Raw genomic sequence first — 144179 nt, 5'->3', positions numbered from 1 at the left:
GGGAATTCCATGAATTCCCCTAGAAATTTTGATTTCATTCGTGAAAATTTTACTATATCCCGAACAGTCCACTTATTACTACTGAGCCCTATTGGGAAGAAACTGAATTCACCAAGTATCTGAGATTCTGATTACCAAATTTTGATAAATCTTTAAAAGCACAGAATTACAAGAGCCTGCTACTTGGAACTAACTGAATTCACAAAGAAACAGTGTTTCAGTTCGTTAAAACGTTGCTCTATCTTCAATGACAAGCTTATTACACGCGAGTCCTTTTGGGAACCTACTGAATTCAACATGATACTTAGAATCCGTTCCTTAAAATGTTGCTATATATTGAAAAGCACACTCATACAAGCATGTCCCATTGGGAACTCACTGAATTCGCCTAGAAATTTTGATTGCATTCCTGAAAACTTTTCTGTATCCCGATCAGTCCACTTATTACTACTGCGGCCTATTTGGATCTACCGGAATTGATGATGTTACTGAGATTCGGCTCACGAAATTTTGATAAATCTTTAAAAGTACACATATTACAAGAGCCTGCTACTGGGAACTAACTAAATTCACAAAGAAACAGTGTTTGAGTACATTAAAACGTTGCTCTATCTTGAATAACAAGCTTATTACTTGTGAATCCTATTGGGACCTAATGAATTCACCATGATACTTAGATTCCATTCCTTAAAATGTTGATATATATTGAAAAGCACACTCATACAAGCTTGTCCCATTGGGAACTCACTGAATTCGCCTAGAAATTTTGATTCCATTCGTGGAAATTTTTCTATATCCCGAAGAGTCCACTAATTACTACTGTGGCCTATTTGGAACTACCCGAATTCACGAACTTACTGAGATTCGGCTCAGGAAATTTTGATAAATCTTTAAAAGTACACATATTACAAGAGCCTGCTACTGGGAACTAACTAAATTCACAAAGAAACAGTGTTTGAGTACGTTAAAACGTTGCTCTATCTTGAATAACAAGATTATTACTGGTGAATCCTATTGGGACCTACTGCATTCACCATGATACTTAGAATCCGTTCCTTAAAATGTTGCTATATATTGAAAAGCACACTCATACAAGCATGTCACATGGGGAATTCCCTGAATTCCCCTAGAAATTTTGATTTCATTCGTGAAAATTTTTCTATATCCCGAACAGTCCACTTATTACTACTGAGCCCTATTGGGAAGAAACTGAAATCACCAAGTATCTGAGATTCTGCTCACCAAATTTTGATAAATCTTTAAAAGCACAAAATTACAAGAGCCTGCTACTTGGACCTAACTGAATTCACAAAGAAACAGTGTTTGAGTTCGTTAAAACGTTGCTCTATCTTGCATGACAAGCTTATTACATGCGAATCCTTTTGGGAACCAACTGAATTCAACATGATACTTAGAATCCGTTCCTTAAAATGTTGCTATATATTGAAAAGCACACTCATACAAGCGTGTCCCATTGGGAACTCACTAATTCGCCTACAAATTTTGATTCCATTCGTGAAAATTTTTCTATATCCCGAACAGTCCACTTATTACTACTGCGGCCTATTTGGAACTACCCGAATTCACGAACTTACTGAGATTCGGCTCAGGAAATTTTGATAAATCTTTAAAAGTACACATATTACAAGAGCCTGCTACTGGGAACTAACTAAATTCACAAAGAAACAGTGTTTGAGTTCGTTAAAACGTTGCTCTATCTTGAATAACAAGCTTATTACTTGTGAATCCTATTGGGACCTATTGAATTCACCATGATACTTAGATTCCGTTCCTTAAAATGTTGCTATATATTGAATAGCACACTCATACAAGCATGTCCCATTGGGAACTCACTGAATTCGCCTAGAAATTTTGATTCCACTCCTGAAAATTTTTCTATATCCCTAAGAGTCCACTTATTGCTACTGCGGCCTATTGGGAACTAACTTAATTCACCATGTTACTCAGATTCGGCTCACCAAATTTTGAAAATCTTTAAAAGTACACATATTAAAAGAGCCTGCTACTGGGAACTAACTGAATTCACAAAGAAACAGTGATTCACTTCGTTAAAACTTTGCTCTATCTTGAATAACAAGCTTATGACATGCGAATCCTACTGGGAACCTATTGAATTCACCATGATACTTAGAATCCGTTCCTTAACATGTTGCTATATATTGAAATGCACACTCATACAAGCATGTCCCATTGGGAACTCACTGAATTCGCCTAGAAATTTTGATTTCATTAGTGAAAATTTTTCTAAATCCCGAAAAGTCCACTTATTACTACTGAGCCCTATTTAGAAGAAACTCAATTTACCAAGTATCTGAGATTCTGCTCACCAAATTTTGATAAATCTTTAAAAGCACACATATTACAAGAGCCTGCTACTGGGAACTAACTAAATTCACAAGGAAACAGTATTTGAGTACGTTAAAACGTTGCTCTATCTTGAATAACAAGATTATTACTTGTGAATCCTATTGGGACCTACTGAATTCACCATGATACTTAGATTCCGTTCGTTCAACTGTTGCTATATATTGAAAAGCACACTCATACAAGCATGTCCAATTTGGAACTCACTGAATTAGCCAAGAAATTTTGATTCAATTCCTGAAAATTTTTCTATATCCCGAAGAGTCCCCTTATTACTACTGCGGCCTATTGGGAACTAACCGAATTCAATATGTTACTCAGATTCGGCTCACCAAATTTTGATAAATTTTAAAGGACACATATTACAAGAGCCTGCTACTGGGAACTCACTGAATTCACAAAGAAACAGTGTTTCAATTCGTTAAAACATTGCTCTATCTTGAATAACAAGCTTATTACTTGCGAATCCTATTGGGACCTATTGAATCACCATGATACTTAGATTCTGTTCCTTAAAATGTTGCTATATATTGAAAAGCACACTCATACAAGCATGTCCCATTGGGAACTCACTGAATTCGTCTAGAAATTTTCATTCCATTCCTGAAAATCTTTCTATATCCCGAACAGTCCACTTTTTACTACTGAGCCTTATTGGGAAGAAACTGAATTCACTAAGTATGTGAGATTCGGCTCAACAAATTTTGATAAATCTTTAAAAGTATACATATTACAAGTGCCTGCTACTGGGAACTAACTGAATTCACAAAGAAACAGTGCTTCAGTCCGTTAAAACGTTGCTCAATTTGAATAACAAGCTTATTAAATGCGAATCCTATTGGGAACCTACTGAATTCACTATGATACTTAGATTACGTTCATTAAACTGTTGCTATATATTGAAAAGCACACTCATACAAGCATGTCCCATTCGGAACTCACTGAATTCGCCTACAAATTTTGATTCCATTCCTGAAAATTTTTCTATATCCCGAAGATTCCACTTATTACTACTGCGGCCTATTGGGAACTAACCAAATTCACCATGTTACTCAGATTCGGCTCAACTAATTTTGATAAATCTTTAAAAGTACACATATTACAAGAGCCTGCTACTGGGAACTAACTGAATTCACAAAGAAACAGTGTTTCAGTTCTTAAAACGTTGCTCTATCTTGAATAACAAGCTTATTACTTGTGAATCCTATTGGGAACCTATTGAACTTACCAAGATACTTAGATTCCGTTCCATTATATGTTGCTATATATTGAAAAGCACACTCATACAAACATGTCCCATTGGGAACTCACTTAATTCGCCTAGAAATTTTCATTCCATTCCTGAATATTTTTCTATATCTCGAACAGTCCATTTATTACTACTGAGCCCTATTGGGAAGAAACTGAATTCACGAAGTATGTGAGATTCGGCTCAACAAATTTTGATAAATCTTTAAATGTATACATATTACAAGAGGCTGCTACTGGGAACTAACTGAATTCACAAAGAAACAGTGTTTCAGTTCGTTAAAACATTGATCTATCTTGAATAACAAGCTTATTAAATGCGAATCCTATTGGGAACCTACTGAATTCACCATGATACTTAGATTCCGTTCGTTCAACTGTTGGTATATATTGAAAAGCACACTCATACAAGCATGTCCAATTCGGAACTCAGTGAATTAGCCAAGAAATTTTGATTCCATTCCTGAAAATTTTTCTATATCCCGAAGAGTCCCCTTATTACTACTGCGGCCTATTGGGAACTAACCGAATTCAATATGTTACTCAGAATCGGCTCACCAAATTTTGATAAATTTAAAGGACACATATTACAAGAGCCTGCTACTGGGAACTCACTGAATTCACAAAGAAACAGTGTTTCAATTCGTTAAAACATTGCTCTATCTTGAATAACAAGCTTATTACTTGCGAATCCTATTGGGACCTATTGAATCACCATGATACTTAGATTCTGTTCCTTAAAATGTTGCTATATGGGTTGGGGATTTAGCTCAGCGGTAGAGCGCTTGCCTAGCGAGCGCAAGGCCCTGGGTTCGGTCCCCAGCTCCGAAAAAAAAAAAAAAAAAGAAAAAAAAAAAGAAAAAAAAAAAAGGAGAGTAAAATGTTGCTATATATTGAAAAGCACACTCATACAAGCATGTCCCATTGGGAACTCACTGAATTCGTCTAGAAATTTTCATTCCATTCCTGAAAATTTTTCTATATCCCGAACAGTCCACTTATTACTACTGAGCCTTATTGGGAAGAAACTGAATTCACTAAGTATGTGAGATTCGGCTCAACAAATTTTGATAAATCTTTAAAAGTATACATATTACAAGTGCCTGCTACTGGGAACTAACTGAATTCACAAAGAAACAGTGCTTCAGTCCGTTAAAACGTTGCTCAATTTGAATAACAAGCTTATTAAATGCGAATCCTATTGGAGATCTACTGAATTCACCATGGTACTTAGATTCCGTTACTTAAAATGTTGCTATGTATTAAAAAGCACACTCATACAAGCATGTCCCATTGGGAACTCCCTGTATAAGCCTAGAAATTTTGATTTCATTCCTGAAAATTTTTCTATATCCCGAACAGTCCACTTATTACTACTGCGACCTATTGGGAACTAACCGAATTCACCAACTTACTGAGATTCGGCTCACCAAATTTTGATAAATTTTTTAAAGCACACAATTACAGGAGTCTGCCACTGGGCCTTACTGAATTCACAAACAAACAGTGTATCAGTTCGTTAAGACGTTGCTCTATGTTGAATAACAAGCTTATTACATGAGAATCCTATTGGGAACCTACTGAATTCACCATGATACTTAGAATCCGTTCCTTAAAATTTTGCTATATATTGAAAAGCACACTCATACAAGCATGTCCCATTGGGAACTCACTGAATTCGCATAGATATTTTCATTTCATTCGTGAAAATTTTTCGATACCCCGAAGAGTCCACTTATTACTACTGCGGCCTTTTGGGAACTAAGTGAATTCACAAAGTTACTGAGATTCGGCTCACCAAATTTTGATAAATCTTTAAAAGTACACATATTACAAGAGAATGCTACTGGGAACTAACTGAATTCACAAAGAAACAGTGTTTCAATTCGTTAAAACATTGCTCTATCTTGAATAACAAGCCTATTAATTGCGAATCCTATTGGGACCTATTGAATTCACCATGATACTTAGAATCCGTTCCTTAAAATGTTGCTATATATTGTAAGCACACTCACACAAGCATGTCCCATTGGGAACTCACTGAATTCGCCTAGAAATTTTGATTCCATTCCTGAAAATTTTTCTATATGCGAACAGTCCACTTATTACTACTGCGGCCTATTTGTAACTAAGTGAATTCACCAAGTTCCTGATATTCGGCTCACCAAATTTTGATAAATCTTTAAAAGTACACATATTACAAGAGCCTGCACCTTGGAACTAACTTAATTCACGAAGAAACAGTGTTTCAGTTCGTTAAATGGTTGCCCTATCTTGCATAACAAGCTTATTACATGCGAATCCTATTGGGAACCTATTGAACTTACCAAGATACTTAGATTCCGTTCCATTATATGTTGCTATATATTGAAAAGCACACTCATACAAACATGTCCCATTGGGAACTCACTTAATTCGCCTAGAAATTTTCATTCCATTCCTGAATATTTTTCTATATCTCGAACAGTCCATTTATTACTACTGAGCCCTATTTGGAAGAAACTGAATTCACGAAGTATGTGAGATTCGGCTCAACAAATTTTGATAAATCTTTAAATGTATACATATTACAAGAGGCTGCTACTGGGAACTAACTGAATTCACAAAGAAACAGTGTTTCAGTTCGTTAAAACATTGATCTATCTTGAATAACAAGCTTATTAAATGCGAATCCTATTGGGAACCTACTGAATTCACCATGATACTTAGATTCCGTTCGTTCAACTGTTGCTATATATTGAAAAGCACACTCATACAAGCATGTCCAATTCGGAACTCAGTGAATTAGCCAAGAAATTTTGATTCCATTCCTGAAAATTTTTCTATATCCCGAAGAGTCCCCTTATTACTACTGCGGCCTATTGGGAACTAACCGAATTCAATATGTTACTCAGAATCGGCTCACCAAATTTTGATAAATTTTAAAGGACACATATTACAAGAGCCTGCTACTGGGAACTCACTGGATTCACAAAGAAACAGTGTTTCAATTCGTTAAAACATTGCTCTATCTTGAATAACAAGCTTATTACTTGCGAATCCTATTGGGACCTATTGAATCACCATGATACTTAGATTCTGTTCCTTAAAATGTTGCTATATGGGTTGGGGATTTAGCTCAGCGGTAGAGCGCTTGCCTAGCGAGCGCAAGGCCCTGGGTTCGGTCCCCAGCTCCGAAAAAAAAAAAAAAAAAAAGAAAAAAAAAAAGAAAAAAAAAAAAGGAGAGTAAAATGTTGCTATATATTGAAAAGCACACTCATACAAGCATGTCCCATTGGGAACTCACTGAATTCGTCTAGAAATTTTCATTCCATTCCTGAAAATTTTTCTATATCCCGAACAGTCCACTTATTACTACTGAGCCTTATTGGGAAGAAACTGAATTCACTAAGTATGTGAGATTCGGCTCAACAAATTTTGATAAATCTTTAAAAGTATACATATTACAAGTGCCTGCTACTGGGAACTAACTGAATTCACAAAGAAACAGTGCTTCAGTCCGTTAAAACGTTGCTCAATTTGAATAACAAGCTTATTAAATGCGAATCCTATTGGAGATCTACTGAATTCACCATGGTACTTAGATTCCGTTACTTAAAATGTTGCTATGTATTAAAAAGCACACTCATACAAGCATGTCCCATTGGGAACTCCCTGTATAAGCCTAGAAATTTTGATTTCATTCCTGAAAATTTTTCTATATCCCGAACAGTCCACTTATTACTACTGCGACCTATTGGGAACTAACCGAATTCACCAACTTACTGAGATTCGGCTCACCAAATTTTGATAAATTTTTTAAAGCACACAATTACAGGAGTCTGCCACTGGGCCTTACTGAATTCACAAACAAACAGTGTATCAGTTCGTTAAGACGTTGCTCTATGTTGAATAACAAGCTTATTACATGAGAATCCTATTGGGAACCTACTGAATTCACCATGATACTTAGAATCCGTTCCTTAAAATTTTGCTATATATTGAAAAGCACACTCATACAAGCATGTCCCATTGGGAACTCACTGAATTCGCATAGATATTTTCATTTCATTCGTGAAAATTTTTCGATACCCCGAAGAGTCCACTTATTACTACTGCGGCCTTTTGGGAACTAAGTGAATTCACAAAGTTACTGAGATTCGGCTCACCAAATTTTGATAAATCTTTAAAAGTACACATATTACAAGAGAATGCTACTGGGAACTAACTGAATTCACAAAGAAACAGTGTTTCAATTCGTTAAAACATTGCTCTATCTTGAATAACAAGCCTATTAATTGCGAATCCTATTGGGACCTATTGAATTCACCATGATACTTAGAATCCGTTCCTTAAAATGTTGCTATATATTGTAAGCACACTCACACAAGCATGTCCCATTGGGAACTCACTGAATTCGCCTAGAAATTTTGATTCCATTCCTGAAAATTTTTCTATATGCGAACAGTCCACTTATTACTACTGCGGCCTATTTGTAACTAAGTGAATTCACCAAGTTCCTGATATTCGGCTCACCAAATTTTGATAAATCTTTAAAAGTACACATATTACAAGAGCCTGCACCTTGGAACTAACTTAATTCACGAAGAAACAGTGTTTCAGTTCGTTAAATGGTTGCCCTATCTTGCATAACAAGCTTATTACATGCGAATCCTATTGGGAACCTATTGAACTTACCAAGATACTTAGATTCCGTTCCATTATATGTTGCTATATATTGAAAAGCACACTCATACAAGCATGTCCCATGGGGAATTCCATGAATTCCCCTAGAAATTTTGATTTCATTCGTGAAAATTTTTCTATATCCCGAACAGTCCACTTATTACTACTGAGCCCTATTGGGAAGAAACTGAATTCACCAAGTATCTGAGATTCTGATCACCAAATTTTGATAAATCTTTAAAAGCACAGAATTACAAGAGCCTGCTACTTGGAACTAACTGAATTCACAAAGAAACAGTGTTTCAGTTCGTTAAAACGTTGCTCTATCTTCAATGACAAGCTTATTACATGCGAGTCCTTTTGGGAACCTACTGAATTCAACATGATACTTAGAATCCGTTCCTTAAAATGTTGGTATATATTGAAAAGCACACTCATACAAGCATGTCCCATTGGGAACTCACTGAATTCGCCTAGAAATTTTGATTCCATTCCTGAAAACTTTTCTGTATCCATATCAGTCCACTTATTACTACTGCGGCCTATTTGGATCTACCGGAATTGATGATGTTACTGAGATTCGGCTCAGGAAATTTTGATAAATCTTTAAAAGTACACATATTACAAGAGCCTGCTACTGGGAACTAACTAAATTCACAAAGAAACAGTGTTTGAGTACATTAAAACGTTGCTCTATCTTGAATAACAAGCTTATTACTTGTGAATCCTATTGGGACCTAATGAATTCACCATGATACTTAGATTCCGTTCCATAAATGTTGATATATATTGAAAAGCACACTCATACAAGCTTGTCCCATTGGGAACTCACTGAATTCGCCTAGAAATTTTGATTCCATTCGTGGAAATTTTTCTATATCCCGAAGAGTCCACTTATTACTACTGCGGCCTATTTGGAACTACCCGAATTCACGAACTTACTGAGATTCGGCTCAGGAAATTTTGATAAATCTTTAAAAGTACACATATTACAAGAGCCTGCTACTGGGAACTAACTAAATTCACAAAGAAACAGTGTTTGAGTACGTTAAAACGTTGCTCTATCTTAAATAACAAGATTATTACTTGTGAATCCTATTGGGACCTACTGCATTCACCATGATACTTAGAATCCGTTCCTTAAAATGTTGCTATATATTGAAAAGCACACTCATACAAGCATGTCCCATTGAGAACTCACTGAATTCGCATAGAAATTTTCATTCCATTCGTGAAAATTTTTCAATATCCCGAACAGTCCACTTATTACTACTGCGGCATATTGGGAACTAAGTGAATTCACAAAGTTACTGAGATTCGGCTCACCAAATTTTGATAAATCTTTAAAAGTACACATATTACAAGAGCCGGCTACTGGGAACTAACTGAATTCACAAAGAAACAGTGTTTCAATTCCTTAAAACATTGCTCTATCTTGAATAACAAGCTTATTGCTTGCGAATCCTATTGGGACCTACTGAATTCACCTTGATACTTAGATTCTGTTCCTTAAAATGTTGCTATATATTGAAAAGCACACTCATACAAGCATGTCCCATTGGGAACTCACTGAATTCGCCTAGAAATTTTGATTCCATTCCTGAAAATTTTTCTATATCCCGAACAGTCCACTTATTACTACTGAGCCCTATTGGGAAGAAACTGAATTCACGAAGTATGTGAGATTAGGCTCAACAAATTTTGATAAATCTTTAAAAGTATACATATTACAAGAGCCTGCTACGGGTAACTAACTGAATTCACAAAGAAACAGTGCTTCAGTTCGTTAAAACGTTGCTCTATCTTGAATAACAAGCTTATTACATGCAAATCCTATTGGGAACCTACTGAATTCACCATGATACTTAGATTCCGTTCGTTAAACTGTTGCTATATATTGAAAAGCACACTCATACAAGCATGTCCCAATGGGAACTCCCTGAATTCGCCTAGAAATTTTGATTCCATTCCTGAATATTTTTCTATATCCCGAACAGTCCACTTATTACTACCGCGGCCTATTGGGAACTAACTGAATTCACCAAGTATCTGAGATTCGGCTCAACAAATTTTGATAAATATTTAAAAGTATACATATTACAAGACCTGCTACAGGGAACTAACTGAATTCACAAAGAAACAGTGTTTCAGTTCGTTAAAACGTTGCTCTATCTTCAATAACAAGCTTATTACATGTGAATCCTATTGGGAACCTATTGAACTTACTATGATACTTAGATTCCGTTTCTTTATATGTTGCTATATATTGAAAAGCACACTCATACAAGAATGTCCCATTGGGAATTCCCTGAATTCGCCTAGAAATTTTGATTTCATTCGTGAAAATTTTTCTATATCCCGAACAGTCCACTCTTTACTACTGAGCCCTATTGGGAAGAAACTGAATTCACCAAGTATCTGAGATTCTGATCACCAAATTTTGATAAATCTTTAAAAGCACAAAATTACAAGAGCCTGCTACTTGGAACTAACTGAATTCACAAAGAAACAGTGTTTCAGTTCGTTAAAACGTTGCTCTATCTTCAATGACAAGCTTATTACATGCGAGTCCTTTTGGGAACCTACTGAATTCAACATGATACTTAGAATCCGTTCCTTAAAATATTGGTATATATTGAAAAGCACACTCATACAAGCATGTCCCATTGGGAACTCACTGAATTCGCCTAGAAATTTTGATTCCATTCCTGAAAACTTTTCTGTATCCCGATCAGTCCACTTATTACTACTGCGGCCTATTTGGATCTACCGGAATTGATGATGTTACTGAGATTCGGCTCAGGAAATTTTGATAAATCTTTAAAAGTACACATATTACAAGAGCCTGCTACTGGGAACTAACTAAATTCACAAAGAAACAGTGTTTGAGTACGTTAAAACGTTGCTCTATCTTGAATAACAAGCTTATTACTTGTGAATCCTATAGGGACCTAATGAATTCACCATGATACTTAGATTCCGTTCCATAAATGTTGATATATATTGAAAAGCACACTCATACAAGCATGTCCAATTGGGAACTCACTGAATTAGCCTAGAAATTTTGATTCCATTCGTGGAAATTTTTCTATATCCCGAACAGTCCACTTATTACTACTGCGGCCTATTTGGAACTACCTGAATTCACGAACTTACTGAGATTCGGCTCAGGAAGTTTTGATAAATCTTTAAAAGTACACATATTACAAGAGCCTGCTACTGGGAACTAACTAAATTCACAAAGAAACAGTGTTTGAGTACGTTAAAACGTTGCTCTCTCTTGAATAACAAGATTATTACTTGTGAATCCTATTGGGACCTACTGAATTCACCATGATACTTAGATTCCGTTCCTTAAAATGTTGCTATATATTGAAAAGCACACTCATACAAGCATGTACCATTGGACAGTCACTGAATTCGCATAGAAATGTTCATTCCATTCCTGAAAATTTTTCTATATCCCGAACAGTCCACTTATTACTACTGAGCCCTATTGGGAAGAAACTGAATTCACGAAGTATGTGAGATTTGGCTCAACAAATTTTGATAAATCTTTAAAAGTATACATATTACAAGAACCTGCTACTGGGAACTAACTGAATTCACAAAGAAACAGTGCTTCAGTCCGTTAAAACGAGGCTCTATCTTGAATAACAAGCTTATTAAATGCGAATACTATTGGGAATCTACTGAGTTCACCATGATACTTAGATTCCGTTCTTTAAACTGTTGCTATATATTGAAAAGCACACTCATACAAGCATGTCCGATTAGGAACTCACTGAATTCGCCTAGAAATTTTGATTCCATTCCTGAAAATTTTTCTATATCCCGAAGAGTCCACTTATTACTATTGCGGCCTAATGGGAACTAACCGAATTCACCATGTTACTGAGATTCAGCTCACGAAATTTTGATAAATCTTTAAAGGACACACATTACAAGAGCCTGCTACTGGGAACTAACTGAATTCACAAAGAAACAGTGTTTCAGTTGTTTAAAACGTTGCACTATATTGAATAACAAGCTTATTACTTGTGAATCCTAATGGAGTTCTACTGATTTCACCATGGTATTTAGATTTCGTTACGTAAAATGTTGCTATGTATTGAAAAGCACACTCATACAAGCATGTCCCATTGGGAACTCCCTGAATTCGCCGAGAAATTTTGATTCCATTCCTGAAAATTTTTCTATATCCTGAACAGTCCACTTATTAGTACTGCGGCCTTTTGGGAACTAACCGAATTCACCAACTTACTGAAATTCGGCTCAACAAATTTTGATAAATATTTAAAAGCACACAATTACAAAAGCCTGCTACTGGGCCTTACTGAATTCACAAAGAAACAGTGTTTCAGTTCGTTAAAACGTTGCTCTATCTTGAATAACAAGCTCATTACATGCGAATCCTATTGGGAACCTACTGCATTCACCATGATACTTAGAATCCGTTCCTTAAAATGTTGCTATATATTGAAAAGCAGACTCATACAAGCATGTCCCATTGGGAACTCACTGAATTCGCATAGAAATTTTCATTCCATTCGTGAAAATTTTTCGATATCCCGAACAGTCCACTTATTACTACTGCAGCCTATTGGGAACTAACCGAATTCAATATGTTACTCAGATTCGGCTCACCAAATTTTGATAAATTTTAAAGGACACATATTACAAGAGCCTGCTACTGGGAACTAACTGAATTCACAAAGAAACAGTGTTTCAGTTCGTTAAAACATTGCTCTACCTTGAATAACAAGCTTATTACTTGCGAATCTTTTGGGACCTATTGATTTCACCATGATACTAGATTCCGTTCCTTAAAATGTTGCTATATATATTGAAAAGCACACTCATACAAGCATGTTACATTGGGACCTCACTGAATTTGCATAGAAATTTTGATTCCATTCGTGGAAATTTTTTCTATATCCCGAACAGTCCACTTATTACTACTGTGGCCTATTGGGAACTAACCGAATTCACCAACTTACTGAGATTCGGCTCACCAAATTTTGATAAATCTTTTAAAGCACACAATTACAAGAGTCTGCCACTGGGCCTTACTGAATTCACAAACAAAAAGTGTTTCAGTTCGTTAAGACGTTGCTCTATCTTGAATAACAAGCTTATTACATGAGAATCCTATTGGGAACCTACTGAATTCACCATGATACTTAGAATCCGTTCCTTAAAATTTTGCTATATATTGAAAAGCACACTCATACAAGCATGTCCCATTGGGAACTCACTGAATTCGCATAGATATTTTGATTCCATTCCTGAAAATTTTTCGATACCCCGAACAGTCCACTTATTACTACTGCGGCCTATTGGGAACTAAGTGAATTCACAAAGTTACTGAGATTCGGCTCACCAAATTTTGATAAATCTGTAAAAGTACACATATTACAAGAGCCTGCTACTGGGAACTAACTGAATTCACAAAGAAACAGTGTTTCAATACGTTAAAACATTGCTCTATCTTGAATAACAAGCTTATTACTTGCGAATCCTATTGGGACCTACTGAATTCACCAGGATACTTAGAATCCGTTCCTTAAAATGTTGCTATATATTGTAAGCACACTCATACAAGCATGTCCCATTGGGAACTCACTGAATTCGCCTAGAAATTTTGATTCCATTCCTGAAAATTTTTCTATATGCGAACAGTCCTCTTATTACTACTGCGGCCTATTGGTAACTAAGTGAATTCACCAAGTTCCTGATATTCGGCTCACCAAAGTTTGATAAATCTTTAAAAGTATACATATTACAAGACCTGCTACAGGGAACTAACTGAATTCACAAAGAAACAGTGTTTCAGTTCGTTAAAACGTTGCTCTATCTTCAATAACAAGCTTATTACATGTGAATCCTATTGGGAACCTATTGAACTTACCAAGATACTTAGATTCCGTTCCTTTATATGTTGCTATATATTGAAAAGCACACTCATACAAGCATGTCCCATTGGGAATTCCCTGAATTCGCCTAGAAATTTTGATTTCATTCGTGAAAATTTTTCTATATCCCGAACAGTCCACTTATTACTACTGAGCCCTATTGGGAAGAAACTGATTTCACCAAGTATCTGAGATTCTGATCACCAAATTGTGATAAATCTAAAAGCACAATATTACAAGAGCCTGCTACTTGGAACTAACTGAATTCACAAAGAAACAGTGTTTCAGTTCGTTAAAACGTTGCTCTATCTTCAATGACACGCTCATTACATGCGAGTCCTTTTGGGAACCTACAGAATTCAACATGATACTTAGAATCCGTTCCTTAAAATGTTGCTATATATTGAAAATCACACTCATACAAGCATGTCCCATTGGGAACTCACTGAATTCGCCTAGAAATTTTGATTCCATTCCTGAAAACTTTTCTGTATCCCGATCAGTCCACTTATTACTACTGCGGCCTATTTGGCTCTACCGGAATTGATGATGTTACTGAGATTCGGCTCAGGAAATTTTGATAAATCTTTAAAGTTACACATATTACAAGAGCCTACTACTGGGAACTAACTAAATTCACAAAGAAACAGTGTTTGAGTACGTTAAAACGTTGCTCTATCTTGAATAACAAGCTTATTACTTGTGAATCCTATTGGGACCTAATGAATTCACCATGATACTTAGATTCCGTTCCTTAAAATGTTGATATATATTGAAAAGCACACTCATACAAGCATGTCCAATTGGGAACTCACTGAATTAGCCTAGAAATTTTGATTCCATTCGTGGAAATTTTTCTATATCCTGAACAGTCCACTTATTACTACTGCGGCCTATTTGGAACTACCTGAATTCACGAACTTACTAAGATTCGGCTCAGGAAATTTTGATAAATCTTTAAAAGTACACATATTACAAGAGCCTGCTGCTGGGAACTAACTAAATTCACAAAGAAACAGTGTTTGAGTACGTTAAAACGTTGCTCTATCTTGAATAACAAGATTATTACTTGTGAATCCTATTGGGACCTACTGAATTCACCATGATACTTAGATTCCGTTCCTTAAAATGTTGCTATATATTGAAAAGCACACTCATACAAGCATGTACCATTGGACAGTCACTGAATTCGCCTAGAAATGTTCATTCCATTCCTGAAAATTTTTCTATATCCCGAACAGTCCACTTATTACTACTGAGCCCTATTGGGGAGAAACTGAATTCACGAAGTATGTGAGATTTGGCTCAACAAATTTTGATAAATCTTTAAAAGTATACATATTACAAGAACCTGCTACTGGGAACTAACTGAATTCACAAAGAAACAGTGCTTCAGTCCGTTAAAACGAGGCTCTATCTTGAATAACAAGCTTATTAAATGCGAATACTATTGGGAATCTACTGAGTTCACCATGATACTTAGATTCCGTTCTTTAAACTGTTGCTATATATTGAAAAGCACACTCATACAAGCATGTCCGATTAGGAACTCACTGAATTCGCCTAGAAATTTTGATTCCATTCCTGAAAATTTTTCTATATCCCGAAGAGTCCACTTATTACTATTGCGGCCTAATGGGAACTAACCGAATTCACCATGTTACTCAGATTCAGCTCACGAAATTTTGATAAATCTTTAAAGGACACACATTACAAGAGCCTGCTACTGGGAACTAACTGAATTCACAAAGAAACAGTGTTTCAGTTGTTTAAAACGTTGCACTATATTGAATAACTAGCTTATTACTTGTGAATCCTAATGGAGTTCTACTGATTTCACCATAGTATTTAGATTTCGTTACGTAAAATGTTGTTATGTATTGAAAAGCACACTCATACAAGCATGTCCCATTGGGAACTCCCTGAATTCGCCGAGAAATTTTGATTCCGTTCCTGAAAATTTTTCTATATCCTGAACAGTCCACTTATTACTACTGCGGCCTTTTGGGAACTAACCGAATTCACCAACTTACTGAAATTCGGCTCAACAAATTTTGATAAATATTTAAAAGCACACAATTACAAAAGCCTGCTACTGGGCCTTACTGAATTCACAAAGAAACAGTGTTTCAGTTCGTTAAAACGTTGCTCTATCTTGAATAACAAGCTCATTACATGCGAATCCTATTGGGAACCTACTGCATTCACCATGATACATAGAATCCGTTCCTTAAAATGTTGCTATATATTGAAAAGCAGACTCATACAAGCATGTCCCATTGGGAACTCACTGAATTCGCATAGAAATTTTCATTCCATTCGTGAAAATTTTTCGATATCCCGAACAGTCCACTTATTACTACTGCGGCCTATTGGGAACTAACCGAATTCAATATGTTACTCAGATTCGGCTCACCAAATTTTGATAAATTTTAAAGGACACATATTACAAGAGCCTGCTACTGGGAACTAACTGAATTCACAAAGAAACAGTGTTTCAGTTCGTTAAAACATTGCTCTACCTTGAATAACAAGCTTATTACTTGCGAATCTTTTGGGACCTATTGATTTCACCATGATACTAGATTCCGTTCCTTAAAATGTTGCTATATATTGAAAAGCACACTCATACAAGCATGTTCCATTGGGACCTCACTGAATTTGCATAGAAATTTTGATTCCATTCGTGGAAATTTTTTCTATATCCCGAACAGTCCACTTATTACTACTGTGGCCTATTGGGAACTAACCGAATTCACCAACTTACTGAGATTCGGCTCACCAAATTTTGATAAATCTTTTAAAGCACACAATTACAAGAGTCTGCCACTGGGCCTTACTGAATTCAAAAAAAAAGTGTTTCAGTTCGTTAAGACGTTGCTCTATCTTGAATAACAAGCTTATTACATGAGAATCCTATTGGGAACCTACTGAATTCACCATGATACTTAGAATCCGTTCCTTAAAATTTTGCTATATATTGAAAAGCACACTCATACAAGCATGTCCCATTGGGAACTCACTGAATTCGCATAGATATTTTGATTCCATTCCTGAAAATTTTTCGATACCCCGAACAGTCCACTTATTACTACTGCGGCCTATTGGGAACTAAGTGAATTCACAAAGTTACTGAGATTCGGCTCACCAAATTTTGATAAATCTGTAAAAGTACACATATTACAAGAGCCTGCTACTGGGAACTAACTGAATTCACAAAGAAACAGTGTTTCAATACGTTAAAACATTGCTCTATCTTGAATAACAAGCTTATTACTTGCGAATCCTATTGGGACCTACTGAATTCACCATGATACTTAGAATCCGTTCCTTAAAATGTTGCTATATATTGTAAGCACACTCATACAAGCATGTCCCATTGGGAACTCACTGAATTCGCCTAGAAATTTTGATTCCATTCCTGAAAATTTTTCTATATGCGAACAGTCCTCTTATTACTACTGCGGCCTATTGGTAACTAAGTGAATTCACCAAGTTCCTGATATTCGGCTCACCAAAGTTTGATAAATCTTTAAAAGTATACATATTACAAGACCTGCTACAGGGAACTAACTGAATTCACAAAGAAACAGTGTTTCAGTTCGTTAAAACGTTGCTCTATCTTCAATAACAAGCTTATTACATGTGAATCCTATTGGGAACCTATTGAACTTACCAAGATACTTAGATTCCGTTCCTTTATATGTTGCTATATATTGAAAAGCACACTCATACAAGCATGTCCCATTGGGAATTCCCTGAATTCGCCTAGAAATTTTGATTTCATTCGTGAAAATTTTTCTATATCCCGAACAGTCCACTTATTACTACTGAGCCCTATTGGGAAGAAACTGAATTCACCAAGTATCTGAGATTCTGATCACCAAATTGTGATAAATCTTTAAAAGCACAAAATTACAAGAGCCTGCTACTTGGAACTAACTGAATTCACAAAGAAACAGTGTTTCAGTTCGTTAAAACGTTGCTCTATCTTCAATGACAAGCTTATTACATGCGAGTCCTTTTGGGAACCTACTGAATTCACCATGATACTTAGATTCCGTTCCTTAAAATGTTGCTCTATTTTGAAAAGCAAACTCATACAAGAATGTCTCATTGGGAACTCACTGAATTCGCCTAGAAATTTTGATTGCATTCGTGAAAATTTTTCTATATCCCGAACAGTCCACTTATTACTACTGCGGCCTATTTGGCTCTACCGGAATTGATGATGTTACTGAGATTCGGCTCAGGAAATTTTGATAAATCTTTAAAGGTACACATATTACAAGAGCCTGCTACTGGGAACTAACTATATCAAATAGAAACAGTGTCTGAGTACGTTAAAACGTTGCTCTATCTTGAATAACAAGCTTATTACTCGTGAATCCTATTGGGACCTAATGAATTCACCATGATACTTAGATTCCGTTCCTTAAAATGTTGATATATATTGAAAAGCACACTCATACAAGCATGTCCCATTGGGAACTCACTGAATTCGCCTAGAAATTTTGATTCCATCCGTGGAAATTTTTCTATATCCCGAACAGGCCACTTATTACTACTGCGGCCTATTTGGAACTACCCGAATTCTCGAACTTACTGAGATTCGGCTCAGGAAATTTTGATAAATCTTTAAAAGTACACATATTACAAGAGCCTGCTACTGGGAACTAACTGAATTCACAAAGAAACAGTGTTTCAGTTCGTTAAAACGTTGCTCTATCTTCAATGACACGATTATTACATGCGAGTCCTTTTGGGAACTTACTGAATTCAACATGATACTTAGAATCCGTTCCTTAAAATGTTGCTATATATTGAAAAGCACACTCATACAAGCATGTCCCATTGGGAACTCACTGAATTCGCCTAGAAATTTTGATTCCATTCCTGAAAACTTTTCTGTATCCCGATCAGTCCACTTATTACTACTGCGGCCTATTTGGCTCTACCGGAATTGATGATGTTACTGAGATTCGGCTCAGGAAATTTTGATAAATCTTTAAAGGTACACATATTACAAGAGCCTGCTACTGGGAACTAACTATATCAAATAGAAACAGTGTCTGAGTACGTTAAAACGTTGCTCTATCTTGAATAACAAGCTTATTACTCGTGAATCCTATTGGGACCTAATGAATTCACCATGATACTTAGATTCCGTTCCTTAAAATGTTGATATATATTGAAAAGCACACTCATACAAGCATGTCCCATTGGGAACTCACTGAATTCGCCTAGAAATTTTGATTCCATCCGTGGAAATTTTTCTATATCCCGAACAGTCCACTTATTACTACTGCGGCCTATTTGGAACTACCCGAATTCTCGAACTTACTGAGATTCGGCTCAGGAAATTTTGATAAATCTTTAAAAGTACACATATTACAAGAGCCTGCTACTGGGAACTAACTAAATTCACAAAGAAACAGTGTTTGAGTACGTTAAAACGTTGCTCTATCTTGAATAACAAGATTATTACTTGTGAATCCTATTGGGACCTACTGAATTCACCATGATACTTAGATTCCGTTCCTTAAAATGTTGCTATATATTGAAAAGCACACTCATACAAGCATGTACCATTGGACAGTCACTGAATTCGCCTAGAAATGTTCATTCCATTCCTGAAAATTTTTCTATATCCCGAACAGTCCACTTATTACTACTGAGCCCTATTGGGAAGAAACTGAATTCACGAAATATGTGAGATTTGGCTCAACAAATTTTGATAAATCTTTAAAAGTATACATATTACAAGAGCCTGCTACTGGGAACTAACTGAATTCACAAAGAAACAGTGCTTCAGTCCGTTAAAACGAGGCTCTATCTTGAATAACAAGCTTATTAAATGCGAATACTATTGGGAATCTACTGAGTTCACCATGATACTTAGATTCCGTTCTTTAAACTGTTGCTATATATTGAAAAGCACACTCATACAAGCATGTCCGATTAGGAACTCACTGAATTCGCCTAGAAATTTTGATTCCATTCCTGAAAATTTTTCTATATCCCGAAGAGTCCACTTATTACTATTGCGGCCTAATGGGAACTAACCGAATTCACCATGTTACTCAGATTCGGCTCACCAAATTTTGATAAATCTTTAAAGGACACACATTACAAGAGCCTGCTACTGGGAACTAACTGAATTCACAAAGAAACAGTGTTTCAGTTGTTTAAAACGTTGCTCTATATTGTATAACAAGCTTATTACTTGTAAATCCTCTTGGAGATCTACTGATTTCACCATGGTACTTAGATTTCGTTACGTAAAATGTTGCTATGTATTGAAAAGCACACTCATACAAGCATTTCCCGTTGGGAAATCCCTGAATTCGCCTAGAAATTTTGATTCCATTCCTGAAAATTTTTCTATATCCTGAACAGTCCACTTATTAGTACTGCGGCCTTTTGGGAACTAACCGAATTCACCAACTTACTGAAATTTGGCTCAACAAATTTTGATAAATATTTAAAAGCACAAAATTACAAAAGCCTGCTACTGGGCCTTACTGAATTCACAAAGAAACAGTGTTTCAGTTCGTCAAAACGTTGCTCTATCTTGAATAACAAGCTCATTACATGCGAATCCTATTGGGAACCTACTGCATTCACCATGATACTTAGAATCCGTTCCTTAAAATGTTGCTATATATTGAAAAGCACACTCATACAAGCATGTCCCATTGGGAACTCACTGAATTCGCATAGAAATTTTCATTCCAATCGTGAAAATTTTTCGATATCCCGAACAGTCCACTTATTACTACTGCGGCATATTGGGAACTAAGTGAATTCACAAAGTTACTGAGATTCGGCTCACCAAATTTTGATAAATCTTAAAAGTACACATATTACAAGAGCCGGCTACTGGGAACCAACTGAATTCACAAAGAAACAGTGTTTCAATTCCTTAAAACATTGCTCTGTCTTGAATAACAAGCTTATTACTTGCGAATCCTATTGGGACCTATTGAATTCACCTTGATACTTAGATTCCGTTCCTTAAAATATTGCTATATATTGAAAAGCACATTCATACAGGCATGTCCCATTGGGAACTCATTGAATACGCCTAGAAATTTTGATTCCATTCCTGAAAATTTTTCTATATCCCGAACAGTCCACTTATTACTACTGAGCCCTATTGGGAAGAAACTGAATTCACGAAGTATGTGAGATTAGGCTCAACAAATTTTGATAAATCTTTAAAAGTATACATATTACAAGAGCCTGCTACTGGTAACTAACTGAATTCACAAAGAAACAGTGCTTTAGTTCTTTAAAACTTAGCTCTATCTTGAATAACAAGCTTATTACATTCGAATCCTATTGGGAACCTACTGAATCACCATGATACTTAGATTCCGTTCGTTAAACTATGGCTATATATTGAAAAGCACACTCATACAAGCATGTCCCATTGGGAACTCACTGAATTCGCCTAGAAATGTTGATTCCATTCCTGAAAATTTTTCTATATCCCGAACAGTCCACTTATTACTACTGCGGCCTATTGGGAACTAACCGAATTCACCTACTTACTGAGATTCGGCTAACCAAATTTTGATAATTCTTTAAAAGCACACAATTACAAGAGCCTGCTACTGGGCCTTACTGATTTCACAAAGAAACAGTGTTTCAGTTCGTTAAAACGTTGCTCTATTTTGAATAACAAGCTTATTACATGCGAATCCTATTGGGAACCTACTGTACTCACCATGATACTTAGAATCCGTTCCTTAAAATGTTGCTATATATTGAAAAGCGTACTCATACGAGCATGACCCCTTGGGAACTCACTGAATTCGCCTAGAAATTTTGATTCCATTCCTGAAGATTTTTCTATATCCCGAACAGTCCACTTATTACTACTGAGCCCTATTGGGAAGAAACTGAATTCACCAAGTGTCTGAGATTCGGCTCTACAAATTTTGATAAATCTTTAAAAGTATACATATTACAAGAGCCTGCTACTGGGAAGTAACTGAATTTACAAAGAAACAGTGTTTCAGTCGTTAAAACGTTGCTGTATCTAGAATAACAAGCTTATTACATGCGAATCCTATTGGGAACCTACTGAATTCACTATGATACTTAGATTCCTTTCCTTAAAATGTTGCTATGTATTGAAAAGCACTCTCATACAAGCATGTCCCATTGGGAACAAACTGATTCGCCTAGATATTTTGATTCCTTTCATGAAAATTTTTCTATATTCCGAACAGTCCACTTATTACTACTGCGGCCTATTGGGAACTAAGTGAATTCACAAAGTTACTGAGATTCAGCTCACCAAATTTCGGTAAATCTTTAAAAGTACACATATTACAAGAGACTGCTACTGGGAACTAACTGAATTCACAAAGAAACAGTGTTTCAGTTCGTTAAACGTTGCTCTATCTTGAATAACAAGCTTATTACATGCGAATCCATTGGGAACATACTGAATTCACCATCATACTTAGATTCCGTTCGTTAAACTGTTGCTATATAGTGAAAAGCACACTCATACAAGCATGTCCCATTGGGAACTCACTGAATTCGCCTAGAAATTTTGATTCCATTCGTTAAAATATTTCTATATCACGAAGAGTCCTCTTTTTACTACTGCGGCCTATTGGGAACTAACCGAATTCACCATGTTACTCAGATTCGGCTCACCAAATTTTGATAAATCTTTAAAAGTACACATATTACAAGAGCCTGCTACTGGGAACTAACTGAATTCACAAAGAAACAGTGTTGCAGTTAAATAAATCGTTGCTCTATCTTGAATAACAAGCTTATTACTTGCGAATCCTTTAGGAGATCTACTGAATTCACAATGATACTTAGATTCCGTTTCTTAAAATGTTGCTATATATTGGAAAGCACACTCATACAAGCATGTCCCATTGGTAACTCACTGAATTCGCCTAGAAAGTTTCATTCCATTCGTGAACATTTTTCGATATCCTGAACAGTCCACTTATTACTACTGCGGCCTATTGGGAACTAAGTGAATTCACAAAGTTACTGATATTCGGCTCAACAAATTTTTATAAATCTTTAAAAGCACACAATTACAAGAGCCTGCTACTGGGCACTAACTGAATTCACAAAGAAACAGTGTTTCAGTTCGTTAAAACGTTGCTGTATCTTGAATAACAAGCTTATTTCATGCGAATCCTCTTGGGAACCTACTGAATTCAGCATGATACTTAGAGTCCGTTCCTTAAAATATTGCTATGTATTGAAAAGCACACTCATACAAGCATGTCCCATTGGGAACTCACTGAATTCGCCTAGAAATTTTGATTCCATTCCTGAAAACTTTTCTTTATCCCGATCAGTCCACTTATTACTTCTGCGGCCTATTTGGATCTACCGGAATTGATGATGTTACTGAAATTCGGCTCAGGAAATTTTGATAAATCTTTAAAAGTACACATATTACAAGAGCCTGCTACTGGGAACTAACTAAATTCACAAAGAAACAGTGTTTGAGTACGTTAAAACGTTGCTCTATCTTGAATAACAAGCTTATTACTTGTGAACCTATTGGGACCTAATGAATTCACCATGATACTTAGATTCCGTTCCTTAAAATGTTGATATATATTGAAAAGCACACTCATACAAGCATGTCCCATTGGGAACTCACTGAATTCGCCTAGAATTTTTGATTCCATTCGTAGAAATTTTTCTATATCCCGAACAGTCCATTTATTACTACTGCGGCCTATTTGGAACTACCCGAATTCACGAACTTACTGAGATTCGGCTCAGGAAATTTTGATAAATCTTTAAAAGTACACATATTACAAGAGCCTGCTACTGGGAACTAACTAAATTCACAAAGAAACAGAGTTTGAGTACGTTAAAACGTTGCTCTATCTTGAATAACAAGATTATTACTTGTGAATCCTATTGGGACCTACTGCATTCACCATGATACTTAGAATCCGTTCCTTAAAATGTTGCTATATATTGAAAAGCACACTCATACAAGCATGTCCCATTGGGAACTCACTGAATTCGCATAGAAATTTTCATTCCATTCGTGAAAATTTTTCGATATCCCGAACAGTCCACTTATTACTACTGCGGCATTTTGGGCACTAAAGGAATTCACAAAGTTACTGAGATTCGGCTCACCAAATTTTGATAAATCTTTAAAAGTACACATATTACAAGAGCCGGCTACTGGGAACTAACTGAATTCACAAAGAAACAGTGTTTCAATTCCTTAAAACATTGCTCTATCTTGAATAACAAGCTTATTGCTTGCGAATCCTATTGGGACCTATTGAATTCACCTTGATACTTAGATTCCGTTCCTTAAAATGTTGCTATATATTGAAAAGCACACTCATACAAGCATGTCCCATTGGGAACTCACTGAATTCGCCTAGAAATTTTGATTCCATTCCTGAAAATTTTTCTATATCCCGAACAGTCCACTTATTACTACTGAGCCCTATTGTGAAGAAACTGAATTCACGAAGTATGTGAGATTAGGCTCAACAAATTTTGATAAATCTTTAAAAGTATACATATTACAAGAGCCTGCTACTGGTAACTAACTGAATTCACAAAGAAACAGTGCTTCAGTTCGTTAAAACGTTGCTCTATCTTGAATAACAAGCTTATTACATGCGAATCCTATTGGGAACCTACTGAATTCACCATGATACTTAGATTCCGTTCGTTAAACTGTTGCTATATATTGAAAAGCACACTCATACCAGCATGTCCCAATGGGAACTCCCTGAATTCGCCTAGAAATTTTGATTCCATTCCTGAAAATTTTTCTATATCCCGAACAGTCCACTTATTACTACTGCGGCCTATTGGGAACTAACTGAATTCACCAAGTATCTGAGATTCGGCTCAACAAATTTTGATCAATATTTAAAAGTATACATATTACAAGACCTGCTACAGGGAACTAACTGAATTCACAAAGAAACAGTGTTTCAGTTCGTTAAAACGTTGCTCTATCTTCAATGACAAGCTTATTACATGCGAGTCCTTTTGGGAACCTACTGAATTCAACATGATACTTAGAATCCGTTCCTTAAAATGTTGGTATATATTGAAAAGAACACTCATACAAGCATGTCCCATTGGGAACTCACTGAATTCGCCTAGAAATTTTGATTCCATTCCTGAAAACTTTTCTGTATCCCGATCAGTCCAATTATTACTACTGCGGCCTATTTGGATCTACCGGAATTGATGATGTTACTGAGATTCGGCTCAGGAAATTTTGATAAATCTTTAAAAGTACACATATTACAAGAGCCTGCTACTGGGAACTAACTAAATTCACAAAGAAACAGTGTTTGAGTACGTTAAAACGTTGCTCTATCTTGAATAACAAGCTTATTACTTGTGAATCCTATTGGGACCTAATGAATTCACCATGATACTTAGATTCCGTTCCTTATAATTTTGATATATATTGAAAAGCACACTCATACAAGCATGTCCAATTGGGAACTCACAGAATTCGACTAGAAATTTTGATTCCATTCGTGGAAATTTTTCTATATCCCGAACAGTCCACTTATTACTACTGCGGCCTATTTGGAACTACCTGAATTCACGAACTTACTGAGATTCGGCTCAGGAAATTTTGATAAATCTTTAAAAGTACACATATTACAAGAGCCTGCTGCTGGGAACTAACTAAATTCACAAAGAAACAGTGCTTCAGTCCGTTAAAACGAGGCTTTATCTTGAATAACAAGCTTATTAAATGCGAATACTATTGGGAATCTACTGAGTTCATCATGATACTTAGATTCCGTTCTTTAAACTGTTGCTATGTATTGAAAAGCACACTCATACAAGCATGTCCGATTAGGAACTCACTGAATTCGCCTAGAAATTTTGATTCCATTCCTGAAAATTTTTCTATATCCCGAAGAGTCCACTTATTACTATTGCGGCCTAATGGGAACTAACCGAATTCACCATGTTACTCAGATTCGGCTCACCAAATTTTGATAAATCTTTAAAGGACACACATTACAAGAGCCTGCTACTGGGAACTAACTGAATTCACAAAGAAACAGTGTTTCAGTTGTTTAAAACGTTGCACTATATTGAATAACAAGCTTATTACTTGTGAATCCTAATGGAGTTCTACTGATTTCACCATGGTATTTAGATTTCGTTACGTAAAATGTTGCTATGTATTGAAAAGCACACTCATACAAGCATGTCCCATTGGGAACTCCCTGAATTCGCCTAGAAATTTGGATTCCATTCCTGAAAATTTTTCTATATCCTGAACAGTCCACTTATTACTACTGCGGCCTTTTGGGAACTAACCGAATTCACCAACTTACTGATATTCGGCTCAACAATTTTGATAAATATTTAAAAGCACACAATTACAAAAGCCTGCTACTGGGCCTTACTGAATTCACAAAGAAACAGTGTTTCAGTTCGTTAAAACATTGCTCTATCTTGAATAACAAGCTCATTACATGCGAATCCTATTGGGAACCTACTGCATTCACCATGATACTTAGAAACCGTTCCTTAAAATGTTGCCTTATATTGAAAAGCACACTCATACAAGCATGTCCCATTGGGAACTCACTGAATTCGCATAGAAATTTTCATTCCATTCGTGAAAATTTTTCGATATCCCGAACAGTCCACTTATTACTACTGCGGCCTATTGGGAACTAACCGAATTCAATATGTTACTCAGATTCGGCTCACCAAATTTTGATAAATTTTAAAGGACACATATTACAAGAGGCAGCTACTGGGAACTAACTGAATTCACAAAGAAACAGTGTTTCAGTTCGTTAAAACATTGCTCTACCTTGAATAACAAGCTTATTACTTGCGAATCTTTTGGGACCTATTGATTTCACCATGATACTAGATTCCGTTCCTTAAAATGTTGCTATATAGTGAAAAGCACACTCATACAAGCATGTTCCATTGGGACCTCACTGAATTTGCATAGAAATTTTGATTCCATTCGTGGAAATTTTTTCTATATCCCGAACAGTCCACTTATTACTACTGCGGCATATTGGGAACTAAGTGAATTCACAAAGTTACTGATTTTTGGCTCAACAAATTTTGATAAATCTTTAAAAGTACACATATTACAAGAGCCTGCTACTGGGAACTAACTGAATTCACAAAGAAACAGTGTTTCAATTCGTTAAAACATTGCTCTATCTTGAATAACAAGCTTTTTACTTGCGAATCCTATTGGGAACTATTGATTTCAACATGATACTTAGATTCTGTTCCTTAAAATGTTGCTATACATTGAAAAGCACACTCATACAAGCATGTCCCATTGGGAACTCACTGAATTCGTCTAGAAATTTTCATTCCATTCCTGAAAATTTTTCTATATCCCGAACAGTCCACTTATTACTACTGAGCCTTATTGGGAAGAAACTGAATTCACTAATATGTGAGATTCGGCTCAACAAATTTTGATAAATCTTTAAAAGTATACATATTACAAGAGCCTGCTACTGGGAACTAACTGAATTCACAAAGAAACAGTGCTTCAGTCCGTTAAAACGTTGCTCTATTTGAATAACAAGCTTATTAAATGCGAATCCTATTGGGAACCTACTGAATTCACCATGATACTTAGATTACGTTCGTTAAACTGTTGCTATATATTGAGAAGCACACTCATACACGCATGTCCCATTCGGAACTCACTGAAGTCGCCTACAAATTTTGATTCCATTCCTGAAAATTTTTCTATATCCCGAGGAGTCCTCTTATTACTACTGCCGGCTATTGGGAACTAACCAAATTCACCATGTTACTCAGATTAGGCTCAACAAATTTTGATAAATCTTTAAAAGTACACATATTACAAGAGCCTGCTACTGTGAACTAGCTGAATTCACAAAGAAACAGTGTTTCAGTTCTTAAAACGTTGCTCTATCTTGAATAACAAGCTTATTACTTGTGAATCCTATTGGAGATCTACTGAATTCACCATGGTACTTAGATTCCGTTACTTCAAATGTTGCTATGTATTGAAAAGCACACTCATACAAGCATGTACCATTGGGAACTCCCTGTATTCGCCTAGAAATTTTGATTCCATTCCTGAAAATTTTTCTATATCCCGAACAGTCCACTTATTACTACTGTGGCCTATTGGGAACTAACCGAATTCACCAACTTACTGAGATTCAGCTCACCAAATTTTGATAAATCTTTTAAAGCACACAATTACAAGAGTCTGCCACTGGGCCTTACTGAATTCAGAAACAAAAAGTGTTTCAGTTCGTTAAGACGTTGCTCTATCTTGAATAACAAGCTTATTACATGAGAATCCTATTGGGAACCTACTGAATTCACCATGATACTTAGAATCCGTTCCTTAAAATTTTGCTATATATTGAAAAGCACACTCATACAAGCATGTCCCATTGGGAACTCACTGAATTCGCATAGATATTTTCATTTCATTCGTGAAAATTTTTCGATACCCCGAACAGTCCACTTATTACTACTGCGGCCTTTTGGGAACTAAGTGAATTCACAAATTTACTGAGATTCGGCTCACCAAATTTTGATAAATCTGTAAAAGTACACATATTACAAGAGCCTGCTACTGGGAACTAACTGAATTCACAAAGAAACAGTGTTATACTACGTTAAAACATTGCTCTATCTTGAATAACAAGCTTATTACTTGCGAATCCTATTGGGACCTATTGAATTCACCATGATACTTAGATTCCGTTCCTTTATATGTTGCTATATATTGAAAAGCACACTCATACAAGCATGTCCCATTGGGAATTCCCTGAATTCGCCTAGAAATTTTGATTCCATTCCTGAAAATTTTTCTATATCCCGAACAGTCCACTTATTACTACTGAGCCCTATTGGGAAGAAACTGAATTCACGAAGTATGTGAGATTAGGCTCAACAAATTGTGATAAATCTTTAAAAGTATACATATTACAAGGGCCTGCTACTGGTAACTAACTGAATTCACAAAGAAACAGTGCTTCAGTTCGTTAAAACGTTGCTCTATCATGAATAACAAGCTTATTACATGCGATTCCTATTGGGAACCTACTGAATTCACCATGATACATAGATTCCGTTCGTTAAACTATGGCTATATATTGAAAAGCACACTCATACAAGCATGTCCCAATGGGAACTCCCTGAATTCGCCTAGAAATTTTGATTCCATTCCTGAAAATTTTTCTATATCCCGAACAGTCCACTTATTACTACTGCGGCCTATTGGGAACTAACCGAATTCACCTACTTACTGAGATTCGGCTCACCAAATTTTGATAATTCTTTAAAAGCACACAATTACAAGAGCGTGCTACTGGGCCTTACTGATTTCACAAAGAAACAGTGTTTCAGTTCGTTAAAACGTTGCTCTATCTTGAATAACAAGCTTATTACATGCGAATCCTATTGGGAACCTACTGTACTCACAATGATACTTAGATTCCGTTACTTAAAATATAGCTATATATTGAAAAGCACACTCATACAAGCATGTCCCATTGGGAACTCATTGAATTCGCATAGAAATTTTCATTCCATTCGTGAAAATTTTTCGATATCCCGAACAGTCCACTTATTAATACTGTGGCCTATTGGGCACTAAGTGAATTCCCAAAGTTACTGAGATTCGGCTCACCAAATTTTGATAAATCTTAAAAGTACACATATTACAACAGCCTGCTACTGGGAACTAACTGAATTCACGAAGAAAGAGTGTTTCAATTCGTTAAAACATTGCTCTATCTTGAATAACAAGCTTATTACTTGCGAATCCTATCGGGACCTATTGAATTCACGATGATACTTAGATTCTGTTCCTTAAAATGTTGCTATATATTGAAAAGCGTACTCATACGAGCATGACCCATTGGGAACTCACTGAATTCGCCTAGAAATTTTGATTCCATTCCTGAAGATTTTTCTATATCCCGAACAGTCCACTTATTACTACTGAGCCCTATTGGGAAGAAACTGAATTCACCAAGTGTCAGAGATTCGGCTCAACAAATTTTGATAAATCTTTAAAAGTATACATATGACAAGAGCCTGCTACTGGGAAGTAACTGAATTTACAAAGAAACAGTGTTTCAGTCGTTAAAACGTTGCTGTATCTTGAATAACAAGCTTATTACATGCGAATCCTACTGGGAACCTACTGATTTCACTATGATACTTAGATTCCGTTCCTTAAAATGTTGCTATGTATTGAAAAGCACACTCATACAAGCATGTCCCATTGGGAACAAACTGATTCGCCTAGATATTTTGATTCCTTTCATGAAATTTTTTCTATATTCCGAACAGTCCACTTATTACTACTGCGGCCTATTGGGAACTAAGTGAATTCACAAAGTTACTGAGATTCGGCTCACCAAATTTCGGTAAATCTTTAAAAGTACACATATTACAAGAGACTGCTACTGGGAACTAACTGAATTCACAAAAAACAGTGTTTCAGTTCGTTAAAACGTTGCTCTATCTTGAATAACAAGCTTATTACATGCGAATCCTATTGGGAACATACTGAATTCACCATGATACTTAGATTCCGTTCGTTAAACTGTTGCTATATAGTGAAAAGCACACTCATACAAGCATGTCCCATTGGGAACTCACTGAATTCGCCTAGAAATTTTGATTCCATTCGTTAAAATTTTTCTATATCACGAAGAGTCCTCTGTTTACTACTGCGGCCTATTGGGAACTAACCGAATTCACCATGTTACTCAGATTCGGCTCAACAAATTTTGATAAATCTTTAAAAGTACACATATTACAAGAGCCTGCTACTGGGAACTAACTGAATTCACAAAGAAACAGTGTTGTAGTTAATTAAATCGTTGCTCTATCTTGAATAACAAGCTTATTACTTGCGAATCCTTTTGGAGATCTACTGAATTCACCATGATACTTAGATTCCGTTTCTTAAAATGTTGCTATATATTGGAAAGCACACTCATACAAGCATGTCCCATTGGTAACTCACTGAATTCGCCTAGAAAGTTTCATTCCATTCGTGAACATTTTTCGATATCCCGAACACTCCACTTATTACTACTGCGGCCTATTGGGAACTAAGTGAATTCACAAAGTTACTGATATTCGGCTCAACAAATTTTGATAAATCTTTAAAAGCACACAATTACAAGAGCCTGCTACTGGGCACTAACTGAATTCACAAAGAAACAGTGTTTCAGATCGTTAAAACGTTGCTGTATCTTGAATAACAAGCTTATTTCAAGCGAATCCTATTGTGAACCTACTGAATTCACCATGATACTTAGAGTCCGTTCCTTAAAATATTGCTATGTATTGAAAAGCACACTCATACAAGCATGTCCAATTGGGAACTCACTGAATTCGCCTAGATATTTTGATTCCTTTCATGAAAATTTTTCCATATTCCGAACAGTCCACTTATTACTACTGCGGCAAATTGGGAACTAAGTGAATTCACCAAGTTCCTGACATTCGGTTCACCAAATTTTGAGAAATCTTTAAAAGTACACATATTACAAGAGCCTGCTACTGGGAACTAACTGAATTCACAAAGAAACAGTGTTTCAACTCGTTAAAACATTGCTCTATCTTGAATTACAAGCTTATTACTTGCGAATCCTATTGGGACCTATTGAATTCACCATGATACTGAGATTCCGTTACTTAAAATCTTGCTATATATTCTAAAGCACACTCATACAGGCATGTCCCATTGGGAACTCCCTGAATTCGCCTAGATTTTTTGATTACATTCCTGAAAATTTATCTATATCCCGAAGAGTCCACTTATTACTACTGTTGCCTATTGGGAACTAACCGAATTCAACAACTTACTGAGATTCCGCCTACCATATTTTGACAAATATTTAAAAGCACACGATTACAAGTGCCTGCTACTGGGCCTTACTGAATTCACAAAGAAACAGTGTTTCAGTTCGTTAAAACGTTGCTCTATCTTGAATAACAAGCTTATGACATGCGAATCCTATTGGGAACCTACTGAATTCACCATGATACTTAGATTCCGTTCCTTAAAATGTTGCTATATATTGAAAAGCACACTCATACAAGCATGTCCCATTGGGAACTCACTGAATTTGCTGTGAAATTTTGATTTCATTCGTGATAATTTTTCTATATCCCCAACAGTCCACTTATTACTACTGGGCCCTATTGGGAACTAAGTGAATTCACAAAGTTACTGAGATTCATCTCACTAAATTTTGATAAATCTTTAAAAGTACACATATTACAAGAGCCTGCTACTGGGAACTAACTAAATTCACAAAGAAACAGTGTTTGAGTTCGATAAACATTGCTCTATCTTGAATAACAAGCTTATTTCTTGAGAATCCTATTGGGACCTATTGAATTCACCACGATACTTAGATTCCGTTCCTTAAAATGTTGCTATATATTGAAAAGCACACTCATACAAGCATGTCCCATTGGGAACTCACTGAATTCGCCTAGAAATTTTGATTCCATTCCTGAAAATTTTTCAATATCCCGAGTAGTCCACTTATTACTACTGAGCCCTATTGGGAAGAAACTGAATTCACCAAGTATTTGAGATTCGGCTCAACAAATTTTGATAAATCTTTAAAAGCACACAATTACAAGAGCCTGCTAATGGGAACAAACAGAATTCACAAAGAAACAGTGTTTCAGTTCCTTAAAACGTTGCTCTATCTTGAATAACAAGCTTATTACATGCGAATCCTATTAGGAACCTACTGAATTCACCATGATACTTAGAATCCGTTCCTTAAAATGTTGCTATATATTGAAAAGCACACTCATACAAGCATGTCCCATTGGGAACTCACTGAATTCGCATAGAAATTTTCATTCCATTCGTGAAAATTTTTCTATATCCCGAAGAGTCCACTTATAACTACTGCGGCCTATAGGGAACTAAGTGAATTCACAAAGTTACTGAGATTCGGCTCACCAAATTTTGATAAATCTTTAAAAGTACACATATTACAAGAGCCTGCTACTGGGAACTAACTGAATTCACAAAGAAACAGTGTTTCAATTCCTTAAAACGTTGCTCTACCTTGAATAATAAGCTTATAACTTGTGAATCCTATTTTGACCTACTGAATTCACCATGATACTTAGATTCCGTTCCTTAAAATGTTGCTATATATTGAAAAGCACCCTCATACAAGCATGTCCCATTGGGAACTCACTGAATTCGCCTAGAAATTTTGATTTCATTCGTGAAAATTTTTCTATATCCCCAACAGTCCACTTATTACTACTGAGCCTTATTGGGAAAAAACTGAATTTACCAAGTATCTGAGATTCTGCTCACCAAATTTTGATAAATCTTTAAAAGCACAAATTACAAGAGCCTGGTACTTGGAACTAACTGAATTCACCAAGAAACAGTGTTTCAGTTCGTTAAAACGTTGCTCTATCTTGAATAACAAGCTTATTACAAGCGAATCCTATTGGGAACCTACTGAATTCACCATGATACTTAGATTCGGTTTCTTAAAATGTTGCTATATATTGAAAAGCACACTCATACAAGCATGTCCCATTGGGAACTCACTGAATACGCTTAGAAATTTTGATTCCATTCGTTAAAATTTTTCTATATCCCGAAGAGTCCACTTATTACTACTGCGGCCAATTGGGAACTAAGTGAATTCACCATGTTCCTGACATTCGGCTCACCAAATTTTGATATATCTTTAAAAGTACACATATTACAAGTGTCTGCTACGGGGAACTAACTAAATTCACAAAGAAACAGTGTTTGAGTATGTTAAAACGTTGCTCTATCTTGAATAACAATCTTATTACTTGTGAATCCTATTGGGACCTGCAAATTCACAATGATACTTAGATTCCGTTCTTAAAATGTGGCTATATATTGAAAAGCACACTCATACAAGCATGTCCCATTGGGAACTCACTGAATTCGCCTAGAAATTTTGATTCCATTCGTGAAAATTTTTCTATATCTCGAAGAGTCCACTTTTTACTACTTCGGCCTATTGGGAACTAACCGAATTCACCATGTTACTGAGATTCGGGTCAACAAATTTTGATAAATCTTTAAAAGTACACATATTACAAGAGCGTGCTACTGGGAACTAACTGAATTCACAAAGAAAGAGTGTTTCAGTTCGTTAAAACGTTGCTCTATCTTGAATAACAAGCTTATTACATGCGAATCGTACTGGGAACCTACTGAATTCACCATGACACTAAGAATCCGTACCTTAAAATGTTGCTATATATTGAAAAGCACACTCATACAAGCATGTCCAATTGGGAACTCACTGAATTCGCATAGAAATTTTCTTTCCATTTGTGAAAATTTTTCGATATCCCGAACAGTCCACTTATTACTACTGCGGCCTATTGGGAACTAAGTGAATTCACAAAGTTACTGAGATTCGTCTCACCAAATTTTGATAAATCTTTAAAAGTACACATATTACAAGAGCCTGCTACTGGGAACTAACTGAATTCACAAAGAAAGAGTGTTTCAATTCGTTAAAACATTGCTCTATCTTGAATAACAAGCTTATTACTTGCGAATCCTATTGGGACCTATTGAATTCACCATGATACTTAGATTCCGTGCCTTAAAATGTTGCTATATATTGAAAAGCAAACTCGTACAATAATGTCCCATTGGGAACTCACTGAATTCGCATAGATTTTGATTCCATTCCTGAAAATTTTTCTATATCCCGAACAGTCCACTTATTACTACTGAGCCCTATTGGGAAGAAACTGAATTCACCAAGTATTTTAGATTCGCCTCAAAAAATTTTGATAAATCTTTAAAAGTATACATATTACAAGAGCCTGCTACTGAGAACTAACTGAATTAACAAAGAAATAGTGTTTCAGTTCGTTAAAACTTGCTCGATCTTGAAAAACAAGCTTATTATATGCGAATCCTATTGGGAACATACTGAATTCACCATGATAATTAGATTCCGTTCGTTAAACTGTTGCTATATACTGAAAAGCACACTCATACAAGCATGTCCCATTGGGAACTCACTGAATTCGCCTAGAAATTTTGATTCCTTTCGTTAAAATTTTTCTATATCCCGAAGAGTCCTCTTATTACTACTGCGGCCTATTGGGACCTAACCGAATTCACCATATTATTCAGATTCGGCTCACCAAATTTTGATGAATCTTTAAAAGTACACATATTACAAGAGCCTGCTACTGAGAACTAACTGAGTTCACAAAGAAACAGTGTTTCAGTTCGTTAAAACTTTGCTCTATCTTGAATAACAAGCTTATTACATGCGAATCCTACTGGAGATCTAGTGAATTCACCATGATACTTAGATTCCGTTACTTAAAATGTTGCTACATATTGAGAAGCACACTCATACAAGCATGACCCATTGGGATCTCCCTGAATTTGCCTAGAAATTTTGATTCGATTCCTGAAAATTTTTCTATATCCCGAACAGTCCACTTATTACTACTGCGGCCTATTTGGAACTAACCGAATTCACCAACTTACTGAGATTCGGCTCAACAAATTTTGATAAATCTTTAAAAGGACACAATTACAAGAGCCTGCTACTGGGCCTTACTGAATTCACAAAGAAACAGTGTTTCAGTTCATTAAAACGTTGCTCTATCTTGAATAACAAGCTTATTACTTGCGAATCCTATTGGGAACCTACTGAATTCACCACGATACTTAGATTCCGTTCGTTAAACTGTTGCTATATATTGAAAAGCACACTCATACAAGCATGTCCCATTGGGAACTCACTGAATTCGCCTAGAAATTTTGATTTCATTCGTGAAAATTTTTCTATATCCCCAACAGTCCACTTATTACTACTGCGGCCTATTGGGAACTAAGTGAATTCACCAAGTTCCTGACATTCGGCTCACCAAATTTTCATATATCTTTAAAAGTACACATATTACAAGAACCTGCTACGGGGAACTAACTAAATTCACAAAGAAACAGTGTTTGAGTATGTTAAAACGTTGCTCTATCTTGAATAACAAGCTTATTACTTGTGAATCCTATTGGGACCTGCAGAATTCACCATGATACTTAGATTCCGTTCTTAAATGTTGCTATATATTGAAAAGCACACTCATACAAGCATGTCCCATTGGGAACTCACTGAATTCGCCTAGAAATTTTGATTCCATTCGTGAAAATTTTTCTATATCTCGAAGAGTCCACTTTTTACTACTGCGGCCTATTGGGAACTAACTGAATTCACCATGTTACTGAGATTCGGGTCAACAAATTTTGATAAATCTTTAAAAGTACACATATTACAAGAGCCTGCTACTGGGAACTAACTGAATTCACAAAGAAACAGTGTTTCAGTTCGTTAAAACGTTTCTCTATCTTGAATAACAAGCTTATTACATGCGAATCGTACTGGGAACCTACTAAAATCACCATGATACTAAGAATCCGTTCCTTAAAATGTTGCTATATATTGAAAAGCACACTCATACAAGCATGTCCAATTGGGAACTCACTGAATTCGCATAGAAATTTTCATTCCATTTGTGAAAATTTTTCGATATCCCGAACAGTCCACTTATTACTACTGTGGCCTATTGGGAACTAAGTGAATTCACAAAGTTACTGAGATTCGTCTCACCAAATTTTGATAAATCTTTAAAAGTACACATATTACAAGAGCCTGCTACTGGGAACTAACTGAATTCACAAAGAAAGAGTGTTTCAATTCGTTAAAACATTGCTCTATCTTGAATAACAAGCTTATTACTTGCGAATCCTATTGGGACCTATTGTATTCACCATGATACTTAGATTCCGTTCATTAAAATGTTGCTATATATTGAAAATCACACTCATACAAGCATGTCCCATTGGGATCTCACTGAATTCGCATAGATTTTGATTCCATTCCTGAAAATTTTTCTATATCCCGAACAGTCCACTTATTACTACTGGGCCCTATTGGGAACTAAGTGAATTCACAAAGTTACTGAGATTCATCTCACTAAATTTTGATAAATCTTTAAAAGTACACATATTACAAGAGCCTGCTACTGGGAACTAACTAAATTCACAAAGAAACAGTGTTTGAGTTCGATAAACATTGCTCTATCTTGAATAACAAGCTTATTTCTTGAGAATCCTATTGGGACCTATTGAATTCACCACGATACTTAGATTCCGTTCCTTAAAATGTTGCTATATATTGAAAAGCACACTCATACAAGCATGTCCCATTGGGAACTCACTGAATTCGCCTAGAAATTTTGATTCCATTCCTGAATATTTTTCAATATCCCGAGTAGTCCACTTATTACTACTGAGCCCTATTGGGAAGAAACTGAATTCACCAAGTATTTGAGATTCGGCTCAACAAATTTTGATAAATCTTTAAAAGCACACAATTACAAGAGCCTGCACTGGGAACAAACAGAATTCACAAAGAAACAGTGTTTCAGTTCCTTAAAACGTTGCTCTATCTTGAATAACAAGCTTATTACATGCGAATCCTATTAGGAACCTACTGAATTCACCATGATACTTAGAATCCGTTCCTTAAAATGTTGCTATATATTGAAAAGCACACTCATACAAGCATGTCCCATTGGGAACTCACTGAATTCGCATAGAAATTTTCATTCCATTCGTGAAAATTTTTCTATATCCCGAAGAGTCCACTTATAACTACTGCGGCCTATAGGGAACTAAGTGAATTCACAAAGTTACTGAGATTCGGCTCACCAAATTTTGATAAATCTTTAAAAGTACACATATTACAAGAGCCTGCTACTGGGAACTAACTGAATTCACAAAGAAACAGTGTTTCAATTCCTTAAAACGTTGCTCTACCTTGAATAATAAGCTTATAACTTGTGAATCCTATTTTGACCTACTGAATTCACCATTATACTTAGATTCCGTTCCTTAAAATGTTGCTATATATTGAAAAGCACCCTCATACAAGCATGTCCCATTGGGAACTCACTGAATTCGCCTAGAAATTTTGATTTCATTCGTGAAAATTTTTCTATATCCCCAACAGTCCACTTATTACTACTGAGCCTAAATTGGGAAAAAACTGAATTTACCAAGTATCTGAGATTCTGCTCACCAAATTTTGATAAATCTTTAAAAGTATACATATTACAAGAGCCTGCTACTGAGAACTAACTAATTCACAAAGAAACATTGTTTCAGTTCGTTAAAACGTTGCTCTATCTTGAATAACAAGCTTATTACATGCGAATCCTATTGGGAACATACTGAATTCACCATGATACTTAGATTCCGTTCCACAAAATGTTGCTATATATTGAAAAGCACACTCATACAAGCATGACCCATTGGGAACTCACTGAATTCGCCTAGAAATTTTGATTCCATTCGTTAAAATTTTCTATATCCTGAAGAGTCCACTTATTACTACTGCGGCCTATTGGGAACTAACCGAATTCACCATATTACTCAGATTCGGCTCACCAAATTTTGATAAATCTTTAAAAGTACACATATTACAAGAGCCTGCTACTGGGAACTAACTGAATTCACAAAGAAACAGTGTTTCAGTTCGTTAAAACGTTGCAGTATCTTGAATAACAAGCTTATTATATGCGAATCCTATTGGAGATCTACTGAATTCACAATGATACTTAGAATCCGTTCCTTAAAATGACGCTATATATTGAAAAGCACACTCATACAAGCATGTCCCATTGGGATCTCACTGAATTCGCATAGATTTTGATTCCATTCCTGAAAATTTTTCTATATCCCGAACAGTCCACTTATTACTACTGAGCCCTATTGGGAAGAAACTGAATTCACCAAGTATTTGAGATTCGCCTCAACAAATTTTGATAAATCTTTAAAAGTATACATATTACAAGAGCCTGCTACTGAGAACTAACTGAATTCACAAAGAAATAGTGTTTCAGTTCGTTAAAACTTTGCTCTATCTTGAAAAACAAGCTTATTATATGCGAATCCTATTGGGAACATACTGAATTCACCATGATACTTAGATTCCGTTCGTTAAACTGTTGCTATATACTGAAAAGCACACTCATACAAGCATGTCCCATTGGGAACTCACTGAATTCGCCTAGAAATTTTGATTCCTTTCGTTAAAATTTTTCTATATCCCGAAGAGTCCTCTTATTACTACTGCGGCCTATTGGGACCTAACCGAATTCACCATATTATTCAGATTCGGCTCACCAAATTTTGATGAATCTTTAAAAGTACACATATTACAAGAGCCTGCTACTGAGAACTAACTGAGTTCACAAAGAAACAGTGTTTCAGTTCGTTAAAACTTTGCTCTATCTTGAATAGCAAGCTTATTACATGCGAATCCTATTGGAGATCTACTGAATTCACCATGATACTTAGATTCCGTTACTTAAAATGTTGCTATATATTGAGAAGCACACTCATACAAGCATGTCCCATTGGGAACTCCCTGAATTGGCCTAGAAATTTTGATTCCATTCCTGAAAATTTTTCTATATCCCGAACAGTCCACTTATTACTACTGCGGCCTATTGGGAACTAACCGAATTCACCATGTTACTCAGATTCGGCTCAACAAATTTTGATAAATCTTTAAAAGCACACAATTACAAGAGCCTGCTACTGGGCCTTACTGAATTCACAAAGAAACAGTGTTTCAGTTCGTTAAAACGTTGCTCTATCTTGAATAACAAGCTTATTACATGCGAATCCTATTGGGAACCTACTGAATTCACCATGATACTTAGATTCCGTTCGTTAAACTGTTGCTATATATTGAAAAGCACACTCACACAAGCATGTCCCATTGGGAACTCACTGAATTCGCCTAGAAATTTTGATTTCATTCGTGAAAATTTTTCTATATCCCCAAAAGTCCACTTATTACTACTGCGGCCTATTGGGAACTAAGTGAATTCACTAAGTTACTGAGATTCATCTCACGAAATTTTGATAAAACTTTAAAGTACACATATTACAAGAGCCTGCTACTGGGAACTAACTAAATTCACAAAGAAACAGTGTTTGAGTTCGTTAAAACATTGCTCTATCTTGAATAACAAGCTTATTACTTGCAAATCTTATTGGGACCTATTGAATTCACCATGATACTTTGATTCCGTTCCTTAAAATGTTCCTAATATTGAAAAGCACACTCATACAAGCATGTCCCATTGGGAACTCACTGAATTCGGCTAGAAATTTTGATTCCATTCCTGAAATTTTTTCTATATCCCGAACAGTCCACTTATTACTACTGAGCCTAAATTGGGAAAAAACTGAATTTACCAAGTATCTGAGATTCTGCTCACCAAATTTTGATAAATCTTTAAAAGTATACATATTACAAGAGCCTGCTACTGAGAACTAACTAATTCACAAAGAAATAGTGTTTCAGTTCGTTAAAACGTTGCTCTATCTTGAATAACAAGCTTATTACATGCGAATCCTATTGGGAACATACTGAATTCACCATGATACTTAGATTCCGCTCCACAAAATGTTGCTATATATTGAAAAGCACACTCATACAAGCATGACCCATTGGGAACTCACTGAATTCGCCTAGAAATTTTGATTCCATTCCTGAAAATTTTACTGTATCCCGACAGTCCACTTATTACTACTGAGCCCTATTGTGAAGAAACTGAATTCACCAAGTATCTGAGATTCGGCTCAACAAATTTTGATAAATCTTTAAAAGTATACGTATTACAGGAGCCTGCTACTGGGAACTAACTGAATTCACAAAGAAACAGATTTTCAGTTCGTTAAAACGTTGCTCTATCTTGAATAACACGTTTATTACATGCGAATCCTATTGGGAACCTACTGAATTCACGATGATACTTAGATTCGGTTCCTTAAAATGTTGCTATATATTGAAAAGCACACTCATACAGGCATGTCCCATTGGGAACTCCCTGAAGTCGCCTAGAAATTTTGATTCCATTCGTGAAAATTTTTCTATATCCCGAACAGTCCACTTATTACTACTCAGCCCTATTTGGAAGAAACTGAATTCACCAAGTATCTGAGATTCGGCTCAACAAATTTTGATAAATCTTTAAAAGTATACATATTACAAGAGCCTGATACTGGGAACTAACTGAATTCACAAAGAAACAGTGCTTCAGTTCGTTAAAACGTTGCTCTATCTTGAATAACAAGCTTATTACATGCGAATCCCATTGGTAACCTACTGAATTCACCAAAACTTAGAATCCGTTCCTTAAAATGTTGCTATATATTGAAAAGCACACTCATGCAAGCATGTCCCATTGGGAACTCCCTGCATTTACCTAGAAATTTTGATTCCATTCCTGAAAATTTTTCTACATCCCGAAGAGTCTACTTTTTACTACTGCGGCCTATTGGTAACTAAGTGAATTCACCAATTTCCTGACATTCGGCTCACCAAATTTTGATAAATCTTTAAAAGCACACAATTAAAAGAGCCTGCTACAGGGAACTAACTGAATTCACAAAGAAACAGTGTTTCAGTTCGTTAAAACGTTGCTCTTTCTTGAATAACAAGCTTATTACATGCGAATCCTATTGGGAACCTACTGAATTCACCATGATACTTAGATTCCGTTCCTTATAATGTTACTATATATTGAAAAGCACACTCATACAAGCATGTCTTATTGGGAACTCCCTGAATTCGCATAGAAATTTTGATTTCATTCCTGAAAATTTTCCTATATCCCGAACAGTCCACTTTTTACTACTGAGCCCTATTGGGAAGAAACTGAATTCACCAAGTATCTGAGATTCGGCTCAACAAATTTTGATAAATCTTTAAAAGTATACATATTACAAGAGCCTGCTACAGGGAACAAACTAAATTCACAAAGAAACAGTGTTTGTGTTCGTTAAAACGTTGCTCTATCTTGAATAACAAGCTTATTACTTGCGAATCCTATTGGGACCTATTGAATTCACCATGATACTTAGATTCCGTTCCTTAAAATGTTGCTATATATTGAATATCACACTCATACAAGCATGTGCCATTGGGAACTCACTGAATTCGCCTAGAAATTTTGATTCCATTCCTGAAAATTTTTCTATATCCCGAACAGTCCACTTATTACTACTGCGGCCTATTGGTAATTAACAGAATTCACAAAGTTACTGAGATTCGGCTCAACAAATTTTGATAAATCTTTAAAAGCACACAATTACAAGAGCCTGCTATTGGGAACTAACTGAATTCACAAAGAAACAGTGTTTCAGTTCTTAAAACGTTGCTCTATCTTGAATAACAAACTTATTACATACGAATACCATTGGGAACCTACTGAATTCACCATAATACTTAGAAGCCGTTCTTAAAATGTTGCTATATATTGAAAAGCACACTCATACAAGCATGTCCCATTGGGAACTCCCTGAATTCGCCTAGAAATTTAGATTCCATTCCTGAAAATATTTTCTATACCCGAACAGGCCACTTATTACTACAGCGGCCTATTTGGAACTAACCGAATTCACCAACTTACTCAGATTCGGTTAACCAAATTTTGATAAATCTTTAAAAGTACACATATTACAAGAGCCTGCTAATGGGAACTAACTGAATTCACAAAGAAACTGTGTTTCAGTTCGTTAAAACGTTGCTCAATCTTGAATAACAAGCATATTACATGCGAATCCTATTGGAGATCTACTGAAGTCACCATGATACTTAGATTCCGTTCCTTAAAATGTTTCTATATATTGAAAAGCACACTCATACAAGCATGTCCCATTGGAAACTCGCTGAAGTCGCCTAGAAATTTTCATTCCACTCGTGAAAATTTTTCGATATCCCGAACCGTCCACTTATTACTACTGTTGCCTACTGAGAGCTAGGTGAATTCCCAAAGTTACTGAGATTCGGCTCACCAAATTTTGATAAATCTTTAAAAGTACACATATTACAAGAGCCTGCTACTGGGAACTAACTGAATTCACAAAGAAACAGTGTTTCAATTCCTTAAAACGTTGCTCTACCTTGAATAATAAGCTTATAACTTGTGAATCCTATTTTGACCTACTGAATTCACCATTATACTTAGATTCCGTTCCTTAAAATGTTGCTATATATTGAAAAGCACCCTCATACAAGCATGTCCCATTGGGAACTCACTGAATTCGCCTAGAAATTTTGATTTCATTCGTGAAAATTTTTCTATATCCCCAACAGTCCACTTATTGCTACTGAGCCTAAATTGGGAAAAAACTGAATTTACCAAGTATCTGAGATTCTGCTCACCAAATTTTGATAAATCTTTAAAAGTATACATATTACAAGAGCCTGCTACTGAGAACTAACTAATTCACAAAGAAACATTGTTTCAGTTCGTTAAAACGTTGCTCTATCTTGAATAACAAGCTTATTACATGCGAATCCTATTGGGAACATACTGAATTCACCATGATACTTAGATTCCGTTCCACAAAATGTTGCTATATATTGAAAAGCACACTCATACAAGCATGACCCATTGGGAACTCACTGAATTCGCCTAGAAATTTTGATTCCATTCGTTAAAATTTTCTATATCCTGAAGAGTCCACTTATTACTACTGCGGCCTATTGGGAACTAACCGAATTCACCATATTACTCAGATTCGGCTCACCAAATTTTGATAAATCTTTAAAAGTACACATATTACAAGAGCCTGCTACTGGGAACTAACTGAATTCACAAAGAAACAGTGTTTCAGTTCGTTAAAACGTTGCAGTATCTTGAATAACAAGCTTATTATATGCGAATCCTATTGGAGATCTACTGAATTCACAATGATACTTAGAATCCGTTCCTTAAAATGACGCTATATATTGAAAAGCACACTCATACAAGCATGTCCCATTGGGATCTCACTGAATTCGCATAGATTTTGATTCCATTCCTGAAAATTTTTCTATATCCCGAACAGTCCACTTATTACTACTGAGCCCTATTGGGAAGAAACTGAATTCACCAAGTATTTGAGATTCGCCTCAACAAATTTTGATAAATCTTTAAAAGTATACATATTACAAGAGCCTGCTACTGAGAACTAACTGAATTCACAAAGAAATAGTGTTTCAGTTCGTTAAAACTTTGCTCTATCTTGAAAAACAAGCTTATTATATGCGAATCCTATTGGGAACATACTGAATTCACCATGATACTTAGATTCCGTTCGTTAAACTGTTGCTATATACTGAAAAGCACACTCATACAAGCATGTCCCATTGGGAACTCACTGAATTCGCCTAGAAATTTTGATTCCTTTCGTTAAAATTTTTCTATATCCCGAAGAGTCCTCTTATTACTACTGCGGCCTATTGGGACCTAACCGAATTCACCATATTATTCAGATTCGGCTCACCAAATTTTGATGAATCTTTAAAAGTACACATATTACAAGAGCCTGCTACTGAGAACTAACTGAGTTCACAAAGAAACAGTGTTTCAGTTCGTTAAAACTTTGCTCTATCTTGAATAGCAAGCTTATTACATGCGAATCCTATTGGAGATCTACTGAATTCACCATGATACTTAGATTCCGTTACTTAAAATGTTGCTATATATTGAGAAGCACACTCATACAAGCATGTCCCATTGGGAACTCCCTGAATTGGCCTAGAAATTTTGATTCCATTCCTGAAAATTTTTCTATATCCCGAACAGTCCACTTATTACTACTGCGGCCTATTGGGAACTAACCGAATTCACCATGTTACTCAGATTCGGCTCAACAAATTTTGATAAATCTTTAAAAGCACACAATTACAAGAGCCTGCTACTGGGCCTTACTGAATTCACAAAGAAACAGTGTTTCAGTTCGTTAAAACGTTGCTCTATCTTGAATAACAAGCTTATTACATGCGAATCCTATTGGGAACCTACTGAATTCATCATGATACTTAGATTCCGTTCGTTAAACTGTTGCTATATATTGAAAAGCACACTCACACAAGCATGTCCCATTGGGAACTCACTGAATTCGCCTAGAAATTTTGATTTCATTCGTGAAAATTTTTCTATATCCCCAAAAGTCCACTTATTACTACTGCGGCCTATTGGGAACTAAGTGAATTCACTAAGTTACTGAGATTCATCTCACGAAATTTTGATAAAACTTTAAAGTACACATATTACAAGAGCCTGCTACTGGGAACTAACTAAATTCACAAAGAAACAGTGTTTGAGTTCGTTAAAACATTGCTCTATCTTGAATAACAAGCTTATTACTTGCAAATCTTATTGGGACCTATTGAATTCACCATGATACTTTGATTCCGTTCCTTAAAATGTTCCTAATATTGAAAAGCACACTCATACAAGCATGTCCCATTGGGAACTCACTGAATTCGGCTAGAAATTTTGATTCCATTCCTGAAATTTTTTCTATATCCCGAACAGTCCACTTATTACTACTGAGCCTAAATTGGGAAAAAACTGAATTTACCAAGTATCTGAGATTCTGCTCACCAAATTTTGATAAATCTTTAAAAGTATACATATTACAAGAGCCTGCTACTGAGAACTAACTAATTCACAAAGAAATAGTGTTTCAGTTCGTTAAAACGTTGCTCTATCTTGAATAACAAGCTTATTACATGCGAATCCTATTGGGAACATACTGAATTCACCATGATACTTAGATTCCGTTCCACAAAATGTTGCTATATATTGAAAAGCACACTCATACAAGCATGACCCATTGGGAACTCACTGAATTCGCCTAGAAATTTTGATTCCATTCCTGAAAATTTTACTGTATCCCGACAGTCCACTTATTACTACTGAGCCCTATTGTGAAGAAACTGAATTCACCAAGTATCTGAGATTCGGCTCAACAAATTTTGATAAATCTTTAAAAGTATACGTATTACAGGAGCCTGCTACTGGGAACTAACTGAATTCACAAAGAAACAGTTTTTCAGTTCGTTAAAACGTTGCTCTATCTTGAATAACACGTTTATTACATGCGAATCCTATTGGGAACCTACTGAATTCACGATGATACTTAGATTCGGTTCCTTAAAATGTTGCTATATATTGAAAAGCACACTCATACAGGCATGTCCCATTGGGAACTCCCTGAAGTCGCCTAGAAATTTTGATTCCATTCGTGAAAATTTTTCTATATCCCGAACAGTCCACTTATTACTACTCAGCCCTATTTGGAAGAAACTGAATTCACCAAGTATCTGAGATTCGGCTCAACAAATTTTGATAAATCTTTAAAAGTATACATATTACAAGAGCCTGATACTGGGAACTAACTGAATTCACAAAGAAACAGTGCTTCAGTTCGTTAAAACGTTGCTCTATCTTGAATAACAAGCTTATTACATGCGAATCCCATTGGTAACCTACTGAATTCACCAAAACTTAGAATCCGTTCCTTAAAATGTTGCTATATATTGAAAAGCACACTCATGCAAGCATGTCCCATTGGGAACTCCCTGCATTTACCTAGAAATTTTGATTCCATTCCTGAAAATTTTTCTACATCCCGAAGAGTCTACTTTTTACTACTGCGGCCTATTGGTAACTAAGTGAATTCACCAATTTCCTGACATTCGGCTCACCAAATTTTGATAAATCTTTAAAAGCACACAATTAAAAGAGCCTGCTACAGGGAACTAACTGAATTCACAAAGAAACAGTGTTTCAGTTCGTTAAAACGTTGCTCTTTCTTGAATAACAAGCTTATTACATGCGAATCCTATTGGGAACCTACTGAATTCACCATGATACTTAGATTCCGTTCCTTATAATGTTACTATATATTGAAAAGCACACTCATACAAGCATGTCTTATTGGGAACTCCCTGAATTCGCATAGAAATTTTGATTTCATTCCTGAAAATTTTCCTATATCCCGAACAGTCCACTTTTTACTACTGAGCCCTATTGGGAAGAAACTGAATTCACCAAGTATCTGAGATTCGGCTCAACAAATTTTGATAAATCTTTAAAAGTATACATATTACAAGAGCCTGCTACAGGGAACAAACTAAATTCACAAAGAAACAGTGTTTGTGTTCGTTAAAACGTTGCTCTATCTTGAATAACAAGCTTATTACTTGCGAATCCTATTGGGACCTATTGAATTCACCATGATACTTAGATTCCGTTCCTTAAAATGTTGCTATATATTGAATATCACACTCATACAAGCATGTGCCATTGGGAACTCACTGAATTCGCCTAGAAATTTTGATTCCATTCCTGAAAATTTTTCTATATCCCGAACAGTCCACTTATTACTACTGCGGCCTATTGGTAATTAACAGAATTCACAAAGTTACTGAGATTCGGCTCAACAAATTTTGATAAATCTTTAAAAGCACACAATTACAAGAGCCTGCTATTGGGAACTAACTGAATTCACAAAGAAACAGTGTTTCAGTTCTTAAAACGTTGCTCTATCTTGAATAACAAACTTATTACATACGAATACCATTGGGAACCTACTGAATTCACCATAATACTTAGAAGCCGTTCTTAAAATGTTGCTATATATTGAAAAGCACACTCATACAAGCATGTCCCATTGGGAACTCCCTGAATTCGCCTAGAAATTTAGATTCCATTCCTGAAAATATTTTCTATACCCGAACAGGCCACTTATTACTACAGCGGCCTATTTGGAACTAACCGAATTCACCAACTTACTCAGATTCGGTTAACCAAATTTTGATAAATCTTTAAAAGTACACATATTACAAGAGCCTGCTAATGGGAACTAACTGAATTCACAAAGAAACTGTGTTTCAGTTCGTTAAAACGTTGCTCAATCTTGAATAACAAGCATATTACATGCGAATCCTATTGGAGATCTACTGAAGTCACCATGATACTTAGATTCCGTTCCTTAAAATGTTTCTATATATTGAAAAGCACACTCATACAAGCATGTCCCATTGGAAACTCGCTGAAGTCGCCTAGAAATTTTCATTCCACTCGTGAAAATTTTTCGATATCCCGAACCGTCCACTTATTACTACTGTTGCCTACTGAGAGCTAGGTGAATTCCCAAAGTTACTGAGATTCGGCTCAACAAATTTTGATATATCTTTAAATGTATACATATTACAAGAGCCTGCTACTGGGAACTAACTGAATTCACAAAGAAACAGTGCTTCAGTTCGTTAAAACGTTGCTCTATCTTGAATAACAAGCTTATTACCTGCGAATCCTTTTGGGAATCTATTGAATTCACCATGATACTTAGAATCCGTTCCTTAAAATGTTGCTATATATTGAAAAGCACACTCATACAAGCATGTCCCATTGGGAACTCCCTGAATTCGCCTAGAAATTTTCATTCCATTCGTAAACATTTTTCGATATCCCGAACAGTCCACTTATTACTACTGCGGCCTATATGTAACTAAGTGAATTCACCAAGTTCCTGACATTCGGCTCACCTAATTTTGATAAATCTTTAAAAGCACATAATTACAAGAGCCTGCTACTGGGAACTAACTGAATTCACAAAGAAACAGTGTTTCCGTTCTTAAAACGTTGCTGTATCTTGAATAGCAAGGTTATTACATGCGAATACTATTGGGAACCTACGGAATTCACCATGATTCTTAGATTCCGTTCCTTAAAATTTTGCTATATATTGAAAAGCACACTCATACAAGCATGTCCCATTGGGAACTCCCTGAAATCGCCTAGAAATTTTGATTCCATTCGTTAAATTTTTTCTATATCCCGAAGAGTCCCCTTATTACTACTGTGGCCTATTGGGAACTAACCGAATTCACAAAGTATCTGAGATTCGGCTCACCAAATTTTGATAAATCTTTAAAAGCACACAATTACAAGAGCCTGCACTGGGAACTAACTGATTTCACAAAGAAACAGTGTTTCAGTTCTTAAAACTTTGCTCTATCTTGAATAACACACTTATTCCATACGAATACCATTGGGAACCTACTGAATTCACCATAATACTTAGAAGCCGTTCCTTAAAATGTTGCTATATATTGAAAAGCACACTCATACAAGCATGTCCCATTGGGAACTCACTGAATTCGCCTAGAAATTTTGATTCCATTTTTGAAAATTTTTCTATATTCCTAACATTCCCCTTATTACTACTGCGGCCTATTGGGAACTAACCGAATTCACCATGTTCCTCAGATTCGGCTCACCAAATTTTGATACATCTTTAAAAGTACACATATTACAAGAGCCTGCTACTGGGAACTAACTGAATTCCCAAAGAAACAGTGTTTCACTTCGTTAAAACTTTGCTCTATCTTGAATAACAAGCTTATGACATGCGAATCCTACTGGGAACCTATTGAATTCACCATGATACTTAGAATCCGTTCCTTAACATGTTGCTATATATTGAAATGCACACTCATACAAGCATGTCCCATTGGGAACTCACTAAATTCGCCTAGAAATTTTGATTCCATTCGTGAAAATTTTTCTATATCCCCAAAAGAATACTTATTACTACTGCGGCCTATTGGGAACTAACCGAATTCACCAACTTAATGAGATTCGGCTCAACAAATTTTGATAAACCTTTACAAGCACACAATTAGAAGAGCCAGCTACTGGGAACTAACTGAATTCACAACGAAACAGTGTTTCAGTTCTTAAAACGTTGCTCTATCTTGAATAACAAGTTTATTACATGCGAATCCTATTGGGAAATTATTGAATTCACAATGATACTTAGATTCCGGTCCTTAAAATGTTGCTATATATTGAAAACACACTCATACAAGCATGTCTCATTGGGAACTCCCTAAATTCGCCTAAAAATTTTGATTCCATTTCTGAAAATTTTTCTATATCCCGAACAGTCCACTTATTACTAATACGGCCTATTGGGAACTAACGGAATTCACCAAGTTACTGAGATTCGGCTCACCAAATTTTGATAAATCTTTAAAAGCACATAATTACAACAGCCTGCTACTGGGAACTAACTGAATTCACAAAGAAACAGTGTTTCAGTTCTTAAAACGTTGCTGTATCTTGAATAGCAAGGTTATTACATGCGATTCCTATTGGGAACCTACTGAATTCACCAGGATACTTAGGTTCCGTTCCTTAAAATGTTGCTATATATTGAAAAGCACACTCATACAAGCATGTCCCATTGGGAACTCCCTGAATTCGCCTAGAAATTTTGATTCCATTAGTGAAAATTTTTCTATATCCCGAACAGTCCACTTATTACTACCGTGGCCTATTGGGAACTAACCGAATTCACCAAGTATCTGAGATTCGGCTCACCAAATTTTGATAAATCTTTAAAAGCACACAATTACAAGAGCCTGCTACTGGGAACTAACTGAATTCACAAAGAAACAGTGTTACAGTTCTTAAAACTTTGCTCTATCTTGAATAACAAACTTTTTAAATACGAATACCATTGGGAACCAACTGAATTCACCATAATACTTAGAAGCCGGTCCTTAAAATGTTGCTACATATTGAAAAGCACACTCATACAAGCATGTCCCATTGGGAACTCACTGAATTCGCCCTGAAATTTTGATTCCATTCGTGAAAATTTTTCTATATTCCTAACATTCCCCTTATTACTACTGCGGCCTATTGGGAACTAATCGAATTCACCATGTTCCTCAGATTCGGCTCACCAAATTTTGATACATCTTTAAAAGTACACATATTACAAGAGCCTGCTACTGGGAACTAACTGAATTCACCAAGAAACAGTGTTTCAGTTCGTTAAAACGTTGCTCTATCTTGAATAACAAGCTTATTACATGCGAATCCTATTGGGGATCTACTGAATTCACCATGATACTTAGATTCCGTTCCTTAAAATGTTGCTATATATTGAAAAGCACACTCATACAGGCATATCCCATTGGAAACTCCCTGAATTCGCCTAGAAATTTTGATTCCATTCCTGAAAATTTTTCTACATCCCGAACAGTCCACTTATTACTAATGAGCCCTATTGGGAAGAAACTGAAATCACAAAGTATCTGAGATTCGGCTCACCACATTTTGATAAATCTTTAAAAGCACACAATTACAAGAGCCTGCTACAGGGCCTTACTGAATTCACAACGAAACAGTGTTTCAGTTCGTTAATACGTTGCTCTATTTTGAATAACTAGCTTAATACATGGGAATCCTATTGGGAACCTACTGAATTCACCATGATACTTAGAATCCGTTCCTTAAAAGGTTGCTTTATATTGAAAAGCACACTCATACAAGCATGTCCCACTGGGAACTCACTGAATTCGTCTAGAAATTTTCATTCCATTCGTGAAAATTTTTCGATATCCCGAACACTCCACTTATTACTACTGTGGACTATTGGGAACTAAGTGAATTCACAAAGTTACTGAGATTCGGCTCACCAAATTTTGATAAATCTTTAAAAGTACACATATTACAAGAGCCTGCTACTGGGAACTAACTGAATTCACAAAGAAACAGTGTTTCAGTTTGTTAAAACATTGCTTTATCTTGAATAAAAAGCTTATTACTTGCGAATCCTATTGGGACCTATTGAATTCACCATGATACTTAGATTCCGTTCCTTAAAATGTTGCTATATATTGAAAAGCACCCTCATACAAGCATGTCCCATTGGGAACTCACTGAATTCGCCTAGAAATTTTGATTCCATTCCTGAAAATTTTACTGTATCCCGACAGTCCACTTATTACTACTGAGCCCTATTGTGAAGAAACTGAATTCACCAAGTATCTGAGATTCGGCTCAACAAATTTTGATAAATCTTTAAAAGTATACGTATTACAGGAGCCTGCTACTGGGAACTAACTGAATTCACAAAGAAACAGTTTTTCAGTTCGTTAAAACGTTGCTCTATCTTGAATAACAAGTTTATTACATGCGAATCCTATTGGGAACCTACTGAATTCACGATGATACTTAGATTCGGTTCCTTAAAATGTTGCTATATATTGAAAAGCACACTCATACAGGCATGTCCCATTGGGAACTCCCTGAAGTCGCCTAGAAATTTTGATTCCATTCGTGAAAATTTTTCTATATCCCGAACATTCCACTTATTACTACTCAGCCCTATTTGGAAGAAACTGAATTCACCAAGTATCTGAGATTCGGCTCAACAAATTTTGATAAATCTTTAAAAGTATACATATTACAAGAGCCTGATACTGGGAACTAACTGAATTCACAAAGAAACAGTGCTTCAGTTCGTTAAAACGTTGCTCTATCTTGAATAACAAGCTTATTACATGCGAATCCCATTGGTAACCCACTGAATTCACCAAAACTTAGAATCCGTTCCTTAAAATGATGCTATATATTGAAAAGCACACTCATGCAAGCATGTCCCATTGGGAACTCCCTGAATTTACCTAGAAATTTTGATTCCATTCCTGAAAATTTTTCTACATCCCGAAGAGTCTACTTTTTACTACTGCGGCCTATTGGTAACTAAGTGAATTCACCAATTTCCTGACATTCGGCTCACCAAATTTTGATAAATCTTTAAAAGTATACATATTACAAGAGCCTGCTACAGGGAACAAACTAAATTCACAAAGAAACAGTGTTTGCGTTCGTTAAAACGTTGCTCTATCTTGAATAACAAGCTTATTACTTGCGAATCCTATTGGGACCTATTGAATTCACCATGATACTTAGATTCCGTTCCTTAAAATGTTGCTATATATTGAATATCACACTCATACAAGCATGTGCCATTGGGAACTCACTGAATTCGCCTAGAAATTTTGATTCCATTCCTGACAATTTTTCTATATCCCGAACAGTCCACTTATTACTACTGCAGCCTATTGGGAATTAACGGAATTCACAAAGTTACTGAGATTCGGCTCAACAAATTTTGATAAATCTTTAAAAGCACACAATTACAGGAGCCTGCTACTGGGAACTAACTGAATTCACAAAGAAACAGTGTTTCAGTTCTTAAAACGTTGCTCTATCTTGAATAACAAACTTATTACATACGAATACCATTGGGAACCTACTGAATTCACCATAATACTTAGAAGCCGTTCCTTAAAATGTTGCTATATATTGAAAAGCACACTCATACAAGCATGTCCCATTGGGAACTCCCTGAAGTCGCCTAGAAATTTTGATTCTACTCGCGACAATTTTTCTATATCCAGAACAGTCCACTTATTACTACTGTGGCCTATTGGTATCTAAGTGAATTCACCATGTTCCTGAGATTCGGCTAACCAAATTTTGATAAATCTTTAAAAGTACACATATTACAAGAGCCTGCTACTTGGAACTAACTGAATTCACAAAGAAACTGTGTTTCAGTTCGTTAAAACGTTGCTCAATCTTGAATAACAAGCATATTACATGCGAATCCTATTGGAGATCTACTGAATTCACCATGATACTTAGATTCCGTTCCTTAAAATGTTTCTATATATTGAAAAGCACACTCATACAAGCATGTCCCATTGGAAACTCGCTGAAGTCGCCTAGAAATTTTCACTCCACTCGTGAAAATTTTTCGATATCCCGAACAGTCCACTTATTACTACTGTTGCCTATTGAGAACTAAGTGAATTCCCAAAGTTACTGAGATTCGGCTCACCAAATTTTGATAAATCTTTAAAAGTACACATATTACAAGAGCCTGCTACTGGGAACTAACTAAATTCACAAAGAAACAGTGTTTGAGTACGTGAAAACGTTAGTCTATCTATAATAACAAGCTTATCACGTGAATCCTATTGGGACCGATTGAATTCACCATGATACTTAGATTCCGTTCCTTAAAATGTTGCTATATATTGAAAAGCACCCTCATACAAGCATGTCCCATTGGGAAATCACTGAATTCGCCTAGAAATTTTGATGCCATTAGTGAAAATTTTTCTATATCCCGAACAGTCCACTTATTACTACTCAGCCCTATTTGGAAGAAACTGAATTCACCAAGTCTGAGTTTCGGCTCAACAAATTTTGATAAATCTTTAAATGTATACATATTACAAGAGCCTGCTACTGGGAACTAACTGAATTCACAAAGAAACAGTGCTTCAGTTCGGTAAAACGTTCCTCTATCCTGAATAGCATGCTTATTACATGCGAATCCCATTGGGAACCTACTGAATTCACCATGATACTTAGAATCCGTTCCTTAAAATGTTGCTATATATTGAAAAGCACACTCATGCAAGCATGTCCCATTGGGAACTCCCTAAATTCGCCTAGATATTTTCATTCCATTCGTGAAAATTTTTCGAAATCCCGAACAGTCCACTTAGTATTACTGTGCCCTATTGGGAACTAAGTGAATTCACAAAGTTACTGTGATTCGGCTCACCAAATTTTGATAAATCTTTAAAAGTACACATATTACAAGAGCCTGCTACTGGGAACGAACTGAATTCACAAAGAAACAGTGTTTCAGTTCATTAAAACGTTGCTCTATCTTGAATAACAAGCTTATTACATGCGAATCCTATTGGAGATCTACTGAATTCACAATGGTACTTAGATTCCGTTCCTTAAAATGTTGCTATATATAGAAAAGCACACTCATACAAGCATGTCCCATTGGGAACTCCCTGAATTCGCCTAGAAATTTTGATTCCATTCCTGAAAATATTTTCTATATCCCGAACAGTCCACTTATTACTACTGCGGCCTATTTGGAACTAACCGAAATCACCAACTTACTGAGATTCTGCTCACCACATTTTGATAAATATTTAAAAGCACACAATTACAAGAGCCTGCTACTGGGCCTTAAAGAATTCACAAAGAAACAGTGTTTCAGTTCGTTAATACGTTGCTCTATCTTGAATAAGAAGCTTATTACATGTGAATCCTATTGGGAACCTACTGAATTCACCATGATATTAAGAATCCGTTCCTTAAAATGTTGCATTAAATTGAAAAGCACACTCATACAAGCATGTCCCATTCGGAAGTCACTGAATTTGAATAGCAATTTTCATTCCATTTGTGAAAATTTTTCGATATCCCGAACAGTCCACTTCTTACTACTGCGGCCTATTGGGAACTAAGTGAATTCACAAAGTTACTGGGATTCGGCTCACCAAATTTTGATAAATCTTTAAAAGTACACATATTACAAGGGCCTGCTACTGGGAACTAAGTGAATTCACAAAGAAACAGTGTTTCAGTTCGTTAAAACGTTGCTCTATCTTGAATAACAAGCTTATTACTTGCGAATCGTATTGGGAACCTACTGAATTCACAATGATACTGAGATTCCGTTCCTTAAAATGTTGCTATATATGGAAAAGCACACTCATACAAGCATGTCCCTTTGGGAACTCACTAAATTCGCCTAGAAATTTTGATTCCATTCGTGAAAATTTTTTATATCCCCAAAAGAATACTTATTACTACTGCAGCCTATTGGGAACTAACCGAATTCATCTAGTATCTGAGATTCGGCTCAACAAATTTTGATAAATCTTTACAAGCACACAATTAGAAGAGCCTGCTACTGGGAACTAACTGAATTCACAAAGAAACAGTGTTTCAGTTCTTAAAACGTTGCTCTATCTTCAATAACAAGCTTATTACATAGGAAGACTATTGGGAACCTACTGAATTCACCATAATACATAGAATCTGCTCCTTAAAATGTTGCAATATATTGAAAATCAAACTCATAAAGCATGTCCCATTGGAAAATAACTGAATTCGCCTCAAAAATTTGCTTCCATTCCTGAAAATTTTTCTATATCCCGAACAGTCCACTTATTACTACTGAGCCCTATTTGGAAGAAACTGAATTCACAAAGTATCTAAGATTCGGCTCAACAAATTTTGATATATCGTTAAATGTATACATATTACAAGAGCCTGCTACTGGGAATTAACTGAATTCACAAAGAAACAGTGCTTCAGTTCGTTAAAACGTTGCTCTATCTTGAATAACAAGCTTATTACCTGCGAATCCTTTTGGGAATCTATTGAATTCACCATGATACTTAGAATCCGTTCCTTAAAATGTTGCTATATATTGAAAAGCACACTCATACAAGCATGTCCCATTGGGAACTCCCTGAATTCGCCTAGAAATTTTCATTCCATTCGTAAACATTTTTCGATATCCCGAATAGTCCACTTATTACTACTGCGGCCTATAAGTAACTAAGTGAATTCACCAAGTTCCTGACATTCAGCTCACCAAATTTTGATAAATCTTTAAAAGCACATAATTACAAGAGCCTGCTACTGGGAACTAACTGAATTCACAAAGAAACAGTGTTTCCGTTCTTAAAACGTTGCTGTATCTTGAATAGCAAGGTTATTACATGCGAATCCTATTGGGAACCTACTGAATTCACCATGATTCTTAGATTCCATTCCTTAAAATTTTGCTATATATTGAAAAGCACACTCATACAAGCATGTCCCATTGGGAACTCCCTGAAATCGCCTAGAAATTTTGATTCCATTCGTTAAATTTTTTCTATATCCCGAAGAGTCCACTTATTACTACTGTGGCCCATTGGGAACTAACCGAATTCACAAAGTATCTGAGATTCGGCTCACCAAATTTTGATAAATCTTTAAAAGCACACAATTACAAGAGCCTGCACTGGGAACTAACTGATTTCACAAAGAAACAGTGTTTCAGTTCTTAAAACTTTGCTCTATCTTGAATAACACACTTATTCCATACGAATACCATTGGGAACCTACTGAATTCACCATAATACTTAGAAGCCGTTCCTTAAAATGTTGCTATATATTGAAAAGCACACTCATACAAGCATGTCCCATTGGGAACTCACTGAATTCGCCTAGAAATTTTGATTCCATTTTTGAAAATTTTTCTATATTCCTAACATTCCCCTTATTACTACTGCGGCCTATTGGGAACTAACCGAATTCACCATGTTCCTCAGATTCGGCTCACCAAATTTTGATACATCTTTAAAAGTACACATATTACAAGAGCCTGCTACTGGGAACTAACTGAATTCCCAAAGAAACAGTGTTTCAGTTCGTTAAACCGTTGGTCTATCTTGAATAACAAGCTTATTACATGCGAATCCTATTGAAGATCTACTGAATTCACCATGATACTTAGATTCCGTTCCTTAAAATGTTGCTATATATTGAAAAGCACACTCATAAAAGCATATCCCATTGGGAACTCCCTGAATTCGCCTAGAAATTTTGATTCCATTCCTGAAAATTTTTCTACATCCCGAACAGTCCACTTATTACTACTGCGGCCTACTGGGAACTAAACGAATTCACCAAGTTACTGAGATTCGGCTCACCAATTTTTGATAAATCTTTAAAAGCACACAATTACAAGAGCCTGCTACAGGGCCTTACTGAATTCAAAAAGAAACAGTGTTTCAGTTCGTTAATACGTTGCTCTATTTTGAATAACTAGCTTAATACATGCGAATCCTATTGGGAACCTACTGAATTCACCATGATACTTAGAATCCGTCCCTTAAAAGGTTGCTTTATATTGAAAAGCACACTCATACAAGCATGTCTCATTGGGAACTCACTGAATTCGTCTAGAAATTTTCATTCCTTTCGTGAAAATTTTTCGATATCCCGAACAGTCCACTTATTACTACTGTGGACTATTGGGAACTAAGTGAATTCACAAAGTTACTGAGATTCGGCTCACCAAATTTTGATAAATCTTTAAAAGTACACATATTACAAGAGCCTGCTACTGGGAACTAACTGAATTCACAAAGAAACAGTGTTTCAGTTTGTTAAAACATTGATTTATCTTGAATAAAAAGCTTATTACTTGCGAATCCTATTGGGACATATTGAATTCACCATGATACTTAGATTCCGTTCCTTAAAATGTTGCTATATATTGAAGGCACACTCCTACAAGCATGTCCCATTGGGAACTCACTGAATTCGCCTAGAAATTTTCATTCCATTTGTGAACATTTTTCGATATCCCGAACAGTCCACTTATTACTACTGTGGCCTATTGGGAAGAAACTGAATTCACCAAGTATCTGAGATTCGGCTCAACAATTTTGATAAATCTTTAAAAGTATACATATTACAAGAGCCTGCTACTGGGAACTAACTGAATTCACAAAGAAACAGTGTTTCGGTTCGTTAAAACGTTGCTCTATCTTGAATAACAAGCTTATTATTTGCGAATCCTATTGGGAACCTACTGAATTCACCATGATACTGATATTCCGTTCCTTGAAATGTTGCTATATATTGAAAAGCACACTCATACAAGCATGTCCCATTGGGAACTCACTAAATTCGCCTAGAAATTTTGATTCCATTCGTGAAAATTTTTCTATATCCCCAAAAGAATACTTATTACTACTGCAGCCTATTGGGAACTAACCGAATTCACCAACTTACTGAGATTCGGCTCAACAAATTTTGATAAACCTTTACAAGCACACAATTAGAAGAGCCAGCTACTGGGAACTAACTGAATTAACAAAGAAACAGTGTTTCAGTTCTTAAAACGTTGCTCTATCTTCAATAACAAGTTTATTACATGCGAATCCTATTGGGAAATTATTGAATTCACGATGATACTTAGATTCCAGTCCTTAAAATGTTGCTATATATTGAAAACACACTCATACAAGCACGTCCCATTGGGAACTCCCTAAATTCGCCTAAAAATTTTGATTCCATTTCTGAAAATTTTTCTATATCCCGAACAGTCCACTTATTACTACTACGGCCTATTGGGAACTAACGGAATTCACCAAGTTACTGACATTCGGCTCACCAAATTTTGATAAATCTTTAAAAGCACATAATTACAACAGCCTGCTACTGGGAACTAACTGAATTCAAAAAGAAACAGTGTTTCAGTTCTTAAAACGTTGCTGTATCTTGAATAGCAAGGTTATTACATGCGAATCCTATTGGGAACCTACTGAATTCACCAGGATACTTAGGTTCCGTTCCTTAAAATGTTGCTATATATTGAAAAGCACACTCATACAAGCATGTCCCATTGGGAACTCCCTGAATTCGCCTAGAAATTTTGATTCCATTAGTGAAAATTTTTCTATATCCCGAACAGTCCACTTATTACTACCGTGGCCTATTGGGAACTAACCGAATTCACCAAGTATCTGAGATTCGGCTCACCAAATTTTGATAAATCTTTAAAAGCACACAATTACAAGAGCCTGCTACTGGGAACTAACTGAATTCACAAAGAAACAGTGTTTCATTTCTTAAAACTTTGCTCTATCTTGAATAACAAACTTTTTAAATACGAATACCATTGGGAACCAACTGAATTCACCATAATACTTAGAAGCCGGTCCTTAAAATGTTGCTATATATTTAAAAGCACACTCATACAAGCATGTCCCATTGGGAACTCACTGAATTCGCCCTGAAATTTTGATTCCATTCGTGAAAATTTTTCTATATTCCTAACATTCCCCTTATTACTACTGCGGCCTATTGGGAACTAATCGAATTCACCATGTTCCTCAGTTTCGGCTCACCAATTTTGATACATCTTTAAAAGTACACATATTACAAGAGCCTGCTACTGGGAACTAACTGAATTCACAAAGAAACAGTGTTTCAGTTCGTTAAAACGTTGCTCTATCTTGAATAACAAGCTTATTACATGCGAATCCTATTGGGGATCTACTGAATTCACCATGATACTTAGATTCCGTTCCTTAAAATGTTGCTATATATTGAAAAGCACACTCATAGAAGCATATCCCATTGGGAACTCCCTGAATTCGCCTAGAAATTTTGATTCCATTCCTGAAAATTTTTCTACATCCCGAACAGTCCACTTATTACTACTCAGCCCTATTTGGAAGAAACTGAATTCACCAAGTATCTGAGATTCGGCTCAACAAATTTTGATAAATCTTTAAAAGTATACATATTACAAGAGCCTGATACTGGGAACTAACTGAATTCACAAAGAAACAGTGCTTCAGTTCGGTAAAACTTTGCTCTATCTTGAATAACAAGCTTATTACATGTGAATCCCATTGGGAACCTACTGAATTCACCAAAACTTAGAATCCGTTCCTTAAAATGTTGCTATATATTGAAAAGCACACTCATGCAAGCATGTCCCATTGGGAACTCCCTGAATTTACCTAGAAATTTTCATTCCATTCGTGAAAATTTTTCGATATCCCGAACAGTCCACTTATTACTACTGTGGCCTATTGTGAACTAAGTGAATTCACAAAGTTACTGTGATTCGGCTCACCAAATTTTGATAAATCTTTAAAAGTACACATATTACAAGAGCCTGCTACTGGGAACTAACTGAATTCAAAAAGAAACAGTATTTCAGTTCTTAAAACGTTGCTCTATCTTGAATAACAAGCTTATTACATACAAATACCATTGGGAACCTACTGAATTCACCATAATACTTACAAGCCGTTCCTTAAAATGTTGCTATATATTGAAAAGCACACTCATACAAGCATGTCCCATTGGGAACTCCCTGAATTCGCCTAGAAATTTTGATTCCATTCCTGAAAAATTTTCTATATCCCGAACAGGCCTCTTATTTCTACTGCGGCCTATTTGGAACTAACCGAAATCACCAACTTACTGAGATTCGGCTCACCAAATTTTGATAAATCTTTAAAATCACACAATTACAAGAGCCTGCTACTGGGCCTTACTGAATTCACAAAGAAACAGTGTTTCAGTTCGTTAAAACATTGCTATATCTTGAATAACAAGCTTATTACATGCGAATCATATTGGGAACCTACTGAATTCACCATGATACTAAGAATCCGTTCCTTAAAATGTTGCTTTATATTGAAAAGCACACTAATACAAGCATGTCCCATTGGGAACTCACTGAATTCGACTAGAAATTTTCAATCCACTGTGAAAATTTTTCGATATCCCGAACAGTCCACTTCTTACTACTGCGGTCTATTGGGAACTAAGTGAATTCACAAAGTTACTGATTCAGCTCACCAAATTTTGTTAAATCTTTAAAAGTACACATATTACAAGAGCCTGCTACTGGGAACTAACTAAGTTCACAAAGAAACAGTGTTTCAGTTCGTTAAAACGTTGCTCTATCTTGAATAACAAGCTTATTATTTGCGAATCCTATTGGGAACCTATTGAGTTCCCAATGATACTGAGATTCCGTTCCTTAAAATGTTGCTATATATTGAAAAGTACACTCATACAAGCATGTCCCATTGGGAACTCACTGAATTCGCCTCGAGAATTTGCTTCCATTCCTGAAAATTTTTCTATATCCCTAACAGTCCACATATTACTACTGAGGACTATTTGGAAGAAACTGAATTCACAAAGAATCTGAGATTCGGCTCAACAAATTTTGATAAATCTTTAAAAGTATACATATTACAAGAGTCTGCTACTGGGAACTAACTGAATTCACAAAGAAACAGTGCTTCAGTTCATTAGAACGTTGCTCTATCTTGAATAACATGCTTATTACCTGCGAATCCTTTTGGGAACCTACTGAATTAACCATCATACTTAGAATCCGTTCCTTAAAATATTGCTATATATTGAAAAGCACACTCATACAAGCATGCTCCATTGGGAACTCACTGAATTCGCCGAGAAATTTTCATTCCATTCCTGAACATTTTTCGATATCCCGAAGAGTCCACTTATTACTGCAGTGGCCTATTGTGAACTAAGTGAATTCACAAAATTACTGAGATTCGGCTCACCAAATTTTGATAAATCTTTAAAAGTACACATATTACAAGAGCCTGCTACTGGGAACTAACTGAATTCACAAAGAAACAGTGTTTCAGTTCGTTAAAACATTGCTTTATCTTGAAAAACAAGCTTATTACTTGCGAATCCTATTGGGACCTATTGAATTCACCATGATACTTAAATTCCGTTCCTTAAAATGTTGTTATATATTGAAAATCACACTCATACAAGCATGTCCCATTGGGAACTCACTGAATTCGCATAGAAATTTTGATTCCATTCGTGAAAATTTTACTATATCCCGAACAGTCCACTTATTACTACTGAGCCCTAATGGGAAGAAACTGAATTCACCAAGTATCTGAGATTCGGCTCAACAATTTTGGTAAATCTTTAAAAGAATACATATTACAAGAGCCTGCTACTGGGAACTAACTGAATTCACAAAGAAACAGTGTTTCAGTTCGTTAAAACGTGCCTCTATCTTGAATAACAAGCTTATCACATGCGAATCCTATTGGGTACATACTGAATTCACCATGATACTTAGATTTCGTTCCTTAAACTGTTGCTATATATTGAAAAGCACACTCATACAAGCATGTCCCATTGGGAACTCACTGAATTCGCCTAGAAATTTTGATTCCATTCCTGAAAATTTTTCTATATCCCGAATAGTCCACTTATTATTACTGCTGCCTATAAGTAACTATGTGAATTCACCAAGTTCATGACATTCGGCTCACCAAATTTTGATAAATATTTAAAAGTACACATATTACAAGAGCCTGCTACTGGGAACTAACTGAATTCACAAAGAAACAGTGTTTCAGTTCGTTAAAACGTTGCTCCATCTTGAATAACAAGTTTATTACATGCGAATCCTATTGGGAACCTATTGAATTCACGATGATACTTAGATTACGTTCCTTTTAATGTTGCTATATATTGAAAAGCACACTCATACAAGCATGTCCCATTGGGAACTCCCTGAATTCGCCTAAAAATTTTGATTCCATTCCTGAAAATTGTTCTATATCCCGAACAGTCCACTTATTACTACTGCGGCCTATTGGGAACTAACCGAATTCACCAAGTTACTGAGATTCAGCTCACCAAATTTTGATAAATCTTTAAAAGCACAAAATTACAAGAGCCTGCTACTGGGAACTAACTGAATTCACAAGGAAACAGTGTTTCAGTTCTTAAAACGTTGCTCTATCTTTAATAACAAACTTATTACATATGAATACCATTGGGATCCTACTGAATTCACCAAAATACTAAGAAGCCGTTCCTTAAAATGAGGCTATATATTGAAAAGCACACTCTTACAAGCATGTCCCATTGGGAAATCCCTGAATTCGTCTAGATATTTTGATTCCATTCGTCCAAATTTTATATATCCCGAAGAGTCCACTTATTACTACTGCGGCCTATTGGTAACTAAGTGAATTCACAAAGTTCCTGAGATTCGGCTCACCAAATTTTGATAAATCTTTAAAAGTACACATATTACAAGAGCCTGCTACTGGGAACTAACTGAATTCACAAAGAAACAGTGTTTCAGTTCGTTAAAACGGTGCTCTGTCTTGAATAACAAGCTTTTTACTTGCGAATCGTATTGGGAACCTCTGAATTCACCATGATACTTAGATTCCGTTCCTTAAAATGTTGCTATATATTGAAAAGCGCACTCATACAAGCATGTCCCATTGGGAACTCTCTGAATTCGCCTAGAAATTTTGATTCCATTCGTGAAAATTTTTCTATTTCCCGAACAGTCCACTTATTACTACTGCGGCCTATTGGGGACTAACCGAATTCACCAAGTATCTGAGATTCGGCTCACCAACTTTTGATAAATCTTTAAAAGCACACAATTACAAGAGCCTGCTACTGGGAACTAACTGAATTCACAAAGAAACAGTGTTTCAGTTCTTAAAACGTTGCTCTATCTTGAATAACAAACTTATTACATACGAATACCATTGGGAACCTACTGAATTCACCATAACCCTTAGAAGCCGGGTCCTTAAAATGTTGCTATATTGAAAAGCACACTCATACAAGCATGTCCCATTGGAAACTCACTGAATTCGCCTAGAAATTTTCATTCCATTTGTGAAAATTTTTCGTTATCCCGAACAGTCCACTTATTACTACTGAGCCCTTTGGGAAGAAACTGAATTCACCACGTATCTGAGATTCGGCTCAACAAATTTTGATAAATCTTTAAAAGTATACATATTACAAGAGCCTGCTACTGGGAACTAACTGAATTCACAAAGAAACAGTGTTTCAGTTCGTTAAAACGTTGCTCTGTCTTGAATAACAAGCTTATTACATGCGAATCCTATTGAGAACATACTGAATTCACCATGATACTTAGATTCCGTTCGTTAAACTGTTGCTATATCTTGAAAAGCACACTCATACAATCATGTCCCATTGGGACCGCACTGAATTCGCCTAGAAATTTTGATTCCATTCGGGAAAATTTTTCTATATCCCGAACAGTCCACTTATTACTACTGCGGCCTATTGGTAACTAAGTGAATTCACCAAGTTCCTGAGATTCGGCTCACCAAATTTTGATAAATCTGAAAAGGACACAATTACAAGAGCCTGCTACTGGGAACTAACATAATTCACAAAGAAACAGTGTTTCAGTTCTTAAAACGTTGCTCTATCTTGAATAACAAGTTATTACCTACGAATACCATTGGGAACCTACGGAATTCACCATAATACTTAGAAGCTGTTCTTTAAAATGTTGCTATATATTGAAAATCACACTCATACAAGCATGTCCCATTGGGAACTCACTGAATTCGCCTAGAAATTTTGATTCCATTCCTGAAAATTTTTCTATATCCCGAACAGAACACTCATTACTACTGAGCCCTATTGGGAATAAACTGAATTCACCAAGTATTTGAGATTCGTCTGAACAAATTTTGATAAATCTTTAAAAGTATACATATTACAAGAGCCTGCTACTGGGAACTAACTGAATTCATAAAGAAACAGTGTTTTAGTTCGTTAAAACGTTGCTCTATCTTGAATAACAAGCTTATTACATGCGAATCCTATTGGGAACCTACTGAATTAACTATGATACTTAGATTACGTTCGTTAAACTGTTGCTATATATTGAAAAGCACACTCATACAAGCATGTCCCATTGAGAACTCACTGAATTCGCCTAGAAATTTTGATTGCATTCCTGAAAATTTTTCTATATCCCGAACAGTCCACTTATTAATACTGCGGCCTATTGGAAACTAACCGAATTCACCATGTTACTGAGATTCGGCTCACCAAATTTTGATAAATCTTTAAAAGTACACATGTTAAAAGAGCCTGCTACTGGGAACTAACTGAATTCACAAAGAAACAGTGTTTCAGTTAGTTAAAACTTTGCTCTATATTGAATAACAAGCTCATTACATGCGAATCCTATTGGGAACCTACTGAATTCACCATGATACTTAGATTCCGTTCGTTAAACTGCTATATATTGAAATACACACTCATACCAGCATGTCCCATTGGGAACTCACTGAATTCGCCTCGAAATTTTGATTCCATTCCTGAAAATTTTTCTATATCGCGAACAGTCTACTTATTAATACTGAGCCCTATGGTGAAGAAACTGAATTCACCAAGTATCTGAGATTCGGCTCAACAAATTTTGATAAATCTTTAAAAGTATACATATTACAAGAGACTGCTACTGGGAACTAACTGAATTCAGAAAGAAACCCTGCTTCAGTTCGTTAAAACGTTGCTCTATCTTGAATAACAAGCTTATTATATGCGAATACTATTGGGAACCTACTGAATCCACCATGATACTTAGATTCCGTTCGTTAAACTGTTGCTATATATTGAAAAACACACTCATACAATCATGTCCCATTGGGAACTCACTGAATTCGCGTAGAAATTTTGATTCCATTCGTGAATATTTTTCTATATCCCGAAGAGTCCACTTATTACTACTGTGGCCTATTGGTAACTAAGTGAATTCACAAAGTTCCTGAGATTCGGCTCACCATATTTGGTAAATATTTAAATGTATACATATTACAAGAGCCTGCTACTGGGAACTAACTGAGTTCACAAAGAAACAGTGTTTCAGTTTGTTAAAACGTTGCTCTATCTTGAATAACAATCTTATTACATGCGAATCCTATTGGGAACCTACTGAATTCACCATGATACTTAGAATCCGTTCCTTAAAATGTTGCTATATATTGAAAAGCACACTCATTCAAGGATGTCCCATTGGGAACTCACTGAATTAGCCTAGAAAATTTGATTCCATTCGTGAAAATTTTTCTATATCCCGAACAGTCCACTTATTACTCCTGAGCCCTATTGGGAAGAAACTGAATTCACTGAGTATCTGAGATTCGGCTCAACAATTTTGATAATTCTTTAAAAGTATAAATATTACAAGAGCCTGCTACTGGGAACTAACTGAATTCACAAAGAAACAGTGTTTCAGTTCGTTAAAACGTTGCACTATCTTAAATAACAAGCTTATTACATGCGAATCCTATTGGAACCTACTGAATTCACAATGATACTTAGAATCCGTTCCTTAAAATGTTGCTATATATTAAAAAGCACACTCATACAAGCATGTCCCATTGGGAACTCCCTCAATTCGCCTAGAAATTTTGATTCCATTCGTGAAAATTTCCTATATCCCGAACAGTCCACTTATTACAACTGCGGCCTATTGGGAACTAACCGAAATCACCAAAATCCTGAGATTCGGCTCACAAATTTTGATAAATCTTTAAAACCACACAATTACAAGAGCCTGCTACTGGGAACTCACTGAGTTCACAACGAAACAGTGTTTCAATTCGTTATAACGTTGCTCTATCTTGAATAACAAGCTTATTACATGCGAATACTATTGGGGACCTACTGAATTCACCATGATCCTTAGAATCCGTTCCTTAAAATGTTGCTATATATTGAAGAGCACACTCATACAAGGATGTCCCATTGGGAACTCACTGAATTCGCCTAGAAATTTTGATTCCATTCCTCAAAATTTTTCTATATCCCGAACAGTCCACTTATTACTAATGTGGCCTATTGGGAACTAACCGAATTCTACAAGTTACTGAGATTCGGCTCACCAAATTTTGACAAATCTTTAAAAGCACACAATTACAAGAGCCTGCTACTGGGAACTAACTGAATTCACAAAGAAACAGTGTTTCAGTTCGTTAAAACATTGCTCTATATTGAATAACAAGCTTATTACATGCGAATCCTATTGGGAACCTACTGAATTCATCATGATACTTAGAATCCGTTCCTTAAAATGTTGCTCTATATTGAAAAGCACACTCATTCAAGGATGTCCCATTGGGAACTCACCGAATTAGCCTAGAAAATTTGATTCCATTCGTGAATATTTTTCTATATCCAGAACAGTCCACTTATTACTCCTGAGCCCTATTGGGAAGAAACTGAATTCACTAACTATCTGAGATTCGGCTCAACAAATTTTGATAATTCTTTAAAAGTATAAATATTACAAGAGCCTGCAAATGGGAACTAACTGAATTCAGAAAGACACAGTGCTTCAGTTCGTTAAAACGTTGCTCTATCTTGAATAACAAGCTTATTATATGCGAATCCTATTGGGAACCTTCTGAATTCACCATGATACTTAGATTCCGTTCGTTAAACTGTTGCTATATATTGAAAAGCACACTCATACAAGCATGTCGCATTGAGAACTCACTGAATTCGCCTAGAAATTTTGATTCCATTCCTGAAAATTTTTCTATATCCCGATCAGTCCACTTATTACTACTGCGGCCTATTGGGATCTAACCGAATTCACCAACTTACTGAGATTCGGCTCACCAAATTTTGATTAATCTTTAAAAGCACACAGTTACAAGAGCCTGCTACTGGGAACTAACTGAATTCACAAAGAAACAGTGTTTCAGTTCGTTAAAACGTTGCTCTATCTTGAATAACAAGCTTCTTACATGCGAATCCTATTGGGAACCTACTGAATTCACAATGATACTTAGATTCCGTTCGTTATACTGTTGCTATATATTGAAAAGCACACTCATACAAGCATGTCCCATTGAGAACTCCCTGTATTCGCCTAGAAATTTTGATTCCATTCCTGAAAATTTTTCTACATCCCGAAGTGTCTACTCTTTACTACTGCGGCCTAATGGTTACTAAGTGAATTCACCAATTTCCTGACATTCGGCTCACCAAATTCTGATAAATCTTTAAAAGTACACATATAAAATGAGCCTTCTACTGGGAACTAACTGAATTCACAAAGAAACAGTGTTTCAGTTCGTTAAAACGTTGCTCTATCTTGAATACCAATCTTATTACATGTGAATCCTATTGGGAACCTACTGAATTCACCATGATACTTAGATTCCGTTCGTTAAACTGCTATATATTGAAAAACACACGCATACAAGTATGTCCCATTGGGAAGTCACAAAATTCGCCTAGAAATATTGATTACATTTACAAATTTTTCTATATCCCCAACAGTCCACTTATTACTACTGAGCCCTATTGGGAAGAAACTGAATTCACCAAGTATCTGAGATTCGGCTCAACAAATTTTGATAAATCTTTAAAAGTATACGTATTACAAGAGCCTGCTACTGGGAACTAACTGAATTCACAAAGAAACAGTGTTTCAGTTCGTTAAAACGTTGCTCTATCTTGAATAACAAGCTTATTATATGCGAATCCTATTGGAGATCTACTGAATTAACCATGATACTTAGATTCCGTTTGTTAAACTGTTGCTATATATTGAAAAGCACACTCATACAAGCATGTCCCATTGGGAACTCACTGAATTCGCCTAGAAATTTTGATACCATTCGTGAAAAATTTTCTATAACCGAACAGTCCACTTATTATTACTGCGGCTTATTGGGAATTAACTGAATTCACCAAGTTACTCAGATTGGGATCACCAAATTTTGATTACTCTTTAATGGTACACATATTACAAGAGCCCGCTACTGGGAACTAACTGATTTCACAAAGAGACAGTGTTTCAGTTCGTTAAAACGTGGCTCTATCTTGAATAACAAGCTTATTACATGCGAATCCTATTAGGAACCTACTGAATTCACCATGATACTTAGAATCCGTTCCTTAAAATGTTGCTATATATTGAAAAGCACCCTCATACAAGGATGTCCCATTGGGAACTCACTGAATTAGCCTAGAAATTTTGATTCCATTCCTTAAAATTTTTCTACATCCCGAAGAGTCTACTTTTTACTACTGCGGCCTATTGGTAACTAAGTGAATTCACCAATTTCCTGACATTCGGCTCACCAAATTTTGATCAACCTTTAAAAGCACACAATTACAAGAGCCTGCTACTGGGATCTAACTGAATTCACAAAGAAACAGTGTTTCAGTTCGTTAAAACGTTGCTCTATCTTGAATAACAAGCTTATTATATGTGAATCGTATTTGGAACCTACTGAATTCACCATGATACTTAGAATCCGTTCCTTAAAATGTTGCTATATATTAAAAAGCACACTCATACAAGCAAGTCCCATTGGGAACTCCCTGAATTCACATAGAAATTTTGATTCCATTCCTAAAATTTTTCTATTCCCGAACAGTCCACTTATTAATACTGCGGCCTATTTGGAACTAACCGAAATCACCAAGATCCTGAGATTCGGCTCAGCAAATTTTGATAAATCTTTAAAAGTACACATATTACAAGAGCCTGCTACTGGGAACTCACTGAGTTCACAAAGAAACAGTGTTTCAGTTCGTTAAAACGTGGCTCTATCTTGAATAACAAGCTTATTACATGCGAATCCTATTAGGAACCTACTGAATTCACCATGATACTTAGAATCCGTTCCTTAAAATGTTGCTATATATTGAAAAGCACCCTCATACAAGGATGTCCCATTGGGAACTCACTGAATTAGCCTAGAAATTTTGATTCCATTCCTTAAAATTTTTCTACATCCCGAAGAGTCTACTTTTTACTACTGCGGCCTATTGGTAACTAAGTGAATTCACCAATTTCCTGACATTCGGCTCACCAAATTTTGATCAACCTTTAAAAGCACACAATTACAAGAGCCTGCTACTGGGATCTAACTGAATTCACAAAGAAACAGTGTTTCAGTTCGTTAAAACGTTGCTCTATCTTGAATAACAAGCTTATTATATGTGAATCGTATTTGGAACCTACTGAATTCACCATGATACTTAGAATCCGTTCCTTAAAATGTTGCTATATATTAAAAAGCACACTCATACAAGCAAGTCCCATTGGGAACTCCCTGAATTCGCATAGAAATTTTGATTCCATTCCTAAAATTTTTCTATTCCCGAACAGTCCACTTATTAATACTGCGGCCTACTTGGAACTAACCGAAAACACCAAGATCCTGAGATTCGGCTCAGCAAATTTTGATAAATCTTTAAAAGCACACAATTACAAGAGCCTGCTACTGGGAACTCACTGAGTTCACAAAGAAACAGTGTTTCAATTCGTTAAAACATTGCTCTATCTTGAATAACAAGCTTATTATATGCGAATCCTATTAGTAACCTACCGAATTCACCATGATACTTAGAATCCGTTCATTAAAATGTTGCTATATATTGAAAAGCACCCTCATACAAGGATGTCCCATTGGGAACTCACTGAATTAGCCTAGAAATTTTGATTCCATTCCTTAAAATTTTTCTACATCCCGAAGAGTCTACTTTTTACTACTGCGGCCTATTGGTAACTAAGTGAATTCACCAATTTCCTGACATTCGGCTCACCAAGTTTTGATAAACCTTTAAAAGCACACAATTACAAGAGCCTGCTACTGGGATCTAACTGAATTCACAAAGAAACAGTGTTTCAGTTCGTTAAAACGTTGCTCTATCTTGAATAACAAGCTTATTATATGTGAATCGTATTTGGAACCTACTGAATTCACCATGATACTTAGAATCCGTTCCTTAAAATGTTGCTATATATTGAAAAGCACACTCATACAAGCAAGTCCCATTGGGAACTCCCAGAATTCGCATAGAAATTTTGATTCCATTCCTAAAATTTTTCTATTCCCGAACAGTCCACTTATTAATACTGCGGCCTATTTGGAACTAACCGAAATCACCAAGATCCTGAGATTCGGCTCAGCAAATTTTGATAAATCTTTAAAAGCACACAATTACAAGAGCCTGCTACTGGGAACTCACTGAGTTCACAAAGAAACAGTGTTTCAATTCGTTAAAACGTTGCTCTATCTTGAATAACAAGCTTATTACATGCGAATCCTATTAGGAACCTACTGAATTCACCATGATACTGAGAATCCGTTCCTTAAAATGTTGCTATATATTGAAAAGCACCCTCATACAAGGATGTCCCCTTGGGAACTCACTGAATTAGCCTAGAAATTTTGATTCCATTCCTTAAAATTTTTCTACATCCCGAAGAGTCTACTTTTTACTACTGCGGCCTATTGGTAACTAAGTGAATTCACCAATTTACTGACATTCGGCTCACCAAATTTTGATCAACCTTTAAAAGCACACAATTACAAGAGCCTGCTACTGGGATCTAACTGAATTCACAAAGAAACAGTGTTTCAGTTCGTTAAAACGTTGCTCTATCTTGAATAACAAGCTTATTATATGTGAATCGTATTTGGAACCTACTGAATTCACCATGATACTTAGAATCCGTTCCTTAAAATGTTGCTATATATTGAAAAGCACCCTCATACAAGGATGTCCCCTTGGGAACTCACTGAATTAGCCTAGAAATTTTGATTCCATTCCTTAAAATTTTTCTACATCCCGAAGAGTCTACTTTTTACTACTGCGGCCTATTGGTAACTAAGTGAATTCACCAATTTCCTGACATTCGGCTCACCAAATTTTGATCAACCTTTAAAAGCACACAATTACAAGAGCCTGCTACTGGGATCTAACTGAATTCACAAAGAAACAGTGTTTCAGTTCGTTAAAACGTTGCTCTATCTTGAATAACAAGCTTATTATATGTGAATCGTATTTGGAACCTACTGAATTCACCATGATACTTAGAATCCGTTCCTTAAAATGTTGCTATATATTAAAAAGCACACTCATACAAGCAAGTCCCATTGGGAACTCCCTGAATTCGCATAGAAATTTTGATTCCATTCCTAAAATTTTTCTATTCCCGAACAGTCCACTTATTAATACTGCGGCCTACTTGGAACTAACCGAAATCACCAAGATCCTGAGATTCGGCTCAGCAAATTTTGATAAATCTTTAAAAGCACACAATTACAAGAGCCTGCTACTGGGAACTCACTGAGTTCACAAAGAAACAGTGTTTCAATTCGTTAAAACATTGCTCTATCTTGAATAACAAGCTTATTATATGCGAATCCTATTAGTAACCTACCGAATTCACCATGATACTTAGAATCCGTTCATTAAAATGTTGCTATATATTGAAAAGCACCCTCATACAAGGATGTCCCATTGGGAACTCACTGAATTAGCCTAGAAATTTTGATTCCATTCCTTAAAATTTTTCTACATCCCGAAGAGTCTACTTTTTACTACTGCGGCCTATTGGTAACTAAGTGAATTCACCAATTTCCTGACATTCGGCTCACCAAGTTTTGATCAACCTTTAAAAGCACACAATTACAAGAGCCTGCTACTGGGATCTAACTGAATTCACAAAGAAACAGTGTTTCAGTTCGTTAAAACGTTGCTCTATCTTGAATAACAAGCTTATTATATGTGAATCGTATTTGGAACCTACTGAATTCACCATGATACTTAGAATCCGTTCCTTAAAATGTTGCTATATATTGAAAAGCACACTCATACAAGCAAGTCCCATTGGGAACTCCCAGAATTCGCATAGAAATTTTGATTCCATTCCTAAAATTTTTCTATTCCCGAACAGTCCACTTATTAATACTGCGGCCTATTTGGAACTAACCGAAATCACCAAGATCCTGAGATTCGGCTCAGCAAATTTTGATAAATCTTTAAAAGCACACAATTACAAGAGCCTGCTACTGGGAACTCACTGAGTTCACAAAGAAACAGTGTTTCAATTCGTTAAAACGTTGCTCTATCTTGAATAACAAGCTTATTACATGCGAATCCTATTAGGAACCTACTGAATTCACCATGATACTGAGAATCCGTTCCTTAAAATGTTGCTATATATTGAAAAGCACCCTCATACAAGGATGTCCCCTTGGGAACTCACTGAATTAGCCTAGAAATTTTGATTCCATTCCTTAAAATTTTTCTACATCCCGAAGAGTCTACTTTTTACTACTGCGGCCTATTGGTAACTAAGTGAATTCACCAATTTACTGACATTCGGCTCACCAAATTTTGATCAACCTTTAAAAGCACACAATTACAAGAGCCTGCTACTGGGATCTAACTGAATTCACAAAGAAACAGTGTTTCAGTTCGTTAAAACGTTGCTCTATCTTGAATAACAAGCTTATTATATGTGAATCGTATTTGGAACCTACTGAATTCACCATGATACTTAGAATCCGTTCCTTAAAATGTTGCTATATATTGAAAAGCACCCTCATACAAGGATGTCCCCTTGGGAACTCACTGAATTAGCCTAGAAATTTTGATTCCATTCCTTAAAATTTTTCTACATCCCGAAGAGTCTACTTTTTACTACTGCGGCCTATTGGTAACTAAGTGAATTCACCAATTTACTGACATTCGGCTCACCAAATTTTGATCAACCTTTAAAAGCACACAATTACAAGAGCCTGCTACTGGGATCTAACTGAATTCACAAAGAAACAGTGTTTCAGTTCGTTAAAACGTTGCTCTATCTTGAATAACAAGCTTATTATATGTGAATCGTATTTGGAACCTACTGAATTCACCATGATACTTAGAATCCGTTCCTTAAAATGTTGCTATATATTGAAAAGCACACTCATACAAGCAAGTCCCATTGGGAACTCCCTGAATTCGCATAGAAATTTTGATTCCATTCCTAAAATTTTTCTATTCCCGAACAGTCCACTTATTAATACTGCGGCCTATTGCGAACTAACCGAATTCACTAAGTTACTGAGATTCGGCTCACCAAATTTTGATAAATCTTTAAAAGTACACATATTACAAGAGCCTGCTATGGGAAGTAACTGAATTCACAAAGAAACAGTGTTTCAGCTCGTTAATACGTTGCTCACCTTTAGTAAAAAGCTTATTACATGCGAATCCTATTGGGAACCTACTGAATTCACCATGATACTTAGATTCCGCTCCGTAAAATGTTGCTATATGTTGAAAAGCACACTCACACAAGGATGTCCCATTGGGAACTGACTGAATTCGCATGGAAATTTTGATTCCATTCGTGAAAATTTTAGTATATCCCTAACAGTCCACTTATTACTACTGCGGAGTATTGGGAACTAACTGAATTCACAATGTTACTGAGATTCGGCTCACCAAGTTTTGATAAACCTTAAAAGTACACACATTACAAGAGCCTGCTACTGGGAACTAACTGAATTCACAAAGACACAGTGCTTCAGTTCGTTAAAACGTTGCCCTATCTTGAATAACAAGCTTATTACATGCGAATCCTTTTGGGAAACTATTGAATTCACGTGATACTTAGATTCCGTTTCTTAAAATGTTGCTATATATTGAAAAGCACAGTCATAGAAGCATTTCCCATTGGGAACTCACTGAATTCGCATAGAAATTTTGATTCTATTCGTGAAAATTTTTCTATATCCAAACAGTCCACTTATTACTACTACGGCCTATTGGGAACTAACTGAATTCACCAAGTTACTGAGATTCGGCTCACCAAATTTTGATAAATCTTTAAAAGTACACATATTACAAGAGCCTGCTACTGGGAACTAACTGAATTCACAAAGAAACAGTGTTTCAATTCGTTAATACGTTGTTCACCTTTAATAACAAGCTTATTACCTGCGAATCCTCCTGGGAACCTACTGAATTCACCATGATACTTAGATTCCGCTCCGTAAAATGTTGCTATATATTGAAAAGTACACTCACACAAGGATGTCCCATCGGGAACTGATTGAATTCGCAAAGAAATTTTGATTCCATTCGTGAAAATTTTTCTATATCCCTAACAGTCCACTTATTACTACTGCGGCCTTTTGGGAACTAACAGAATTCACTAAGTTACTGAGATTCGGCTTAACAAATTTTGATAAATCTTTAAAAGTACATATATTACAAGAGCCTGCTCCTGGGAACTAACTGAACTCACAAAGGAACAGTGTGTCAGTTCGTTAAAACGTTGCTTTATATTGAATAACAAGCTTAATACATGCGAATCCTATCGGGAACCTACTGAATTGACCATTATACTTAGATTCCGTTCTTTAAAATGTTGCTATGTATTGAAAAGCACACTCATACATGCATGTCCCATTGGGAACTCAAAGAATTTTCCTAGAAATTATGATTTCATTCGTAAAATTTTTCTATATCCCGAACAGTCCACTTATTACTACTGCGGCCTATTGGGAACCAACTGAATTAACATTGTTACTGAGATTCGGCTCACGAAATGTTGATAAATCTTTAAAAGTGCACATATTACAAGAGCCTGCTACTGGGAACTAACTGAATTCACAAAGATACAGTGTTTCAGTCCGATAAAACGTTGCTCTATCTTGAATAACAAGCTCATACATGCGAAACCTAATGGGAACCTACTGAATTCACCATGATACTTAGATTCCGTTCCTTAAAATGTTGCTATATATTGAAAAGCACACTCATACAAGCATGTCCCATTGGGAACTCACTGAATTCGCCTAGAAATTTTGATTCCATTCGTGAAAATTCTTCTATATCCCGAAGAGCCCACTTATTACTACTGCTGCCTATTGGTAACTAAGTGAATTCACCAAGTTCCTGAGATTCGGCTCACCAAATTTTGATAAATCTTTAAAAGTACAAATATTACAAGAGCCTGCACCTTGGAACTAACTTAATTCACGAAGAAACAGTGTTTCAGTTCGTTAAATGGTTGCCCTATCTTGCATAACAAGCTTATTACATGTGAATCCTATTGGGAACCTATAAATTCACCATGATACTTAGACTCCGTTCCTTAAAAAGTTGCTATATATTGAAAAGCACACTCATACAAGCATGTCCCATTAGGATCTCCCTGAATTCGCCAAGAAATTACGATTCCATTCGTGAAAATTTTTCTATATCCCGAACAGTCCACTTATTACTACTGAGTCCTATTGGGAACTAACCGAATTCACCAAGTTACAGAGATTCGGCTCACCAAATTTTGATAAATCTTTAAAAGCACACAATTACAAGAGCCTGCTAGTGGGAACTAACTGAATTCACAAAGAAACAGTGTTTCAGTTCGTTAAAACTTTGCACTATCTTGAATAACATGCTTAATACTTGCGATTCCTATTGGGATCTATTGAATTCACCATTATACTTAGATTCCGTTCCTATAATGTTGCTATATTTTGAAAAGCACACTCATACAAGCATGTCCCATTGGGAATTCACTGAATTCGCCTAGAAATTTTGATTACATTCGTGAAAATTTTTCTGTATCCCGAAGAGTCTACTCATTACTACTGCGCCCTATTTGGAACTAAGTGAATTTTCCAAGTTCCTGAGATTCGGCTCACCAAATTTTGATAAATCTTTAAAAGTACACATATTACAAGAGGCTGCTACTGGGAACTAACTGAATTCACAAAGGAACAGTGTTTCAGATCGTTAAAACGTTGCTCTATCTTAAATAACAAGCTTATTACATGCGAATCCTATTGGGAACCTATTGAATTCACCATGATAGTTAGATTCCGTTCCTTAAAATGTTGCTATATATTTAAAAGCACACTCATACAAGCATGTCCCATTTGTAACTCCCTGAATTCGCCTAGAAATTTTGATTCCATTCCTGAAAATTTTTTTATATCCCGAACAGTCCTCTTATTACTGCTGAGGCCTATTGGGAACTAACGAATTCACCAAGTTACTGAGAATCGGCTCACCAAATGTGATAAATCTTTAAAAGCACACAATTACAATAGCCTGCTACTGGGAACTAACTGAATTCACAAAGAAACAGTGTTTCAATTCATTTAAACGTTGCTCTGTCTTGAATAACAAGCTTATTACATCCGAATCCTATTGGGAACATACTGAATTCACCATGATACTTAGATTCTGTTCCTTAAAATGTTGCTAAATATTGAAAAGCACGCTCATACAAGAATGTCCAATTGGGACCTGACTAAATTCGCCTAGAAATTTTGATTCCATTCGTGAAAATTTTTCGATATCCCGAACACTCCACCTATTACGACTGCGGACTTTTGGGAACTAACCGAATTCACCAATTTACTGAGATTCGCCTGACCAAATTTTGATAAATCTTTAAAAGTACACATATTACAAGAGCCTGCTACTGGGAACTCACTGAATTCACAAAGAAACAGGGTTTCAGTTCGTTAAAACGTTGCTCTATCTTGAATAACAAGCTTATTACATGCGAATCCTATTGGGAACCTAATGAATTCACCATGATACTTAGATTCTGTTCCTAAAATGTTGCTATATAATGAAAAGCTCACTCATACAATAATGTCCCATTGGGAACTCACTGAATTCGCCTAGAAATTTTGATTCCATTCGTGAAAATTTTTCTATATCCCGAACACTCCACTTATTACTACTGCGGCCTATTGGGAAATAACCGAATTCACCAATTTACTGAGATTCGGCTCATCAAATTTTGATAAATCTTTAAAAGTACACATATCACAAGAGCCTGCTACTGGGAACTCACTGAATACACCAAGAAACAGTTTTTCAGTTCTTTAAAACCTTGCTCTATCTTGAACAACAAGCTTATTACATGCGATTCCTATTTGGAACCTACTGATTTCACCATGATACTTAGATTCTGTTCCTAAAATGTTGCTATATATTGAAAAGCTCACTCATACAATCATGTCCCATTGGGAACTCACTGAATTCGCCTAGAAATTTTGATTCCATTCGTGAAAATTTATCTATATCCCGAACACTCCACTTATTACTACTGCGGCCTATTGGGAAGTAACCGAATTCACCAATTTACTGAGATTAAGCTCACCAAATTTTGATAAATCTTTAAAAGTACACATATCACAAGAGCCTGCTACTAGGAACTCACTGAATTCACAAAGAAACAGTGTTTCAGTTCGTTAAAACGTTGCTCTATCTTGAACAACATGCTTATTACATGCGAATCCTATTGGGAACCTACTGAATTCACCATGATACTTAGATTGTGTTCCTAAAATGTTGCTATATATTGAAATGCACACTCATAGAAGCATGTCCCATTGGGAACTCTCTGAAATCGTCTAGAAATTTTGACTCCATTCGTAAAAATTTTTCTATATCCGGATCAGACCACTTATTACTTCGGTGGCCTATTGGGAACTAACCGAATTCAACAAGTTCCTGAGATTCGGCACACCAAATTTGGATAAATCTTTAAAAGTACACATATTACAAGAGCCTACTACTGGTAACTCATTGAATTCACAAAGAAACAGTGTTTCAGTTCGTTAAAACGTTGCTCTATTTTGAATAATAAGGTTATTACATGCAAGTCCTATTGGGAACCTACTGAATTCACCATGATACTTAGATTCCGTTCCTTAAAATGTTGCTGATACGGAAAAGCACACTCATACAAGCATGTCCCATTGGGAACTCACTGAATTCGCCTAGAAATTTTGATTCCATTCGTGAAAACTTTTCTATATCCCGAACACTCCATTTATTACTACTGCGGCCTATAGGGAAATATCCGAATTCACCAATTTACTAAGTTTCGGCTCACCAAATTTTGATAAATCTTTAAAAGTACACAATTACAAGAGCCTGCTACTGGGAACTCACTGAGTTCACGAAGAAACAGTGTTTCAATTCGTTAAAACGTTGCTCTATCTTGAATAACAAGCGTATTACATGCGAATCCTATTAGGAACCTACTGAATTCACCATGATACTTAGAATCCGTTCCTTAAAATGTTGCTATATATTGAAAAGCACCCTCATACAAGGATGTCCCATTGGGAACTCACTGAATTAGCCTAGAAATTTTGATTCCATTCCTTAAAATTTTTCTACATCCCGAAGAGTCTACTTTTTACTACTGCGGCCTATTGGTAACTAAGTGAATTCACCAATTTCCTGACATTCGGCTCACCAAATTTTGATCAACCTTTAAAAGCACACAATTACAAGAGCCTGCTACTGGGATCTAACTGAATTCACAAAGAAACAGTGTTTCAGTTCGTTAAAACGTTGCTCTATCTTGAATAACAAGCTTATTATATGTGAATCGTATTTGGAACCTACTGAATTCACCATGATACTTAGAATCCGTTCCTTAAAATGTTGCTATATATTGAAAAGCACACTCATACAAGCAAGTCCCATTGGGAACTCCCTGAATTCGCATAGAAATTTTGATTCCATTCCTAAAATTTTTCTATTCCCGAACAGTCCACTTATTAATACTGCGGCCTATTTGGAACTAACCGAAATCACCAAGATCCTGAGATTCGGCTCAGCAAATTTTGATAAATCTTTAAAAGCACACAATTACAAGAGCCTGCTACTGGGAACTCACTGAGTTCACAAAGAAACAGTGTTTCAATTCGTTAAAACGTTGCTCTATCTTGAATAACAAGCTTATTACATGCGAATCCTATTAGGAACCTACCGAATTCACCATGATACTTAGAATCCGTTCCTTAAAATGTTGCTATATATTGAAAAGCACCCTCATACAAGGATGTCCCATTGGGAACTCACTGAATTAGCCTAGAAATTTTGATTCCATTCCTTAAAATTTTTCTACATCCCGAAGAGTCTACTTTTTACTACTGCGGCCTATTGGTAACTAAGTGAATTCACCAATTTCCTGACATTCGGCTCACCAAATTTTGATCAACCTTTAAAAGCACACAATTACAAGAGCCTGCTACTGGGATCTAACTGAATTCACAAAGAAACAGTGTTTCAGTTCGTTAAAACGTTGCTCTATCTTGAATAACAAGCTTATTACATGCGAATCCTATTAGGAACCTACCGAATTCACCATGATACTTAGAATCCGTTCCTTAAAATGTTGCTATATATTGAAAAGCACCCTCATACAAGGATGTCCCATTGGGAACTCACTGAATTAGCCTAGAAATTTTGATTCCATTCCTTAAAATTTTTCTACATCCCGAAGAGTCTACTTTTTACTACTGCGGCCTATTGGTAACTAAGTGAATTCACCAATTTCCTGACATTCGGCTCACCAAATTTTGATCAACCTTTAAAAGCACACAATTACAAGAGCCTGCTACTGGGATCTAACTGAATTCACAAAGAAACAGTGTTTCAGTTCGTTAAAACGTTGCTCTATCTTGAATAACAAGCTTATTATATGTGAATCGTATTTGGAACCTACTGCATTCACCATGATACTTAGAATCCGTTCCTTAAAATGTTGCTATATATTGAAAAGCACACTCATACAAGCAAGTCCCATTGGGAACTCCCTGAATTCGCATAGAAATTTTGATTCCATTCCTAAAATTTTTCTATTCCCGAACAGTCCACTTCTTAATACTGCGGCCTATTGCAAACTAACCGAATTCACTAAGTTACTGAGATTCGGCTCACCAAATTTTGATAAATCTTTAAAAGTACACATATTACAAGAGCCTGCTACGGGAAGTAACTGAATTCACAAAGAAACAGTGTTTCAGCTCGTTAATACGTTGCTCACCTTTAGTAAAAAGCTTATTACATGCGAATCCTATTGGGAACCTACTGAATTCACCATGATACTTAGATTCCGCTCCGTAAAATGTTGCTATATGTTGAAAAGCACACTCACACAAGGATGTCCCATTGGGAACTGACTGAATTCGCATAGAAATTTTGATTCCATTCGTGAAAATTTTAGTATATCCCTAACAGTCCACTTATTACTACTGCGGAGTATTGGGAACTAACTGAATTCACAATGTTACTGAGATTCGGCTCACCAAGTTTTGATAAACCTTAAAAGTACACACATTACAAGAGCCTGCTACTGGGAACTAACTGAATTCACAAAGACACAGTGCTTCAGTTCGTTAAAACGTTGCCCTATCTTGAATAACAAGCTTATTACATGCGAATCCTTTTGGGAAACTATTGAATTCACGTGATACTTAGATTCCGTTTCTTAAAATGTTGCTATATATTGAAAAGCACAGTCATAGAAGCATTTCCCATTGGGAACTCACTGAATTCGCATAGAAATTTTGATTCTATTCGTGAAAATTTTTCTATATCCAAACAGTCCACTTATTACTACTGCGGCCTATTGGGAACTAACTGAATTCACCAAGGTACTGAGATTCGGCTCACCAAATTTTGATAAATCTTTAAATGTACATATATTACAAGAGCCTGCTACTGGGAACTCACTGAATTCACAAAGAAACAGTGTTTCAGTTGGTTAAAACGTTGCTCTATCTTGAACAACATGCTTATTACATGCGAATCCTATTGGGAAACTACTGAATTCACCATGATACTTAGATTGTGTTCCTAAAATTTTGCTAAATATTGAAATGCACACTCATAGAAGCATGTCCCATTGGGAACTCTCTGAAATCGTCTAGAAATTTTGACTCCATTCGTGAAAATTTTTCTATATCCGGAACAGACCACTTATTACTTCTGTGGCCCATTGGGAACTAACCGAATTCAACAAGTTCCTGAGATTCTGCACACCAAATTTTGATAAATCTTTAAAAGTACACATATTACAAGAGCCTGCTACTGGGAACTCACTGAATTCACAAAGAAACAGGGTTTCAATTTGTTAAAACGTTGCTCTATCTTGAATAACAAGCTTAATACATGCGAATACTATTGGGAACCTACTGAATGCACCATGTTACTTCGATTCCGTTCCTTCCAATGTTACTATATACGGAAAAGCACACTCATAGAAGCATGTCCCATTGTGAACTCTCTGAAAACGTCTAGAAATTTTGACTCATTTCGTGCAAATTTTTCTATATCCCGAACAGTCCACTTATGACTACTGCGGCCTATTTGGAACTAACCGAATTCACCAAGTTACTGAGATTCGGCACACCAAATTTTGATAACTCTTTAAAAGTACACATATTACAAGAGCCTGCTACTGGGAACTCACTGAATTCACAAAGAAACAGGGTTTCAGGTCGTTAAAACGCTGCTCTATCTTGAATAACAAGAGTATTACATGCGAATCCTATTGGTAACCTACTGAATTCACCATGATACTTAGATTCTGTTCCTAAAATGTTGCTATATATTGAAAAGCTCACTCATACAATCATGTCCCATTGGGAACTCACTGAATTCGCCTAGAAATTTTGATTCCATTCGTGAAAATTTTTCGATATCCCGAACACTCCACCTATTACGACTGCGGACTTTTGGGAACTAACCGAATTCACCAATTTACTGAGATTCGCCTGACCAAATTTTGATAAATCTTTAAAAGTACACATATTACAAGAGCCTGCTACTGGGAACTCACTGAATTCACAAAGAAACGGTGTTTAAGTTCGTTATAACGTTGCTCTATCTTGAACAACATGCTATTACATGCGAATCCTATTGGGAACCCACTGAATTTACCATGATAAGAGATTCCGTTCTTTAAAATGTTGCTATATATTGAAATCCACACTCATAGAAGCATGTCCCATGGGGAACTCTCTGAAATCATCTAGAAATTTTGACTCCATTCGTGAAAATTTTTCTATATCCGGAACAGACCACTTATTACTTCTGTGGCCTATTGGGAACTAACCGAATTCAACAAGTTACTGAGATTCGGCACACCAAATTTTGATAAATCTTTAAAAGTACACATATTACAAGAGCCTGCTACTGGGAACTCACTGAATTCACAAAGAAACAGGGTTTCAGTTCGTTAAAACGTTGCTCTATCTTGAATAACAAGCTTATTACATGCGAATACAATTGGGAACCTAATGAATTCACCATGATACTTAGATTCTGTTCCTAAAATGTTGCTATATAATGAAAAGCTCACTCATACAATAATGTCCCATTGGGAACTCACTGAATTCGCCTAGAAATTTTGATTCCATTCGTGAAAATTTTTCTATATCCCGAACACTCCACTTATTACTACTGCGGCCTATTGGGAAATAACCGAATTCACCAATTTACTGAGATTCGGCTCATCAAATTTTGATAAATCTTTAAAAGTACACATATCACAAGAGCCTGCTACTGGGAACTCACTGAATACACCAAGAAACAGTTTTTCAGTTCTTTAAAACCTTGCTCTATCTTGAACAACAAGCTTATTACATGCGATTCCTATTTGGAACCTACTGATTTCACCATGATACTTAGATTCTGTTCCTAAAATGTTGCTATATATTGAAAAGCTCACTCATACAATCATGTCCCATTGGGAACTCACTGAATTCGCCTAGAAATTTTGATTCCATTCGTGAAAATTTATCTATATCCCGAACACTCCACTTATTACTACTGCGGCCTATTGGGAAGTAACCGAATTCACCAATTTACTGAGATTAAGCTCACCAAATTTTGATAAATCTTTAAAAGTACACATATCACAAGAGCCTGCTACTAGGAACTCACTGAATTCACAAAGAAACAGTGTTTCAGTTCGTTAAAACGTTGCTCTATCTTGAACAACATGCTTATTACATGCGAATCCTATTGGGAACCTACTGAATTCACCATGATACTTAGATTGTGTTCCTAAAATGTTGCTATATATTGAAATGCACACTCATAGAAGCATGTCCCATTGGGAACTCTCTGAAATCGTCTAGAAATTTTGACTCCATTCGTAAAAATTTTTCTATATCCGGAACAGACCACTTATTACTTCGGTGGCCTATTGGGAACTAACCGAATTCAACAAGTTCCTGAGATTCGGCACACCAAATTTGGATAAATCTTTAAAAGTACACATATTACAAGAGCCTGCTACTGGTAACTCACTGAATTCACAAAGAAACAGTGTTTCAGTTCGTTAAAACGTTGCTCTATTTTGAATAACAAGGTTATTACATGCGAATCCTATTGGGAACCTACTGAATTCACCATGATACTTAGATTCCGTTCCTTAAAATGTTGCTGATACGGAAAAGCACACTCATACAAGCATGTCCCATTGGGAACTCACTGAATTCGCCTAGAAATTTTGATTCCATTCGTGAAAACTTTTCTATATCCCGAACACTCCATTTATTACTACTGCGGCCTATAGGGAAATAACCGAATTCACCAATTTACTGAGTTTCGGCTCACCAAATTTTGATAAATCTTTAAAAGTACACATATCACAAGAGCCTGCTACTGGAACTCACTGAATTCACAAAGAAACAGTGTTTCAGTTCGTTAAAACCTTGCTGTATCTTGAACAACAAGCTTATTACATGCGAATCCTATTGGGAACCTACTGAATTCACAATAATACATAGATTCTGTTCTTAAAATGTTGCTATATATTGAAAAGCTCACTCATACAATCATGTCCCATTGGGAACTCACTGAATTCGCCTAGAAATTTTCATTCCATTCGTGAAAATTTTAAGATATCCCGAACAGTCCCCTTATTACTACTGCGGCCTATTGGGAACTAAGTTAATTAACAAAGTTACTGAGATTCGGCTCACTAAATTTTCATAAATCTTTAAAAGTACATATATTACAAGAGCCTGCTACTGGGAAGTAACTGAATTCACAAAGAAACAGTGTTTCAGTTCGTTAAAACGTTGCTCTATCTTGAATAACAAGCTTGTTACCTGCGATTCCTATTGGGAACCTCTGAATTCACCATGATACTTAGATTCCGTTCCTTAAAATGTTGCTATATATTGAAAAGCACACTCATACAAGCATGTCCCATTGGGAACTCACTGAATTCGCCTAGAAATTTTGATTCCATTCGTGAAAATTTTTTTATATCCCGAACAGTCCACTTATTATTACTGAGCCCTATTGGGAAGAAACTGAATTCACCATGTATCTGAGATTCGGCTCAAAAAATTTTGATAAATCTTTAAAAATATACATATTACAAGAGCCTGCTACTGGGAACTCACTGAATTCAAAAAGAAACAGTGTTTCAGTTCGTTAAAACGTTGCTCTGTCTTGAATAACAAGCTTATTACATGCAAATCCTATTGGGAACATACTGAATTCACCATGATACTTAGATTTCGTTCCTTAAACTGTTGCTATATATTGAAAAGCACACTCATACAAGCATGTCCCATTGGGAACTCACTGAATTCGCCTAGAAATTTTGATTCCATTCGGGAAAATTTTTCTATATCCCGAACAGTCCACTTATTACTACTGCGGCCTATTGGTAACTAAGTGAATTCACCAAGTTCCTGACATTCGGCTCACGAAATTTTGATAAATCTTTAAAAGTACACATATTACAAGAGCCTGCTACTGTGACCTAACTGAATTCACAAAGAAACAGTCTTTCCGTTGGTTCAAACGTTGCTCTATCTTTAATAACAAGCTTATTACATGCGAATCCTATTGGGAACCTATTGAATTCACCATGATACTGAGATTTCTTTCATTAAAATTTGCTATATATTGAAAAGCACACCGATACAAGCATGTCCCATTGGGAACTAACTGAATTCGCCTGGAATTTTTGATTCCATTCGTGAAAATTTTTCTATTACCCGAACAGTCCACTTATTACTACTGAGCCCTATTTGGAAGAAACTGAATTCACCAAGTGTCTGAGATTCGGCTCAACAAATTTTGATAGATCTTTAAAAGTATACATATTAAAAGAGCCTGCTACTGGGAACTAATTGAATTCACAAAGAAACAGTGCTTCAGTTCGTTAAAACGTTGCTCTATCTTGAATAACAAGCTTATTACATGCGAATCCTATTGGGAACCTTCTGAATGCACCATGTTACTTAGATTCCGTTCCTAAAATGTTGCTATATATTTAAAAGCACACTCATACAAGCATGTCCCATTGGTAACTCCCTGAATTCGCCTAGAAATTTTGATTCCATTCCTGAAAATTTTTTTATATCCCGAACAGTCCTCTTATTACTGCTGAGGCCTATTGGGAACTAACGAATTCACCAAGTTACTGAGAATCGGCTCACCAAATGTGATAAATCTTTAAAAGCACACAATTACAATAGCCTGCTACTGGGAACTAACTGAATTCACAAAGAAACAGTGTTTCAATTCATTTAAACGTTGCTCTGTCTTGAATAACAAGCTTATTACATCCGAATCCTATTGGGAACATACTGAATTCACCATGATACTTAGATTCTGTTCCTTAAAATGTTGCTAATTATTGAAAAGCACGCTCATACAAGAATGTCCAATTGGGACCTGACTAAATTCGCCTAGAAATTTTGATTCCATTCATGAAAATTTTTCTATATCCCGAACACTCCACTTATTAATACTGTGGCCTATTGGGAACTAACTGAAATTACCAAGTTAGTGAGATTCGACTCACCAAATTTTGATAAATCTTTTAAAATACACATATTACAAGAGCCTGCTACTGGGAACTAACTGAATTCACAAAGAAACAGTATTTCAGTTCATTAGAACGTTGCTCTATCTTGAAAAACCTGCTTATTACATGCAAATCCTATTGGGAACCTACTAAATTCACAAGGATACTTTGATTCCGTTCCTTAAAATGTTGCTATATATTGAAAAGCACACTCATACAAGCATGCCCCATGGGAACTCACTGAATTTGCCTAGAAATTTTCATTCCATTCGTGAAAATTTTTCTATACCCCCAACACTCCACTTATAACTACTGAAGCCTATTTGGAACTAACCGAATTCACCATGTTACTGAGATTTCGCTCATCAAATTTTGATAAATCTTTAAAAGTACACATATTACAAGAGCCTGCTACTGGGAACTCACTGAATTCACAAAGAAACAGTGTTTGAGTTCGTTAAAACTTTGCTCTATCTTGAACAACATGCTTATTACATGCGAATCCTATTGGGAACCTACTGAATTCACCATGAGACTTAGATTCCGTTCCTTAAGATATTGCTGTATATTGAAATGCACACTCATACAAGCACATCATATTGGGAACTCACTGAATTCGCCTAGTACTTTTGATTCCATTCGTGAAAATTTTTCTATATCCCGAACAGTCCACTTATTACTACTGCGGCCTATTGGGAACTAACGGAATTCACCAAGTTACTGAGATACGGCTTACCAAATTTTGGTAAATCTTTAAATGTACATATATTACAAGAGCCTGCTACTGGGAACTCACTGAATTCACAAAGAAACAGTGTTTCAGTTGGTTAAAACGTTGCTCTATCTTGAACAACATGCTTATTACATGCGAATCCTATTGGGAAACTACTGAATTCACCATGATACTTAGATTGTGTTCCTAAAATTTTGCTAAATATTGAAATGCACACTCATAGAAGCATGTCCCATTGGGAACTCTCTGAAATCGTCTAGAAATTTTGACTCCATTCGTGAAAATTTTTCTATATCCGGAACAGACCACTTATTACTTCTGTGGCCCATTGGGAACTAACCGAATTCAACAAGTTCCTGAGATTCGGCACACCAAATTTTGATAAATCTTTAAAAGTACACATATTACAAGAGCCTGCTACTGGGAACTCACTGAATTCACAAAGAAACAGGGTTTCAATTTGTTAAAACGTTGCTCTATCTTGAATAACAAGCTTATTACATGCGAATACTATTGGGAACCTACTGAATGCACCATGTTACTTCGATTCCGTTCCTTCCAATGTTACTATATACGGAAAAGCACACTCATAGAAGCATGTCCCATTGTGAACTCTCTGAAAACGTCTAGAAATTTTGACTCCTTTCGTGCAAATTTTTCTATATCCCGAACAGTCCACTTATGACTACTGCGGCCTATTTGGAACTAACCGAATTCACCAAGTTACTGAGATTCGGCACACCAAATTTTGATAACTCTTTAAAAGTACACATATTACAAGAGCCTGCTACTGGGAACTCACTGAATTCACAAAGAAACAGGGTTTCAGGTCGTTAAAACGCTGCTCTATCTTGAATAACAAGAGTATTACAGGCGAATCCTATTGGTAACCTACTGAATTCACCATGATACTTAGATTCTGTTCCTAAAATGTTGCTATATATTGAAAAGCTCACTCATACAATCATGTCCCATTGGGAACTCACTGAATTCGCCTAGAAATTTTGATTCCATTCGTGAAAATTTTTCGATATCCCGAACACTCCACCTATTACGACTGCGGACTTTTGGGAACTAACCGAATTCACCAATTTACTGAGATTCGCCTGACCAAATTTTGATAAATCTTTAAAAGTACACATATTACAAGAGCCTGCTACTGGGAACTCACTGAATTCACAAAGAAACGGTGTTTAAGTTCGTTATAACGTTGCTCTATCTTGAACAACATGCTATTACATGCGAATCCTATTGGGAACCCACTGAATTCACCATGATAAGAGATTCCGTTCTTTAAAATGTTGCTATATATTGAAATCCACACTCATAGAAGCATGTCCCATGGGGAACTCTCTGAAATCATCTAGAAATTTTGACTCCATTCGTGAAAATTTTTCTATATCCGGAACAGACCAGTTATTACTTCGGTGGCCTATTGGGAACTAACCGAATTCAACAAGTTCCTGAGATTCGGCACACCAAATTTGGATAAATCTTTAAAAGTACACATATTACAAGAGCCTGCTACTGGGAACTCACTGAATTCACAAAGAAACAGGGTTTCAGTTCGTTAAAACGTTGCTCTATCTTGAATAACAAGCTTATTACATGCGAATCCTATTGGGAACCTAATGAATTCACCATGATACTTAGATTCTGTTCCTAAAATGTTGCTATATAATGAAAAGCTCACTCATACAATAATGTCCCATTGGGAACTCACTGAATTCGCCTAGAAATTTTGATTCCATTCGTGAAAATTTTTCTATATCCCGAACACTCCACTTATTACTACTGCGGCCTATTGGGAAATAACCGAATTCACCAATTTACTGAGATTCAGGTCATCAAATTTTGATAAATCTTTAAAAGTACACATATCACAAGAGCCTGCTACTGGGAACTCACTGAATACACCAAGAAACAGTTTTTCAGTTCTTTAAAACCTTGCTCTATCTTGAACAACAAGCTTATTACATGCGATTCCTATTAGGAACCTACTGATTTCACCATGATACTTAGATTCTGTTCCTAAAATGTTGCTATATATTGAAAAGCTCACTCATACAATCATGTCCCATTGGGAACTCACTGAATTCGCATAGAAATTTTGATTCCATTCGTGAAAATTTATCTATATCCCGAACATTCCACTTATTACTACTGCGGCCTACTGGGAAGTAACCGAATTCACCAATTTACTGAGATTAAGCTCACCAAATTTTGATAAATCTTTAAAAGTACACATATCACAAGAGCCTGCTACTAGGAACTCACTGAATTCACAAAGAAACAGTGTTTCAGTTCGTTAAAACGTTGCTCTATCTTGAACAACATGCTTATTACATGCGAATCCTATTGGGAACCTACTGAATTCACCATGATACTTAGATTGTGTTCCTAAAATGTTGCTATATATTGAAATGCACACTCATAGAAGCATGTCCCATTGGGAACTCTCTGAAATCGTCTAGAAATTTTGACTCCATTCGTAAAAATTTTTCTATATCCGGAACAGACCACTTATTACTTCGGTGGCCTATTGGGAATAACCGAATTCAACAAGTTCCTGAGATTCGGCACACCAAATTTGGATAAATCTTTAAAAGTACACATATTACAAGAGCCTGCTACTGGTAACTCACTGAATTCACAAAGAAACAGTGTTTCAGTTCGTTAAAACGTTGCTCTATTTTGAATAACAAGGTTATTACATGCGAATCCTATTGGGAACCTACTGAATTCACCATGATACTTAGATTCCGTTCCTTAAAATGTTGCTGATACGGAAAAGCACACTCATACAAGCATGTCCCATTGGGAACTCACTGAATTCGCCTAGAAATTTTGATTCCATTCGTGAAAACTTTTCTATATCCCGAACACTCCATTTATTACTACTGCGGCCTATAGGGAAATAACCGAATTCACCAATTTACTGAGTTTCGGCTCACCAAATTTTGATAAATCTTTAAAAGTACACATATCACAAGAGCCTGCTACTGGAACTCACTGAATTCACAAAGAAACAGTGTTTCAGTTCGTTAAAACCTTGCTGTATCTTGAACAACAAGCTTATTACATGCGAATCCTATTGGGAACCTAATGAATCAAAATAATACATAGATTCTGTTCTTAAAATGTTGCTATATATTGAAAAGCTCACTCATACAATCATGTCCCATTGGGAACTCACTGAATTCGCCTAGAAATTTTCATTCCATTCGTGAAAATTTTACGATATCCCAAACAGTCCCCTGATTACTACTGCGGCCTATTGGGAACTAAGTGAATTCACAAAGTTACTGAGATTCGGCTCACTAAATTTTCATAAATCTTTAAAAGTACATATATTACAAGAGCCTGCTACTGGGAAGTAACTGAATTCACAAAGAAACAGTGTTTCAGTTCGTTAAAACGTTGCTCTATCTTGAATAACAAGCTTGTTACTTGCGATTCCTATTGGTAACCTCTGAATTCACCATGATACTTAGATTCCGTTCCTTAAAATGTTGCTATATATTGAAAAGCACACTCATACAAGCATGTCCCATTGGGAACTCACTTAATTCGCCTAGAAATTTTGATTCCATTCGTGAAAATTTTTCTATATCCCGAACAGTCCACTTATTATTACTGAGCCCTATTGGGAAGAAACTGAATTCACCAAGTATCTGAGATTCGGCTCAACAAATTTTGATAAATCTTTAAAAATATACATATTACAAGAGCCTGCTACTGGGAACTCACTGAATTCAAAAAGAAACAGTGTTTCAGTTCGTTAAAACGTTGCTCTGTCTTGAATAACAAGCTTATTACATGCAAATCCTATTGGGAACATACTGAATTCACCATGATACTTAGATTTCGTTCCTTAAACTGTTGCTATATATTGAAAAGCACACTCATACAAGCATGTCCCATTGGGAACTCACTGAATTCGCCTAGAAATTTTGATTCCATTCGGGAAAATTTTTCTATATCCCGAACAGTCCACTTATTACTACTGCGGCCTATTGGTAACTAAGTGAATTCACCAAGTTCCTGACATTCGGCTCACGAAATTTTGATAAATCTTTAAAAGTACACATATTACAAGAGCCTGCTACTGTGACCTAACTGAATTCACAAAGAAACAGTCTTTCCGTTGGTTCAAACGTTGCTCTATCTTTAATAACAAGCTTATTGCATGTGAATCCTATTGGGAACCTATTGAATTCACCATGATACTGAGATTTCTTTCATTCAAATTTGCTATATATTGAAAAGCACACCGATACAAGCATGTCCCATTGGGAACTAACTGAATTCGCCTGGAATTTTTGATTCCATTCGTGAAAATTTTTCTATTACCCGAACAGTCCACTTATTACTACTGAGCCCTATTTGGAAGAAACTGAATTCACCAAGTGTCTGAGATTCGGCTCAACAAATTTTGATAGATCTTTAAAAGTATACATATTAAAAGAGCCTGCTACTGGGAACTAATTGAATTCACAAAGAAACAGTGCTTCAGTTCGTTAAAACGTTGCTCTATCTTGAATAACAAGCTTATTACATGCGAATCCTATTGGGAACCTTCTGAATGCACCATGTTACTTAGATTCCGTTCCTAAAATGTTGCTATATATTGAAAAGCACACTCATACAAGCATGTCCCTTTGGGAACTCACTGAATTCTCCTAGAAATTTTGATTCCATTCGTGAAATTTTTTCTATATCCCGAACAGTCCACTTATTACTACTGCGGCCTATTGGGACTAATCGAATTAACAAAGTTACTGAGATTCGGCTCACCAAATTTTGATAAATCTTTAAAAGTACACATACTACAAGAGCTGGCTACTGGGAGCTATCTGAATTCATAAGAAAAGTGTTTTAGTTCGCTAAAACCTTGCTCTATCTTGAATAACAAACTTATTACATGCGAATCCTCTTGGGAACCTACTGAATTCACCATGATACTTAGATTCCGTTCCTTCAAATGTTACTATATACAGAAAAGCACACTCATAGAAGCATGTCCCATTGGGTACTCTCTGAAAACGTCTAGAAATTTTGACTCCATTCGTGCAAATTTTTCTGTATCCCGAACAGTCCACTTATGACTACTGCGGCCTATTTGGATCTAACCGAATTCACCAAGTTACTGAGATTCGGCACACCAAATTTTGATAAATCTTTAAAAGTACACATATCACAAGAGCCTGCTACTGGGAACTCACTGAATTCACAAATAAACAGTTTTTCAGTTCTTTAAAACCTTGCTCTATCTTGAACAACAAACTTATTACATGCGAATCCTATTGGGAACCTACTGAATTCACCATGATACTTAGATTGTGTTCCTAAAATGTTGCTATATATTGAAATGCACACTCATAGAAGCATGTCCCATTGGAAACTCTCTGAAATCGTCTGGAAATTTTACTCCATTCGTGAAAATTTTTCTATATCCGGAACAGACCACTTATTACTTCTGTGGCCTATTGGGAACTAACCGAATTCAACAAGTTACTGAGATTCGGCACACCAAATTTTGATAAATCTTTAAAAGGACACATATTACAAAAGCCTGCTACTGGGAAATAACTGAATTCACAAAGAAACAGGGTTTCAGTTCGTTAAAACGTTGCTCTATCTTGAATAACAAGCTTATTACATGCGAATCCTATTGGGAACCTACTGAATTCACCATGATACTTAGATTCCGTTCCTTAAAATGTTGCTGATACAGAAAAGCACACTCATACAAGCATGTCCCATTGCGAACTCACTGAATTCGCCTAGAAATTTTGAATCCAATCCTGAAAATTTTTCTATACCCCGAACAGTCCCCTAATTACTACTGCGGCCTATTTGGAACTAACCGAATTCACCATGTTACTCAGATTCGGCTCACCAAATTTTGATAAATCTTTAAAAGTACACATATTACAAGAGCCTGCTACTAGCAACTAACTGAATTCACAAAGAAACAGTGTTTCAGTTCGTTAAAACGTTGCTCTATCTTGAATAACAAGCTTATTACATTAGAATCCTATTGGTAACCTACTGAATTCACCATGATACATAGATTCTGTTCCTAAAATGTTGCTATATTGAAAAGCTCACTCATACAATCATGTCCCATTGGGAATTCACTGAATTCGCCTAGTAATTTTGATTCCATTCGTGAAAATTTTTCTATATCCCGAACAGTCAACTTATTACTACTGCGGCCTATTGGGAACTAACCGAATTCACCAATTTACTGAGATTCGGCTCACCAAATTTTGATAAATCTTTAAAAGTACACATATCACAAGAGCCTGCTACTGGGAACTCACTGAATTCAAAAAGAAACAGTGTTTCAGTTCGTTAAAAAGTTGCTCTATCTTGAACAACAAGCTTATTACATGCGAATCCTATTGGGAACCTACTGAATTCACCATAATACCTAGATTCTGTTCCTAAATGTTGCAATATATTGAAAAGCTCACTCATACAATCATGTCCCATTGGGAACTCACTGAATTCGCCTAGAAAATTTCATTCCATTCGTGAAATTTTTTCTATATCCCGAACAGTCCACTTATTACTACTGCGGCCTATTGGGAACTAAGTGAATTCACAAAGTTACTGAGATTCGGCTCACCAAATTTTCATAAATCTTTAAAAGTACATATATTACAAGAGCCTGCTACTGGGAACTAACTGAATTCACAAAGAAACAGTGTTTCAGTTCGTTAAAACGTTGCTCTATCTTGAATAACAAGCTTGTTAATTGCGATTCCTATTGGGAACCTCTGAATTCACCATGATACTTAGATTCCGTTCCTTAAAATGTTGCTATATATTGAAAAGCACACTCATACAAGCATGTCGCATTGGGAACTCACTTAATTCGCCTAGAAATTTTGATTCCATTCGTGAAATTTTTTCTATATCCCGAACAGTCCACTTATTATTAATGAGCCCTATTGGGAAGAAACTGAATTCACCAAGTATCTGAGATTTGGCTCACCAAATTTTGATAAATCTTTAAAAATATACATATTACAAGAGCCTGCTACTGGGAACTCACTGAATTCAAAAAGAAACAGTGTTTCAGTTCGTTAAAACGTTGCTCTGTCTTGAATAACAAGCTTATTACATGCAAATCCTATTGGGAACATACTGAATTCACCATGATACTTAGATTTCGTTCCTTAAACTGTTGCTATATATTGAAAAGCACACTCATACAAGCATGTCCCATTGGGAACTCACTGAATTCGCCTAGAAATTTTGATTCCATTCGGGAAAATTTTTCTATATCCCGAACAGTCCACTTATTACTACTGCGGCCTATTGGTAACTAAGTGAATTCACCAAGTTCCTGACATTCGGCTCACGAAATTTTGATAAATCTTTAAAAGTACACATATTACAAGAGCCTGCTACTGTGACCTAACTGAATTCACAAAGAAACAGTCTTTCCGTTGGTTCAAACGTTGCTCTATCTTTAATAACAAGCTTATTACATGCGAATCCTATTGAGAACCTATTGAATTCGCCATGATACTGAGATTTCTTTCATTAAAATTTGCTATATATTGAAAAGCACACCGATACAAGCATGTCCCATTGGGAACTAACTGAATTCGCCTGGAATTTTTGATTCCATTCGTGAAAATTTTTCTATTACCCGAACAGTCCACTTATTACTACTGAGCCCTATTTGGAAGAAACTGAATTCACCAAGTGTCTGAGATTCGGCTCAACAAATTTTGATAGATCTTTAAAAGTATACATATTAAAAGAGCCTGCTACTGGGAACTAATTGAATTCACAAAGAAACAGTGCTTCAGTTCGTTAAAACGTTGCTCTATCTTGAATAACAAGCTTATTACATGCGAATCCTATTGGGAACCTTCTGAATGCACCATGTTACTTAGATTCCGTTCCTAAAATGTTGCTATATATTGAAAAGCACACTCATACAAGCATGTCCCTTTGGGAACTCACTGAATTCTCCTAGAAATTTTGATTCCATTCGTGAAATTTTTTCTATATCCCGAACAGTCCACTTATTACTACTGCGGCCTATTGGGACTAATCGAATTAACAAAGTTACTGAGATTCGGCTCACCAAATTTTGATAAATCTTTAAAAGTACACATACTACAAGAGCTGGCTACTGGGAGCTATCTGAATTCATAAGAAAAGTGTTTTAGTTCGTTAAAACCTTGCTCTATCTTGAATAACAAACTTATTACATGCGAATCCTCTTGGGAACCTACTGAATTCACCATGATACTTAGATTCCGTTCCTTCAAATGTTACTATATACAGAAAAGCACACTCATAGAAGCATGTCCCATTGGGTACTCTCTGAAAACGTCTAGAAATTTTGACTCCATTCGTGCAAATTTTTCTATATCCCGAACAGTCCACTTATGACTACTGCGGCCTATTTGGATCTAACCGAATTCACCAAGTTACTGAGATTCGGCACACCAAATTTTGATAAATCTTTAAAAGTACACATATCACAAGAGCCTGCTACTGGGAACTCACTGAATTCACAAATAAACAGTTTTTCAGTTCTTTAAAACCTTGCTCTATCTTGAACAACAAACTTATTACATGCGAATCCTATTGGGAACCTACTGAATTCACCATGATACTTAGATTGTGTTCCTAAAATGTTGCTATATATTGAAATGCACACTCATAGAAGCATGTCCCATTGGAAACTCTCTGAAATCGTCTGGAAATTTTACTCCATTCGTGAAAATTTTTCTATATCCGGAACAGACCACTTATTACTTCTGTGGCCTATTGGGAACTAACCGAATTCAACAAGTTACTGAGATTCGGCACACCAAATTTTGATAAATCTTTAAAAGGACACATATTACAAAAGCCTGCTACTGGGAAATAACTGAATTCACAAAGAAACAGGGTTTCAGTTCGTTAAAACGTTGCTCTATCTTGAATAACAAGCTTATAACATGCGAATCCTATTGGGAACCTACTGAATTCACCATGATACTTAGATTCCGTTCCTTAAAATGTTGCTGATACAGAAAAGCACACTCATACAAGCATGTCCCATTGCGAACTCACTGAATTCGCCTAGAAATTTTGAATCCAATCCTGAAAATTTTTCTATACCCCGAACAGTCCCCTAATTACTACTGCGGCCTATTTGGAACTAACCGAATTCACCATGTTACTCAGATTCGGCTCACCAAATTTTGATAAATCTTTAAAAGTACACATATTACAAGAGCCTGCTACTAGCAACTAACTGAATTCACAAAGAAACAGTGTTTCAGTTCGTTAAAACGTTGCTCTATCTTGAATAACAAGCTTATTACATTAGAATCCTATTGGTAACCTACTGAATTCACCATGATACATAGATTCTGTTCCTAAAATGTTGCTATATTGAAAAGCTCACTCATACAATCATGTCCCATTGGGAATTCACTGAATTCGCCTAGTAATTTTGATTCCATTCGTGAAAATTTTTCTATATCCCGAACAGTCAACTTATTACTACTGCGGCCTATTGGGAACTAACCGAATTCACCAATTTACTGAGATTCGGCTCACCAAATTTTGATAAATCTTTAAAAGTACACATATCACAAGAGCCTGCTACTGGGAACTCACTGAATTCAAAAAGAAACAGTGTTTCAGTTCGTTAAAAAGTTGCTCTATCTTGAACAACAAGCTTATTACATGCGAATCCTATTGGGAACCTACTGAATTCACCATAATACCTAGATTCTGTTCCTAAATGTTGCAATATATTGAAAAGCTCACTCATACAATCATGTCCCATTGGGAACTCACTGAATTCGCCTAGAAAATTTCATTCCATTCGTGAAATTTTTTCTATATCCCGAACAGTCCACTTATTACTACTGCGGCCTATTGGGAACTAAGTGAATTCACAAAGTTACTGAGATTCGGCTCACCAAATTTTCATAAATCTTTAAAAGTACATATATTACAAGAGCCTGCTACTGGGAACTAACTGAATTCACAAAGAAACAGTGTTTCAGTTCGTTAAAAAGTTGCTCTATCTTGAATAACTACCTTGTTACTTGCGATTCCTATTGGGAACCTCTGAATTCACCATGATACTTAGATTCCGTTCCTTAAAATGTTGCTATATATTGAAAAGCACACTCATACAAGCATGTCCCATTGGGAACTCACTGAATTCGCCTAGAAATTTTGATTCCATTCGTGAAAATTTTTCTATATCCCGAACAATCCACTTATTATTACTGAGCCCAATTGGGAAGAAACTGAATTTACCAAGTATCTGAGATTCGGCTCAACAAATTTTGATAAATCTTTAAAAATATACATATTACAAGAGCCTGCTACTGGGAACTCACTGAATTCAAAGAGAAACAGTGTTTCAGTTCGTTAAAATGTTGCTCTGTCTTGAATAACAAGCTTATTACATGCAAATCCTATTGGGAACATACTGAATTCACCATGATACTTAGATTCCGTTCGTTAAACTGTTGCTATATATTGAAAATCACACTCATACAAGCATGTCCCATTGGGAACTCACTGAATTCGCCTAGAAATTTTGATTCCATTCAGGAAAATTTTTCTATATCCCGAACTGTCCACTTATTACTACTGCGGCCTATTGGTAACTAAGTGAATTCACCAAGTTCCTGACATTCGGCCCACCAAATTTTGATAAATCTTTAAAAGTACACATATTACAAGAGCCTGTTACTGGGAACTAACTGAATTCACAAAGAAACAGTGTTTCAGTTGGTTAAAACGTTGCTCTATCTTTAATTACAAGCTTATTACATGCGAATCCTATTGGGAACCTATTGAATTCACCAAGATACTTAGATTCCGTTCCTTAAAATGTTGCTATATATTGAAAAGCACACCCATATAAGCATGTCCCATTGGGAATGAACTGAATTCGCCTGGAGATTTTGATTCCATTCGTGAAAATTTTACTATATCCCGAACAGTCCACTTATTACTACCGAGCCCTATTTGGAAGAAACTGAATTCACCAAGTGTCTGATATTCGGCTCAACAAATTTTGATAAATCTTTAAAAGTATACATATTAAAAGAGCCTGCTACTGGGAACTAATTGAATTCACAAAGAAACAGTGCTTCAGTTCGTTATAACGTTGCTCTATCTTGAATAACAAGCTTATTACATGCGAATTCTTTTGTGAACCTACTGAATTCACCATGATACTTAGAATCCGTTCCTTAAAATGTTGCTATGTATTGAAAAGCACACTCATACAAGCATGTCCCATTGGGAACTCACTGAATTCTAGAAATTTTGATTCCATTACTGAAAATTTTTCTATATCCCGAACAGTCCACCTATTACTACTGCGGCCTATTAGTAACTAAGTGAATTCACCAAGTTCCTGACATTCGGCTCACCAAATTTTGATCAATCTTTAAAAGTACACATATTACAAGAGCCTGCTACTGGGAACTGACTGAATTCACAAAGAAACAGTGTTTCAGTTCGTTAAAGAGTTGCTCTTTCTTGAATAACAAGCTTGTTACTTGCGATTCCTATTTGGAACCTCTGAATTCACCATGATACTTAGATTCTGTTCCTTAAAATGTTGCTATATATTGAAAAGCACACTCATACAAGCATGTCCCATTGGGAACTCACTGAATTCGCCTAGAAATTTTGATTCCATTCGTGAAAATTTTTCTATATCCCGAACAGTCCACTTATTATTACTGAGCCCTATTGGGAAGAAACTGAATTCACCAAGTATCTGAGATTCGCCCTCAACAAATTTTGATAAATCTTCAAAAATATACATATTACAAGAGCCTGCTACTGGGAACTAACTGAATTCACAAAGAAACAGTGTTTCAGTTCGTTAAAACGTTGCTCTGTCTTGAAAAACAAGCTTATTACATGCAAATCCTATTGGGAACATACTGAATTCACCATGATACTTAGATTCCGTTCGTTAAACTGTTGCTATATATTGAAAATCACACTCATACAAGCATGTCCCATTGGGAACTCACTGAATTCGCCTAGAAATTTTGATTCCATTCAGGAAAATTTTTCTATATCCCGAACAGTCCACCCATTACTACTGCGGCCTATTAGTAACTAAGTGAATTCACCAAGTTCCTGACATTCGGCCCACCAAATTTTGATAAATCTTTAAAAGTATACATATTACAAGAGCCTGCTACTGGGAACTGACTGAATTCACAAAGAAACAGTGTTTCAGTTCGTTAAAATTTGCTCTATCTTGAATAGCAAGCTTATTACATGGGAGTCCTATTGGGAACCTATTGAATTCACCATGATACTTAGATTCCGTTCCTTAAAATGTTACTATATATTGAAAAGCACACTCATACAAGCATGTCCCATTGGGAACTCACTGAATTCGCCTAGAAATTTTGATTCCATTTGTGAAAATTTTACTATATCCCGAACAGTCCACTTATTACTATTGAGCTCTATTGGGAAGAAACTGAATTCACCAAGTATCTGAGATTCGGATCCACATATTTTGATAAATCTTCAATAGTATACATATTACAAGATCCTGCTACTGGGAACTTACTGAATTCACAAAGAAAAAGTGTTTCAGTTCGTTAAAACGTGGCTCTATCTTGAATAACAAGCTTATTACATGCGAATCCTATTGGGAACATACTGAATTCACCATGATACTTAGATTCCTTTCCTTAAACTGTTGCTATATATTGAAAAGCACACTGATACAAGCATGTCCCATTGGGAACTCACTGAATTCGCCTAGAAATTTTGATTCCATTCCTGAAAATTTTTCTATATCCCGAACAATCCACTTATTACTACTGCGGCCTATGAGTAACTAAGTGAATTCACCAAGTTCCTGACATTCGGCTCACCAAATTTTGATAAATCTTTAAAAGTACACATATTACAAGAGCCTGCTACTGGGAACTAACTGAATTAACAAAGAAACAGTGTTTCACGTCGTTAAAACGTTGCTCTTTCTTGAATAACAAGCTTATTACATGCGAATCCTATTGCGAACCTATTGAATTCATCATCATACTTAGATTTCGTTCCTTAAAATGTTGCTATATATTGAAAAGCACCCTCATACAAGCATGTCCCATTGGGAACTCACTGAATTCGACTAGAAATTTTGATTCCATTCGTGAAAATTTTACTATATCCCGAACAGTCCACTTATTACTACTGAGCCCTATTGGGAAGAAACTGAATTCACCAAGTATCTGAGATTCGGATCAACAAATTTTGAAAGATCTTTAAAAGTATACATATTAAAAGAGCCTGCTACTGGGAACTAATTGAATTCACAAAGAAACAGTGCTTCAGTTCGTTAAAACGTTGCTCTATCTTGAATAACAAGCTTATTACATGCGAATCCTATTGGGAACCTTCTGAATGCACCATGTTACTTAGATTCCGTTCCTAAAATGTTGCTATATATTGAAAAGCACACTCATACAAGCATGTCCCTTTGGGAACTCACTGAATTCTCCTAGAAATTTTGATTCCATTCGTGAAATTTTTTCTATATCCCGAACAGTCCACTTATTACTACTGCGGCCTATTGGGACTAATCGAATTAACAAAGTTACTGAGATTCGGCTCACCAAATTTTGATAAATCTTTAAAAGTACACATACTACAAGAGCTGGCTACTGGGAGCTATCTGAATTCATAAGAAAAGTGTTTTAGTTCGCTAAAACCTTGCTCTATCTTGAATAACAAACTTATTACATGCGAATCCTCTTGGGAACCTACTGAATTCACCATGATACTTAGATTCCGTTCCTTCAAATGTTACTATATACAGAAAAGCACACTCATAGAAGCATGTCCCATTGGGTACTCTCTGAAAACGTCTAGAAATTTTGACTCCATTCGTGCAAATTTTTCTATATCCCGAACAGTCCACTTATGACTACTGCGGCCTATTTGGATCTAACCGAATTCACCAAGTTACTGAGATTCGGCACACCAAATTTTGATAAATCTTTAAAAGTACACATATCACAAGAGCCTGCTACTGGGAACTCACTGAATTCACAAATAAACAGTTTTTCAGTTCTTTAAAACCTTGCTCTATCTTGAACAACAAACTTATTACATGCGAATCCTATTGGGAACCTACTGAATTCACCATGATACTTAGATTGTGTTCCTAAAATGTTGCTATATATTGAAATGCACACTCATAGAAGCATGTCCCATTGGAAACTCTCTGAAATCGTCTGGAAATTTTACTCCATTCGTGAAAATTTTTCTATATCCGGAACAGACCACTTATTACTTCTGTGGCCTATTGGGAACTAACCGAATTCAACAAGTTACTGAGATTCGGCACACCAAATTTTGATAAATCTTTAAAAGGACACATATTACAAAAGCCTGCTACTGGGAAATAACTGAATTCACAAAGAAACAGGGTTTCAGTTCGTTAAAACGTTGCTCTATCTTGAATAACAAGCTTATTACATGCGAATCCTATTGGGAACCTACTGAATTCACCATGATACTTAGATTCCGTTCCTTAAAATGTTGCTGATACAGAAAAGCACACTCATACAAGCATGTCCCATTGCGAACTCACTGAATTCGCCTAGAAATTTTGAATCCAATCCTGAAAATTTTTCTATACCCCGAACAGTCCCCTAATTACTACTGCGGCCTATTTGGAACTAACCGAATTCACCATGTTACTCAGATTCGGCTCACCAAATTTTGATAAATCTTTAAAAGTACACATATTACAAGAGCCTGCTACTAGCAACTAACTGAATTCACAAAGAAACAGTGTTTCAGTTCGTTAAAACGTTGCTCTATCTTGAATAACAAGCTTATTACATTAGAATCCTATTGGTAACCTACTGAATTCACCATGATACATAGATTCTGTTCCTAAAATGTTGCTATATTGAAAAGCTCACTCATACAATCATGTCCCATTGGGAATTCACTGAATTCGCCTAGTAATTTTGATTCCATTCGTGAAAATTTTTCTATATCCCGAACAGTCAACTTATTACTACTGCGGCCTATTGGGAACTAACCGAATTCACCAATTTACTGAGATTCGGCTCACCAAATTTTGATAAATCTTTAAAAGTACACATATCACAAGAGCCTGCTACTGGGAACTCACTGAATTCAAAAAGAAACAGTGTTTCAGTTCGTTAAAAAGTTGCTCTATCTTGAACAACAAGCTTATTACATGCGAATCCTATTGGGAACCTACTGAATTCACCATAATACCTAGATTCTGTTCCTAAATGTTGCAATATATTGAAAAGCTCACTCATACAATCATGTCCCATTGGGAACTCACTGAATTCGCCTAGAAAATTTCATTCCATTCGTGAAATTTTTTCTATATCCCGAACAGTCCAGTTATTACTACTGCGGCCTATTGGGAACTAAGTGAATTCACAAAGTTACTGAGATTCGGCTCACCAAATTTTCATAAATCTTTAAAAGTACATATATTACAAGAGCCTGCTACTGGGAACTAACTGAATTCACAAAGAAACAGTGTTTCAGTTCGTTAAAAAGTTGCTCTATCTTGAATAACAAGATTGTTACTTGCGATTCCTATTGGGAACCTCTGAATTCACCATGATACTTAGATTCCGTTCCTTAAAATGTTGCTATATATTGAAAAGCACACTCATACAAGCATGTCCCATTGGGAACTCACTGAATTCGCCTAGAAATTTTGATTCCATTCGTGAAAATTTTTCTATATCCCGAACAGTCCACTTATTATTACTGAGCCCTATTGGGAAGAAACTGAATTCACCAAGTATCTGAGATTCGGCTCAACAAATTTTGATAAATCTTTAAAAATATACATATTACAAGAGCCTGCTACTGGGAACTCACTGAATTCAAAAAGAAACAGTGTTTCAGTTCGTTAAAACGTTGCTCTGTCTTGAATAACAAGCTTATTACATGCAAATCCTATTGGGAACATACTGAATTCACCATGATACTTAGATTTCGTTCCTTAAACTGTTGCTATATATTGAAAAGCACACTCATACAAGCATGTCCAATTGGGAACTCACTGAATTCGCCTAGAAATTTTGATTCCATTCGGGAAAATTTTTCTATATCCCGAACAGTCCACTTATTACTACTGCGGCCTATTGGTAACTAAGTGAATTCACCAAGTTCCTGACATTCGGCTCACGAAATTTTGATAAATCTTTAAAAGTACACATATTACAAGAGCATGCTACTGTGACCTAACTGAATTCACAAGGAAACAGTCTTTCCGTTGGTTCAAACGTTGCTCTATCTTTAATAACAAGCTTATTACATGCGAATCCTATTGGGAACCTATTGAATTCACCATGATACTGAGATTTCTTTCATTAAAATTTGCTATATATTGAAAAGCACACCGATACAAGCATGTCCCATTGGGAACTAACTGAATTCGCCTGGAATTTTTGATTCCATTCGTGAAAATTTTTCTATTACCCGAACAGTCCACTTATTACTACTGAGCCCTATTTGGAAGAAACTGAATTCACCAAGTGTCTGAGATTCGGCTCAACAAATTTTGATAGATCTTTAAAAGTATACATATTAAAAGAGCCTGCTACTGGGAACTAATTGAATTCACAAAGAAACAGTGCTTCAGTTCGTTAAAACGTTGCTCTATCTTGAATAACAAGCTTATTACATGCGAATCCTATTGGGAACCTTCTGAATGCACCATGTTACTTAGATTCCGTTCCTAAAATGTTGCTATATATTGAAAAGCACACTCATACAAGCATGTCCCTTTGGGAACTCACTGAATTCTCCTAGAAATTTTGATTCCATTCGTGAAATTTTTTCTATATCCCGAACAGTCCACTTATTACTACTGCGGCCTATTGGGACTAATCGAATTAACAAAGTTACTGAGATTCGGCTCACCAAATTTTGATAAATCTTTAAAAGTACACATACTACAAGAGCTGGCTACTGGGAGCTATCTGAATTCATAAGAAAAGTGTTTTAGTTCGTTAAAACCTTGCTCTATCTTGAATAACAAACTTATTACATGCGAATCCTCTTGGGAACCTACTGAATTCACCATGATACTTAGATTCCGTTCCTTCAAATGTTACTATATACAGAAAAGCACACTCATAGAAGCATGTCCCATTGGGTACTCTCTGAAAACGTCTAGAAATTTTGACTCCATTCGTGCAAATTTTTCTATATCCCGAACAGTCCACTTATGACTACTGCGGCCTATTTGGATCTAACCGAATTCACCAAGTTACTGAGATTCGGCACACCAAATTTTGATAAATCTTTAAAAGTACACATATCACAAGAGCCTGCTACTGGGAACTCACTGAATTCACAAATAAACAGTTTTTCAGTTCTTTAAAACCTTGCTCTATCTTGAACAACAAACTTATTACATGCGAATCCTATTGGGAACCTACTGAATTCACCATGATACTTAGATTGTGTTCCTAAAATGTTGCTATATATTGAAATGCACACTCATAGAAGCATGTCCCATTGGAAACTCTCTGAAATCGTCTGGAAATTTTACTCCATTCGTGAAAATTTTTCTATATCCGGAACAGACCACTTATTACTTCTGTGGCCTATTGGGAACTAACCGAATTCAACAAGTTACTGAGATTCGGCACACCAAATTTTGATAAATCTTTAAAAGGACACATATTACAAAAGCCTGCTACTGGGAAATAACTGAATTCACAAAGAAAGAGGGTTTCAGTTCGTTAAAACGTTGCTCTATCTTGAATAACAAGCTTATTACATGCGAATCCTATTGGGAACCTACTGAATTCACCATGATACTTAGATTCCGTTCCTTAAAATGTTGCTGATACAGAAAAGCACACTCATACAAGCATGTCCCATTGCGAACTCACTGAATTCGCCTAGAAATTTTGAATCCAATCCTGAAAATTTTTCTATACCCCGAACAGTCCCCTAATTACTACTGCGGCCTATTTGGAACTAACCGAATTCACCATGTTACTCAGATTCGGCTCACCAAATTTTGATAAATCTTTAAAAATATACATATTACAAGAGCCTGCTACTGGGAACTCACTGAATTCAAAAAGAAACAGTGTTTCAGTTCGTTAAAACGTTGCTCTGTCTTGAATAACAAGCTTATTACATGCAAATCCTATTGGGAACATACTGAATTCACCATGATACTTAGATTTCGTTCCTTAAACTGTTGCTATATATTGAAAAGCACACTCATACAAGCATGTCCAATTGGGAACTCACTGAATTCGCCTAGAAATTTTGATTCCATTCGGGAAAATTTTTCTATATCCCGAACAGTCCACTTATTACTACTGCGGCCTATTGGTAACTAAGTGAATTCACCAAGTTCCTGACATTCGGCTCACGAAATTTTGATAAATCTTTAAAAGTACACATATTACAAGAGCCTGCTACTGTGACCTAACTGAATTCACAAAGAAACAGTCTTTCCGTTGGTTCAAACGTTGCTCTATCTTTAATAACAAGCTTATTACATGCGAATCCTATTGGGAACCTATTGAATTCACCATGATACTGAGATTTCTTTCATTAAAATTTGCTATATATTGAAAAGCACACCGATACAAGCATGTCCCATTGGGAACTAACTGAATTCGCCTGGAATTTTTGATTCCATTCGTGAAAATTTTTCTATTACCCGAACAGTCCACTTATTACTACTGAGCCCTATTTGGAAGAAACTGAATTCACCAAGTGTCTGAGATTCGGCTCAACAAATTTTGATAGATCTTTAAAAGTATACATATTAAAAGAGCCTTCTACTGGGAACTAATTGAATTCACAAAGAAACAGTGCTTCAGTTCGTTAAAACGTTGCTCTATCTTGAATAACAAGCTTATTACATGCGAATCCTATTGGGAACCTTCTGAATGCACCATGTTACTTAGATTCCGTTCCTAAAATGTTGCTATATATTGAAAAGCACACTCATACAAGCATGTCCCTTTGGGAACTCACTGAATTCTCCTAGAAATTTTGATTCCATTCGTGAAATTTTTTCTATATCCCGAACAGTCCACTTATTACTACTGCGGCCTATTGGGACTAATCGAATTAACAAAGTTACTGAGATTCGGCTCACCAAATTTTGATAAATCTTTAAAAGTACACATACTACAAGAGCTGGCTACTGGGAGCTATCTGAATTCATAAGAAAAGTGTTTTAGTTCGTTAAAACCTTGCTCTATCTTGAATAACAAACTTATTACATGCGAATCCTCTTGGGAACCTACTGAATTCACCATGATACTTAGATTCCGTTCCTTCAAATGTTACTATATACAGAAAAGCACACTCATAGAAGCATGTCCCATTGGGTACTCTCTGAAAACGTCTAGAAATTTTGACTCCATTCGTGCAAATTTTTCTATATCCCGAACAGTCCACTTATGACTACTGCGGCCTATTTGGATCTAACCGAATTCACCAAGTTACTGAGATTCGGCACACCAAATTTTGATAAATCTTTAAAAGTACACATATCACAAGAGCCTGCTACTGGGAACTCACTGAATTCACAAATAAACAGTTTTTCAGTTCTTTAAAACCTTGCTCTATCTTGAACAACAAACTTATTACATGCGAATCCTATTGGGAACCTACTGAATTCACCATGATACTTAGATTGTGTTCCTAAAATGTTGCTATATATTGAAATGCACACTCATAGAAGCATGTCCCATTGGAAACTCTCTGAAATCGTCTGGAAATTTTACTCCATTCGTGAAAATTTTTCTATATCCGGAACAGACCACTTATTACTTCTGTGGCCTATTGGGAACTAACCGAATTCAACAAGTTACTGAGATTCGGCACACCAAATTTTGATAAATCTTTAAAAGGACACATATTACAAAAGCCTGCTACTGGGAAATAACTGAATTCACAAAGAAACAGGGTTTCAGTTCGTTAAAACGTTGCTCTATCTTGAATAACAAGCTTATTACATGCGAATCCTATTGGGAACCTACTGAATTCACCATGATACTTAGATTCCGTTCCTTAAAATGTTGCTGATACAGAAAAGCACACTCATACAAGCATGTCCCATTGCGAACTCACTGAATTCGCCTAGAAATTTTGAATCCAATCCTGAAAATTTTTCTATACCCCGAACAGTCCCCTAATTACTACTGCGGCCTATTTGGAACTAACCGAATTCACCATGTTACTCAGATTCGGCTCACCAAATTTTGATAAATCTTTAAAAGTACACATATTACAAGAGCCTGCTACTAGCAACTAACTGAATTCACAAAGAAACAGTGTTTCAGTTCGTTAAAACGTTGCTCTATCTTGAATAACAAGCTTATTACATTAGAATCCTATTGGTAACCTACTGAATTCACCATGATACATAGATTCTGTTCCTAAAATGTTGCTATATTGAAAAGCTCACTCATACAATCATGTCCCATTGGGAATTCACTGAATTCGCCTAGTAATTTTGATTCCATTCGTGAAAATTTTTCTATATCCCGAACAGTCAACTTATTACTACTGCGGCCTATTGGGAACTAACCGAATTCACCAATTTACTGAGATTCGGCTCACCAAATTTTGATAAATCTTTAAAAGTACACATATCACAAGAGCCTGCTACTGGGAACTCACTGAATTCAAAAAGAAACAGTGTTTCAGTTCGTTAAAAAGTTGCTCTATCTTGAACAACAAGCTTATTACATGCGAATCCTATTGGGAACCTACTGAATTCACCATAATACCTAGATTCTGTTCCTAAATGTTGCAATATATTGAAAAGCTCACTCATACAATCATGTCCCATTGGGAACTCACTGAATTCGCCTAGAAAATTTCATTCCATTCGTGAAATTTTTTCTATATCCCGAACAGTCCACTTATTACTACTGCGGCCTATTGGGAACTAAGTGAATTCACAAAGTTACTGAGATTCGGCTCACCAAATTTTCATAAATCTTTAAAAGTACATATATTACAAGAGCCTGCTACTGGGAACTAACTGAATTCACAAAGAAACAGTGTTTCAGTTCGTTAAAAAGTTGCTCTATCTTGAATAACAAGATTGTTACTTGCGATTCCTATTGGGAACCTCTGAATTCACCATGATACTTAGATTCCGTTCCTTAACATGTTGCTATATATTGAAAAGCACACTCATACAAGCATGTCCCATTGGGAACTCACTGAATTCGCCTAGAAATTTTGATTCCATTCGTGAAAATTTTTCTATATCCCGAACAGTCCACTTATTATTACTGAGCCCAATTGGGAAGAAACTGAATTTACCAAGTATCTGAGATTCGGCAACAAATTTTGATAAATCTTTAAAAATATACATATTACAAGAGCCTGCTACTGGGAACTCACTGAATTCAAAGAGAAACAGTGTTTCAGTTCGTTAAAAAGTTGCTCTATCTTGAATAACAAGCTTGTTACTTGCGATTCCTATTTGGAACCTCTGAATTCACCATGATACTTAGATTCTGTTCCTTAAAATGTTGCTATATATTGAAAAGCACACTCATACAAGCATGTCCCATTGGGAACTGACTGAATTCGCCTAGAAATTTTGATTCCATTCGTGAAAATTTTTCTATATCCCGAACAGTCCACTTATTATTACTGAGCCCTATTGGGAAGAAACTGAATTCACCAAGTATCTGAGATTCGCCTCAACAAATTTTGATAAATCTTCAAAAATATACATATTACAAGAGCCTGCTACTGGGAACTAACTGAATTAACAAAGAAACAGTGTTTCAGTTCGTTAAAACGTTGCTCTGTCTTGAATAACAAGCTTATTACATGCAAATCCTATGGGGAACATACTGAATTCACCATGATACTTAGATTCCGTTCGTTAAACTGTTGCTATATATTGAAAATCACACTCATACAAGCATGTCCCATTGGGAACTCACTGAATTCGCCTAGAAATTTTGATTCCATTCAGGAAAATTTTTCTATATCCCGAACACTCCACTTATTACTACTGCGGCCTATAGGGAACTAACAGAATTCACCAATTTACTGAGATTCCGCTGACCAAATTTTGATAAATCTTTAAAAGTACACATATTAGAAGAGCCTGCTACTGGGAACTCACTGAATACAAAAAGAAACCGTGTTTCAGTTCGTTAAAACGTTGATAAATCTTGAATAACAAGCTTATTACATGCGAATCCTATTGGGAACCTACTGAATTCACCATGATACTTAGATTCTGTTCCTAAAATGTTGCTATATATTGAAAAGCTCACTCATAAAATAATGTCCCATTGGGAATTCACTGAATTCGCCTAGTAATTTTGATTCCATTCGTGAAAATTTTTCTATATCCCGTACAGTCAACTTATTACTACTGCGGCCTATTGGGAACTAACCGAATTCACCAATTTACTGAGATTTGGCTCACCAAATTTTGATAAATCTTTAAAAGTACACATATCACAAGAGCCTGCTACTGGGAACTCACTGAATTCAAAAAGAAACAGTGTTTCAGTTCGTTAAAAAGTTGCTCTATCTTGAACAACAAGCTTATTACATGCGAATCCTATTGGGAACCTACTGAATTCACCATAATACCTAGATTCTGTTCCTAAATGTTGCAATATATTGAAATCTCACTCATACAATCATGTCCCATTGGGAACTCACTGAATTCGCCTAGAAAATTTCATTCCATTCGTGAAATTTTTTCTATATCCCGAACAGTCCACTTATTACTACTGCGGCCTATTGGGAACTAAGTGAATTCACAAAGTTACTGAGATTCGGCTCACCAAATTTTCATAAATCTTTAAAAGTACATATATTACAAGAGCCTGCTACTGGGAACTAACTGAATTCACAAAGAAACAGTGTTTCAGTTCGTTAAAAAGTTGCTCTTCTTGAATAACAAGATTGTTACTTGCGATTCCTATTGGGAACCTCTGAATTCACCATGATACTTAGATTCCGTTCCTTAAAATGTTGCTATATATTGAAAAGCACACTCATACAAGCATGTCCCATTGGGAACTCACTGAATTCGCCTAGAAATTTTGATTCCATTCGTGAAAATTTTTCTATATCCCGAACAGTCCACTTATTATTACTGAGCCCAATTGGGAAGAAACTGAATTTACCAAGTATCTGAGATTCGGCTCAACAAATTTTGATAAATCTTTAAAAATATACATATTACAAGAGCCTGCTACTGGGAACTCACTGAATTCAAAGAGAAACAGTGTTTCAGTTCGTTAAAAAGTTGCTCTATCTTGAATAACAAGCTTGTTACTTGCGATTCCTATTTGGAACCTCTGAATTCACCATGATACTTAGATTCTGTTCCTTAAAATGTTGCTATATATTGAAAAGCACACTCATACAAGCATGTCCCATTGGGAACTGACTGAATTCGCCTAGAAATTTTGATTCCATTCGTGAAAATTTTTCTATATCCCGAACAGTCCACTTATTATTACTGAGCCCTATTGGGAAGAAACTGAATTCACCAAGTATCTGAGATTCGCCTCAACAAATTTTGATAAATCTTCAAAAATATACATATTACAAGAGCCTGCTACTGGGAACTAACTGAATTAACAAAGAAACAGTGTTTCAGTTCGTTAAAACGTTGCTCTGTCTTGAATAACAAGCTTATTACATGCAAATCCTATTGGGAACATACTGAATTCACTATGATACTTAGATTCCGTTCGTTAAACTGTTGCTATATATTGAAAATCACACTCATACAAGCATGTCCCATTGGGAACTCACTGAATTCGCCTAGAAATTTTGATTCCATTCAGGAAAATTTTTCTATATCCCGAACTGTCCACTTATTACTACTGCGGCCTATTGGTAACTAAGTGAATTCACCAAGTTCCTGACATTCGGCTCACCAAATTTTGACAAATCTTTAAAAGTACACATATTACAAGAGCCTGCTACTGGGAACTAACTGAATTCAAAAAGAAACATTGTTTCAGTTGGTTAAAACGTTGCTCTATCTTGAATAACAAGCTTATTACATGCGAATCCTATTGGGAACCTATTGAATTTACCATGATACTTAGATTCCGATCCTTAAAATGTTGCTATATATTGAAAAGCACACCTATATAAGCATGTCCCATTGGGAACAAACTGAATTCGCCTGGAAATTTTGATTCCATTCGTGAAAATTTTTCTATATCCCGAACAGTCCACTTATTACTACTGAGCCCTATTTGGAAGAAACTGAATTCACCAAGTGTCTGAGATTCGGCTCAACAAATTTTGATAAATCTTTAAAAGTATACATATTAAAAGAGCCTTCTAAGGGAACTAATTGAATTCCCAAAGAAACAGTGCTTCAGTTCGTTATAACGTTGCTCTATCTTGAATAACAACCTTATTACCTGCGAATTCTTTTGGGAACCTACTGAATTCACCATGATACTTAGAATCCGTTCTTTAAAATGTTGCTATGTATTGAAAAGCACACTCATACAAGCATGTCCCATTGGGAACTCACTGAATTCTTCTAGAAATTTTGATTCCATTCCTGAAAATTTTTCTAAATCCCGAACAGTCCACCTATTACTACTGCGGCCTATTAGTAACTAAGTGAATTCACCAAGTTCCTGACATTCGGCCCACCATATTTTGATAAATCTTTAAAAGTATACATATTACAAGAGCCTGCTACTGGGAACTGACTGAATTCACAAAGAAACAGTGTTTCAGTTCGTTAAAAAGTTGCTCTATCTTGAATAACAAGCTTATTACATGGGAGTCCTATTGGGAACCTATTGAATTCACCATGATACTTAGATTCCGTTCCTTAAAATGTTACTATATATTGAAAAGCACACTCATACAAGCATGTCCCATTGGGAACTCACTGAATTCGCCTAGAAATTTTGATTCCATTTGTGAAAATTTTACTATATCCCGAACAGTCCACTTATTACTACTGAGCTCTATTGGGAAGAAACTGAATTCACCAAGTATCTGAGATTCGGATCCACATATTTTGATAAATCTTCAATAGTATACATATTACAAGATCCTGCTACTGGGAACTTACTGAATTCACAAAGAAAAAGTGTTTCAGTTCGTTAAAACGTGGCTCTATCTTGAATAACAAGCTTATTACATGCGAATCCTATTGGGAACATACTGAATTCACCATGATACTTAGATTCCTTTCCTTAAACTGTTGCTATATATTGAAAAGCACACTGATACAAGCATGTCCCATTGGGAACTCACTGAATTCGCCTAGAAATTTTGATTCCATTCCTGAAAATTTTTCTATATCCCGAACAGTCCACTTATTACTACTGCGGCCTATGAGTAACTAAGTGAATTCACCAAGTTCCTGACATTCGGCTCACCAAATTTTGATAAATCTTTAAAAGTACACATATTACAAGAGCCTTCTACTGGGAACTAACTGAATTAACAAAGAAACAGTGTTTCACGTCGTTAAAACGTTGCTCTTTCTTGAATAACAAGCTTATTACATGCGAATCCTATTGCGAACCTATTGAATTCATCATCATACTTAGATTTCGTTCCTTAAAATGTTGCTATATATTGAAAAGCACCCTCATACAAGCATGTCCCATTGGGAACTCACTGAATTCGACTAGAAATTTTGATTCCATTCGTGAAAATTTTACTATATCCCGAACAGTCCACTTATTACTACTGAGCCCTATTGGGAAGAAACTGAATTCACCAAGTATCTGAGATTCGGATCAACAAATTTTGATAAATCTTCAAAAGTATACATATTACAAGAGCCTGCTACTGGAAACTAACTGAATTCACAAAGAAACAGTGTTTCAGTTCGTTATAACGTGGCTCTATCTTGAATAACAAGCTTATTACATGCGAATCCTATTGGGAACATACTGAATTCACCATGATACTTAGATTCCGTTCCTTAAACTCTTCCTATATATTGAAAAGCACACTCATACAAGCATGTCCCATTGATAACTCACTGAATTCGCCTAGAAATTTTGATTCCATTCCTGAAAATTTTTCTATATCCCGAACAGTCCACTTATCACTACTGCGGCCTATTGGGAACTAACCGAATTCACCAAGTTACTGATATTCGGCTCACCAAATTTTGATAAATCATTAAAAGCACACAATTACAAGAGTCTGCTACTGGGAACTAACTGAATTCACAAAGACAGTGTTTCAGTTCTTAAAACGTTGCTCTATCTTGAATAACAAGCTCATTACATACGAATCCTATAGGGAACCTACTGAATTCACCATAATACTTAGAATCCGTTCCTTAAAATGTTGCTATATATTGAAAAGCACACTCATACAAGCATGTCACATTGGGAACTCACTGAATTCGCCTAGAAATATTGATTCCATTCCTGAAAATTTTTCTATATCCCGTACAGTCCACTTATTACTACTGAGCCCTTTTTGGAAGATACTGAATTCACCAAGTGTCTGAGATTCAGCTCAACAAATTATGATAAATCTTTAAAAGTACACATATCACAAGAGCCTGCTACTGGGAACTCACAAATTCACAAAGAAACAGTGTTTCAGTTCGTTAAAACATTGCTCTATCTTGAACAACATGCTTATTACATGCGAATCCTATTGGGAACCTACTGAATTCACCATGATACTTAGATTCTGTTCCTAAAATGTTGCTATATTGAAAAGCTCATTCATACAATCATGTCCCATTGGGAACTCAGTGAATTCGCCTAGAAATTTTGATTCCATTCGCGAAAATTTTTCTATATCCCGAACACTCCACTTATTACTACTGCGGCCTATAGGGAACTAACAGAATTCACCAATTTACTGAGATTCCGCTGACCAAATTTTGATAAATCTTTAAAAGTACACATATTAGAAGAGCCTGCTACTGGGAACTCACTGAATACAAAAAGAAACCGTGTTTCAGTTCGTTAAAACGTTGATAAATCTTGAATAACAAGCTTATTACATGCGAATCCTATTGGGAACCTACTGAATTCACCATGATACTTAGATTCTGTTCCTAAAATGTTGCTATATATTGAAAAGCTCACTCATAAAATAATGTCCCATTGGGAACTCACTGAATTCGCCTAGAAATTTTGATTCCATTCGTGAAAATTTTTCTATATCCCGAATACTCCACTTATTACTACTGCGGCCTATTGGGAAGTAACCGAATTCACCAATTTACTGAGATTCGGCTCACCAAATTTCGATATATCTTTAAAAGTACACATATCACAAGAGCCTGCTACTGGGAACTCACTGAATTCACAAAGAAACAGTTTTTCAGTTCTTTAAAACCTTGCTCTATGTTGAACAACAAGCTTATTACATGCGAATCCTATTGGGAACCTCCTGAATTCACCATGATACTTAGATTCTGTTCCTAAAATGTTGCTATATATTGAAAAGCTCACTCATAGAATCATGTCCCATTGGGAACTCCTGAATTCGTCTAGAAATTTTGATTCCATTCGTGAAAATTTTTCTATATCCCGAACACTCCACTTATTACTACTGCGGCCTATTGGGAACTAACCGAATTCACCAATTTACTGAGATTTGGCTCACCAAATTTTGATAAATCTTTAAAAGGACACATATTACAAAAGCCTGCTACTGGGAAATAACTGAATTCACAAAGAAACAGGGTTTCAGTTCGTTAAAACGTTGCTCTATCTTGAATAACAAGCTTATTACATGCGAATCCTATTGGGAACCTACTGAATTCACCATGATACTTAGATTCCGTTCCTTAAAATGTTGCTGATACGGAAAAGCACACTCATACAGGCATGTCCCATTGCGAACTCACTGAATTCGCCTAGAAATTTTGAATCCATTTTGAAAATTTTTCTATACCCCGAACAGTCCCCTAATTACTACTGCGGCCTATTTGGAACTAACCGAATTCACCATGTTACTCAGATTCGGCTAACCAAATTTTGATAAATCTTTAAAGTACACATATTACAAGAGCCTGCTACTAGCAACTAACTGAATTCACAAAGAAACAGTGTTTCAGTTCGTTAAAACGTTGCTCTATCTTGAATAACAAGCTTATTACATTAGAATCCTATTGGGAACCTACTGAATTCACCATGATACTTAGATTCTGTTCCTAAAATGTTGCTATATTGAAAAGCTCACTCATACAATCATGTCCCATTGGGAACTCACTGAATTCGCCTAGAAATTTTGATTCCATTCGTGAAAATTTTTCTATATCCCGAATACTCCACTTATTACTACTGCGGCCTATTGGGAACTATCCGAATTCACCAATTTACTGAGATTCGGCTCACCAAATTTTGATAAATCTTTAAAAGTACACATATCACAAGAGCCTGCTACTGGGAACTCACTGAATTCACAAAGAAACAGTGTTTCAGTTCGTTAAAACCTTGCTCTATCTTGAACAACAAGCTTATTACATGCGAATCCTATTGGGAACCTACTGAATTCACCATAATACCTAGATTCTGTTCCTAAAATATTGCTATATATTGAAAAGCTCACTCATACAATCATGTCCCATTGGGAACTCACTGAATTCGCCTAGAAATTTTCATTCCATTCGTGAAATTTTTTCTATATCCCGAACAGTCCACTTATTACTACTGCGGCCTATTGGGAACTAAGTTAATTCACAAAGTTACTGTGATTCGGCTCACCAAATTTTCATAAATCTTTAAAAGTACATATATTACAAGAGCCTGCTACTGGGAACTAACTGAATTCACAAAGAAACAGTGTTTCAGTTCGTTAAAACGTTGCTCTATCTTGAATAACAAGCTTGTTACTTGCGATTCCTACTGGGAACCTCTGAATTCACCATGATACTTAGATTCCGTTCCTTAAAATGTTGCTATATATTGAAAAGCACACTCATACAAGCATGTCCCATTGGAAACTCACTGAATTCGCCTAGAAATTTTGATTCCATTCGTGAAAATTTTTCTATATCCCGAACAGTCCACTTATTCTTACTGAGCCCTATTGGGAAGAAACTGAATTCACCAAGTATCTGAGATTCGGCTCAACAAATTTTGATAACTCTTTAAAAATATCCATATAACAAGAGCGTGCTACTGGGAACTAACTGAATTCACAAAGAAACAGTGTTTCAGTTCGTTAAAACGTTGCTCTGTCTTGAATAACAAGCTTATTACATACAAATCCTATTGGAAACATACTGAATTCACCATGATACTTAGATTCCGTTCGTTAAACTGTTGCTATATTTTGAAAATCACACTCCTACAAGCATGTCCCATTGGGAACTCACTGAATTCGCCTAGAAATTTTGATTCCATTCGTGAAAATTTTTCTATATCCCGAATACTCCACTTATTACTACTGCGGCCTATTGGGAAGTAACCGAATTCACCAATTTACTGAGATTCGGCTCACCAAATTTCGAAATATCTTTAAAAGTACACATATCACAAGAGCCTGCTACTGGGAACTCACTGAATTCACAAAGAAACAGTTTTTCAGTTCTTTAAAACCTTGCTCTATGTTGAACAACAAGCTTATTACATGCGAATCCTATTGGGAACCTCCTGAATTCACCATGATACTTAGATTCTGTTCCTAAAATGTTGCTATATATTGAAAAGCTCACTCATAGAATCATGTCCCATTGGGAACTCCTGAATTCGTCTAGAAATTTTGATTCCATTCGTGAAAATTTTTCTATATCCCGAACACTCCACTTATTACTACTGCGGCCTATTGGGAACTAACCGAATTCACCAATTTACTGAGATTTGGCTCACCAAATTTTGATAAATCTTTAAAAGGACACATATTACAAAAGCCTGCTACTGGGAAATAACTGAATTCACAAAGAAACAGGGTTTCAGTTCGTTAAAACGTTGCTCTATCTTGAATAACAAGCTTATTACATGCGAATCCTATTGGGAACCTACTGAATTCACCATGATACTTAGATTCCGTTCCTTAAAATGTTGCTGATACGGAAAAGCACACTCATACAGGCATGTCCCATTGCGAACTCACTGAATTCGCCTAGAAATTTTGAATCCATTTTGAAAATTTTTCTATACCCCGAACAGTCCCCTAATTACTACTGCGGCCTATTTGGAACTAACCGAATTCACCATGTTACTCAGATTCGGCTAACCAAATTTTGATAAATCTTTAAAGTACACATATTACAAGAGCCTGCTACTAGCAACTAACTGAATTCACAAAGAAACAGTGTTTCAGTTCGTTAAAACGTTGCTCTATCTTGAATAACAAGCTTATTACATTAGAATCCTATTGGGAACCTACTGAATTCACCATGATACTTAGATTCTGTTCCTAAAATGTTGCTATATTGAAAAGCTCACTCATACAATCATGTCCCATTGGGAACTCACTGAATTCGCCTAGAAATTTTGATTCCATTCGTGAAAATTTTTCTATATCCCGAATACTCCACTTATTACTACTGCGGCCTATTGGGAACTATCCGAATTCACCAATTTACTGAGATTCGGCTCACCAAATTTTGATAAATCTTTAAAAGTACACATATCACAAGAGCCTGCTACTGGGAACTCACTGAATTCACAAAGAAACAGTGTTTCAGTTCGTTAAAACCTTGCTCTATCTTGAACAACAAGCTTATTACATGCGAATCCTATTGGGAACCTACTGAATTCACCATAATACCTAGATTCTGTTCCTAAAATATTGCTATATATTGAAAAGCTCACTCATACAATCATGTCCCATTGGGAACTCACTGAATTCGCCTAGAAATTTTCATTCCATTCGTGAAATTTTTTCTATATCCCGAACAGTCCACTTATTACTACTGCGGCCTATTGGGAACTAACCAAATTCACAAAGTTACTGAGATTCGGCTCACCAAATTTTCATAAATCTTTAAAAGTACATATATTACAAGAGCCTGCTACTGGGAACTAACTGAATTCACAAAGAAACAGTGTTTCAGTTCGTTAAAACGTTGCTCTATCTTGAATAACAAGCTTGTTACTTGCGATTCCTACTGGGAACCTCTGAATTCACCATGATACTTAGATTCCGTTCCTTAAAATGTTGCTATATATTGAAAAGCACACTCATACAAGCATGTCCCATTGGAAACTCACTGAATTCGCCTAGAAATTTTGATTCCATTCGTGAAAATTTTTCTATATCCCGAACAGTCCACTTATTCTTACTGAGCCCTATTGGGAAGAAACTGAATTCACCAAGTATCTGAGATTCGGCTCAACAAATTTTGATAACTCTTTAAAAATATCCATATAACAAGAGCGTGCTACTGGGAACTAACTGAATTCACAAAGAAACAGTGTTTCAGTTCGTTAAAACGTTGCTCTGTCTTGAATAACAAGCTTATTACATACAAATCCTATTGGAAACATACTGAATTCACCATGATACTTAGATTCCGTTCGTTAAACTGTTGCTATATATTGAAAATCACACTCCTACAAGCATGTCCCATTGGGAACTCACTGAATTCGCCTAGAAATTTTGATTCCATTCAGGAAAATTTTACTATATCCCGAACTGTCCACTTATTCCTACTGCGGCCTATTTGTAACTAAGTGAATTCACCAAGTTCCTGACATTCGGCCCACCAAATTTTGATAAATCTTTAAAAGTACACATATTACAAGAGCCTGCTACTGGGAACTAACTGAATTCAGAAAGAAACAGTGTTTCAGTTGGTTAAAACGTTGCTCTATCTTTAATTACAAGCTTATTACATGCGAATCCTATTGGGAACCTATTGAATTCACCATGATACTTAGATTCCGTTCCTTAAAATGTTGCTATATATTGAAAAGCACGCCCATATAAGCATGTCCCATTGGGAACTAACTGAATTCGCCTGGAAATTTTGATTCCATTCCTGAAAATTTTTCTATATCCCGAACAGTCCACCTATTACTACTGCGGCCTATTAGTAACTAAGTGAATTCACCAAGTTCCTGACATTCGGCTCACCAAATTTTGATAAATCTTTAAAAGTACACATATTACAAGAGCCTGCTACTGGGAACTGACTGAATTCACAAAGAAACAGTGTTTCAGTTAGTTAAAAAGTTGCTCTATCTTGAATACCAAGCTTATTACATGGGAGTCCTATTGGGAACCTATTGAATTCACCATGATACTTAGATTCCGTTCCTTAAAATGTTACTATATATTGAAAAGCACACTCATACAAGCATTTCCCATTGGGAACTCACTGAATTCGCCTAGAAATTTTGATTCCATTTGTGAAAATTTTACTATATCCCGAACAGTCCACTTATTACTACTGAGCTCTATTGGGAAGAAACTGAATTCCCCAAGTATCTGAGATTCGGATCAACATATTTTGATAAATCTTCAATAGTTTACATATTACAAGATCCTGCTACTGGGAACTAACTGAATTCACAAAGAAACAGTGCTTCAGTTCGTTAAAACGTGGCTCTATCTTGAATAACATGCTTATTACATGCGAATCCTATTGGGAACGTACTGAATTCACCATGATACTTATATTCCTTTCCTTGAACTGTTGCTATACATTGAAAAGCACACTCATACAAGCATGTCCCATTGGGAACTCACTGAATTCGCCTAGAAATTTTGATTCCATTCCTGAAAATTTTTCTATATCCCGAACAGTCCACTTATTACTACTGCGGCCTATGAATAACTAAGTGAATTCACCAATTTCCTGACATTCGGCTCACCAAATTTTGATAAATCTTTAAAAGTACTCATATTACAGTAGCCTGCTACTGGGAACTAACTGAATACACAAAGAAACAGTGTTTCACGTCGTTAAAACGTTGCTCTTTCTTGAATAACAAGCTTATTACATGCGAATCTTATTGCGAACCTATTGAATTCATCATCATACTTAGATTTCGTTCCTTAAAATGTTGCTATATATTAAAAAACACCCTCATACAAGCATGTCCCATTGGGAACTCACTGAATTCGACTAGAAATTTTTATTCCATTCGTGAAAATTTTTCTATATCCCGAACACTCCACTTATTACTACTGTGGCCTATAGGGAACTAACCGAATTCACCAATTTACTGAGATTCGCCCACCAAATTTTGATAAACCTTTAAAAGTACACATATTACAAGAGCCTGCTACTGGGAACTCACTGAATTCACAAAGAAACCGTGTTTCAGTTCGTTAAAACGTTGCTCTTTCTTGAATAACAAGCTTATTACATGCGAATCCTATTGGCAACCTACTGAATTCACCATGATACTTAGATTCTGTTCCTAAAATGTTGCTATATATTGAAAAGCTCACTCATACAATCATGTCCCATTGGGATCTCCTGAATTCGTCTAGAAATTTTGATTCCATTCGTGAAAATTTTTCTATATCCCGAACAGTCCACTTATTACTACTGCGGCCTATGAGTAACTAAGTGAATTCACCAAGTTCCTGACATTCGGCTCACCAAATTTTGATAAATCTTTAAAAGTACTCATATTACAATAGCCTGCTACTGGGAACTCACTGAATTCACAAAGAAACAGTTTTTCAGTACTTTAAAACCTTGCTCTATCTTGAATAACAAGCTTATTACATGCGAATCCTATTGGGAACCTATTAATTCACCATGATACTTAGATTCTGTTCCTAAAATGTTGCTATATATTGAAAAGCTCACTCATACAATCATGTCCCATTGGGATCTCCTGAATTCGTCTAGAAATTTTGATTCCATTCGTGAAAATTTTTCTATATCCCGAACACTCCACTTATTACTACTGCGGCCTATTGGGAACTAACCGAATTCACCAATTTACTGAGATTTGGCTCACCAAATTTTGATTAATCTTTAAAAGTACACATATCACTAGAGCCTGCTACTGGGAACTCACTGAATTCACAAAGAAACAGTGTTTCAGTTCGTTAAAACGTTGCTCTATCTTGAACAACAAGCTTATTACATGCGAATCCTTTTGGGAACCTACTGAATTCACAATGATACTTAGATTGTGTTCCGAAAATGTTGCTATATATTGAAATGCACACTCATAGAAGCATGTCCCATTGCGAACTCTCTGAAATCGTCTAGAAATTTTGACTCCATTCGTGAAAATTTTTCTATATCCGGAACAGACCACTTATTTCTTCTGTGGCCTACTGGGAACTAACCGAATTCAACAAGTTACTGAGATTCGGCACACCAAATTTTGATAAATCTTTAAAAGGACCCATATTACAAAAGCCTGCTACTGGGAAATAACTGAATTCACAAAGAACCAGTGTTTCAGTTCGTTAAAACGTTGCTCTATCTTGAATGTCAAGCTTATTACATGCGACTCCTATTGGGAACCTACTGAATTCACCATGATACTTAGATTCCGTTCCTTAAAATGTTGCTGATACGGAAAAGCACACTCATACAAGCATGTCCCATGGCGAACTCACTGAATTCGCCTAGAAATTTTAAATCCATTCCTGAAAATTTTTCTATACCCCGAACAGTCCCCAAATTACTACTGCGGCCTATTTGGAAATAACCGAATTCACCATGTTACTCAGACTCGGCTCACCAAATTTTGATAAATCTTTAAAAGTACACATATTACAAGAGCCTGCTACTAGCAACTAACTGAATTCAAAAAGAAACAGTGTTTCAGTTCGTTAAATCGTTGCTCTATCTTGAATAACAAGCTTATTACATTAGAATCCTATTGGGAACCTACTGAATTCACCATGATACTTAGATTCTGTTCCTAAAATGTTGCTATATATTGAAAAGCTCATTCATACAATCATGTCCCATTGGGAACTCAGTGAATTCGCCTAGAAATTTTGATTCCATTCGTGAAAATTGTTCTATATCCCGAACACTCCACTTATTACTACTGCGGCCTATAGGGAACTAACCGAATTCACCAATTTACTGAGATTCGGCTGACCAAATTTTGATAAATCTTTAAAAGTACACATATTACAAGAGCCTGCTACTGGGAACTCACTGAATTCACAAAGAAACCGTGTTTCAGTTCGTTAAAACGTTGCTCTTTCTTGAATAACAAGCTTATTACATGCGAATCCTATTGGGAACCTACTGAATTCACCATGATACTTAGATTCTGTTCCTAAAATGTTGCTATATATTGAAAAGCTCACTCATAAAATCATGTCCCATTGGGAACTCACTGAATTCGCCTAGAAATTTTGATTCCATTCGTGAAAATTTTTCTATATCCCGAATACTCCACTTATTACTACTGCGGCCTATTGGGAAGTATCCAAATTCACCAATTTACTGAGATTCGGCTCACCAAATTTTGATAAATCTTTAAAAGTACACATATTACAAGAGCCTGCTACTGGGAACTCACTGAATTCACAAAGAAACAGTTTGTCAGTTCTTTAAAACCTTGCTCTATGTTGAACAACAAGCTTATTACATGCGAATCCTATTGGGAACCTACTGAATTCACCATGATACTTAGATTCTGTTCCTAAAATGTTGCTATATATTGAAAAGCTCACTCATACAATCTTGTCCCATTGAGAACTCACTGAATTCGCCTAGAAATTTTGATTCCATTCGTGAAATTTTTTCTATATCCCGAACAATCCACTTATTACTACTGCGGCCTATTGGGAAGTAACCGAATTCACCAATTTACTGAGTTTCGGCTCACGAAATTTTGATAAATATTTAAAAGTACACATATCACAAGAGCCTGCTACTGGGAACTCACTGAATTCACAAAGAAATAGTTTTTCAGTTCCTTAAAAACTTGCTCTATCTTGAACAACAAGCTTATTACATGCGAATCCTATTGGTAACCTACTGAATTCACCATGATACTTAGATTCTGTTCCTAAAATGTTGCTATATATTGAAAAGCTCACTCATACAATCATGTCCCATTGGGAACTTACTGAATTAGCCTAGAAATTTTGATTACATTCGGGAAAATTTTTCTATATCCCGAAGAGTCTACTTCTTACTACTGCGGCCTATTGGGAAGTAACCAAAACACCAATTTACTGAGATTCAGCTCAACAAATTTTGATAAATCTTTAAAAGTACACATATCACAAGCGCCTGCTACTGGGAACTCACTGAATTCACAAAGAAATAGTTTTTCAGTTCCTTAAAAACTTGCTCTATCTTGAACAACAAGCTTATTACTTGCGAATCCTATTGGTAACCTACTGAATTCACCATGATACTTAGATTCTGTTCCTAAAATGTTGCTATATATTGAAAAGCTCACTCATACAATCATGTCCCATTGGGAACTCACAGAATTCGCCTAGAAATTTTCATTCCATTCATAAAAATTTTTCGATATCCCGAACAGTCCACTTATTACTACTGCGGCCTATTGGGAACTAAGTGAATTCACAAAGTTACTGAGATTCGGCTCACCAAATTTTCATAAATCTTTAAAAGTACATATATTACAAGAGCCTGCTACTGGGAACTAACTGAATTCATAAAGAAACAGTGTTTCAGTTCGTTAAAACGTTGCTCTATCTTGAATAACAAGCTTGTTACTTGCGATTCCTATTGGGATCCTCTGAATTCACCATGATACTAAGATTCCGTTCCTTAAAATGTTGCTATATATTGAAAAGCACACTCATACAAGCATGTCCCATTGGGAACTCACTGAATTCGCCTAGAAATTTTGATTCCATTCGTGAAAATTTTTCTATACCCCGAACAGTCCACTTATTATTACTGAGCCCTATTGGGAAGAAACTCAATTCACCAAGTATCTGAGATTCGGCTCAACAAATTTTGATAAATCTTTAAAAATATACATATTACAAGAGCCTGCTACTGGGAACTAACTGAATTCACAAAGAAACAGTGTTTTAGTTCGTTAAAACGTTGCTCTGCCTTGAATAACAAGCTTATTACATGCAAATCCTATTGGGAACCTACTGAATTCACCATGATACTTAGATTCCGTTCGTTAAACTGTTGCTATATATTGAAAAGCACACTCATACAAGCATGTCTCATTGGGAACTCACTGAATTCGCCTAGAAATTTTTATTCCATTCAGGAAATTTTTCTATATCCCGAACTGTCCACTTATTACTACTGCAGCCTATTGGTAACAAAGTGAATTCACCAAGTTCCTGACATTCGGCCCACCAAATTTTGATAAATCTTTAAAAGTACACATATTACAAGAGCCTGCTACTGGGAACTGACTGAATTCACAAAGAAACAGTGTTTCAGTTGGTTAAAACGTTGCTCTTTCTTGAATAACAAGCTTATTACCTGTGAATCCTATTGCGAACCTATTGAATTCATCATCATACTTAGATTTTGTTCCTTAAAATGTTGCTATATATTGAAAAGCACCCTCATACAAGCATGTCCCATTGGGAACTCACTGAATTCGACTAGAAATTTTGATTCCATTCGTGATAATTTTACTATATCCCGAACAGTCCACTTATTATACTGAGCCCTATTGGGAAGAAACTGAATTTACCAAGTATCTGAGATTCGGATCAACAAATTTTGATAAATCTTCAAAAGTATATATATTACAAGAGCCTGCTACTGGGAACTAACTGAATTCACAAAGAAACAGTGGTTCAGTTCGTTATAACGTGGCTCTATCTTGAATAACAAGCTTATTACATGCGAATCCTATTGGGAACATACTGAATTCACCATGATACTTAGATTCCGTTCCTTAAACTGTTGCTATATATTGAAAAGCACACTCATACAAGCATGCTCCATTGGGAACTCATTGAATTCGCCTAGAAATTTTGATTCCATTCCTGAAAATTTTTCTATATCCCGAACAGTCCACTTATCACTACTGCGGCCTATTGGGAACTAACCGAATTCACCAAGTTACTGATATTCGGCTCACCAAATTTTGATAAATCTTTAAAAGCACACAATTACAAGAGCCTGCTACTGGGAACTAACTGAATTCACAAAGACAGTGTTTCAGTTCCATAAAACGTTGCTCTATCTTGAATAACAAGCTCATTACATACGAATCCTATAGGGAACCTACTGAATTCACCATAATACTTAGAATCCGTTCCTTAAAATGTTGCTATATATTGAAAAGCACACTCATACAAGCATGTCACATTGGGAACTCACTGAATTCGCCTAGAAATATTGATTCCATTCCTGAAAATTTTCTATATCCCGTACAGTCCACTTATTACTACTGAGCCCTATTTGGATGATACTGAATTCACCAAGTGTCTGAGATTCAGCCCAACAAATTTTGATAAATCTTTAAAAGTATACATATTACAAGAACCTGCTACTGGGAACTAACTCAATTCACAAAGAAACAGTGCTTCAGTTCGTTAAAACGTTGCTCTATTTTGAATAACAAGCTTATAACCTGCGAATCCTTTTGGGAACCTACTGAATTCAATGATACTTAGAATCCGTTCCTTAAAATGTTGCTATGTATTGAAAAGCACACTCATATAAGCATTTCCCATTGGGAACTCAGTGAATTCGCCTAGAAATTTTGATTCCATTCCTGAAAATTTTTCTATATCCCGAACACTCCACTTATTACTACTGCGGCCTATTAGTAACTAAGTGATTTCACGAAGTTCCTGACATTCGGCTCACCAAATTTTGATAAATCTTTAAAAGTACACATATTACAAGAGCCTGCTACTGGGAACTTACTGAATTCACAAAGAAACAGTGTTTCAGTTCGTTAAAACGTTGCTGTATCTTGAATAACGAGCTTATTACATGTGAATCCTATTGGGAACCTACTGAATTCACCATGACACTTAGATTCTGTTCCTTAAAATGTTGCTGTATATTGAAAAGCACACTCATACAAGCATGTCCCATTGGGAACTCCCTGTATTCGCCTAGAAATTTTGATTCCATTCCTGAAAAATTTTCTCTATCCCGTCAGGCCACATATTACTACTGCGGCCTATTGGGAACTAAGTGAATTCCCAAAGTTACTGAGGTTCGGCTCACCAAATTTTGATAAATCTTTAAAAGTACACATATTACAAGAGCCTGGTACTAGGAACTAACTGAATTCACAAAGAAACAGTGTTTCAGTTCGTTAAAACGTTGCTGTATCTTGAATAACAAGCTTTTTACTTGCGTATCCTATTGGGAACCTATTGAATTCACCATGATACTTAGATTCCATTCCTTAAAATGTTGCTATATATTGAAAAGCACACTCATACAAGCATGTCCTATTGGGATCTCACTGAACTCGCCTAGAAATTTTGATTCCATTCGTGAAAATTTTTCTATCTCCCCAACAGAACACTTATTACTACTGCGGCCTATTGGGAACTAACCGAATTCACCAACTTACTGATATTCGGTTCACCAAATTTTGATAAATCTTTAAAATCACACAATTACAAGACCCTGCTACTGGGAACTAACTGAATTCACAAAGAAACAGTGTTTCAGTTCGTTAAAACATTGCTCTATCTTGAATAAAAAGCTTATTACTTGCGAATCCTATTGGGAACCTGCTGAATTCACCATGATACTTAAATTCCGTTCCTTAAAATGTTGCTATATATTGAAAAGCACACTCATACAAGCATGTCCCATTCGGAACTCACTGAATTCGCCTAGAAATTTTGATTCCATTCGTAAAAATTTTTCTATGTCCCGAAGAGTCCACTTATTACTACTGAGCCCAATTGGGAAGAAACTGAATTCACGAAGTATGTGAGATTCGGCTCACCAAATTTTGATAAATCTTTAAAAGTATACATATTACAAGAGCCTGCTACTGGGAACTAACTGAATTCACAAAGAAACAGTGTTTCAGTTCGTTAAAACTTTGCTCTATCTTGAATAACAAGCTTATTACATGCGAATACTATTGGGAACCTACTGAATTCCCCATGATACTTAGATTCCGTTCGTTAAACTGTTGCTATATATTGAAAAGCACAATCACACAAGCATGTCCCATTGGGAACACACTGAATTCGCCTAGAAATATTCATTCCATTCGTTAAATTTTTTCTATATTCCAAAGAGTCCACTTATTACTGCTGCGGCCTATTGGTAACAAAGTGAATTCACCATGTTCCTGAGTTTCGGCTCACCAAATTTTGATAAATCTTTAAAAGTACACATATTACAAGAGCCTGCTACTGGGAACTAATTGAATTCACAAGAAACAGTGTTTAAGTTCGTTAAAACGTTGCTATATCTTGAATAACAATCTTATTACATGTGAATCCTATTGGGAACCTATTGAATTCACCATGATATTTAGATTCCGTTCCTTAAAATGTTGCTGTATATTGAAAAGGACACTCATACAAGCATGTCCCATTGGGAATTCCCTGAATTCGCCTAGAAATTTTGATTCCATTTCTGAAAATTTTTCTATATCCCGAACAGTCCACTTATTACTACTGCGTCCTACTGGTAACTAACCGAATTCACCAAGTTACTGAGATTCGGCTCACCAAATTTTGATAAATCTTTAAAAGCACACAATTACAGGAGCCTGCTACTGGGAACTAACTGAATTCACAAAGAAACAGTGTTTCAGTTTGTTAAAACGTTGCTCTATCTTGAATAACAAGCTTATTACATGGGAATCCTATTGAGAACCTACTGAATTCACAATGATACTTAGAATCCGTTCCTTAAAATGTTGCTATATATTGAAAAGCACACTCATACAAGCATGTCCCATTGGGAACTCACTGAATTCGTCTCGAAATTTTGATTCCATTCCTGAAAATTTTTCTATATCCCGAACAGTCCACTTATTACTACTGAGCCCTATTGGGAAGAAACTGAATTCACCAAGTATCTGAGATTCGGCTCAACAAATTATGATAAATATTTAAAGTATACATATTACAAGAGCCTGCTACTGGGAACTAACTGAATTCACAAAGAAACAGTGCTTCAGTTCGTTAAACGTTGCTCTATCTTGAATAACAAGCTTATTATATGCAAATCCTATTGGGAACCTACTGAATTCACCATGATACTTAGAATCCGTGAGTTAAACTGTTGCTGTATATTGAAAAGCACACTAATACAAGCATGTCCCATTGGGAACTCCCTGAATTCGCCTAGAAATTTTGATTCCATTCGTGAAAATTTTTCTATATCCCGAAGAGTCCACTTATTACTACTGCGGCCTATTGGTAACTAAGTGAATTCACAAAGTTACTGAGATTCGGCTCACTAAATTTTGATAAATCTTTAAAAGTACACATATTACAACAGCCTGCTACTGAGAACTAACTGAATTCACAAAGAAACTGTGTTTCAATTCTTAAAACGTTGCTCTATCTTGAATAACAAGTTTATTACATACGAATACCATTGGACCTTAGTGAATTCACCATAATACTTAGAAGCCGTTCCTTAAAATGTTGCTATATATTGAAAAGCACACTCATACAAGCATGTCCCATTGGGAACTCCCTGAATTCGCCTATAAATTTTGATTCCATTCCTGAAAATTTTTCTATATCCCGAACAGTCCACTTATTACTACTGCGCCCTATTGGGAACTAACCGAATTCATGAAGTATCTGAGATTCGGCTCACCAAATTTTGATAAATCTTTAAAAGCACACAATTACAAGAGCCTGCTACTGGGAACTACATGAATTCACAAAATAACAGTGTTTCAGTTCTTAAAACGTTGCTCTATCTTGAATAAAATGCTTATTATATGCGAATACTATTGGGAACCTACTGAATTCACCATGATACTTAGAATCCGTTCCTTAAAATGTTGCTATATATTGAAGAGCACACTCATACAAGCATGTCCCATTGGGAACTCACTGAATTCGCCTAGAAATTTTGATTCCATTCCTGAAAATTATTCTCTATCCCGAACAGTCCACTTATTACTACTGAGCCCTATTGGGAAGAACTGAATTCACCAGGTATCTGAGATTCGGCTCAACAAATTTTGATAAATCTTTAAAAATATACATATTACAAGAGACTGCTACTGGGAACTAACTGAATTCACAAAGAAAAAGTGTTTCAGTTCGTTAAAACGTTGCTCTATCTTGAATAACAAGCTTATAACATGCGAATCCTATTGGAGATCTAACGAATTCACCATGATACTTAGATTCTGTTACTTAAAATGTTGCTATATATTGAAAAGCACACTCATACAAGCATGTTCCAGTGGGAACTCCCTGAATTCGCCTAGAAATTTTGATTCCATTCCTGAAAATTTTTCTATATCCCGAACAGGCCACTTATTACTACTGCGGCCTATTGGGAACTAAGTGAATTCCCAAAGTTACTGAGATTCGGCTCACCAAATTTTGATAAATCTTTAAAAGTACACATGTTACAAGAGCCTGCTACTGGGAACTAACTGATTTCACAAAGAAATAGTGTTTCAGTTCGTTAAAACGTTGCTGTATCTTGAATAACAAGCTTATTACTTGCGAATTCTATTGGGAACCTATTGAATTCACCATGATACTTAGATTCCGTTCTTTAAAATGTTGCTATATATTGAAAAGCACACTCATACAAGCATGTCCCATTGGGATCTCAATGAATTCGCCTAGAAATTTTGATTCCATTCGTGAAAAGTTTTCTATGTCCCCAACAGAACATTTATTACTACTGCGGCCTATTGGGAACTAACCGAATTCACCAACTTACTGAGATTCGGTTCACCAAATTTTGATAAATCTTTAAAAGCACACAATTACAAGAGTCTGCTACTGAGAACTAACTGAATTCACAAAGAAACAGTGTTTCAGTTCGTTAAAACGTTGCTGTTTCTTGAATAACAAGCTTATTTCATGCGAATCCTATTGGGAACCTACTGAATTCACCATGATACTTAGATTCCGTTCCTTAAAATATTGCTATATATTGAAAAGCACACTCATACAAGCATGTCTTATTGGGAACTCACTGAATTCGCCTAGATATTTGGATTCCTTTCATGAAATTTTTTCTATAGTACGAACAGTCCACTTATTACTACTGCAGCCTATTGGGAACTAAGTGAATTCACAAATATACTGAAATTCATCTCACCAAATTTTGATAAATCTTTAAAAGTACACATATTACAAGAGCCTGCTACTGGGAACTAAGTGAATTCACAAAGAAACAGTGTTTCAGTTCGTTTAAACATTGCTCTATCTTGAATAACAAGCTTATTACTTGCGAATCCTATTGGGACCTTTTGAATTCACCAGGATACTTAGATTCCGTTCCTTAAAATGTTGCTATATATTGAAAAGCACACTCATACAAGCCTGTCCCTTTGGAAACTCATTGAATTCCCCTAGAAATTTTGATTCCATTCGTTAAAATTTTTCTAAATCCCGAACAGTCCACTTGTTACTACTGCGGCCTATTGGCAACTAACTGAATTCACCCACTTCTGAGATTCGGATCACCAAATTTTGATAAATCTTTAAAAGCACACAATTACAAGAGCCTGCTACTGGGAACTAACTGAATTCAAAAAGAAACAGTGTTTCAGTTCGTTAAAACATTGCTCTATCTTGAATGACAAGCATAACATGCAAATTCTACTGGGAACCTACTGAATTCACGATGATATTTAGAATCAGTTCCTTAAAATGTTGCTATATATTGAAAAGCACACGCATACAAGCATGTCCCTTTAGGAAGTCAAAAAATTGGCCTAGAAATTTTGATTACATTTACAAATTTTTCTATATCCCCAACAGTCCACTTATTACTACTGAGCCCTATTGGGAAGAAACTGTATTCACCAAGTTAGTGAGATTCGGCTCAACAAATTTTGATAAATCTTTAAAAGTATACATATTACAAGAGCCTGCTACCGGAAACTAACTGAATTCACAAAGAAACAGTGTTTCAGTTCGTTAAACTTTGCTCTATCTTGAATAACAAGCGTATTATATGCGAATCCTGTTGGAGATCTACTGAATTAACCATGATACTTAGATTCCGTTCATTAAACTGTTGCTATATATTGAAAAGCACACTCATACAAGTATGTCCCATTGAGAACTCACTGAATTCGCCTAGAAATTTTTATTCCATTCGTGAAAATTTTTCTATAACAGAACAGTCCACTAATTATTACTGTGGCATATTGGGAATTAACTGAATTCACCAAGTTACTCAGACTGGGATCACCAAATTTTGATTACTCTTTAATGGTACACATATTACAAGAGCCTGCTACTGGGAACTAACTGAATTCACAAAGAAACAATGTTTCAGTTCGTTAAAACGTTGCTCTATCTTGAATAACAAGCGTATTACTTGCGAATCCGATTGGGACCTATTCAATTCACCATGATACTTAGATTCTGTTCCTTAAAATGTTGCTATATATTGAAAAGCACACTAATACCAGCATTTCCCATTGGGAACTCACTGAATTCGCCTAGACATATTGATTCCATTCGTGAAAATTTTTCTATATCCCTAACAGTCCACTTATTACAACTGAACCCTATTGGGAAGAAACTGAATTCACCAAGTTACTGAGATTCGTCTCAACAAATTTTGATAAATCATTAAAAGTATACATATTACAAGAGCCTGCTACTGGGAACTAACTGAATTCACAAAGAAACAGTGTCTCAGTTCGTTAAAACTTTGCTCTATATTGAATAAGAAGCTTATTACATGCGAATCTTATTGGGAACCTATTGAATTCACCATGATACTTAGATTCCGTTCATTAAAATGTTGCTATATATTGAAAAGCACACTCATACAAGCATGTCCCATTGGGAACTCACTGAATTCGCCTAGAAATTTTGATTCCATTCGTGAAAATATTTCTATATCCCGAAGTGTCTACTTATTACTACTCCGGCCTATTGGGAACTAACTGAATTCACCAAGTTACTGAGATTCGGCTCACCAAATTTTGATAAATCTTTAAAACTACACATATTACAAGAGCCTGCTATGGGAAGTAACTGAATGAACAAAGATACAGTGTTTCAGCTCGTTAATACGTTGCTCACCTTTAATAAAAACTTATTACATGCGTATCCTATTGGGAACCTACTGAATTCACCATGATACTTAGATTCCGCTCCGTAAAATGTTGCTCTATGTTGAAAAGCACACTCATACAAGGATGTCCCATTGGGAACTGACTGAATTCGCCTAGAAATTTTGATTCCATTCCTGAAAATTTTTCTATATCCCTAACAGTCCACTTCTTATTACTGCGGAGTATTGGGAACTAACTGAATTCACAATGTTATTGAGATTCGGCTCACCAAGTTTTGATAAACCTTTAAAGTACACATATTACAAGAGCCTGCTACTGGCAACTAACAGAATTCACAAAGAAACAGTGTTTCAGTTCGTTAAAACGTTGCTTTATCTTTAATAACAAGCTTATTACATGCGAATCCTATTGGGAACCTACTGAATTCAACATGATACTTAGATTCCGTTCCTTAAAATGTTGGTCTATATTGAAAAGCAAACTCATACAAGCATGTCCCATAGGGAACTCACTGAATTCGCATAGAAATTTTAAATTCATTCCTGAAAATTTTCTATATCCCGAACAGTCCACTTATTACTACGGCGGCCTATTGGGAACTAACTGAATTCACCACGTTACTGAGATTCGGCTCACCAAATTTTGATAAATCTTTAAAAGTGCACATATTACAAGAGCCTGCTACTGGGAACTAACTGAATTCACAAAGAAACAGTGTTTCAGATCGTTAATACGTTGCTCACCTTTAATAACAAGCTTATTTCATGCGAATCCTATTGGGAACCTACTGAATTCACCATGATACTTAGATTCCGCTCAGTCAAAAGTTGCTATATATTGAAAAGCACACTCATACAAGGACGTCCCATTGGGAACTGACTGAAATCGCATAGAAATTTTGATTCCATTCGTGAAAATTTTTCTATATCCCTAACAGTCCACTTATTACTACTGCGGCCTTTTGGGAACTAACCGAAATCACCAAGTTACTGAGATTCGGCTCACTAAATTTTGATAAATCTTTAAAAGTACACATATTAAAAGACCCTGCTCCTGGGAACTAACTGAATTCACAAAGAAACAGTGTTTCCGTTCGTGAAAACGTTGCTCTATATAGAATAACAAGCTTATTACATGCGAATCCTATTGGGAACCTACTGAATTCACCATGATACTTAGATTTCGTTCTTTAAAATGCTGCTATGTATTGAAAAGCACACTCATACAAGCATGTCCCATTGGGAACTCACTGAATTTGCCTAGAAATTATGATTCCATTCGTGCAAATATTTCTATATCCCGAACAGTCCACTTATTACTACTGCTGTCTATTGGGAACTAACCGAATTCAACAAGTTACTGAGATTCGGCTCACCAAATTTGATAAATCTTTAAAAGCACACAATTACAAGAGCCTGCTACTGGGAACTAACTGAATTCACAAAGAAACAGTGTTTCAGTTCGTTATTACGTTGCTCTATCTAAAATAACAAGCTTATTATATGCAATCCTATCTGGAACCTACTGAATTCACAATGATACCTAGATTCCGTTCCTAAAATGTTGCTATATATTGAAAAGCACACTCATACAATCATGTCCCATTGGGAACTCACTCAATTTGCCTAGAAATTATGATTCCATTCGTGAAAATTTTACTATATCTCGAACAGTCCAATTATTACTACTGCGACATACTGGGAACTAACTGAATTCACAATGTTACTGATATTCGGCTCACCAAATTTTGATAAATCTTTAAAAGTACACATATTACAAGAGCCTGCTACTGGGAACTAACTGAATTCACAAAGAAACAGTATTTCAGTTCGTTAGAACGTTGCTCTATATTGAAAAACAAGCTTATTACATGCAAATCCTATTGGGAACCTACTAAATTCACACGGATACTTTGATTCCGTTCCTTAAAATGTTGCTATATATTGAAAAGCACACTCATACAAGCATGCCCCATGGGAACTCACTGAATTTGCCTAGAAATTTTCATTCCATTCGTGAAAATTTTTCTATATCCCGAACACTCCACTTATTACTACTGCGGTCTATTGGGAACTAACCGAATTCACCAAGTTACTGAGATTCGGCTCATCAAATTTTGATAAATCTTTAAAAGTACACATATTACAAGAGCCTGCTACTGGAAACTCACTGAATTCATAAGGAAACAGTGTTTCAGTTCATTAAAACTTTGCTCTATCTTAAACCACATGCTTATTACATGCGAATCCTATTGGGAACCTACTGAATTCACCATGATACTTAGATTCGGTTCCTTAAAATATTGCTATATATTGAAATGCACACTTATACAAGCACATCATATTGGGAACTCACTGAATTCGCCTAGAAATTTTGATTCCATTTGTGAAAAATTTTCTATATCCCGAACTGTCCACTAATTACTACTGCGGCCTATTGGGAACTAAGTGAATTCACCATGTTACTGAGATTCATCTCACCAATTTTGATAAATCTTTAAAAATACACATATCACTAGAGCCTGCTACTGGGAACTAACTGAATTCAGAAAGAAACAGTGTTTCAGTTCATTAAAACGTTGCTCTATCTTGAATAACAAGCTTATTACTTGCGAATCCTATTGGGACCTACTGAATTCAACATGATACTTAGATTCCGTTCCTTAAAATGTTGCTATATATTGAAAAGAACACTAATACAAGCATGTCCCATTGGGAACTCCCTGAATTCGCCTAGAAATTTTGATTCCATTCGTGCAAATTTTTCTATATCCCGAACAGTCCACTTATTACTACTGTGCCCTAGTGGGAAGACACTTAATTCACCAATTATTGAGATTTGGCTCATCAAATTTGATAAATATTTAAAAGTATACATATTACTTGAGCCTGCTACAGGGAACTAACTGAATTCACAAAGAAACAATGTTTCACTTCGTTAAAACGTTGCTCTATCTTGAATAACAAGCTTATTACATGCGTATCCTATTGGGAACCTGATGAATTCACCATGATACTTAGATTCCGTTCCTTAAATTGTTGCTAGATATTCAACGCACACTCATACAAGCATGTCCGATGGGAACTCACTGAATTTGACGAGAAATTTTCATTCCATTCGCGAAAATTTTTCTATATCCCGAAGAGTCCACTTATTAATACTGTGGCCTTTTGGGAACTAACCGAATTCACCAAGTTACTGAGATTCGGCTCACCAAATTTTGTAAATCTTTAAAAGTACAAATATTACAAGAGCCCGCTACTGGTAATAAATGAATTCACAAAGAAACAGTGTTTCAGTTCGTTCAAACGTTGCTGAATCTTGAATAACAAGCTTATTACATGCGAATCCTATTGAGAACTTACTGAATTCACCATGATACTTAGATTCCGTTCCTTTAAATGTTACTATATACGGAAAAGCACACTCATACAATCATGTCCCATTGGGAACTCACTGAATTCGCCTAGAAATTTTGATTCGATTCGTGAAAATTTTTCTATATCCCGAACAGTCCACTTATTACTACTGCGGCCTACTGGGAACTAACCGAATTCACAAATTTACTGAGATTCGGCTAATCAAATTTTGATAAATCTTTAAAAGTACACATATTACAAGAGCCTGCTACTGGGAACTCACTGAAATCACAAAGAAACAGTGTTTCAGTTCGTTAAAACGTTGCTCTATCTTGAACAACATGCTTATTATATGCGAATTCTATTGGAAACCTTCGGAATTCACCATTATACTTAGATTCCGTTCCTTAAAATGTTGCTAATACGGAAAAGCACACTCATACAAGCATGTCCCATTGCGAACTCGCTGAATTCACGTAGAAATTTTGATCCATTCGTTAAAATTTTTCTATACCCCGAACAGTCCCCTAATTACTACTGCGTCCTATTTGGAACTAACCGAATTCACCATGTTACTCAGATTCGGCTCAACAAATTTTCATAAATCTTTAAAAGTACACATATTACAAGAGCCTGCTACTAGCAACTAACTGAATTCACAAAGATACAGTGTTTCAGTTCGTTAAAACTTTGCTCTGTCTTGAATAACAGGCTTATTACATGCAAATCCTATTGGGAACCTACTGAATTCACCATGATACTTAGATTCTGTTCCTAAAATGTTGCTATATATTGAAAAGCTCTCTCATACAATCATGTCCCATTGGGAACTCACTGAATTCGCCTAGAAATTTTGATTCCATCTGTGAAAATTTTTCTATATCCCGAACACTCCACTTATTACTAATGCAGCCTATTGGGAACTAACCGAATTCACCATGTTACTGAGATTAGGCTCACCAAATTTTGATAAATCTTTAAAAGTACACATATCACAAGAGCCTGCTACTGGGAACTCACTGAATTCACAAAGAAACAGTGTTCAGTTCGTTAAAACCTTGCTCTATCTTGAACAACAAACTTATTTCATGCGAATCCTATTGGGAACCTACTGAATTCACCATGATACTTATATTGTGTTCCTAAAATGTTGCTATATATTGAAATGCACACTCATGGAAGCATGTCCCATTGGGAACTCTCTGAAATCGTCTAGAAATTTTGACTCCATTCGTGAAAAATTTTCTATATCCGGAACAGACCACTTATTACTTCTTTGGCCTATTGGGAACTAACCGAATTCAACAAGTTACTGAGATTCGGCACACCAAATTTTGATAAATCTTTAAAAGTACACATATTACAAGAGCCTGCTACTGGGAAATAACTGAATTCACAAAGAAAAAGTGCTACAGTTCTTAAAACGTTGCTCTATCTTGAATAACAAGCTTATTACATGCGAATCCTATTGGGAACCTACTGAATTCACCATGATACTTAGATTCCGTTCCTTAAAATGTTGCTAATACGGAAAAGCAAACTCATACAAGCATGTCCCATTGCGAACTCACTGAATTCGCCTAGAAATTTTGATTCCATTCGTTAAAATTTTTCTATACCCCGAACAGTCCCCTAATTACTACTGCGGCCATTAGGAAAAAACCGAATTCACAATGTTACTCAGGTTCGGCTCACCAAATTTTGATAAATCTTTAAAAGTACACATATTACAAGAGCCTGCTACTAGCAACTAACTGAATTCACAAAGAAACAGTGTTTCAGTTCGTTAAAACGTTGCTCTATCTTGAATAACAAGCTTATTACATGCGAATCCTATTGGGAACCTACAGAATTCACCATGATACTTAGATTCTGTTCCTAAAATGTTGCTATATATTGAAAAGCTCACTTATACAATCATGACCCATTGGGAACTCACTGAATTCGTCTAGAAATTTTGATTCCATTCGTGAAAATTTTTCTATATCCCGAACACTCCACTTATTACTACTGCGGCCTATTGGGAAGTAACCAAATTCACCAATTTACTGAGATTCGGCTCACCAAATTTTGATAAATCTTTAAAAGTACACATATCACAAGAGCCTGCTACTGGGAACTCACTGAATTCACAAAGAAACAGTGTTTCAATTCGCTAAAACTTTGCTCTATCTTGAACAACATGCTTATTACATGCGAATCCTATTGGGAACCTACTGATAGCACCATGATACTAGATTCCGTTCTTTAAAATGTTGCTATATATTGAAATGCACACTCATAGAAGCATGTCCCATTGGGAACTCTCTGAAATCGTCTAGAAATTTTCACTCCATTCCTGAAAATTTTTCTATATCCCGAACAGACCACTTATTACCTCTGTGGCCTATTGGGAACTAACCATTTCAACAAGTTACTGAGATTCGGCACACCAAATTTTGATAAATCTTTAAAAGTACACATATTACAAGAGCCTGCTACTGGGAACTCACTGAATTCACAAAGAAACAGTGTTTCAGTTCGTTAAAACGTTGCTCTATCTTGAACAACATGCTTATTATATGCGAATTCTATTGGGAACCTACGGAATTCACAATTACACTTAGATTCCGTTCCTTAAAATGTTGCTAATACGGAAAAGCACACTCATAGAAGCCTGTCCCATTGCGAACTCGCTGAATTCACCTAGAAATTTTCACTCTATTCGTTAAAATTTTTCTATACCCTGAGCAGTCCCCTAATTACTACTGCGTCCTATTTGGAACTAACCGAATTCACAATGTTACTCAGATTCGGCTCACCAAATTTTGATAAATCTTTAAAAGTACACATATTACAAGAGCCTGCTACTAGCACTAACTGAATTCACAAAGAAACAGTGTTTCAGTTCGTTAAAACTTTGCTCTATCTTGAATAACAGGCTATTACATGCAAATCCTAATGGGAACCTACTGAATTCATCATGATACTTAGATTCTGTTCCTAAAATGTTGCTATATATTGAAAACCTCTCTCATACAATCATATCCCATTGGGAACTCACTGAATTCGTCTAGATATTTTGATTCCATTTGTGAAAATTTTCTATATCCCGAACACTCCACTTATTACTAATGCAGCATATTGGGAACTAACCGAATTCACCATGTTACTGAGATTAGGCTCACCAAATTTTGATAAATCTTTAAAAGTACACATATCACAAGAGCCTGCTACTGGGAACTCACTGAATTCACAAAGAAACAGTGTTTCAGTTCGTTAAAACTTTGCTCTATCTTGAATAACAGGCTTATTACAGGCAAATCCTATTGGGAACCTACTGAATTCACCATGATACTTAGATTCTGTTCCTAAAATGTTGCTTTATATTGAAAAGCTCTCTCATAAAATCATGTCCCATTGGAACTCACTGAATTCGTCTAGAAATTTTGATTCCATTTGTGAAAATTTTTCTATATCCCGAACACTCCACTTATTACTAATGCAGCCTATTGGGAACTAACCGAATTCACCATGTTACTGAGATTAGGCTCACCAAATTTTGATAAATCTTTAAAAGTACACATATCACAAGAGCCTGCTACTGGGAACTCACTGAATTCACAAAGAAACAGTTTTTCAGTTCGTTAAAACCTTGCTCTATCTTGAACAACACACTTATTTCATGCGAATCCTATTGGGAACCTACTGAATTCACCATGATACTTAGATTGTGTTCCTAAAATGTTGCTATATATTGAAATGCACACTCATAGAAGCATGTCCCATTGGGAACTCTCTGAAATCGTCTAGAAAATTGACTCCATTCGTGAAAATTTTTCTATATCCGGAACAGACCACTTATTACTTCTTTGGCCTATTGGGAACTAACCGAATTCAACAAGTTACTGAGATTCGGCACACCAAATTTTGATAAATCTTTAAAAGTACACATATTACAAGAGCCTGCTACTGGGAAATAACTGAATTCACAAAGAAACAGTGCTTCAGTTCGTTAAAACGTTGCTCTATCTTGAATAACAAGCTTATTACATGCGAATCCTATTGGGAACCTACTGAATTCACCATGATACTTAGATTCCGTTCCTTAAAATGTTGCTAATACGGAAAAGCCCACTCATACAATCATGTCCCATTGGGAACTCACTGAATTCGCCTAGAAATTTTGATTCCATTCGTGAAAATTTTTCTATATCCCGAACCCTCCACTTATTACTACTGCGGCCTATTGGGAACTAAACGAATTCACCAATTTACTGAGATTCGGCTCACCAAATTTTGATAAATATTTAAAAGTACACATATCACAAGGGCCTGCTACTGGGAACTCACTGAATTCACAAAGAAACAGTGTTTCAGTTCGTTAAAACGTTGCTCTATGTTGAACAACATGCTTATTACATGCCAATCCTATTGGGAACCTACTGAATTCACCATGATACTTATGTTCTGTTCCTAAAATGTTGCTATATATTGAAAAGCTCACTCATACAATCATGTCCCATTGGGAACTCACTGAATTCGCCTAGAAATTTTGATTCCATTCGTGAAAATTTTTCTATATCCCGAACAGTCCACTTATTAGTACTGCGGCCTACTGGGAACTAACCGAATTCACAAATTTACTGAGATTCGGCTAATCAAATTTTGATAAATCTTTAAAAGTACACATATTACAATAGCCTGCTACTGGGAACTCACTGAAATCACAAAGAAACAGTGTTTCAGTTCGTTAAAACGTTGCTCTATCTTGAACAACATGCTTATTATATGCGAATTCTATTGGAAACCTTCGGAATTCACCATTATACTTAGATTCCGTTCCTTAAAATGTTGCTAATACGGAAAAGCACACTCATACAAGCATGTCCCATTGCGAACTCGCTGAATTCACGTAGAAATTTTGATCCATTCGTTAAAATTTTTCTATACCCCGAACAGTCCCCTAATTACTACTGCGTCCTATTTGGAACTAACCGAATTCACCATGTTACTCAGATTCGGCTCAACAAATTTTCATAAATCTTTAAAAGTACACATATTACAAGAGCCTGCTACTAGCAACTAACTGAATTCACAAAGATACAGTGTTTCAGTTCGTTAAAACTTTGCTCTGTCTTGAATAACAGGCTTATTACATGCAAATCCTATTGGGAACCTACTGAATTCACCATGATACTTAGATTCTGTTCCTAAAATGTTGCTATATATTGAAAAGCTCTCTCATACAATCATGTCCCATTGGGAACTCACTGAATTCGCCTAGAAATTTTGATTCCATTTGTGAAAATTTTTCTATATCCCGAACACTCCACTTATTACTAATGCAGCCTATTGGGAACTAACCGAATTCACCATGTTACTGAGATTAGGCTCACCAAATTTTGATAAATCTTTAAAAGTACACATATCACAAGAGCCTGCTACTGGGAACTCACTGAATTCACAAAGAAACAGTGTTCAGTTCGTTAAAACCTTGCTCTATCTTGAACAACAAACTTATTTCATGCGAATCCTATTGGGAACCTACTGAATTCACCATGATACTTATATTGTGTTCCTAAAATGTTGCTATATATTGAAATGCACACTCATGGAAGCATGTCCCATTGGGAACTCTCTGAAATCGTCTAGAAATTTTGACTCCATTCGTGAAAAATTTTCTATATCCGGAACAGACCACTTATTACTTCTTTGGCCTATTGGGAACTAACCGAATTCAACAAGTTACTGAGATTCGGCACACCAAATTTTGATAAATCTTTAAAAGTACACATATTACAAGAGCCTGCTACTGGGAAATAACTGAATTCACAAAGAAAAAGTGCTACAGTTCTTAAAACGTTGCTCTATCTTGAATAACAAGCTTATTACATGCGAATCCTATTGGGAACCTACTGAATTCACCATGATACTTAGATTCCGTTCCTTAAAATGTTGCTAATACGGAAAAGCAAACTCATACAAGCATGTCCCATTGCGAACTCACTGAATTCGCCTAGAAATTTTGATTCCATTCGTTAAAATTTTTCTATACCCCGAACAGTCCCCTAATTACTACTGCGGCCATTAGGAAAAAACCGAATTCACAATGTTACTCAGGTTCGGCTCACCAAATTTTGATAAATCTTTAAAAGTACACATATTACAAGAGCCTGCTACTAGCAACTAACTGAATTCACAAAGAAACAGTGTTTCAGTTCGTTAAAACGTTGCTCTATCTTGAATAACAAGCTTATTACATGCGAATCCTATTGGGAACCTACAGAATTCACCATGATACTTAGATTCTGTTCCTAAAATGTTGCTATATATTGAAAAGCTCACTTATACAATCATGACCCATTGGGAACTCACTGAATTCGTCTAGAAATTTTGATTCCATTCGTGAAAATTTTTCTATATCCCGAACACTCCACTTATTACTACTGCGGCCTATTGGGAAGTAACCAAATTCACCAATTTACTGAGATTCGGCTCACCAAATTTTGATAAATCTTTAAAAGTACACATATCACAAGAGCCTGCTACTGGGAACTCACTGAATTCACAAAGAAACGGTGTTTCAATTCGCTAAAACTTTGCTCTATCTTGAACAACATGCTTATTACATGCGAATCCTATTGGGAACCTACTGATAGCACCATGATACTAGATTCCGTTCTTTAAAATGTTGCTATATATTGAAATGCACACTCATAGAAGCATGTCCCATTGGGAACTCTCTGAAATCGTCTAGAAATTTTCACTCCATTCCTGAAAATTTTTCTATATCCCGAACAGACCACTTATTACCTCTGTGGCCTATTGGGAACTAACCATTTCAACAAGTTACTGAGATTCGGCACACCAAATTTTGATAAATCTTTAAAAGTACACATATTACAAGAGCCTGCTACTGGGAACTCACTGAATTCACAAAGAAACAGTGTTTCAGTTCGTTAAAACGTTGCTCTATCTTGAACAACATGCTTATTATATGCGAATTCTATTGGGAACCTACGGAATTCACAATTACACTTAGATTCCGTTCCTTAAAATGTTGCTAATACGGAAAAGCACACTCATAGAAGCCTGTCCCATTGCGAACTCGCTGAATTCACCTAGAAATTTTCACTCTATTCGTTAAAATTTTTCTATACCCTGAGCAGTCCCCTAATTACTACTGCGTCCTATTTGGAACTAACCGAATTCACAATGTTACTCAGATTCGGCTCACCAAATTTTGATAAATCTTTAAAAGTACACATATTACAAGAGCCTGCTACTAGCACTAACTGAATTCACAAAGAAACAGTGTTTCAGTTCGTTAAAACTTTGCTCTATCTTGAATAACAGGCTATTACATGCAAATCCTAATGGGAACCTACTGAATTCATCATGATACTTAGATTCTGTTCCTAAAATGTTGCTATATATTGAAAACCTCTCTCATACAATCATATCCCATTGGGAACTCACTGAATTCGTCTAGATATTTTGATTCCATTTGTGAAAATTTTCTATATCCCGAACACTCCACTTATTACTAATGCAGCATATTGGGAACTAACCGAATTCACCATGTTACTGAGATTAGGCTCACCAAATTTTGATAAATCTTTAAAAGTACACATATCACAAGAGCCTGCTACTGGGAACTCACTGAATTCACAAAGAAACAGTGTTTCAGTTCGTTAAAACTTTGCTCTATCTTGAATAACAGGCTTATTACAGGCAAATCCTATTGGGAACCTACTGAATTCACCATGATACTTAGATTCTGTTCCTAAAATGTTGCTTTATATTGAAAAGCTCTCTCATAAAATCATGTCCCATTGGGAACTCACTGAATTCGTCTAGAAATTTTGATTCCATTTGTGAAAATTTTTCTATATCCCGAACACTCCACTTATTACTAATGCAGCCTATTGGGAACTAACCGAATTCACCATGTTACTGAGATTAGGCTCACCAAATTTTGATAAATCTTTAAAAGTACACATATCACAAGAGCCTGCTACTGGGAACTCACTGAATTCACAAAGAAACAGTTTTTCAGTTCGTTAAAACCTTGCTCTATCTTGAACAACACACTTATTTCATGCGAATCCTATTGGGAACCTACTGAATTCACCATGATACTTAGATTGTGTTCCTAAAATGTTGCTATATATTGAAATGCACACTCATAGAAGCATGTCCCATTGGGAACTCTCTGAAATCGTCTAGAAAATTGACTCCATTCGTGAAAATTTTTCTATATCCGGAACAGACCACTTATTACTTCTTTGGCCTATTGGGAACTAACCGAATTCAACAAGTTACTGAGATTCGGCACACCAAATTTTGATAAATCTTTAAAAGTACACATATTACAAG

Source organism: Rattus norvegicus, chromosome 7 (genome assembly GCF_021556685.1).
Source record: "Rattus norvegicus strain SHRSP/BbbUtx chromosome 7, alternate assembly SHRSP_T2T, whole genome shotgun sequence".
NCBI classification, from domain to species: domain Eukaryota; kingdom Metazoa; phylum Chordata; class Mammalia; order Rodentia; family Muridae; genus Rattus; species Rattus norvegicus.
Note: the sequence above shows the minus strand (reverse complement) of the source record.